At 34.7% G+C, this 144179-nt stretch overlaps 8 protein-coding genes and 2 pseudogenes across 10 annotated transcripts; 6 read left to right on the plus strand and 4 right to left on the minus strand.

Moving 5' to 3' along the window:
- Window positions 1-2915: 2915 nt before the first annotated feature.
- On the plus strand, window positions 2916-5650 carry ABCG14 (ATP-binding cassette 14). The gene is made up of 5 exons (XM_085713844.1): window positions 2916-3179; window positions 3275-4034; window positions 4262-4441; window positions 4559-4746; window positions 4839-5650. The coding sequence occupies exons 1-5, from the start codon at window positions 3036-3038 to the stop codon at window positions 5481-5483; spliced, it is 1917 nt and encodes a 638-aa protein (XP_085569970.1). The 5' UTR covers window positions 2916-3035; the 3' UTR covers window positions 5484-5650.
- A 5514-nt stretch (window positions 5651-11164) lies between these two features.
- On the plus strand, window positions 11165-16197 carry LOC146920416 (Glycosyl hydrolase superfamily protein). Its single transcript, XM_085713846.1, has 8 exons — window positions 11165-11502; window positions 11607-11680; window positions 12745-12825; window positions 13253-13337; window positions 14089-14186; window positions 14833-14920; window positions 15356-15713; window positions 15805-16197. The coding sequence occupies exons 1-8, from the start codon at window positions 11233-11235 to the stop codon at window positions 16056-16058; spliced, it is 1308 nt and encodes a 435-aa protein (XP_085569972.1). The 5' UTR covers window positions 11165-11232; the 3' UTR covers window positions 16059-16197.
- A 1499-nt stretch (window positions 16198-17696) lies between these two features.
- LOC146920417 (uncharacterized) lies at window positions 17697-20987 on the plus strand (annotated as a pseudogene). The gene is made up of 2 exons (XR_015011781.1): window positions 17697-17810; window positions 18602-20987. The product of XR_015011781.1 is annotated as an uncharacterized LOC146920417 (transcript).
- A 3042-nt stretch (window positions 20988-24029) lies between these two features.
- LOC146920418 (SWIB/MDM2 domain superfamily protein) lies at window positions 24030-26119 on the minus strand. Its single transcript, XM_085713847.1, has 2 exons — window positions 25510-26119; window positions 24030-24363 (listed from the first exon to the last, which is right to left on the minus strand). Exons 1-2 carry the CDS (start codon window positions 25789-25791, stop codon window positions 24238-24240), a joined length of 408 nt encoding a protein of 135 aa, XP_085569973.1. The 5' UTR covers window positions 25792-26119; the 3' UTR covers window positions 24030-24237.
- Window positions 26120-28715: 2596 nt separating this feature from the next.
- Window positions 28716-31777, minus strand: LOC146920419 (uncharacterized). The gene is made up of 2 exons (XM_085713845.1): window positions 30075-31777; window positions 28716-29125 (listed from the first exon to the last, which is right to left on the minus strand). The coding sequence occupies exons 1-2, from the start codon at window positions 30267-30269 to the stop codon at window positions 28919-28921; spliced, it is 402 nt and encodes a 133-aa protein (XP_085569971.1). The 5' UTR covers window positions 30270-31777; the 3' UTR covers window positions 28716-28918.
- Window positions 31778-37276: 5499 nt separating this feature from the next.
- On the plus strand, window positions 37277-41150 carry LOC146920420 (F-box family protein). The gene is made up of 9 exons (XM_085713848.1): window positions 37277-37463; window positions 37900-38115; window positions 38806-38879; window positions 39191-39266; window positions 39507-39617; window positions 39931-40105; window positions 40226-40344; window positions 40626-40686; window positions 40788-41150. Exons 1-9 carry the CDS (start codon window positions 37386-37388, stop codon window positions 40856-40858), a joined length of 981 nt encoding a protein of 326 aa, XP_085569974.1. The 5' UTR covers window positions 37277-37385; the 3' UTR covers window positions 40859-41150.
- A 22211-nt stretch (window positions 41151-63361) lies between these two features.
- LOC146920421 (uncharacterized) lies at window positions 63362-65475 on the plus strand. Its single transcript, XM_085713852.1, has 3 exons — window positions 63362-63443; window positions 63738-64042; window positions 64978-65475. Exons 2-3 carry the CDS (start codon window positions 63754-63756, stop codon window positions 65229-65231), a joined length of 543 nt encoding a protein of 180 aa, XP_085569978.1. The 5' UTR covers window positions 63362-63443; window positions 63738-63753; the 3' UTR covers window positions 65232-65475.
- Window positions 65476-66641: 1166 nt separating this feature from the next.
- LOC146920422 (Tetratricopeptide repeat (TPR)-like superfamily protein) lies at window positions 66642-70355 on the minus strand. Its single transcript, XM_085713849.1, has one exon. The coding sequence runs from the start codon at window positions 69833-69835 to the stop codon at window positions 66971-66973; it is 2865 nt and encodes a 954-aa protein (XP_085569975.1). The 5' UTR covers window positions 69836-70355; the 3' UTR covers window positions 66642-66970.
- An 89-nt stretch (window positions 70356-70444) lies between these two features.
- Window positions 70445-77905, minus strand: LOC146920423 (arabinosyltransferase XEG113-like). 2 transcript variants are annotated; one of them, XM_085713851.1, is made up of 13 exons: window positions 77586-77905; window positions 76179-76475; window positions 75110-75315; window positions 74825-74930; window positions 74415-74671; window positions 73505-73640; window positions 72815-72909; window positions 72654-72707; window positions 72336-72449; window positions 71585-71683; window positions 71369-71488; window positions 71189-71275; window positions 70445-71073 (listed from the first exon to the last, which is right to left on the minus strand). In XM_085713851.1, the coding sequence occupies exons 1-13, from the start codon at window positions 77740-77742 to the stop codon at window positions 70906-70908; spliced, it is 1896 nt and encodes a 631-aa protein (XP_085569977.1). In that variant the 5' UTR covers window positions 77743-77905; the 3' UTR covers window positions 70445-70905. The 2 variants fall into 2 exon arrangements, with proteins under 2 accessions (XP_085569977.1, XP_085569976.1); XM_085713850.1 differs by having other exon boundaries at window positions 76179-76487.
- Window positions 77906-80924: 3019 nt separating this feature from the next.
- LOC146920424 (uncharacterized) lies at window positions 80925-84721 on the plus strand (annotated as a pseudogene).
- The last annotated feature ends 59458 nt before the right edge of the window (window positions 84722-144179 follow it).

Consider the following 144179-nt stretch of genomic DNA (forward strand, 5'->3'; position numbering starts at 1 on the left):
TAAAAACTCTTTAAATTAATAATTATTAATTTATCGATAAATTAATAACTCTCTAAATTAATAAATTTTTCCGGTCCTGCCATTATTAATTTATAGAGTTTTAACTGTACTTCTAAATAACTCCATATTTTGATATGTAAAGCTAAAAATTGAGTGCAACCCCATGAAGAAAGACAAGTCCAAAAAAAAAAAAACTTGGAGTGCATGATCCAAAAAATCTATGGTACATTATTTTTTGGTGAATAAATTCTATGTACATTTACCTTATGTTTCCTTTGTCCGTTGGTAAAATAAATATTTAAGAAGACGGCATATAAGTTTTTGAAAATGCATTTAGAAAATATATTGAATATTTCTTTTTTTGCTAATAATATACTTGAATATTTCTATAAAAAAAAAAATCAAAACATTGTTTTGAATATTTCTAGAAATGCATTAGATAAGTTTGTTTTTATCTTTCTATCACAATTGAAAATAAAACACAATCAAATGTCATTTACACAGATAAAGTAAAAATTGGAAATGTTTTTAGGCCTTTTAGACAATATTGTCACTTTCAAGCTAGAATAACACAAGTTAATTCTCACCACCAAAAAAAAAAAAAAAAACACAAGTTAATTCTCGTTCACTTCAACATTGGGTCCACGTGAAAAGTTCTAACAAATCTCTTTTAGTAAATTCTCAAGTTCCTTTTTCATGTTTATCATCCTTTTGAATTTATTCTTGCAGCTTATACTTCAAGGAATATAAAGTTTTCACCGTGTGGCATAAACTTTATGAACTTCTTACATCAGACACATCACAACTGTTAGACTGAACATGAATTAAAAAAATTAAAGCTTAGAGTAAGTACAGTTACTTTCTATTATTTCAAGCTTAGGGTTTACATTATACAATTTATAGTTAAATACTATGGTCTAAATTACATTAACCATGAACCGCGTATCCAACAAAAAATCATGAAAACTGTCTCATTTTCTTCTTTCTCTTCAATGGATGGCTACCACATGTAGAGAGTAAAGCGAATATAATATAACACACTTTTGGAGGGTTCTTAGCTTGACCATAACTAACACCAAGCACATGGGGGAGACAAAGGGTGCGTTTGTTTTGGATTTTTTCCAAAAAAAATCTATTTTTTTCTTTAAAAAAAATCACTTTTTTCATTTTTAAGTGTTTGTTTTGGATTTTTAGAAAAATCATTTTATCAAAAAAATCTATTTTGATCCTAAAATGAAAAGCTATTAGGATTAGCTTTTCTCAAAATCTATTTTTTTCAACAACAAGGAGGTAACGCATGTACAAGTTAAAACTCATTTTTTAGAAAAAATGGATTTTTATGGGTAGTAGACAAACAAAAATAACTTCAGATTTTTTTTAAAATCTCTAAAAAAAAATCTCTAGATTCTTTTAACATAAAATCTATTTTTTTTAAAGCTGAAACAAACGCACCCAAAATCATGTCATTATCTTAAAATGTACCAAAAATAATAATACCAACATTAACAATAAGGTACACGAAAAATTTAAAAAAATATGAAAACAACCAAATTTCTCATCCATTCATATCTAAAAAAGATATTTAGTTCCTTTTTTATTTATAGGTTGTTGGGAAATATGACAACCAACCACAAATGTTAGAATCCTAAAAGATAGGTCGATGGACGGCTCAAATTTTAAGTTCGGTATTTTAATTTTTTTAAAAGAAATATTACATTGAAATATGAACTATCTGATCTTCATTCAATAGCAACCGAAGTTCTCACCTCGTGAACACTTCATGCCTCATAGTGCAATCATCAAACTACAACTTGGAAAGAAAAATAATGGAAACGTGAAAATTGACAAATCATATCAATTATTTTCCTTTCAATTATATAGCTCAAAATCTAAAAGGGTGTATCACAATCACAAAGTATTAAAAGGTGGGTTTCACCGTCCAAAGGTGGCTATATTTTTATGTGTTTGTTCATACAAAAGACTATGATTGTTACTGACAAGCAGTAGTAGCATTTTATTTGGTTTTTTGCAACTACATGCAGACATTAAGATTTGATGGCCATGTTTCTCTTGCTTAAAAAATAACCATTCAAAATCAAACGTGATGCATCAATGCTGTATTCACATGTTTGTTGTGTTGTTAATGTCTTTGTACCTTGAATTTTGAGCTGACACCAATCTAAGGCCTTGTGTAAAATATTGCTTTCCAATCCAAAGAGGAAGTTTTAAATTTTCATGTGAGATTATTCCTTAGATCGAAATAGCTATTGTTAATATAAATTGAATTGTGTTTCTACCATTTGAAACATGGCTAACGTGCCAATTTTAATGTTTCTTTGTGACCTGTCTCAACTTTAGATCGACTCTACATAAATATTTAAGCACAAAGATATTAAGGGATAACACTTATGCCATTAATTAATGGTAAACTAGATAAACAAAAATTTGTGTTGAATTATTGAAAAAGAAACAAGTGATCTTAAGTATGATTAAGAATTTATATAATTTTAATTTGTGTGAGCTTTGGTCGTGCTTATAGTTTTAAAAATAACAAAACCTATGTGCTATTTCCATACAACATGAAAATTAACATTCCAAACTAAGTTATGAAAGAAAGTTAAGTTTGTTGACTCTTTTTAGCACGTACAACTATGATATTGTATGTAAGTTTTGTCCGTTTAAAAAAATATGAGTGGTTACAATTATGGTTGAGACATCATGATTTTTATGTCTCTGTGACCATAATGTAATCGCAATTTGGGATTAAATCAACTTATTCGATGAAAATTACATGTGATAAAAATATCGTGGTCGGACCGCTATTTAAAACTTGTGCTAGAATAATTTTTGGGGAAAAAAGGTGGACTCCACCGTCCAAAGAAGGCTATATATTTATGTGCTTCTACTCACTACACATTAAGGTGTTAAGTTAAAAGGAACTTCTTAACTTCTCTAAGTTCTCAATCATCACCTCATATCACAACTTATTGTCAATTATCACTACTCTCACTTTTTCTTCTTCTTTTTCTTTAACCATGCCACAAAATTGCATAGCACCAAAACCAGAATACTTTAATAGTACTCTCTCTTTGGAAGGATCACCACACATGAGTGATCCTCGTAGCTCAAACAATGAACAATCATTGCCAAAACTCATTATGTATCCCATAACTTTAAAGGTAATTAACAAGACTTAGTTTCAATAGTGTACATAATATAATATTTATAACATAACATACTATACTCATTATTTGTTCTATTTTGGTGTATGCAGTTTGAGGATTTGGTATACAAAGTGAAAGTAAACCAAAAAGAGAAGACTATACTGAATGGTATCACAGGTGTGGTGTGTCCAGGAGAAATACTAGCTATGTTAGGGCCATCAGGCAGTGGCAAAACAACACTCCTAACAGCACTCGGAGGCCGTCTCAACGGCAAACTAACCGGAAAAACCACTTACAACAATCAACCTTTCTCAGGTTCAATAAAAAGAAGAACAGGTTTTGTAGCTCAAGATGATGTTCTTTACCCTCACTTAACCGTAGCCGAAACACTAGTGTTCACTGCACTTTTGAGGCTTCCTAAAACCTTAACAAAAGATGAAAAAGTTGTGCATGTAGAGAGAGTGATTTCTGAGTTAGGACTAAATAATTGTAGGAATAGTATGATTGGAGGACCACTTTTGAGAGGTATATCAGGTGGTGAAAAAAGGAGAGTGAGTATAGGACAAGAAATGCTTATAAATCCAAGCCTTTTGTTGCTTGATGAACCTACTTCTGGTTTGGATTCTACCACTGCTTTGAGAATCTTGAACACTATCAAAAAACTTGCTAGTGGTGGTAGAACTGTTGTTACAACAATTCATCAACCTTCAAGTAGACTCTACTATATGTTTGATAAGGTTGTGTTGCTATCTGAAGGGTGTCCTATATATTATGGTCCTGCTTCAGCTGCTCTTGAATACTTCTCATCTGTCGGTTTTTCCACTTCTGTGACTGTTAATCCGGCTGATCTCTTGCTTGATCTTGCCAATGGTAATAATCAATAACCATTATTTTATTCTTTGTTATTAATTAAAGTGACACTAATAGCCATTTTATGACCGTCTCCGAGGGATTTAAATTTTGCCCCTTGAGATTACAATGTCAGACTCTTACTACTGAGCCGACACGTCATGGACTTCCAAAATTCTCTTTTACTCAAATGAAATATTCGGTAAATTGTCTTTCGATGAAAGAAATGCTAACAATGTCAATTGCAGGTATTGCACCGGACTCTAAGCATGTAACTGAACAAAGTGAGGCCTTGGAACATGAGAGGAAGACTGTGAGAGAATCTCTAATTTCGGCATATGACAAAAACATAGCTACAAGGCTAAAAGCCGAAGTTTCTAGCATGGAGGTGAACAACTTCAACAACAATACAAAAGATGCTTGCACAAGTAAGTGTTCATGTTCTATCTTTATAGGAAAAAAAAATCCAAAAGGAAAATATTACCCTTTTGGTTACTACTTATTTGTTTTAACTCTTACTATATTTTCTTAATAAATTAATGCAGGGAATCAAATAAATCCAGAACAATGGTGTACAAGCTGGTGGTATCAATTCACTGTACTATTACAAAGGGGAGTTAGGGAAAGAAGGCATGAAGCATTCAATAGGCTGAGAATATTCCAAGTCATAAGTGTAGCTTTTCTAGCTGGACTATTGTGGTGGCATACACCAGCATCACACCTTGAAGATAGGGTAAGAAATAATTTCTTCATCTTTTCGGTACCAATCACTTGCGCTAGAACGGATGGACTAACACGATCGAGGTTTGTTTATTTGTAATGCAGACAGCTTTGCTATTTTTCTTTGCTGTTTTCTGGGGATTCTACCCTCTCTACAATGCAGTTTTCACATTTCCACAAGAAAGAAGAATGCTAATCAAGGAACGATCCTCGGGAATGTACCGTCTTTCATCGTACTTTCTAGCAAGAACAATAGGAGACTTGCCACTTGAGCTAGCACTACCAACAGCATTTGTCATCATACTCTATTGGATGGGAGGACTTAAACCTGATCCTGTCACTTTCATCCTTTCACTTCTTGTTGTTCTTTACAGTGTTGTTGTCTCTCAGAGTCTTGGATTAGCATTTGGTGCTATTTTGATGGAGATTAAACAAGCAACTACACTAGCTTCTGTGACAACACTTGTTTTTCTCATTGCTGGAGGATACTATATACAACAAATTCCACCTTTCATAGTGTGGCTTAAGTACTTAAGCTATAGCTACTACTGTTACAAGCTTCTTCTTGGTGTTCAATACAATGAAAATGATTACTATGAATGTTCAAAGGGAGAGTTGTGCAAGGTTATGGACTTTCCTTCAATTAAATCAATGGGATTGAATCATATGTGGGTTGATGTGTTCATCATGGCCTTAATGTTGGTTGGTTATAGATTAGTTGCTTATTTAGCACTTCGTAGGGTTAGGTAAATCTAATTTGAAGCTCATATATACATATAGCATGAGAATTTGAAGCGTTTTTGTACTAATTCCATCTGAGGAATAATACTAATACTACTAATTAGTAGAATATTATTATTATTAGACTTTTGATGAAGCTCTTTGAATGAAACTTTTATAAAAAACTCTTTATGACATAGTTGGATTGGATGTACAATATTTAAATTTTTAAAATAGTTTTAAACTATATATCAGTGCATAATTAAATTCTGTAAATATTAATTCCAAATTCTGCTTTGCATAAAATTCAACTGCCTGAACATAAGGTATATATATGCTGCATGATAAGAAGCAAGAAAAATACACAAGAAGTCCAAGATTGCAACTTGAGTACCCTTTATCCCACAAACAAAATTCATGTGGTTTATGTTGAGGCCTTTGAAACTACTGTGTTAGAACAGTTATCTAGTTCAAAAGTAAAAGGATGTGAAAAACATAAACAGAGAATATGCACGATATTTGATCATGGAGTTTGAACAATTATGTCTACGACTATGACTACAGTTGTATTCAAACTTATGATTTACATAATACAACTTGTGTTTAAATACTATAGTACGGCTGCAATCGCCTTTGCCGATCGAGCTCAAGCAACCTGTCCACTTATCACTAAACTATGAGCAGTATCCACCACATTTTTATGAGAATAATATTCCAAAATGCACTAGTGGCCCATAACAAGGTGTGAAAACTGTTGCACAGTTTTGTTCAAAATTCAAAACTATGGTGCTTTAAAAAAACTCAAGCATTAATTAGCATACCATTAAATTAAAAGTGAGCCAATCAAGTAATATTCATTAAGCAATGATTATATCAAGATAACGGCGTGAACTGAAATCAAATAATTAAGAAGATTAAGATTAGTTAATGCAAGTAATGTAGAGTTAGACTAAAACAATTGGTAGTATTTGAAAGTGAGTGGATCACATCATATTTCATGTAAAAAAATAAGAAATGACACCTAAAAGATCCGTGTCATACTCTACTTCAGCATAGTGCATTATCCACTCTAATTATAATCACTTTGATGTTGGACTTATGAAAGGACGGGTAGCACTTTGGTGCCATTAATGGCACCGTGCCATTAAATCTGGGCCACACAAACACATTGCCATTGCATCTGGGCCACACAACACATCTATCTTGATGTCATTAATGGCCCAGATTTAATGGCACGGTGCCATTAATGGCACCAAAGTGCTACATGAAAGGACTAGCTAGGCATGCTTATGCAAAAAAAAAAAAAAAAAAACAGTAACTTTTTCAACAGGTAGAATTCAAGGGATGAGATCTAGAAATGGACTTGTCAATCAATTATTAGCTATGTTTAGAAAAGTAAATAATATGTCATATATGGTTTAACTATGTGTGAGAAATGAAGAAGTGAAGAAGCAAAGTATGATGATTATATGATGATAAAAGTCACTTTAAGAGTGATTCCATCTAAAAAGGAACATAATTATATCACCCTTGACATTGGTCATTTTCATTAAATGTTAGGTATTTAGTCATAAGCAACAAAAAAAGGAGTGATGGTGGTTACAAAGAGTTGTTTCTTTCAATGATCGAGGGTTTCATGATGGTTTAATAAATCAACAAAGCTAAGGAAGTAGTTCTGGTATAGTCCAAAAGGGTGACCAAACCTGCACCACTTGTGTGGGCCAGATTGTCTGAGATCCACTTTGAGATTGAGTTGAGCTTATGGTGTCGTCGGAGTCTCGAATAGATCATTCACTAAACGCACATTGGTTTTTAGAGTGCTCGAGTGATTGAGCTCAAGTGGTTAATGAACTTCACTTAAGGACGAATCGTTCAGGAGAATCCGAATTCAAATCCTAAATGGAATAATTCATAGCCAGACTTTACATGTCAATTGTCTTCTAACCGAATTCCACATTACCAAAATATGTGAGATCCGGAGGGTTAACACAAACAAACAAAAAAATGACACTAATGCCTTCCATTATACTCTAGCAATAGTTCAACCTTGGTAGTTGGTAGTATAGTTATAGAGACATCTCCGATCTGAACAACGTATGTGAATATTTTGAAGCATGGTGTTATGAAAGTTTAACGAAGATTTGTCTGCAACTCATCTCATGTCTACCCTGACACTGATGAGCTTCTGAAACCCAACTCGCCAAAACTTCTAAATTCTTATATGATAACAAAAGTAAGATTATCACAATGCCTACATCTTGAAGCAATATTCCTAAGCTACATCTAACTCGTCTCCATTGTTTAGTTAGAAATTCGAATATTACAGCAAATTTAATTTTCCCATCTCCACCATTGTACCTTGTGTCGAAGTATTTCTACTCTGTGCTTTTCTTACTTTGCAGCATTTCACTGAAAAATGATAATTAGTAAATTTATTAATTACAATATAGGGCATATGCTTTTGTAACATTTCATTATTTACAGTGGACACAATTCATTGTTCCAAATCAATGTTACAAATTCTAACAACCAAAAGAATTTCACCCTCCTGCCTTAAGAATCATGGCATCATCACCATTCAGTTAATCTTGTTGATACCAAGCAAGAAATTTGTCAAAAGTAAACAAAAAGATTCTATGTTTGGTACTTTGGTTTATGAACCAGATACCCTAAGAGTTCAAGAACAATAAATATGTCGGGGTTCACTTAGGCAATAATGATACACCATTCAATTCAAATATTTTGCATGTGAAAAGCAAAGGCATGATGCTATATGTTGCAGCATATTGCATTTTTGTTCATACATCCAATGTGATGCTGCAGAAAGTTTCAAGAAATTAGTATTTGTACAAAGAGGTGTGTGGAAACAAGATGAATTTGTATCATGAAAAAATGTTCACATTATATATTCTCTTACCAAATATTGAGGAAAATGTCTATGTTTTGAATTGGAATATCTTCTTCCATACGTGAAATACAGTAACTGTGTGAAACTATGGATACACTGTATCTTCAATCTGATTATATTCTAATTGCATTTCTAAGAATATTTCTAAGAACATGGACACCGGACATGAGACAATTCACACTCAAAAACGTGCAGCTTTCAATCAATGTTAATTGGCTGGGTGCGGAAATCCTCAATAATCTATCCCTCTCCTTTTTGTTTTGATTTTAAATTTTTCTTTTAACACATAAATGTTGAAGGCACAAGGTCAAAATGTCCAGCTCATTTAAAATTAGCTACGTCGAGTGGTTGAATATTATGTATGACCTTGTGTATTGAACAGATTCTCCACGGATATTAGTTACATGTTTATAACATGATTATCAAAGATTCGCACACATCATAAATCATCTAGCTTAGATGGAAAAGATGCTTCAAGGGAGTAGTAGTGAAGGAAACTTGAATTGCATAACTAAAACCATAAAGGATTGCAATTCAAGTATGGACGGTGCCCAAAAAAATATTACAGTAAACGAAAATGCTATTTATTTTTTATTAAAATACATACAGTCATTATTATATTATATAAAAATGTATTTTTTAGATTCATTTAATAAATTATTTATTGAAGAACTTAAAATATGAATTTTTGTTTATAATAGTAACCAAATGGTGTATATTCAAATATTTCTATTGAGATAATATGATTAAAATTAGATAAAAAAGTGTTTTTTTATATTGTCTATGGTTGACAATATTGTTTTTATTGCACATTCTTTTTTTTTTTTGTCAGATAGTCTAGTGGCTAGAATTCACTTTATAAAGTGAATAAGGGGGGTGTCCGGGGTTCGAACCCCGACCCCTGCATATAATAATAATGCATTGTCCTACTAACTGAGTTATGCTCACGGGACCAAAACTTAACTCAGCTTACAAGGTTGATATTGTTATACATATTTATTCGAGTTAGATCACATGATCTTGTAGTAATATGTGAATTTCTTGTAGTGTTTACTATCACTAGTCTACAAACATGTAACGATCAATGAGGGCACCGTCCATTGGTCAAAAAAATGATGCACCGTCCATGCTTGCGGCGAAACTGATGGCTCTGTTTGGTAAAAATAGCGGATGACTGATAAGCTAGCTGATAGCTTATAGCTGATGACTTATAGCTGATGACTTATAGCTGATAGCTTATAGCTGATAGCTGATAGCTTATAGCTGATAAGCTATTTGAAGTGTTTGGTAAAATTAGCGTTCAACTAGCTGATAAATGTAAAATGACATAAAAGGACAATTTTAATTCATAATAAAGTTTATATCAACTAAGTACTTAAAATTTAATAATTTAAATTTATTAATTTAATATTATTATTAAATTAATTTTTAATCCCTAAATATTAATTTATATTTATTTTCATTTGTCTAGAAAAATTACATATAAAGTGTTAAAAATATATTAACAATAAATAAAATTACATCGCTTCAAAAACAAAATTACATATTTTAAATGTAACAGTAGTTTGTACCTTCTTTAAAATAAAAAGTAGTTTGTACCCAAAAAAAAAAAAAGTAAAGCGTAAAAATAATGCTATGCCGTAACAATATAGCGATAGTAAATATTGAAATAGTTACCAAAAAAAACATAACAATTGTAAAAACATAAGGGTAAACGTAACTGGAAAAAAAAATATCTTTCATTAAAAAAAGAATCATTCATATATGCATGTTTAAACCATATGTATTTTAATTTATAATATAATGAATGTTAAAGGGCAAAAAAATGAAATTTAGTTAAACTAATAAGGGTAAAAATGGAATAAAAGATGATAAGCTATAAGCTATAAGCTCAAACGCTACTTGGAATAGCTTCTGAAAAATAGCTTATAAGCTCGTGGAAATTCGTGAAATAAGCTATAAGCTCGTTGTAAAAAATGTTACCAAACAGAGCTTATTTTGTCAGACGAGCTTATAAGCTATCCGCTATAAGCTATAAGCTCTTTTCATGGTCTTACCAAACAGAGCCGATGTCGTCAATCACTGGATCCGCCGGTGGAGTGTTGTGCCAAAGTTACCCTCATTTATTTGTCTCCACTCTATGGTCACTTCATAGATTTGGGAATAGATTTATCATCCACAAAAATTTAGTCAAATTATAGGGTTGTCAATATTAACATCTCCTTTGACCATTTGGTTGTTAAGATTTGTGTACTGAGATATCACAATTTTTAAAATGAAAATACTCATAAGTGTCCTAGTAACATTTTGTTAAGAATCTCTCAAAAAAAAAAAAGTTTAATTAAGTATATGATCCCGATAAATATTCAGAATTTCAATTTTAATCCTTATAAAATAAAATCGCACTTTTTAGTTCTTATAAAAAAATCCGTCAGCATTTTTAGTCTCTGTAAAATTTTCCATCAACATTTTTAATCCATGTAAAAAATTTACGTCAGCATATTCTGAATATTTATAATTATAGCATTATATAATTTTAAGTTGAAGCATTATATAATTATTTGATTTGATGTCTAAATATAAGAGAATTTTTTTTTTATATTCATTAAATAATTTATGTATCTAAGCTATAATATAAACTAAATACATCATTTGTTCAATAAATGTTAAATAATCTTCTCTTGTATTCAGGATCGGATGGAGTATCTAAAAAGTTCGTAAGAATACAAGATCCCTCTTTAATAACTTTAAAAAAACTGATTATTGGAGATGGATTTAATTTATTTTACACAAGTATTTCCTCAAATCCATTTTTAATTACCCGGTGACTGATCTAATCTGTTTAAACACCGTTGTTCCGGCCACTGGAAAATGGCGAAGAAGCGAGATCAACACCGGTCATCCCAGAGTTCCGGTCACCGGAAAAACCAAATCAACACATCTTCACAACCAGACCAACTCACTCACTCCGCCTCACCTTCCGGTGCCATCAAAATCGTTGCCTTCTTCATCCTATCGTCGGTGATCGCCGTCGTCGTCGCTTACCGGTTCAGACAATCTTCTCCTTCGCAAAGCAATGAATCGTATGTATATCAACGAGGCCTTGTCACAATCGACGCCAATTGCCAAGACATACTCACTGTAAGCATTGCCGTAACTACGCTGAGAAATTGATGGTTTAGAGTGCAATTGAGGATTTAAGTTTTGATTATTGTTAATAATGTTGTGAATTTACTATGAATTAGGAGAACATGAAAGTATCGGAAAATGTTTCTATGCGGCGTTATGATTATCCCGTACTTGGATACATTACTCCCTGGTATGCTTTGTTTTTTGTTGAATGAATAAATGTATGTTGATTTTAGTATTTTTCTTTATAAAACACCAATCTGCTTTAGACGCAATAGTTAATTACAATAATTAGTTACACCGGTTAGTTAGTTAGTTAGTTAGTGAGGGCAGCCAGTTTTGTAATGTTGAGTTAGGTTCAACCTATGAAGCACATATACTCTCGATTAGGCGTGTCGGATACATATCGTGTCCGACACCTACACATATGATTACATTGAATTATGTCATTTTCTCAAATTATCATCAGTATCGATGTGTTTGTGTCGTGTCTGGTGTCCGTGTCTGTACTTCATAGATTTCAACCCAAATTCTAAGAATTGGTAATTATTATCAGTATTGAATTGTTATTTTTGTTATTGTAATTTTATAACTTGTCTTATAACAAGTGTTTAAACTTAGAGCAGGTCATGTCTGAACTTAGTTTGGAATGTTATGATAATATGATTATGAAACACTAATTTGTATTTTGTAGCGCATGATAATTTCCTCTTAATTTTATACTTGAGCATAGACTGACTCGTAAATTTATATTAACTTATAAGTACTTTTTCCTTGTTCAAAAAAAACTTATAAGTACTCTTTTACAGCTGGTCTTGTTGAATGAGTTTGTGCCAGTGGCAACTGCAATTCTGGGGTACTCAGATTTGGAAATTTATTTGAACGCATTATTACATAGTAGTTCGCTCCTAAGTTTATACCCTAACACAAAATAAACTGACTCAAATAAAGCAAATAAAACGGAGTTGAGACTTTTGGACAGTAGAGTAGTTTTTTTTGTGGTGGTAACCAGTTGGTTAATGATTCTTTTTCCTTTTTGGTTCACATTACTTAACGTCATCTAGATTCTACACTGTGATCTGTATCCTCACTCCTAACATTAGGATAGTTATATTGTTTTGTTTGTTCTTCATACAGTGAAAATTCAATTTTATTATATGCTATTTTTTGTTCTTTACATGTCAATCCTCATGTTAAATATATAGCTTTATATTTACAATTCATATGTATCTTCAAAAATATTTATTGTGGCAGGAATTCTCATGGTTATGAAATGGCGAAAAGGTTCAACTCTAAGTTTACACATTTGTCACCTGTCTGGTATGATTTAAAGAGGTATGTACCTCAGTCCTAAATGACTTATTTTGAAAAATAGAGGGATGGGGGCATAGTTGAAATCTGTCACATTCCTAACCCTCCTCGTTTCATTTTATTAGAGCTTTCAAATATATTTTGCAAGCATCCAAAAATTTATAGCATATTTAGATTGTCGTTTCTGAAGTTTTACTTGTTATTTAGCCTTCTTTTTTCTAATACGACATGACTTAGGATGCCTACCTTTTAGGAATAGGATATCAAGTTTGATATGAATTGACATCACAGCCTTAAGTGTCAGCAGAATATTTCCTATTCTAACGTGTATGTAATTTATGCAATATACTGAAATTCTAGTATATACTCATTGATAAATCCTGGGGGTTGTTATTTAGTTAGTTTTTATTATATTGCTTTATGGTTTTGCTTCATCAGTTGCTATTGCCAGCCAACAGACTAGCTTAGTTCTGGAGGGGAGACATAATGCTGACAGAGGATGGATCTTGGAGCTTAAAAAGACGGGAGAAGCTTTGGTAAAACGAACAAGTTCTCAACTTCTGAACTTATTTTCATTATATGAATGACAAATATAATATCTCTTGTCCAGTCTTTACACGTGTTTTATATTAATTTCAAAAGCTATGCTATGTACTCCATGACATTCTTAATTTTGGATTTGTAAACTAGAAAATAGAGATAAATTAGGGAGTTGTGTCTGGGGCTCGCTAATAGGAGTAACACTTGGTTAGTGGGCTTTAGAGATGTAATATATAACCATTTCATAATTAGAAATTTACATCATAGAATGAAAAAATAAAAAAATATGGAAACAGAATAGCTATGTCATCTATGTGACATATATCTTTTCCTCCAATATATCAATTAAAATTTGTGTGACATATATCTTTTCCTCCAATTTAGCAATTAAAATTTGAAGCAAGTCTGTAACTGTTTAAGCATTCCTACTGCCTCGTGAGCTGTAGAGAAGGAATGCGGGGGAGTTTATGACGTAAGTTATTCTTAAGTTTGTTCTCTATTTTAACCCCTTCCTAAGTGAAAGTGTCCAGATCAGTCGGTTTTTTGGGCCTTGGACTAGCTAATAATGTTTCCTTCCTGGGCCTTGGACTAGCTAATAATTTTTCCTTCCCAATGGTTGACCTTGGATGATATCATTAACATGTCAGACCTAACAATTGTTTAATTATATTATCCGAGTATTATTTGTATGCTTTTCTTTAGATATGGCCTTAATGAACCTTCCATTATTTTTTCTATTACATGTAGATCTTGCCTAGAGTTGTTCTGGAAGCATCACCTGAAGAACTGTTGAGAAAAAAGAAACAAAGGAACCAAGCCATTGACCTTATAGTGACAGAGTGCAAGTAAGCCTCTGATTATTTTGTGATACACCTTTAAGGCAATGGTTTTATTTTATGGAAAGAGAGTAATTTCTTATGCTAGAAAAATATCTAGCTTTTGCTTATATGATCTTCTCGTGGTGACTGGTTTAGCTATTCCGTATCTGATTATCATATGTTGTAATAATTCGTTGGTGCTATATGTAATTGTATACTGCAATGAGTGTATCGTGCTGTAATTCTAAAAGAGGGGAAATTTTTTATGTGAAATTACTCAAAAGGAATCCTCAGTAAAACTGTTTCTAGTTAAGAACTAGTCAACTAACCGCTCAATTGGTTAAATGATGATCACAAGTGGTTAATGTCATTAAGCAAACCATTGGTTAACTTAATTAACCACTTGAGTGATTTGTTCTTCTTAAATACACTTTTTTTTTGCCAATAATTCTTTTAACCATGGCTGGTGGTGTATTAATACTTCATTTACCCAGCTAAATGCGATATGAGAAATTCCTCTGCTTTAAAGAACCCATTACCGTGAATTGCATTGATATCAGGATTTTTTTATGGCAGCAAATATTCATATTCCTATATGAAGCTCTTCCTTTCTTGATACATTGGGTCTGTTGTGATATGGTTTGCTTTTGATGTGAATGTACTTCTTGTGTAGGGAAATGGGATATGATGGTGTTGTCCTGGAATCTTGGTCAAGGTGGGCGGCTTATGGTATCTTGCGTGATCCAAGCATGCGGAATTTGGTGAGTATTTGTTATGTTCTGTTTAATGTTGAGATACTCTTCACTCAAAAAAGATAAAATATATGCAACTCTGCTTGTAATTCACGGAGTGAGCTCTTTTCTTCATTCTGTTAAATTTTTGAGTTTACGAGGTCTGGGCAGGCATCAAATGATTGTGCCACAAATTTCAGTTGCTTATTCTTTAAGTTTAGGTGATATCTTAGTGATCTGTAAGAGGTCTTTCAGTTTCTGTATGGAATATGGAACACTTTCCATTACAATTTTCTCACCTTCGGCTTTACCTGTAAGACAATTCTGTTTTGTGATGTATATATGACTGTGGGGTGAACAGAATATTGTAAATTCTTTCATCACGTTTCATATGAGGCAAATATTTCCATTTTGTATTTGCACACTATATCAGTTGATATGGTCTTTCTTCTTTTACATGTGCAGGCTTTGCAGTTTGTAAAACAGCTTGGAGATGCACTGCATTCTGTAAGCTCAGAAAATATTAGTGAACAGAAGTTGCAGTTGGTCTATGTTATAGGTCCACCATCTTCTGAGAAACTGCAAGCACATGACTTTGGTCCAAAAGATCTTGAGACTTTAAGTGAAGCTGTTGATGGATTCTCGTTAATGACATATGACTTTTCTAATCCTCACAACCCTGGTCCGAATGCACCTTTGAAATGGATTCAAATTATTCTACAGATCCTTCTTGGTGGTGCCTCTGCCAATAGTGCCCAAAACATTGCCCCCAAGATATTTCTTGGCATCAACTTCTATGGAAATGATTTCTCCCTTTCAAAGGGTAAGTCCGAAGACTTTCCTTTGGTTTTTCCGGGGTTTATCATGTGACTGCATTTTTATGTGTTACATATTGGTGAAATTTGTAAGTGCAGGTTCCGGTGGTGGACCTATTATTGGGAGAGATTACCTAGCACTTTTGGAGAAGCACAGACCTACTCTGCAGTGGGATAAGAACAGTGGGGAGCATGTTTTCTTTTACACTGATGACAATGATATCAAGCATGCGGTATTCTATCCATCTTTAAAGTCAATTTCTTTGCGGTTAGAGGAAGCCCGTTCATGGGAATGTGGCATCTCGATATGGGAAATTGGTCAAGGTTTAGATTATTTTTTTGACCTTCTGTAGAAGCCTGTATGTATACTATGTATGTTCCGTGTTAATGTTTATTCATGCCTGTACTCATTCTGTATTCAGTACAATTGAAATCGACTTTTGTCAAAATGGGGATTTTATTTAGGCCTAAATATATTGTATGATGTTATCTTGATATTCAAGTTACACAACTTCGCATGACGACACGGCACTGGAGTGCTCTGCCATGGTTATTATAAAATTATAACAGAAAATAGTCGGATCAATTGAACATTTATAATCTTGAATGATATTCCACACCAACTTGAGTGTTCATAAGTCATTTATAATCTAGCATCTTCCTTGAGTGTTCATAAGTCATTTATAATCTTGAGTGTTCATAAGTCATTTATAATCTAGCATCTTCCTTGAATGATATTCCACACCAACTTGAGTGTTCATAAGTCATTTATATTCAATTGAACATCAATGTTCAATCTTGAATATTTTCAACTTCTTTCACCTTAAAAGTAAAAGGAGGGCCAAACACTATTTATGACAAGCTATACAAAAAATAAGCAACTTAATTTTATAGAAGAAAATATAACCAAAAGGAGATTGAAAAAAAGTTAAAAAAACTAGCTTTATACGGAACTTACAACTTAAGACCACTATTCGATTCCTGCCATGGATAAAACCAGCTATTTTTTTTTTTTTAATATTTTTCATTTGAAACTCCATCTATACGAGGCTACCATTAATTCCTTGCTAATCTTTAAAAAAAAAAAATCCTTGCTAATTAACATAATCAACGTTTTTTCCCCAGCTAATTAACATAATGAATACTACTTGCTAATTAACATAATAAATTACTCAAAAAAAATTAACATAATAAATACCACTCGCATAATTCCTGCTATTTTTTTTTAATCTTTTCATTATTTCTCTTTAAAAAAAAATCTTTTCCTTCTTTCGATTAAGAAAAATGTGATTTCTCTTGTAAAAAATATTTATTTCTAAACAATACAAAAATTATTTTATTTAAAAAAATTAGTCAGTTTTGAATTATTTTTCTGATCAACGTTTCATAATTTTTTCTTATAAAATTGATTAAAAAAATATTCAGTATTTTAATTTTTTTATTCTATTAGCGATCTATTTTCTTCATTTGTTATATATTTTTAATGATCAATGCATTCAACAATAAAAATTAATAAAAACTATAAAAAATTCCAAATACATAATCAAATACATATATTAGTTTAAAGATGATTTTTAAGTTAAAAAATATAAAATTGCCAAACACCTTTAACTTTTTTTTATTAAAGGACTTATATATTGACTTAATTATAAAGTAGCTTTAAACCTACAAATAAGTCGGGTCAAACGGTACCTAAAAAAGACTTTGTTTGATAATCGTCACTTTCTTACAACCTTGTAACTTATTTTCACTAGCTTATAATATTTTTTAATAAGTTAATTCAATTTTACCCTTATAATCTTAATTGAATATTTTTTAATATTAATTAATTATATCATTTTTACGACATTTCATATTTATAAACTGGTGTAATTTTCCTAAAGGTTAATTTAATTCAACCCGTTAGCTTATCTATTATCAAATAAGTTAGTTTATCATATATCATTTGATATTTGGAACACTAAAATGTGCAATTTACACTCATTACCCCCAACTTGCCGGTACGTTCTCTCACTCCCTTGAGACTGAGAGTTGAGTTGATACTGACACACTTTCTTTCTCCCTCCACCGTTTGCCGACGCCATTCCTCTTGTTTTCGTCTTCAGGTATACTATCCAAATCCAACCTGTTTCTCTTGCTTCTTTTTTTTTTTTTTCAGTCAATGTTTCTTCCGGTTATGCCACTGTTACGGATAAATTATATTATTATTTTTTTATGCAAAATTATAAAGTAATAATAACTTTAACTTGTTGATTTCTTTTCTTTGGAAACACCATATCTACTTAGTTTACCATTTCCTGATTAACTGTATATTGATCATGTAACTGGGATATACAAGGAGGTACAATCTCAACAATATACCAGATATTGTTGGGTGACAAGGGAAAGGGAAGGTGGAGACCACGCACATTAGGCAAGAGCAACACCAAGTGAGAGAGACACAACACTTTTACCTAAAAATTTAAGACACTGACTTTTTGGGTTATCTCACTTATAAAGTGTTCAACCTCCGGTTTTATAACCAATGTGGGATTTCTAACTCACGCTTGCCACACAACCATATACACCACAGCCAAGTACCCACCCGCCCTACTATGTTCTTGTCCTCAAACTTTCATATGACAAATAACAAAGTTGCAGTGGAAATCGGTGCAACAGAATATCATCCAACTCTGCCACCCTTCAACTAGGTTGCGACTCTTCACATAGGAAGATGATATGGAACTCAATGTCAATGATAATTTAGGGTTTTTGATATGCATATAATTTGGTGATTTTCTGATAGTTGTGTTATTTCACCAAATTGATCGGTTATAGTTGAAATTAAGTGTATTGGGTTGGTAACACGTCTCTAGCTTCAAAATTGATTGTCATTAACTTTGTTTTTATATTGTAGGAGATAATGGAAAGATTTTTTAAGAGCAAATTGCCTGTGAAAAGGAAACTGCCATCAACTGAGCAACAAACTAATTCTCAACAGCAACAACTAAGCCTTATCTCACTATCTCAAGAGCAACAAATTGAAGTTAATTTGGAAGAGTTGCCATTGGATCCTGGGAAGCGAATTAAAATGTCAGCATATCATCCTAATGATCGAGATAAGATACGGAAATTTTATCTACAAAGAGGACCATTCCAGCCTACGAAACACGCTTTTCCCCAAAGAAAAATGGGAAGTTCTTTAAGAAGATTTTGCCCGTCTTGGTATATTGAGTATGGCAATTGGTTAGAGTATAGTATTGAAAAAGATGCTGCATTTTGTTTTTGTTGTTACCTTTTTAGGCCTGATGTTGGAAAGCAATCGGGTGGAGATTCATTTGTGACGGAAGGATTCTCAAATTGGAAAAAGAAAGAAAGACTTGCATCTCATGCTGGAGGTCCTAATAGTGCTCATAACTTTGCGTGGAAGAAGTGTCAAGATTTCATGAAACAGAATCAGCATATTGAAGTTGTATTATCTAAGCAGCAATCGGAACAAGTTTGTGACTTGTATCTAAGCCGTTTAACAACTACAATTGACTGCATTCGCGCTATACTAAAGCAAAACGATGACTCAAGTGATTATGTCGATCAAGGTAATTTCCTTGACCTTCTTAAATTTCTTTTTGAATGCAAAGAATCAAGAAGTCTTGTCATGGAAAATGCTTCAGAAAATGATCAATTGATCACTCCAACAATTCAAAAGGATATTCTTAATGTAGTTGCTTTGGAAACCACTAGTGCTATTATAAGTGATCTTGGAGATGAATTATTTGGTATTCATGTCGATGAAGCTCGTGACATATCAAATAAGTGGCAAATGGTTGTTGCTTTGCGTTATGTTAACAAAAAGGGGAGCATTGTTGAACGTTTACTTGGTATTGTTCACGTTAAAGATATTACAGCTTTATCATTTAAAATGCAAATTGTTGAATTGTTTTGCAAACACGGGCTTAGTGTATCAAGAATTCGGGGACAAGGTTATGATGGTGCTAGCAACGTGCCAGAGGTATTTTCTGGTCTCAAAAGTTTGATCTTGGAGGAGAACCCTTATGCATTTTATGTGCATTGTTTTGCTCATCAATTACAACTTACGTTAATTGCTATTGCCAAAAATCACATTCAAGTTGCCTCTCTTTTTAATTCGTTGTCCACTTTATTAAATGTTGTTGGGGCACCATGCAAGCAACATGACGTGCTTCGTGAAAGACAAATAGTCAATGTTAGAGAGGCATTGAGAAAAGGAAAAGTTCCTAGTGGACAAGGTTTGGATCAAGAAATTAGTCTCAAAAGAGCTACGGATACTCGCTGGAGTTCACATTATGTAACTCTGATTAATTTGATATTAATGCATTCTGATATAACTGATGTTCTTGAAATTGTGAAAGAAGATGCATTAAATGCAGATCAAAGAGCTGAAGCCAATGGTCTTCTACTTTTGTTTGAGGAGTTTGATTTCGCATTCACATTGCATTTGATGAAAAATGTCTTGGGTATATCATATGAATTGTCGCAAACAATTGAAAGAAAAGACCAAGACATCATTAATGTTATGAATTTGGTTGATATAGTGAAGCAATTGTTACAAGCTATGAGGGATGATGGATGGGAGTCTTTATTGCAAGAAGTAATTTTATTTTGTAATACGCATGCCATTAATATTCCTCACATGGAAAATATATTCTGTCCCAAGGGGAAGTCACGACACGGAGACAAAGCTCGAGCTATTACAATAGAGCATCATTATCGTGTTGAATTATTTTATACTGTTGTGGACATGCAACTTCAGGAACTTAATGATCGTTTCACTGTGACAAATACTCGGTTGCTTCTTTGTATGGCGTGTTTGAGTCCAACTAATAAGTTCTCTACTTTTGATAAGACAAGGGTGATGGAATTTGCAAATTTTTATCCTCATGAATTTTCTCCTATTGAATTACTAATGCTTGATGATCAACTTGAGAATTACATCATTGACGTGCGTAGTGATGATGAATTTGCATCTTTAAAAGGAATCAATGATCTTTCTGAAAAGTTGGTCAAAACTAGAAAACATATTGTTTATCCGTTAGTTTATCTTCTTTTGAAGTTAGCTATGATTTTGCCTGTCGCCACATCAACCACTGAAAGAGCCTTTTCTGCTATGAAGTTTGTGAAGAGTACATTGTGTAATCGAATAGCAGATGAATGGATGAATGATTGTCTAGTGGCTTATATTGAGAAAGATGTGTTCAACAACATTGATAATGAGGTGATCATTCAAACAATTTCAAAACATGAAATCGCGTAATGAACAATTATAAGGTATCTATGTACTAGTAGATATATTACAATTTTTTGATTGAATTTGTTTTAACTTTTATTTCATGATAACAATTAATATTATTTTAGGCTGCTTGCTTCTACTAGACCACATTCATCATATCATAGAAGAGAAGTGAAAGAAGATATAAGCTCTCTCATTGGTCTGATCATTTTGAAGAACACCACGAGTTATGAAGGAGCAGGCACAAGTATCGAATAGCTAGCTCATTGCAACTTTCAGGAGCATCACACTGTCTTCCAAAAAAGGATACCAAAATATTGAACATTGTTTTCGTCAGTATTGTCACTGTGGTCATTTGTCTGATCATTTAATGTTATTTGCGATGCTGAATAGGAAGCAACAATCTAAGGAGTCTTGAAGCCGTCTCAGCTATACGATTTTGTAAATTAACTTTCAGGTAACAGTTGGAATTCCTTTATTTTATTTGTTTTTCCCTTTAGTTACTGGTGGTGCTTTTTTACAAGCTCGAAACTATGTCGACTGCTCAATCACTAAATTTGACAACAACAAAAAAAGTACTGTATATTATTTCATAACCACCATTAAACAAATTACGCTCCAACTTGCCTTGAGTTTGATCAACTGAATTGATTTCTGTTTTTTAACATTGGAGATCAACTTGATTATTAGATGTGCCAAAACGAATTGAGTAGCATTCCATTTCGTTACATTGCTTAAAATCACATGTAATAAATAGCATGAATCACCGGAAAGTTTCATTTGTAACAGAGACATGTAGGGACGAAGCTTGAAATGATCAGTTGGAGGGACAATATAATTGAATGTCAGTTTTATTTTATAAATTTCATATTGTATTTAGTATATACAATATAGTTGTCGCAAATATAGATTGAAAATGTGCCTGCTCCACTAGTATTTCTTGCATGGATTTCCAAGTTTTCATCTTTCCTACGTTTTCCTGGATGATTTTGCTCCAAGCCTACAGCCCCTTTCTTTCCTACGTGTATCATATGCGTGCAACTGCACAATGGGCGATGCTTGGTTACAATTTCAAATCCGTTATTATATGTTTGCTCTGTTTTTGTTTTTTTTTTTTATGTTGAAACGGTCTTTCTATACCCATGGGCAATGAATTTTGATGTATTGGGGGTATCCGTATTTGTAGAAGCTTTCATCTTCGTGTTTATGTTAATTGTTGGTTTAGTTTGTGCATGGCGGAAGGGAGCATTAGAATTGTCTTACTTCTTCTTTCGAAAAAGAATTGTCTTAATTCTTGAATATTTAGACAATTAAAAAAACATTGAGAAAGTTATGGATTCCATCGAGTTTCCCTTGTATTTTTTGTAAAACGACAAATACTAATATTATATTGAGGGTGAAGATCTATTGTATTCATAGTGCATCTTTCTTTTGTTTGTATAGCGCACCTTTCTTATTTGTCGAATCTATGAGACTGTTTTGTCACAACGAAGCTATTTTTAAGGAAAAACCATCATTTTGATTCCCGAAAGTGTAATGCGTCTGACATATTAGTAACTTGGAAAAAAACTGAGTAATTCCTAAGCTTTCACTTTGTTGTTCATTTTAGTCCCTCTTGTTCCTTATAATCATTTCTACAGTATTTTTATTTTGTCAATGATCTCATATGAAAGACAACTGGGACATATACGCAGCATATATTAAAATCCATATATGATGTATCACATACATGCTTGCATGTGGGCATGATGCAATTAGGAAACTTGACATTTATAGAAGTTTGAATTTCGTTGCAAGAAATACATGTTTCACAGGTGTACATAGACTGAAATATTGCAAATTCAAATTTTTTGATAAAAAAGAAAAAAAAGACTGAAATATTGCAGTTGAATACAAACTTCAGCAAAATCGTAATTTAACAAAGAATACTGCAAAGTATTAAAATCTTCAGTTCTTAAAAAATTGTGGTTGGAAACAAATTCATAGAGGAAATAATTTCTTAAAGCTTTCTTAGGAAGCTGAAAAAAAGAAGTAAATTATTAATCCAATATCAGATAATTCAAACGCAGAAGTTTTTTTACTCTCTCTTTCCTTTTTCTCTTCAACGAAACATAGTGTTAGGGAAATTCAAACGCAGGAGTTGAAAATCAAGTCACTTTTTGACATAAGTTAAGCACTCAGTATTTTAGCTCTTCCCTAAAAAAAAGTATTTTAGCTCTCAGCATGCAATGTTTTGGTCCATGAGCCATACTTTTTTGTTTTAGCACTCAGTATTTTAGTTTATGTTTTAATTAATTTACATGGTAGAAACTCAAGGGAAAATATATTACATGAACTAAAACAAGAAAGAAAAAAAAAAAAAAGTAAACCAAAACAATGAAGATCAAACTAAAAATTTATTATTACAAGTGCTACTTTGAAACAAAACATATCAAAGATCCCATGTACGCTAACATGTTTAATCCTAGTATTTAAAACAGTTATTTGTAAGAGCTATGATACATAGACATCCTTAGGTGGCAATACACTCCTTGACACCCACACAAAAATCTGAGCTAAATTACTGCACTTTATGAGAGGTACTTTTCAGTTTCTAATGCAATATAAACAAGCAAAGCATAATTCATGTTTAATGCAGAAGCCAAGTCAATGACTCTTTACGACCTATGAAAACATGTGGTAGGCTGTAGTACAATCATAAATAAAGCATCTTAATAGAGGGAGAAAAAACACAAATTTAGGTTAGACTTTTCATTTAGTTCCACATATACACACATATAGATAGCATTTGCAAGCATACAATAAGCTAAATCCAAGTTTTGTTACCAAAATCGACCAATGACATTATGTCGATTTCTATTCAAATGAATTTTGAATGGAGCAGTATGAAACATGAAGCGTGTTTCATTAATTCATGAGAATAATTGCAATATTAGGCAAATAAAGTTGCATAACATTGTACACTTGCACTCACCGACTCACGTATACTAATGTTCATATTCATGTATTCCCCCATTATCGTTTAAAAACATCAATTTGGCGTGTTGCTACACACAGAGTCAAAGATTCAAAGGAAGTAGAGGACACATAACAGGGAGATATATAACAATGTGAAATCAAGACAGTGGAACAAAATAACACCACCTTCAAACCCAAGTTAAAGTTTGATATTACAAATTTCGATGTTACTTCAACGGTTGGTCACAAAATATGTAGTTGACAATAAAACGACCTACTTAATGTACTAAAGCATGTTACCAACGTTAGGAATCCATCAGAGCTGAATTTCAGCTTGATTTCACGAAATGGGTAGCTAGCAATTTGGCAATCTCGGTGAAGACCACTTTATCTTTCCCATCGAAAATGGTCTTCAGTTTGTCATCACAAAAGATCTCCTTCTTGTTATTAGGATTCTGCAAAACAATATCGTTGTTAAGCCATTATGTAAACAGCCACACCAAAAAGAGACAAAAATACAATACAGGAGGATAAGTTTGATAATCCAAGACAAACTATCCTGCGGCTGTTAAGCAATATACAATGAAACTTTGAAAGCTTCCACAATTTAATAACAGAACAAACAGACAATTTAAGAAAGAGAAAAGGATGGAAACAAAACAGAGTACTGAAAGCCAGTATGAACAGCAGAAAAAAATCCAACAATGATTACATTAGTTATCAGCAGCTAACAAATGAACCAAAGAAACAAACATCTCAAAGCTAAGGATATTATTTATAGGAACACGACAAACCTGCTTAAGAAAATCATAACCATCTACTACTAATCAAAATTGTAACCATCTCACCATCGCAAGGGCTTCAAAAGGGTTAGACCAGATAGCACAACTCAAACTTGTGACCTCCAAAAATCAGACAACAGAAACTCTAGCCATCGCAACATGGCTCCGATTTCAAACTATTATTACATTGCACAATGCATACTAAATATCTTACTGCAATGCAACAATACCTTTTCTTTTAAATAAACTTTAGCAGTGATCTATGCAGCACCAACACAAACACAAACATCAGACACTGACTCGATACCGATATTAATTTAAGAAAATGACACAACTGAATGTAATCAAATGTGTTGGTGTCATGTCGGTGTCAAACACATGCCGGACGATGGACACACCTTCAATCAGAAGTGTCAAGTGTTATCGAGGCAACGACTACATTGTTTCTGAATGATTCTATACTTTCCAGATGCAACATCGCAAAGAAACAGATATAACAGATAAGCTCAATACAAATTACTATTCATTTTTAATTTCAAAAATCACACGAAACAGGTTTCATCACAAATAGATAATGACAAGCCTCATGAACGCAACAACAATAACAATATTAATCACAACATTCAAAAAGTTAACCCTAAAACAAACCATTGCGATTACAACAAACAATAACCAAATCAAATAGCGCAAAATAAATCCATAAAACCTGATCAAAGTTTTTCATTCAGTATCAAAATTAATTTCAAACGAGAAATGAAAAAATAAAATCGAAGATCGCAGAGTGAAAATAGAAGCATTGAGTGAAAACGAAAACAAAACCTGAAGATTCTGCAGCTTGATATACTCCCAAACTTTCTTAACAGCTTCAGTCCTAGAAACTTCAGGCGCACCAATGAAATTACCGAGCTCAGAAGTGACCGGAACTACCTTCTGTATCCCTCCGGTACTCTTGCTCGTCACCGTTTTCTTCACGGCGGTTTTCTTCACGACGGTTGTGGATGCAGCTCCGGCGGATGCAGCCGCCTTCTTCGTGGCTCCTTTCGCCGCCGCCGCCATTAGCATTCTGCCGGCGAATGCTCCGAAAACCCTAGCTGGTGCCATGATCGCGATGAGAAAAATGAGTTTTTCAGTTTCAAAATGCTAAAACCCTAGAGAGAGAGAGAGAGAGTGTGTATTTTTCTATTTCAGTTTGTTGAAATAAAATGAACCTCGATTTTTGATTTGGAACTTTTTGATACTTGTTAGTTCTTGCAATTAGGACACACGTGGCGGGTGTTAATTGGATGGTAGTTGTAGGGTTTTTGTAGGGGTATTTGTTGAACTGTCAAGTGTCACCCCAATGCCTATCGGAAAAATAGTCATTTTCATCCTGATGTTTTTGAATGTGTAACGAGTAACTATAATGATATTTAATGTATCAAAATTTTAAAGTAGTCCTTATTTGTGCATTTCTTTAACCAAAATAGTTTTTGATGTTAAAATAGTCACGAACTATTTTGAAACTTCTGAGATTATTGTGACTACTCATTACATGAAGAAAAAAAAAATATGACTATTTGCCTTCATTCAATTTTTTTTGAGGGAACCATTCAAATTTCTAAGTTACATGAAAAAGGAAAAATATTTTTTATTTTCTCCTCTTGTTTTCCCGCTTGCTTTCTTTGTTTTTTTTTCTCACGAGAGTTTTTGTTTTGTATACTTTCCATAATTTTAGTTATTTGTTTTCTTTTTTGAAAAAAAATGTAGGATATATTTCTAACATTACACGGAATAGTAAGTACTAATATCGATTTGGATTCTTAAAACAAGTAAAGTGTAAAATAAGTACTAACATTACTTCTTCTTTTTTTACAAACGTGTAACTTATCATGATGTATCATAGTATCTACAGTTCATTTACTAATAATAGTTGATATTATTTATTTTATCTCTAAAATGAATTGCTTAATTTAGAAGAGTCAAATCTATAACAAATATGGTGGTATTGATGAAAAGGGTGGGTATAAAAAAATTGGGAACCAAGGACCAAGTCCTTTAGCAACATTATCATCATCGTTTACAGGCAATTATTGAAGCTTCTATTACGATTAGTTTTTTAAATTGAATGTATGTATTGGTACACACCACTTACATTTAGGCTACCTATGTTGCACGTATTAGAGCAAACTAATGGGATACATATATTGATTTGTGTCTTCCATTTCAAGCAATAACATTTTCCTTGCTGCTGCAAGTTCTGTCAAAGACCTTGCAAAAGGCAATTTTGGTCGCAACAAGTGATTTTTTTTTTAAGGAAGGTCGCAACAAGTGATAGTGTCCAAAACAGTGCCATGCGAGCCAAGAAACAAATAAAAAAGATTGTTGAAGTAATGAAGTTAGTTGTTGATAAGTGGTTGTGAGGGATTCGTCGTGGATAACGTTAACCCTACAAACAGCAACACAGGAAGAAGCTAGAGGAAACAGACTCTTGTCTGAGGCAATGTCCAAATTGGATTTGGAAAGGAGGGAACTAGCTAGAGGAAAAGGGTACCTTAAAATGTGCATTAAAGCATGTAGACAATATATACAGGTTCTCTTGACTCCTTATGGTTCTGGATGATGTGTAGCGATTGCTTGATTTTGATGTTATAGGGATTCCTTCTACTCCCTTTTAATTTCCAAAGGAATTGTCATCTGCCAAATTATGAATGAGACACATAGAGCACGCGAGCGTTCAACCGTTCATTATTGGATTGCCAAATTTTACTCAAAAACCAAATGCATATATACATAATGTCAGAATTGTGTTTTCCCAGACTTGTCAATTATCATCAAACGAAGTACACAAATAGGATAGCCAGATAAATATCAATGCAGTAACAATCAAAAGATTTAAGCGAAAAAATCCAACTCATTACCTTTTAACTCTTAAAAGGGGAACCTAGCTGGTCTATTCGTTAATACATAATAAAGCTTGCTTCCTAATAACAAATTTAGTCCAGTCACAAGTAAACCAAAATCAAAACCACACAAGTGAGCTCATACCAAGTTATCATGCCGTATTTCAACTCCCTAATCTAGTAACAATTATGACAGTAGCATAAGATTTTGCAAGGATAAAAGCCCTTGAATAAAGCAAATACACGAATTCAATTACATCTAATTCTTAATGAAATAGTAATAATGACTCAGGACAGCTTTATTAAGATAGTGGTGAATGATAATGGTTTGTGCAAGATGAATACTCGATGACTGCAGCTGTTTAAACAGCGGAATTTTAGAAAGAAAATTACAGTGGGACATACCTCAAATTTAGATGTATACATAACATTTATATGTGTGCAGGTACCACTTTGAAGTTACGAGGAATAGTTTATATGCGTGAGAGACTTTGCAGTTTTACTTTTTTAGTCATGTTACTTTTGCTCTCCTTGCTTCTAGACTCTAGTATTATGTCTTTTTTTTTTTTTTTTTTGAAGTGGACAACACTGACTGTAGCTATTATATTCCTTTGGAAAGATCAACAATTGAAGAGATTGATAGCGGTGGGGAGAGACTAGGCTACACTAACTAAACAACCATAAAAACCTCATTCATGTTGGATTTGTAGGATCAGTAATTTCTCCCAATAACTTCCAACAGTAATTATACAACTTAATTTAGAGTAGACAAGGTGGAAAGTAAATAAATGGAATCAACAAATGCAAATAAGGAGAGTCACTCAGAACTGAACCGCAACTGAGTGACTTGGTTTCCGGTGCTTCATGAACTTCAATAAAAACAGTGGAAGTTGAATGATCAAAAGAAATGTACCAAACGCAATTCCTTCCTTTTCCATAACATCAATCATTTAACTATAAATACGATAGAACAGGACTTCCCCGGAGCCATGCTATCGTAAACATGTATCCACCAAAATTGCATATAGTTCAATGAAAGAAACAAGTAGAAAAATAATGAAGCAGCAAACGGGACAGAATAACACAGAAAATGAATATTATCATGCAGAATTGCATATAGCCTGACTAGTTGCAAACGGGACAGAATAACACAGAAAATGAATATTGTCATTGGACCACAAGGCAATAGCCAAACTAGTTTCAATACTCAAACTCAGTATTTTCATTGAAATCCATTCATGAAATTATCATGCAGAATTGCATATATTAAGTAAACAACGAAAGTTTCAAAAATCTAACTTGGTTCCTATCTAGGAATAGAAAAAAAACCAACCACATGCCTCCACTTCCTATTTCTTTTTCCCTTTCTTCTGTTGGCCTTTCCCCTTTGTGTTATCCGCGGAAGAATCCGTATTAGTATCCTTGATATTAATCGCACCCTGGCTGAATTCCGGAGACAGAATCTTAGCAATCTCAGGAAAACCAACGCTGTTTCTGCCACGCAACAGTGTTTGCAAATTCTGCTCCCAAAGCTTGTCTTTCTTGATACCAGGACTCTGCACAACACCATATACCATTTCCAAATAAGCAAAAGTAAATAAAACAGTAAACTTTCACTTTAGTCGCTCAATGGCAACACTCTTACTTAGGCTCATTTGGATAAACAACTTCATTGAGTGGTTATAGCACAAGCGGTTCTCACATAAGTATTTATGTATATATAAGCTATTTCTATAATAAAAGATAAAATAAGGTCAAATTCTTTCCATAAAATAAGATATAGGCCCTGTTTTTATAAACAGCTTAATTTGCAGCTTATGTATAAGTTTGTTTCTATAACAAAGGATAAAATAAAGTTGAATTGTTTTAGCATAAGCGATAAGCTCTTTTCATAAGGTTTTTTTAAGAGCTTACGCAAACAAGCTGAAAACAGCATATGAATAATGTGCTATAACCTGTTTTCATAAGTTCTCTCAAACGGTCTCACAAGTTCTTATGTCAAGAGATAAGCTCAAATAAGTCATAATTTCTTATGTCATGTGTTGCTTCTATATGTTCTCTCAAACAGTCTCACAAGTGCTTGTTTCAATACATGGATAAGCTCAAATAAACCAATTCAAATAGGCTCATGGTTCTAAAATATTTGAAAATAATCACTAGTCGGGGTATATGAAAATTCATCTCGTTAGTCCCTATCAGTGATTAAGTGGGTGAGTTATCATATATGTAAAGATTAAAGACTAATCAGTAGGGGGAGTTAAACTTGAACAAATAAATTGAGTGTCATAGTATAATAATAATTTGCCGCTTATAGCTGCTAACTGCTAAGCTATTTCTATAACAAAAATAAAATAAAGTTAAATTGTTTTCGTGTTAAGTCTAAGCTATTTTCATAAACTATCTCTGAAAAACATGGAAATGATGGCATGTTTTGTGAGTGAGAACATTGATCAAACAGTTGGTATGCAATAATGAAAAAAAAAGAAAAATGGGAAGAATTGAAACCCGGAAACTGTAGAGTTTGATGAACTTGGAAATGATGGAAGCAATTTCGGAACGAGATTGATGAGGAATGCCCATGAAAGTGCAGAGTTCACTGGTAGCTTTGCGTGTCTTGGTTTTGCCGACACCCATAATTTCGGCGACGGCTTTGGATACCGTCGACATGCTCCTTCGCCCTGTTAAACCCGCCGGATTCATCCTTCTGCTGGATTTTTGTCTTCTCTCCTCTGATTTGTGATGTGCTGCCGTTGATCCAACTTGGTGCCCGTTTGTTTTGGACTAACAAAAAATCACTTTTCTTACTTTGATCGCATTTGTTTCAGATTTTTAAATAAATAAATAATTCATTTTGAAATACTAAAAAAAAATTTTTGATAAAAAAATAAATTTAACCTCAAAATAAAGTAGCTTTTCTAAAAAAAAAAAAATTAAAAACAAAGAAATCAAGTGTAAGAACTTCAAAAAAAAATTTAGAAAAATATTATTACAATAAATAAAAAGAATTCAGTTTAAGTTTTTCCTAAAAAAAAACTTAAATAAAATCTTTTAGATTTTTTGAAATAAAATTATTTTTTTTAAGTCGAAACAAACGCATCCTTTATAAAATAAAATATTTGAATCTATTTTGTGTTTATTTATAGTTATAAAAATAATCTCTAAAAAAATTTTACACTAATCAAATTAACTCATTTCATTCATAATATCATACTCGATACAAGATGACATATGATCATGATAATGTGGACTAGCATAAGACAATGACGCCTCTGATACCAAATGGGCCACATTGTTTGTTTGTCGTCGGATGGAACTTATCTTAAAGTTTGGTAAAATAGAGCCGAAGTTTTACAATAATTTCGAATAGCTCATAATTCGGAATTGGTACCAATTTTGTTGGAGATGTCGTCAACAACTTGCTTACAGTCAAGTTCTATGGACATTGCCATTAATCCTCGTTTCCCAAGTCAAATTATCGCATCTTTTAGACTGCATGCTTCCGCTTCTTGTGGTTATGAAATGCCTTAAAACCAGGCTGTTTTCCTGCTATATACTCACCATTAGCATCACCCATACACATTATTATATTGTAACACCTTTGATCCTTAAAAATTGCAGCATCCACGCTGCACTTAACCTCACCTAAAGCTAGTTTTCTACACCTGGTCTCATTGTTGTTATTGTTTTGCAATGTGCAAGTTCTGATACCCGAACTTGAAACGTTTATCATATGTTGCTGCTTTGAACGCACATGTTGTCATTGATGTAGGAATTCATGAGCCAGTCGAACAGATATTGCGGGTCGGGTTTCAATGTCATCATACAGCTTCTCGTTTTTGTGCTTCCAAACGCACCACATGGTCATAGCAACCATATGTAGGTTGTCATGGGACAACAATTTGATCAATTGGAAAGAAAAAAATGATCGACAAAACCATGAACTATTTCCAATTTATCATGGATAAAATTCCACGGTCTCGCTTCAGCTCATACCTCCTCCACCTTATTGCATCCAAAAAACACATGTCAATCATTTTTATAAGATCCCTCGTAATGAACACGCTGGTTTGTGCATTAAACTCCTCCAGTGCAAAGTTTTTCCCTAGCGAGGCAACCTCGTGTTGCGCATTAGAAGAACACTTTGGCCTTTTTAGGAATTTTCATGTTCCATCGTTGTACTCTCCATGTGATGAACACTTATCTTCGCTCATATCCTTAAAAATTGACATAGTCAAAATTTGATTTGCCACTTGAGGATTAAAGTAGAAATTAATCAGATCAACTTTCCATTTTCAGGTGGTACTATTTATAGACTCTCCCACCTTCATATTATCCACATCGTTTTACAAAGTGCCTGGAATATAATAACCCACGTGGTCTCTAATCCATGTATCCTTCCACATTTTGATTTTTTTTTACCACCACCTATTCACCATCTGAGGCCTCCCTTAGCTACTAGAAAATTGCTTTTCTGACAATGAATACTTCCTATTGACACAAGTAAATGACGTTTTTACCCCAGCAGTAGTTAACAGCCGCTGGTATAAGCGCCGATAGTTAACAACCGCTGGAGGCTTCCAGCGGCAGTTAACTGCCGCTACGTGCGTTCTAGGATGCACCGTCCTTTTCACCATTCAACCTCTTTTTCTTCATTCATTCAACACATATTTTCCACATTTTTTCCACATTCAACCTATTTTTTCTACATTCAAGCTCTTTTTCCATCATTCATTCAACCTATTTTTTCTACATTTTTCCCCTATAAAAACCCTCACATTCTCACATTTCCTCACATTCTCTCCTCCTTACCCTCATTTGCTAGCATTCTCTCCTCTTTACTCTTTCTTCTACAAAATGTTTGTTTGTCATAGTCCAGTACTCAAAGAAACTCAACCAGAACTTGTTCATTGATTATATATTCAAGTAAGCCTCTTTGAATTGGTTTTACCCCAAGAGTGCAAATGTGAGGAACAACACGAATTGCAGCATGAACCTTCTTGTAAAGCTCCTCAAGGCCATATGCCTCGATTCCTTTCTTAATGTACTCACTAAAGTGAGTCTGGTATTTCTCAGACTCATCCTTAGTCAACAAATGTACGACGAAGATGACTCCACCTATTAAGGAATAAATGTACTACTAAGATGTTATTTTTAATGTTATTGGTACGACGAAGCATATTTAGTTTTACCCCATTATAAATGTATTATTATATTAATAAAATGTGATTTTATATATATTACTTGTGTTCCTTTATTTTAGTTTTTATTTTCATTTATTTATATGAAATACAAAAATTCAAATAAAAAATGTGTATTAAAGAAATCTAACGTGAATTTGAATAAAAACTAATAAAATCTAACGTGAATTCAAATAATTAAAATTCGAATAAATATTGTGGTAGCGTGACTTCGAATAAATATTGCGATAGCGTAAATTCGAATAAATATTGCATATCGAATAAGTAAATTATAATAAGTACACAACATTAATTCAAATAAAAATGGCGTATTGAATAAATAAATTCGATAAGTACACAACATTAATTCTTAGACAATTTTATTTAGATATAATTTCATTTATGTTACATTACATTGTGGTATCATTACATTACATTACGTAAAAGACATGTACGTCAACTATCATTACATTACATTCGGAAATGCACCTTCCAACTACAACATTACATTACATTACATTCGTCCAGAAGTGTTATTGTTCCATTCCAAATGTTAAATTCTTGTTGGTCTTGGTTTTAAATGATAGTATCTAAGTGCCAACGGAATGAGGTCCAGACCTTGACACTTCGATACCAGCATTTAAACGAAGCCAACAAGAAATTAACATTTAGAATGAAACAAAAACACTCCCGGGGGAATGCCGGTGTCCTGCCATTTAACTAGTTTGAATTACCCCATCCAGCGGAAGACAATTGTTGTAGTTGGAAGGTGCATTCCAACTACAACAATTGTCTTACCTCTGAAATGGGGTAAATTCAAACTTGCCAAACGGCGAGGATTCAAGCATTTTGCTCGACATTCATGCTTTCCTTTGAAAAGAATAAATTTTTGTCAGACTTGATTTAGATGATGGTATTCAAGTGCCAAAGAAATGAGGTCCATTCCTTGACACTTAATACCATCATCTAAGCAAGCCTAACAAAAATTTAATCTTTTCAAAGGAAAAACATGAATGCCGAGCGAAATGCTTTGAGTCATCGCCGTTTGGCAAGTTTTAATTACCCCATTTCAGAGGTAAGACAATTGTTGTAGTTGGAATGCACCTTACCCTAACTAATGACGATCTTCTGGCGGAATCAAGTTGTTGATGATATCTTCAGTTGATCTCAGCAACGTCACCTGCATATCGATCCACTGGAACTTGGTGTGCTCCCAAAACATGGTTGTCACGTTTTAGTCCTTCTTTAACTCCACCCAAGTGAATGATACCCTCCCCTCGTCGAGCGTTGGACGTTTATATCAGACGTGTTCCACCCTCCTTGTGTCTCTGGGGTTGACTCCTTGGTTGAATTCATTCATTTGATCCTTGAGATCTCTTAACGTTACATCAAGGCACCGAACCTTCAACCTCTTAGGTTCTCCGCCGTTGAATGTTGCATGAACGTCGATCCACCCGGCCATTGTTTCAAATCTACACACATAGAAATTAAAAATAATCAATGAAAAACTCATTCAAACACTTGTAGTGAAAATTTGACATAAACCCTAAAAATCCTAAACAAACCCTAAAAAATTTATAAAATTCGAAAAAATTTATAAATTCAATCAATATAACTTCATTATAACAGGTATTCATAATATATGTTAATAGCATTTCAGATCTACAACATAACTATATTAAAAACAAATATTCAAACCCTAAAAAATTAAAAAAATTCGAAAAAAAATATAAATTTAAGCAACATAACTTCATTATAACAGATATTCATAATATATGTTAATAGCATTTCAGATCTACAAACATAACTACATTAAAAACAAATATTTAAAATTTAATAATTAAACAACAACTAAAATTATAAATATATAAACATATATACTAACTAAAATGTATGACAATTGCATAAGTGATAACTTACTTGTGATTTAGTGGAAGAAAGTTTGGATGATTTGGTAGAGTTTTTTAGAGAGAGTGAAAATTTGAGAGAAAGATGGTGATGGTGAAGATGGAGACAGTGTCTGGATTATGACTACTGTCTTGAATATATCACGAACACAACGGTAGTTAACTGTCGCTGGAAGCCTCCAGCGGTTGTTAACTACCGGCACTTATACCAGCGGCTGTCAACTACCGCTGGGGTAAAAGCATCATTTACTTGTGTCAATAGGAAGTATTCATTGTCGAAAAAGCAATTTTCTAGCTACTATATGTGAAGCATGGATACAACGTCAGATGAAACTTGGAGTATGTCCCAATTTTGCATAATAATCTCTAAATTATTAAATGTCAAAATTATTTTTATTTTAACTAGTAACAAATAGATATCGAAAGCTTTTCCTCAAATTCTATTTTTTTTTTCAAAAACAAGTAGACAACGCATGAATTAGTTAAAAAAATTACAATGATTTTTTTTTTTTTTTTTAGGAATTGCTTCGTTTTTTTTAAATATTTTCGAGGTTGAACGAATTTTGGGATATGAAGGCCAGATACGGATACAGTTGCAGGTACGATACGATACGGGTACGCGGATACACGAATTTTTTAAAATTTAGGATACGATACGGCTAAGATAAGTTAACAAAAAATTTATACTAAAACTTATATGTATGTAAAATACTTAAAGAAAATAAACATTAATTCAAAGAACTCAATACAAATTTTATCTAATGTTGATTAACTAAATCACCTCTCTCTCTCGTTGCCTTCATCCACAAGAAGTATAACTTTAAGTGGTTCATCAAGAAACAATTCTAGTTATGCATATCTAAAATTGAATCATATACATCTCTACTGAATGTTTACAATATTGTGTCACTTTTTTACTCTTCATTTTTTTGTAGGATACGTATATGTGAAGTATCTTATAAGTATACTTGTGTATCTGCAGAGTATCGTATAAGTATCCATTAAAATATTTTTTAAAAATTTAAATAATTAATTCCGATACTTTGTGGTTGCGTATCCACGAGTATCTGTGAAGTATCAGTATCTGATACGTATCCGATACGGGTACATCTCCATTTTGGAGTATCCGTGCTTCATAGATTTTGGTCAATGAACAAAACAAAAATTGAAAATTTTGTCTTTATTGAACTTAAAAATTGAAAATTTTGTCTTTATCCGTGCTTCATTTTTTTTTTTAACCCACTTGGGTTGACCTAATGATATTGGCTTGGGACCTGGGAGTGTGCTCCTCCTCGAGGTCTCAGGTTCGATTCTCACTGGTGTCAATTTAGGTGGGCTAATTTAGCTTCTTCAAAAAAAAAAACACAATCGTTTTTATCCACATTAAAATTTGTTTAAAATTGTTTAAATAAATTTTTGTCCACCACACATTGGATAAAATAAGGAATAAGATTTTTCATAATTTAAAAGTTAAAAAAGATACTTTTTTTTTGAGAGCAAGTTAAAAAAGATACTTGTACAACCTATTTTTAATTACTTTTGTAACAACTACTTTTTCATCTTTTTATTTGACGGAAACTATTAAGAGAGAAAGAAGAAGAGAAAGAATAAAAATACATAATTTTTTTAGTGACAGTAGTGTAATGTAAAAGTGAGGAAATGATGAATGAATGATTAAAATAAATTATTAAATAAAAAAATGATTGATTAAGAGAAAAATAAAAAGGGTCTTGTTAACGAGTGTCCGCGGGCAATCTTTAAGCATTCTAAAAGGAGAAATTAATCCATAAAAAAAGTCAAATATTTCAATTTTTAATGCATTGATTACAAAAAAATTACTCCCTCCGTTTCAAAATGAGTGTCGTTTTAGCCAAAAAAATTGTTTCAAAATGAATGTCACTTTCAGTTTCCAATGCAATAATAACTTTTTCTTTTCGATTGTACCCTTCAATTAATACTATGTTACACTACTTTCAAAGTATTATTTTTTCTTTAATGAAAAACAAACCAATAGTTGATCAGGATAATTTGGTAAAATTGCTATTACATTCGACTATTTTATTCCATTCCTTAATCTGTGTGTAATTGGCTAAAATAACACTCATTTTAAAACGGAGGAAGTGTACCTTTTAAAGGTCTTAAAGAGTACCCTACCATTTCCAAAATAAAAAACGGGAAATTAGTCACTTTCGTCCCTGAATGGGGAACGATTCGTCAATTTAGTCCCTGAATGCAGATAATATGCAAAACAGTCCCTGCATGGTCAATTTCAGGGACTAAAGTGACTAACGAAGTCTACATTCAGGGACTATTTTGCAATTTATCTGCATTCAGGGACTAAATTGACGAATCGTTCCCCATTCAGGGACTAAATTGACTAATTCCCCACTAAAAAACAGTGCACTTAAAACTATGTCAGCCAAGTACTACTCCAAAAGTGACGGGTTTGTCACTTTTGATGCGCTGTTCCTGTCTTTTTTGACATCAAACTCACCCCGAGAATCTAACAACTAGACAGCCCATACGCAACATGTTTCGGGTCGGACCAACCCGAACTAAATCCAACCGTTCATTTCACTTTCCACCGAATCATCATCTTCATCATTATCATCTACCATCTTTTACCGTTTCGTCCCGATTCCACAACCGTCATTCGAATTCCGGCCACCGTAGCATTCTCTCTTCTGTTTCCTAACAACCTTCAATTTCGTTTCTAGATTTTCCATGACACCATGACCTTTTCAGACGACGAAGACGAAAATCTAGCTCAATTTCTCGAATCAGAGGTCCTCTCCGAGGTCTCTGACAAGGTATTCCAATTATTCACTATTAATTTTCATTTTTTATTCTTAATTTAAACTTGATGCTGTTAGATTATAGATTAGGGTTTTGATTTGGGATCCAGAAAAAAATTCTTGCTTTATTTGTTGGTTTATTTGAAATTATGGCTTAGCCTATGTTTCAATTTATTCTGGTAGTGTAAAATTGATTCTGACATCTTTGGTTGTTCTTGAGTTGGGTATAACTGATTTTGGCTCCGGAATTGATTCTAAATTGAAGCTATGATATGTAGTTTTGAGTCTAAACGTGATTTTTATAATGAATTTTTTTGTTCAACTTACTTTCATGTAAATGTATCCAAACATAAACCAGTTTACACTCAACTCATTTTTACAAAATTAATTCATTGGCACAGTAGAACCAAACATCCACTAATCAGTTTATTTTGCATGAATGTTATTGCAGGAAGAGGTAAATGTAGAGGAACCTAAAGCGAAGAGAAAACGCATAGAAGAGGTTGAGACTAGTAATCAGAGTAGCATACAGTGTTCTGGTTCATCATCTAAGCCTAAGAACTATGGTGCCAATAATGCCGTGATGCCGAGAAGGATTGAAACTGGTTTTTTCAGCAAAGTTCCACCAGAACTTTTCCATCATATTCTTAAGTTTCTGTCATCTGAGGTTACCTCTTTGCCCTGGTTTTATGGATTTTGTTTTTCAATATTTTTTTTAGATAGAGAGAAATCCTTTAATTGTGACTTGCTATGTGCGTGTTTGGAATCACTTTTGGGGGTTATCGATTAGAATTGAATTTTCCTTTAGAATTGATTATAATTTGAAGTTAGGATTTGTAGCTTTTGCCTCCACAATAATGCCCCTCTAAAGTTGGCAATTGACTTTAGAGCATAAAGCGAGTAATATCATATGTTGATAAACAAATTAATGGTCGATATTATAAACACATGCTTACCAAATCATGAATGGTTACAAGAGTAATGCTAGCAACACTTTCTTTTGAACACTCTCTCTAATACTCACTCTCTTATTGGTTTAAATCATTGTGGGTCTACACTTTGAAAATTGAACCTACACAAAATGGTGGGACATACATTGATTTTATAAAAGAGTGAGTGCTAGAGAGAGTGTTGAAAAGTGAGTGTTGCTAACCATTTATTTTCTTACTTTACTAACGACTCACTATAGAGGAGCCAAATTGTTGCCTCCAAATGTGATTTCTAGTCTCAAATTTATTGTTCGACTCATTTTCGTGTCAATATAGAATCAAACGCAAACTATGTAGATCAAGTTTGCTGTCTTGTGACTGTCTTGGTATTTTAATCAACTGACTATATAGTTTTTTGATGGGTGCAGGACCTTATTTCTTGTTCTTTAGTCTGTAGTTTTCTAAGTTGTGCTGCATCTGATGAAGCATTGTGGCGTCGCTTGTAAGTACATTTTATTTTGCCTTACATTTTCAAGTTTTGTTGATATTGTTGGATATTCAACATAGAATAGTTTGATTTGGGAATTTGGATCTGTGTCAATTAGCTAGTGTTGAAGCTCTAGTTGACGCATGAGTGCCTGTCCTGTTTAAAGTGGAAGCTGTTGCTTGCCTCTTATCAGCTTGGCTTTGAGGAGTGGGTTCAACTCTACTTTATTAATTCATTTTGTATATATTTTCTTATTTATTATGTTGTTTACCATTAAAGATGTGTGAACCATGTTTGTGCTTATTGCTATGGCTAAATTTGTTCAGATATTGTATGCGATGGGGCCTTCTTCCCCCGACAAGGAAGATAAGGGACTGCCCATGGAAAAAGCTATACATTCAGGTACTGGCACATTTTTGCATTTCTATTTTCCTTTGGATACTTCATTACTCTTTTTAGAGTGAACATCCATGGACTGGTGATTTGTGGTTGAGGCAATTTGATGACATTGACTGAAATACTTAACTCAGGATGTTAAACTTATTTTATCTTTATTCTCCTGTAAACTGAATTTGGAGTTATTATTGTTCAGACCTTGATTTGTTAATTTGTGCGGATCTTATTTGTTATATGATTATGCAGCGTGATGAAAATGACATGGTTGAACTTGTCACAAGCTGCCAAAATGAGTTTAAGGAGTACTATATTCAAATGCAAGCAGCCAAGAGAAGTCAAGCACCTCATCCTTCACAGGTAGTGTGAGAAACCACTGAAAAATGGAACTGTATATTGATATATCGAGATCTTTTCTGCAATTGGAGAAATTTGAACTGCTTATTTTCTTTTACTTCCTCAATGTGGGGTTTAGAGAAAGGGATAGAGTGGAAGTTTATAATTAATGCTTGTTTGCTTTTGCTCCTAGAGTCATAGTGGAACGCGGGCTTGGGATTTCGTAACATTTATCCTATGTTGTTGTTCTCTGTATCTCTTTTAATCTAAATATTTCATAACTATATAAAAGTAGATGTCTAATTTACCATTTTCTCTCTATTTTCTGCATGTGAAGTTGAAGGATGATAGCATAATTCTCGACAAAACCTTAGCTGATCAAGTCTCATCATGGAAAAGTAGCAGGGGCCTCAGTGATACAGTGGTGAACGACCATGCTTGTTCTGGGAAGACATGCTCGTACTACCAAATTGGAGATGTTTTTATTTGTGAGAAGACTGGACAAGTTCATGGTGAGAAACTTCATCTATATGCTAGTTAGATGATATTTTCGACATTGAATTTTAAATCCTTTGGTCTGCTTAGAGCTTATAATGTGTTTTTTCAATAACTGATTTGAGATTTTTTTTTAGTTTGCGATGAAACTTGTAAAGAAGTGGTTATGGATCCCGAGGATGAGCTTTTCGTTTGTACAATATCAGGGCACTGTTTTGATAGATTATTATCGCCATCTGAAATGGAGCCCGACTCTGTAAGTCTAAATGTCTTTTAACATAATTTTTGCAATTGTTTTAAACTGTGTTATGAGTTAGGTTGATACACATGCGTGTGCATGTTAATCTTGTGAGGAAAGTATCTCTTATAATCTCGAGAATATTAAGCTTATTTATCAGAATTAAGTTGATCACATCTTTTAAAGCAGATACATATCTGCTTTTAAAAAAAATATTCATCTTTATATATAGCTTAATTCCTTTGTTTTACAATTATAGCTTTTCTTCCTGCTGGTTTCTCATTCATTTGAAATTTCAGGAGCAGCAGCAAGGTGTTGCAGCTGATGAGGAAGAACCATTTATGGGATCTGGCCGTTTTGGTAAACTCATCTCGACTGGCCCTTGATCATTTTGTTTTTAGAATTAGTTCTGTACTGTTCTTCGTGCATTTCAATAAGACGCCTCTGTTCAATTTTGACAGCGCGAGCTTATTTGCTGGGATACAATTGTGCTGATGAAAAGGAGCTTGAAGATACTTTGAGGTATTGCTGATCCCCATTAAGCTCTTCTGGAAGTGGATTGTCTCATGCCTCATCATTTGCCTACTGAACATCCAATATATCTCGGATTTCCATTTCAGTTTCTCCTGGCATAAGGATATCTGCTTAGTCTTACTGTAAAACTTTGGTTTTGTCTTTTCGTCTTTGTAGCCGACCCTACTCAATCATGTAGCCGACCCTACTCAATGAGATAAGGCGTGATTATTGTTGTTGTCGTCATTGTAATAAGTCATATGCTTTATGCTAACAGTGGTGCTTTAATATAGAGTATGTAGTTGTATCAAGTAGAAGAACTTTTCTTTCAACATTAATGCAATCATTGGTCCTTTATGACTTATGTGCAATTCTAACTTGGGTACAACCCCGATAAATTTATTTGGGCACACATGAAAAAAAATTAAAAGAGAAAAGAATTAAATGATGTGACTTAAATCACTTCTCTTTTTAATTTTTTTACATTTGTGTGTGCGCGTGCCAAAATAAATTTGATTTGGGGTTGTGTTCAAGCAAGAATTGCTCGACTTATGCATTGAAAAATTTGCCAGGAAAGTAGGTATATAATAACTTATTAAAACAAATTTTGGTAAGAAAGTTCAATAGCAGACTAATAAAAAGTGGATGTAGGCTATGTTTGTCAAGACACAATTTTGAGCTTACAAGCGTTAGTAAGTGTTTATCCCATGTAATATTAGTGAATTTTGGTTTACCCTCTGTAAAACAAAATTAGAATATTTACCCCTTGTAAAAAAAACTAGGCTTTGTTAGGGAGTTTGGAGGGAAGGGGAGGGGAAGGAAAGGCTTTGGAGGGTAATATAAGGGAAAATGGTAAAATCTTTCATATTTTTTGAAAGAGTAATTTTTTAGAGAATAATAAATCAATGCTTATGATTAATATATTTTTAACTTTAAGAATATTATAAATACATAGATTAAATTTGAAGAATTTATGTAAACCCTCCAAAAACCCCTTCAAAACCCTCCTCTAATACAATTTTTGAGTTCTTCTAAATGAGATGGATTTTGTATTACGAAGAGAAATTAACCCTTAGCCCACTCTCAATGTCATCCATTTCTTTCACTTTCATTTTTTTCAAACCTCTCCCTCCCTTCCCCTCCAAACTCGCAAACAAAGTTTTAGATTATAACCCTATAATATGAAGATTCCTTGGTTTTCAACCCTCATAGCATTTGATTGTGTAAATAAGTTTATGCGAGAGTTGGCATTTTTTGGATGATTTTGCAGATTTCATCCTATGTTGTGAGTGTGCAATAATGGTCCATGTTGGTCCATGTGGAATTTAAAATAAATAAATTTACCTAAAATTGTTTTTATCTATTTCTATATTAATCTCCTTTATTTTAAAATTGAAAGGGGAAAGAATTGAAATTAGGTTTTATATTCTCTTCTTCCTCATTTGCGTGTCCCTTCTTTCACGAACTCAGATGGAATACTTTTACTCAACTCATTGAAGGGAGGGGATTGTCTCTCTTGATTTTTTTTCCTCAAGTGAGATTTTGACCCTCTATTAAAGAGGTGAGATAACATGTTTTAAAATTGAAAAAGGAGAGGCAATGTAATTAATAGTGAGATTTAATGACTGCGGAAAACATTGATAGGTTGACAATTCTTGTCATTCTTTCTAATTGTTTGGTGTCAATTTTGTTCTTTTTTGGCAGACTTGTAGGAACAACTCCTACGAAACACTCCCTTAGAACTAAGGGAGAGAGATTTAATGAAGAGAGACAGAGAAGAGAGAATGTTAAAAGATGAGTCCCATATTTTATTAGCCTTACATGTACTTCCTCCATCCCAAAATATAAGCAAAAATTGGTCAACAAAATTTAATGTATTTGGTTAAAAATTTGTACCAAATACAATAACTTTTGTTGACCAAATTTTGCTTATATTTTGGGACGAAGGGTGTATAATAATATCAGAATGAGATTCCATGCATCAACAAAGTTGGAAAAAGGTAAGAATCAACATAAACAAAATGTAAGAATCAGATTTCGCATATCAAACGAAGTTGAAGAGAGGCCACTCATGATAGGAATTGTTGGGGGAAAGACTCGTGATTGGATGAATATGACATTGCTTTTTTAACATCACTTATTTTATTTTTGTTCTCTATAGTTTAGATTCTACTTAACTAATGATTGACTCCTTTTTTCATAAAATTTCAATTTATGATGCTCCATCACAGTTTACATATAAAAAGCAAAATAAAAAAAAGAGTATTACTTTTTCCACCCTATGGCCTTCTCGCGTGCCCTGTTTTTTGATCAAAATACCCTTTATCCGGAATATGTAATCTGGACAATATTCGGATCATATAATCCGAAAGGATTTGGAAATCACCCTGCCAATGGGACTTGCGAAACATGGCTTTGGTCAGGGTGAAATACAATCCGGAAAACATAATCCGGACACAATGGTTGTATTCTGGAGAAGGAAATCCGCACGCCTTGTATTTAAACCAGGCGGGAAAAGTAGTCGTTGAAGGTGAGAAAAACACAAGAAGGGGGGGGGGGGGTTGAATTGTGTTTTGAAAAATTCTTCGTTTCTCCTAAAACCTGAACACACTGATCAGAAGCTAAGTGAGACAGCTTCTGAAGTGATAATCAGAATCTAAATGCAGCGGAATAAAACAGAGAGAGAGAGAAGAAGAACGACACAAAGCAATTATACTGGTTCCTTCCACAATCCGGAAGTAGTCCAGTCCCCCTTGCACTTCCAAGGAGATTTCACTAAGAGTAATATCTGATTACAATTGCTCAAGCACACAAGCAAGAGACTTCCTTTGCTCAAGCACACAAGCTAGAGACTTCCTTTGCTCAAGAACACAATCAAGAGACTTCCTGCTCAAGCACAACTGCAAGAGACTTCCTAACTAAACAAAATTACACAGAAAATTGTTTAGGTTGAACACTTGATATACAATCAGAGGTGCTCACAATACAAATCAGATACAGACTCAATGGACTTAAGAATTTCTAAGAAATGACTTTGAGACACAGAAATTCTAAGTGAATGCAGAACAATTTCAGCAGAGATTTGGCACTTGTAAAAATATTGAGAGTCTGTTGTTCAGCATTACCAAATCTCTAGGTCTTCACTCCTTTATATAGAGGTGTGAAAGAGACGTTGTGAAATTGCCAGCACACCAAAGAGTCGTTGTTGAAGCTTGATCTTTCACCTTTGATATTTTGCCTGATTTGGTTGTTGTCCTATGAAGAACTAATTTGAAATCCATTCCTTATCCAAAGGAACATCTATGCAGGCGAAGCCGTATTCTGGAGCTGTTTTCTTGTCTTGTAGCGTGGACACAAAACAGAGTAGTGGAGAACGTGGTTGTACAATTCGTACAAATGTCAACGCTTTCGTCCAAATTGCAAGCACATGCCTTCAAACACCTTTGAAATGACCGTTGCAAAATTCCACTAATCCTTTGTTGCGTTTTCGAATCCAATAGACAGCTTTTGCAGTGATAATTCTTCAATTCTTGAATCTTTGCAAATCCAGTTGATATTCAGCTTCTGGTGAAATAACTTCTGATGAGGCAGCTTCTGCAGCTTCTGATGATATGACTTCTGGACCTCTTGTCTTCAGGAGCACTATTCTTACTTCAGAAGCGACTTAACTTCAGGAGCGCTTTTTCTCTTCAGTAGCAAGTTGCCTTCAGGAGCGTCCAAGCTTCAATTTTTGTTGTTTCCTTTGCTCTTTATTTGCTCATTCAGAACCAATGATGATGTAACTTTTTAATTATGGTCCTGTACACTTGAACAAATATTAGCTAGTCCAATTTACAATTTTTAATACCTTGTTATCATCAAAACTCTTTAAGGTTCATTGTTAAACACATTTTGTTCCAACAATCTCCCCCTTTTGATGATGACAAACAAAAGTATTTAAAAATTGATCAATTGTTGTTAATCTAATTAACAAGTTGACTTTGGGGTTCTGAGGTTTGTAAGCTCAGAATCTGAGGTTTGTAAGCTCAAACTCCCCCTGAGTCTGATAGTCTTTAAGGTGAGGTTTGTAAGCTCCCCCTAAGTTCTATCCAGGTTAATTAAATTCATTTTTCGCACAATAAAATTATCAGAGCTTTAAAAATGAATCATTGAAAGAATTAACTTATAGATAAGAAGAATGGTTCAATTAATTTTACTTGAATTTTGATACTCCTTCTTTCGTTCATAGCTTATACCAATAAGGTAAAAAATGATAGAAGTTTTTCAAAAATTTCAAATGCCATTAATGGGGCTCAGAGCCTTTTAATACTTGTAACATATACTCCCCCTTTTGTCATTATCAAAAAAAATTGAAAAAAATAAGCATAAAAGACAAAAAGATTTGAGAAAAACTCAAACATGAAGAGAGTATAATAGGAAAATAACTAAGTCAATCAGAACAATGTATATGAACAAGAATATCCAGGCATTATACATAAATCAGAAGCAGCTAAGCAGTCAGAACCATTAAGCATTCAGAAGCATAGAGAAATAAAACAAGATGGTTTCAGAAGCAAGGACTAAGAATTTAAAACAAACAACAAACAAAAGATAACACTAAGGTGTGCAACTAAGGGTTGGTTTGTTGTTGTTTCTTCATCTTCTCCATTTCTTCAATTTTCTGCTGCAACTGTTCTTCAAGAAATTGTTGCCTTTGGAGAAGAGCCTGTTCCCTTTCTCTAGCCTCTTGCTGCTGCTGTGCCATCTGTTTCTTCAGAAGCTTACACAACCTTGCTTCTCTGGTCAAGTAGTCCATTTCTAAGAAGAAGGGCTGGTTTGCCAGGAGCAGTGTAGGATTTCTAACTCTGAGACTCTGATTCAGATTTTCCATAAGCCTTCTGACTGAAGCTTGCTTGACTCTGATGCACTTAGCCTTTATGTCTTCAATAAGCTCAGCTGCCCGGTTCTGAAGTGATGCCCAGGAATCTTCATATGCACTGGTGAGATCAATTGACCTTCTTTGATCCACCAAATTATGCATTTGACTTAGGATTGTGAGAAGCTCAGCATTAATATATCCAGATTCCAGGATGTTTGTGGGTGGTTGTTCAAGGGTTTCAAGATCAGAATCATTGTGAGTAAGGTCCTAAACAGGGTTAGGAACTAGAATGGTAATGTGTGTTTGTGTGGTTGAAGATGAAGGCTGGTCAGAAGCAATGTGTGCGGTAGAGGTTAGGTCTTGGACATTGACTTGAGAGTTGTCAATATCCATGAGAGTTGGTTGGGGTTCAATGTGCTCTGGTTGGGTTTCAGTTTCAGTTGGTGGTTGTTGTGGTGAAGTTGATGGTTGATTGTTGAGTTGGAGGTCAATGGTAGCTACTGGTGATTGTGGGGGTGATGTGGGTTTGTGTGGTTCAGGTGGTTGTTGATGAGGGGTTTCTGAAACAACTTTTTCAGAAGCAGCTGCTTCTGAAGTTGTCTCAGAGGCTTTTTCTGAGGTGGGTTTGTCTATAGGTAACTCACCTGAGTAGTGGAGAGCAAGGCTGTCTAAGACAGAAGTGTCTTCTGAAGGTTCAGGTGCAGGTGGTTGTGATGAAGAGGGTGAAATAAGGGGTGAGGTAACTGGAATCTGAATTACCTTGACTGAAGAGCCAGCTACTGAAGTGGTAGCATCTGGTTCTTTCTTCTCGTGATCTTTTGCTCTTATCCCATCAAGATCTTTACTCATATTCTCCTTGGTTATGATAGGTTCTGATCTGCCTTTACTTCTTTTTATAGGAATAGAAGCAGCACCAACTTTCTGCCTCTTTCCTTTATCCTTTGCAGCATCAGACTCTGAAGCATCAGCTTCTGGAGTTCTAAGATTCACATTTTGATCCATCTGTTCTTGCTCTACGTTATCAGCACCAGCAAATTCTTTCAAAGCTTTTTCTTCTCGCCAATTTGCAAGATAATCATCAGAACGTTCCTTAGCCATCCTCTTCATGGCTGGAGTCACTTCAATAGTAGATGTTTTCATTTCAACAGGTGCCCTTTTCTTCTTCAGCTTGGGCTCAGCTTCTTCCTTTTCTATTTCATCCAAAGCTTCATCCAGTTTTTCCTTGTGATAAACTGTTTCAGCTTTCCCCCTCTTTCTTTTAACATCCTTCTTTTGCTTGCCCTTATCTGTAGCAGTTTCTGATGCAGTAGCACCCTTAACCTTCTTTCCTTTTCCAGGAGCAGCTTCCTTCTGAGGGCTATCATCTCCCTCCAGGACGTACTCAGCTACTGATTTGGCTAAGATTTCAAGATTGCTTTCCTTAAAGATGGAAGGAAAGTCCCTGATAGTCTCAGTTTCTTCTGTGGTCATCTCCAACCACTTTTCATCTTGAGGGGCTTCCTTGATAAACTTCATAGAGAATAAACTCCTGCTACTGATAGTCCTTTCAGCAGTAGATACTTCGAAGCATCTATCAGAAGCACTCATTGTCCTCTTTAAGAACTCCACCACCCTTCCTTGATGAAAGATCTCAGAGAGCAATCTTCCATAGGGCACTTGTTTCCTTCCTCTAATAGTGCTTTCGTTTATAGCCCAGCAAAGATGATCCATTACATATATGGGGAAGTTTATCTTTTCCAGAATAGCCATGAAGTAAATTGCTAGCTTCTGTTGGTTGTTGGGTTGATCAGACCCTCCTGCTCTTTGAAAGAAGCAATCATTACTGAATTTCACCAACATCCTGTTGTGAATCTCCATTTCTGAAGGCTTGGCATCTTTCTTTCCACCCAGAAGAGTGTTGTAGTAGCCTTTTAGCAGGACATCTTCCTTCTTGACTATCTCTTGGAATCTTCCTTCTGCATTCATTCTACAAGCTTTAGCTATAACACCCTCAGTGATGGTTATAGGAATGCCCATCACTTCAGACCTTATTTCTAAGCTATCAAATGATGTAGGATTCATATCCATGGTCATTTTCCCTTTCTTTGACCCAGCTTGTTTACTTACGACTTTTGCAGGCTTTTCATTGTACACTTCATCTTTTAACCAAAAGTCCTTGACCAAGTTCACATATGATGGCCCATTTAGCATCTTGAAATACTCAGACAGCTTCTGAGTTTCTATCAATCCTTGCATATTCACTTCGTACTTCTTGAGTGAAGCAAAATCCACCGGTGACTCTACTTGAACTATTAAAGATTTCCATGGAATATCCATAGTCTTCTCTTTGTAGACGGACCCAGATTCTGGTACGCTATGCATGTTTGAGGTAGATTCTGAAACTTTTGAGCTTGATGATGCCATTTGATGATTGAAGAAGATTTGAAGAAGATGAAGATTTTAGGGTTCTAGGGTTGAGAGAATGTGCTTACTTCGCAAGAGGTTTGAAAGCAAATATGTTTGTTGTGAGTGAGTAGTGTGTGAATTGACAAAGTGTTAAAAGTAAAACGATTGCAATTCAAAAGAGACAAACAAACATAACATTAATGACAAAATTGGGGGCGCGTGAAAAGTACTTTCAAAGCTATTAAATCATCATTGCCCTTTTATTTATACACCAATACATACAGGCCACGTCAGAAGTTCACAGAGTAACTACCAAGTTAGTGGGCCAGAAGTTACTTTTAAAAAGTAACTCCAACGTTTCCACTAATTCAACTATTCAGAAGCAACAAATCCAGCTTCTGGACTTCAGATGCTGACGTCATTATTATCAGAAGCGAGTTTTCCTCAGAACCTCAATAAAGAGCTTCTGATGGACTACTGCTTCTGAACTGACTTCAGAACCTAAAATCCTATTCAGGAGCAAGCAAGCATTTAATCAGACACGTAGTGCATGTTCAAATTTTTCTTTATAAAATCAAATCTTTCAGCAGTTAAAGGCTTAGTAAATATGTCAGCCCATTGATTTTCAGTATCAATGAATTGTATATCTAAAATTCCTTTTTGAACATAATCTCTGATAAAATGGTGTTTGATTTCAATGTGCTTCGCTCTTGAATGCAAAATTCGATTTTTAGACAAACAAATAGCAGCAGTATTATCACAATAAATGGGAATACTGTTAGCAATTATCTGATAATCTTCCAACTGATGTTTCATCCAAAGTAGTTGTGTACAACAACTTGCAGCTGAAATGTATTCTGCTTCTGCTGTAGACATAGCAATAGTTGTTTGTCTTTTGCTAGCCCAGGATATAAGATTATCACCCAGAAATTGACAATTGCCACTGGTTGACTTTCTTTCAATCCTATCACCAGCATAATCAGCATCACAGAAACCAATTAGCTTATAATCTAAGGATTTCTTATAAAGGAGTCCAAGATTAGTTGTTCCTTTCAAATACCTGAAGATTCTCTTGACAGCAGTCATATGAGATTCTCTAGGATCTGATTGGAATCTTGCACACAAGCATACACTGAATAAAATATCTGGCCTAGATGCAGTGAGGTATAACAAAGAACCAATCATACCTCTATACAGCTTCTGGTCAACTTTAGCTCCTTCAACTTCTTTGCTTAAGGTGCGCGTAGGGTGCATAGTGTTATACCCTAATTTTGGACCTAAAAATACTTGTTCAATTCTTCTTTTCTTGCATTATAAGTCATTTGATATGTCTCTGATCAATTGCATCTTTCTCTGCATTTTATTTCGATGTTATTTGCAAAATTCACATAAAAGGGTATTTTAGTCATTTCCTGCATTCAACTCATTTTAATCTTTGAAAATTGTTTGAGTCTTTCCTTGTTTCAGTCTCATGTCAAAATTCATTTCAAAAAAATATCAGTTAGGTCATTTTTTAGTCAATTTAGCCCCTAGGGGGCATTTTAGTCATTTCCTGTGTTAAAATTTCTTTCAGTCTTTTAAAAATTTGGTTGAGTCCTTTCAAATAGTGTGAATAAGTCTTCATTTCAATTCTATGTCAAAATCCTTTTTTAAATTGCATTTGAAGTCATTTTGAGTCAATTTTGCCCCTAGGGGCATTTTAGTCTTGTCATGTGTCAAAGCTCTGTTTAAACCCTTAAAATTGTCTCTGAGTCTGTTAATTTTGTGTGTATAAGTTCTTGCTTTAATTTCTTGTTAAAAATCCATTTTTAAATTGCATTTGAGTCATTTCGAGTCATTTTAGCCCCAGGGGCATTTTGGTCATTTCACACGAAATTTCGGCAGAGAGAGGTTACTTTAAAGTACCTCATTTAGGCCGTTGGTTCGTTTTAGTCCGTTTTGTCAATTTTAATCGTTTCCCTTTACGTTATTTTCCGGTTACCAATTTTAATTCATTTTATTTTTATTTTTAAGTCCTAAAATTCTAAAAATCGCATTTTAGTCCATATTTGTCTAAGTCATTGGTCCAGTGCCACGTGTCAGTGTCCTATTTGTCCAGAAAGTTTGTTATAAGTCCAAGTCCATGTGTCCTTTTTTCATTTGTCCAGATGCCACGTGGCATCGTTCTATTGGCCCAACAGTCAATTCATCAGCCTATAAAGCTGGTCAAAGAGAGTCAAAATTTCAACACAATCAATCATTATCACATTTTCCCAAAATATCACAAAATATCAAAAAAAAATCAGAGAAGAACTTTCTCTCTCTTCTCCAACCCTCTCTCCACCGTAACTGATTTTCCCCACCACCCTAACTAACCAAAACAGCCTTCAATCACCACTGTCCAACAAACTCAGCCACCGTAACCACCTCATTCCTCCACCTTCCTCCACCAATTCGTCACCACAACCGAACAGAATCACAACCGATACAAAACACCACGGATCCTCTCGATCTCACCATTTCTTTTTGGAATCCGAATCCAAGTTCACGGCAACAACAAATCCAAGCCCTACAAACGCAAGCATTTCGCTCATTCAACACAATAACATCATCACCACCGCGAATCAGAGGCAGAAGATCGGAGCAATTGGCAAAGAACGGGGACGAACGAATCAAGATCGGAGAGGAAACTTACTGGATTGGATTTTTCTGTTGCGTTTGTCTATACGACGCCGTCTGGTTCTCCGATTCAACCTCAAGGTATCATCGCTCGCCCTTCCTGTCCGATTTATGATTGAATCCATATTAGCCATATGTTGCGTTTCTGTTGGTTTTGAGAATGATGAAGGATTAAAAAGAAACGGTTTGGATCCACCTTTAACGCTTAGATCTGGAGCTTTTGGTGTATGTTTTCGAAAATCAAATACCGGATTAAGAAAGAGGAGGAGAAGAGGGACTAGATCCATAAAAAAAATTTCGAAAAAAAATGATTTCAATTTTCCGACGCGGTGGCTCCGCCACCGGAGGCCGGCCGGCCGCCGCGTCGGAGTCCCTCTCCACCTTCTTCTCCGGTCTGCGAAGTTGCAGAGAGAGAGAGGAGCCTTTTGTTTTGAAAGTGAATGGCTGTGTAAAAATGAGGAAAATAATAGAAATCCTTTATATATGAGCCCAGGATCCATGGACCTGAACCGACCCAGCCTAATTGACCCGCTCCAGGTCCCACAGGCTGATCCATACCCGTTTTCCATTTCTGACTGGGCTTGGGCCTTGTCTGCTTACTGTTTTTTGTTTTTTAGTAAGTTTCGTGCTATTTCCACACTGTAAATTGATTCTTACACCCTTGTGCACTCAAAATTGTTTTAAAAAATTCCTAAAAAATTTTCCTAGTGCTTTTCTTGATATTTTTGTTGATTCTTGGTGATTTTTACCTGTTAATATTGGCTAGAAAAATATTGGTGAAAATGTTGATTTCTTGATTAGTTTAGTACTTTTAATTTTGTTAAAACCTTGTTAAAACCTCCAAAAAAATTGTGAACTCTCTTGCAATTATTTTTGATGCTTGAAATTGGTTTCTCATGATATTTTGGTATGTTGAAAATTGATAAGAATATATAGGGAGATTTCTTGTGGTTTTGTGTCACTTTTTGATAATTTCTTATGAAAATTTTGCATATTCTTGATCCCAAAGTCTTGCTATGGTATATTGATCCTTGGTATGAGAGTTTGCAATGCGTATACCCCTGATTTAGAGTTGCTCTTTACTGTTTTGGAGTGTGATTTGTTAGTACCTTGTGTTATAAGTCATGTAAATATATTGTTTGTGGAAATTAAGTGGAAAATATGCCTAAAAATATGCTAGGAGGCTTGGCTTGATAGGTCCTCTTAATTCTTGTGTTGGGACTGAAATAAAACTCTTTGGGAACTTGTTAAAATATGAGGATTATAGGTCTTGTTCAAGCCTTGCATTATTGATGAATCTTTAGGCCTATTTTGCATTGTTTTTGCTTGTTTTTTTATGTTAATTTTCTTACTTTTGTTATGATAGCTTTGACTTGTTTATATCTTGTGCTACTAACTTTTTTTTGTTTCATGTTTCATACATCATAAGCATTCCATATCTCATCTCTTTCTCCGCTTTAATTCCTTGCACTTTAAGTTTCAATTTCATGCAAAAAATTAGAATGTAAAGATTTAGGAATTCTTGTAAAATTTTAATTCCATGCTTTTAATTTCTTGGCAAAGAGGCCATAGAATGTATCTAGGGTATGATGTAAAGGACAATGGACTCTAATGATGTACACCGACACAAGCACCGACACATGCACACACACCACTATAGCTAGAATATGCATGTGTAGATGTATGTTTAGGATTGTATGTTTAGATGAATGCCTAGGACTTATACTTAGAAAAAACCAATTTTCCAAACAAATGTGAACAACTTCACTCAAGCATTTTTTCATAATAAACCTTGGGGTCAAAACCCCATTGAATTTTCCTTTTATTTTCTTAATCAAACTTCAATGAAAAATAATCAAACTTCGACTTCTTTTGCAAAATGACTAATCAAACCTCACTCTTTTCATAAATTCTCATGCCTTTAAGTCCTCTCTCTCTTATTCTTCAAATTCCATTTTCAAACTTAAAATCAACCAACAAAAACAAAAACATTTTTGGAAGAGAACTACGGTGGATTTGATCCCTTAATCGGGTACGTAGGCAAGGAACAAAATTCCTTCAATTCAAATAAAATAAAAATCCAAAAACATTCTTCTCCCTCCAATTCTTCACTTAGAAATTCTTAGGTTTTAATAACATTTCAAAATAGCATTTAAAAATAAAACGCACGCGTAGAAATTAAAGACGGTTCCTATAGGTTACTATAGTCGTTATGGGTGCCTAACACCTTCCCGTAGCGAAAACAACTCCCGGACCTCGATTCTCAAGGGTTTTGCTTACTTTTTCCCTTCCCAAGAAAAAAATAAGATATCACCGGTTTAAAAGGTTCAAACGTAATCAATGTTTGACACCCGAAAACCAAGATAAAACACATAGGAGTGTTCATCACTTTACAATCTTCAAGCTTGAACTTCTTCAGAAGCTCCTTTGTATACTTAGATTGATGAACATAGACTCCATCTTTGCATTGATTAATTTGAATGCCCAGGAAGAACTTCAGCTCTCCCATCATGCTCATTTCAAATTCATCCTGCATTAACTCAGAAAATTCCTTGCAAAGAGATGCATTAGTAGAACCAAATATTATATCATCAACATATATTTGCACAACACGAATATCTTTCCCAAGGGTCCTTCTGAAGAGTGTTGTATCAACCTGTCCTCTTTTAAAATCATTCTTGATTAAGAAATTACTTAGTCTATCATACCAAGCTCTGGGAGCTTGTTTCAAGCCATATAGTGATTTCTTCAGTTTAAAAACATGGTCAGGATATTTAATATCCTCAAATCCAGGAGGTTGCTTGACATACAGTTCTTCTTCTATGACACCATTTAGAAATGTACTCTTGACATCCATTTGATATAATATTATGCCATGATTAACTGCATAGGAAAGAAGTAACCTGATTGCTTCCAATCTTGCAACTGGAGCAAACGTTTCAGTGTAATCAATGCCTTCTTGTTGACTATACCCTTGTGCAACAAGTCTGGCTTTGTTTCTTGTTACTTCACCTTGCTCATTCAGCTTGTTTTGTGAATACCCATTTTGTTCCAATAATGTTCTTGTGCTGAGGTTTGGGTACCAGATCCCACACATCATTTCTTTGAAATTGATTCAACTCTTCTTGCATAGCTAGGATCCATCCATCATCTGAAAGTGCTTCATCAACTGTTGTAGGTTCAGTCATTGAGATTAGTCCAATCATTGACTCTACTTGTCTGAAATGTGATCTTGTTCTTCTTGGACTATCTTTGTTTCCAATGATTAGCTCCTCAGGATGTGAAGACTTGTGTTTGAATGTGTTTCTGGGAGGATCTGCTTGATGTGAGCCATCTTGTGCTTCATCAGAAGCAGTTTCATCTTGCGCTTCTGATGTGGGTTCAGCTTCTGGACTATCTTCAGATTCAGCTATCTGATCAGGTTCTGGAGTAACTTCAGGAACCTGTATCTCTGCAAAACTTTCATCTTGCTTTGAAGTTTTATCTTCAAGCTCCTTGTCATCAAATTTAACGTGCATAGATTCTTCAACACAGAGTGTTTCTGAATTATACACTCTGTATGCCTTTGACCTTTCAGAGTAACCTAAAAAGATTCCTCTTTGGGCCTTGGCATCAAATTTATTTAGGTAGTTCTTGTTGTTCAGAATGTAACATGTACATCCAAATTGATGAAAGTAAGAGATATTGGGTTTTCTTCCTTTAAAGAGTTCATATGCAGTTTTCTCCAAAATAGGTCTAATATAGATCCTGTTTTGAACATAACATGCTGTATTCACTACTTCTGCCCAAAAATGTTTAGCCAAATTGTTTTCATGGATCATGGTTTTGGCCATTTCTTGTAAAGTTCTATTCTTTCTCTCTACAACCCCATTTTGTTGTGGAGTTCTAGGAGAAGAGAATTCATGGATAATTCCATGTTTTTCACAAAAAGCTTCAAATGGCTCATTTTCAAATTCTCCACCATGATCACTTCTGATTTTCAAAATCTTTGACTCTTTTTCAGTTTGAATTTGTGTGCAGAAGTTACTGAATACCTCATGCATGATCCTTACTTTTCAGGAATTTCACCCAAGTCCATCTGCTGTAATCATCAACAATGACTAATCCATATTTACTTCCATATAAGGATGCAGTACTCACTGGTCCAAATAAATCAATATGGAGTAATTCTAAAGGTCTTGAGGTTGAAACAATGTCTTTGGTTTTAAAAGATGATTTCACTATTTTCCCTCTCTGGCATGCACCACAGAGTGCATCTGAATGATAGTCAATGTCTGGTAGCCCTTTCACAAGTTGTAACTTACTAAGCTTAGAGATTAACCTCCAGTTAGCATGTCCCAACCTTCTGTGTCACATCCATTTCTTATCATTCACTGATAGTAGACAAATTACCTTCTGATCAGCCAGTTCAGAAAAATTGATTTTATAGACATTGTCAACTCTCTTTCCCTTGAACACAATGGATTTGTCTTCCTTGTTGATTACTGTACAGTTGGGTTTTTCAAAAAGCACATCATAACCATTATCACAAAATTGACTAATGCTCAAAAGGTTATGTTCAAGACCATCTACCAACCATACATTATTAATTGAGGTAGAGGAATTACCAATAGTTCTTGTACCTATGATCTTGCCTGACTGGTTGCCTCCAAACTTCACATTTCCTCCCTCTTTCATTGTTAGGCAGAGGAACATGGACTTGTCTCCTGTCATGTGTCTTGAGCAACCGCTGTCTAGGTACCATGATCTTTGCTTTGGCACTGCTCTTAGACATACCTGCATCATTGACATTTTTAGATTTAGGTACCCATTGTCCTATGGGTCCTGGAAGGTTAGTACTTGAGGCTTTACTCTTCACTTCCTGTACCTTGTGCTGTGAGTTGGATTGCTTCTGATTAACCATCACCTTAGGTTTTGGTACTTCAGAAGCAGTAACTGTCTTATTCTGAAACTTAGACTTCAGAACCTCAGATTTTGGTTTCACCAGACTCTGAGGAATAGGTTCTGATCTTTTCAGGATCCTAACCTTTGAAATCTTGGTATTAGATTTGATCATAGCCTTTGACTTAGAGTTCTTTGGCTTTGAAGTAATCTTAGCCTTAGAACTAGAAGCTTCAGGTTCTGATTGAACAACAGTTTCCAACTCAGCCCCTTCTGGTACAAAGAAGGTTTTCAGACCTTCCTTGATGCATTCACAACAAGATTTTAGGTTGGTTTTCTCAAGTTTCACTTCTGGAAAACCAATTCCTCTGCCATTGTTCTTGTAAATGCTATAAATCATAGAAACCCTTCAACTCATTGGTTCTTACTTCAAAATGTGTAAGGAGTTCTTTAAGTGACTCAACAAGTTCATCTCTGGGAATTTTGGAATATACCTCGTTTTCATCTTCTGAGTCTGAATCTGATCCAGCTTCTGAAGTTACTGTTGCTACCAACCCAACAGCTACCTTTGCATCTTCATCAGCTTCCTCTTTATCAGATCCAAATTCACTTCCCAAATCATCCCAGGTTGCCATTAAACTCTGCTTAATCTGCTTCTTGAATTTGCTTGGTTTGAATGTAGACCTCTTTGACTTGTCCTTTGACTTTTCTCTTTGAAGATCAGGGCATTCAGCAATGAAGTGTCCAGGCTTCTTACAGTTGAAGCATCCCTTCTGATCTTCTTTCCTTGAGCTTCTGGAGTTACCCCTTCTGGCAAGAAACTTTCTGTTCTTCTTGGCCAGATACTGAAGTCTGTTTGAGAGCATGGCCATTTCAGCAGCATCTGGTTCAGAATCTGAACTTGACTGTTCTTCCTCTTCAGATTCAACCACTTTGAGAGCTTTTGATGACCTTCCTTTGGATGGAAGAGCTATTGATTTACTCTTCTTAGTGGACTCATGTTCATTAAGACTTAACTCATGAACTTTGAGAGAACTAACAAGATCTTCGACACTTAAAGTGTTTAAATCTTTAGCTTCCTCAATGGCAGTCACCTTTGGTCTCCACCTGGCAGGTAAGCTTCTGAGTATCTTGCTTACATGATCAGAAGCAACATAGCTCTTCTTCAGAATCTGTAGCCCAGAGACTAAGGTTTGAAACCTTGAGTACATCTCCTCAATAGTTTCATCATCCTTCATCTTGAATAACTCATACTGATGTACAAGCAGGAGAGCCTTTGCTTCTTTGACCTTTTTGCTCCCTTCGTAGTTTGAACAGAGAGAAGCAAACATAGCTTTGGCAGTGGACTTGTCAGTCATCTTCATGTATTCTGCTTTGGGTATGGCAGTGACAAGAGCTCCTCTGATAATATGATGCTTCTTGTAGAGTTTCCTCAGTTCTGGAGTATGTTTCTTTCTATCCACAGCAACTCCTTCTTCATCAAGGACTAAATCACCAACACCATCTTCCAGAATATCCCATAATTTTTCATCTAGGCTCATGATATAACTGTAAAAGTTGGTCTTCCACCAAGAGAATTCTTCAGCATCTCCATTGAATTTTGGAATCTTCCCAACACTGGATTTCTTACTATCACTATAATCATGTGAGACATTTTTATAGCTAGTATCACCAGAACCAGTAGGAGGAGGAGTAGACATGTTTTTCTCAGATCTTTGACTGTTGCACGGTTAAGTGTTTCACAACAGACCAAGGCTCTAGATACCAATTGAAGGTGAGAAAAACACAAGAAGGGGGGGGTTGAATTGTGTTTTGAAAAATTCTTCGTTTCTCCTAAAACCTGAACACACTGATCAGAAGCTAAGTGAGACAGCTTCTGAAGTGATAATCAGAATCTAAATGCTGCGGAATAAAACAGAGAGAGAGAAGAAGAACGACACAAAGCAATTATACTGGTTCCTTCCACAATCCGGAAGTAGTCCAGTCCCCCTTGCACTTCCAAGGAGATTTCACTAAGAGTAATATCTGATTACAATTGCTCAAGCACACAAGCAAGAGACTTCCTTTGCTCAAGCACACAAGCTAGAGACTTCCTTTGCTCAAGAACACAATCAAGAGACTTCCTGCTCAAGCACAACTGCAAGAGACTTCCTAACTAAACAAAATTACACAGAAAATTGTTTAGGTTGAACACTTGATATACAATCAGAGGTGCTCACAATACAAATCAGATACAGACTCAATGGACTTAAGAATTTCTAAGAAATGACTTTAAAACACAGAAATTCTAAGTGAATGCAGAACAATTTCAGCAGAGATTTGGCACTTGTAAAAATATTGAGAGTCTGTTGTTCAGCATTACCAAATCTCTAGGTCTTCACTCCTTTATATAGAGGTGTGAAAGAGACGTTGTGAAATTGCCAGCACACCAAAGAGTCGTTGTTGAAGCTTGATCTTTCACCTTTGATCTTTTGCCTGATTTGGTTGTTGTCTTATGAAGAACTAATTTGAAATCCATTCCTTATCCAAAGGAACATCTATGCAGGCGAAGCCGTATTCTGGAGCTGTTTTCTTGTCTTGTAGCGTGGACACAAAACAGAGTAGTGGAGAACGTGGTTGTACAATTCGTACAAATGTCAACGCTTTCGTCCAAATTGCAAGCACATGCCTTCAAACACCTTTGAAATGACCGTTGCAAAATTCCACTAATCCTTTGTTGCGTTTTCGAATCCAATAGACAGCTTTTGCAGTGATAATTCTTCAATTCTTGAATCTTTGCAAATCCAGTTGATATTCAGCTTCTGGTGAAATAACTTCTGATGAGGCAGCTTCTGCAGCTTCTGATGATGCAGCTTCTGATGATATGACTTTTGGACCTCTTGTCTTCAGGAGCACTATTCTTACTTCAGAAGCGACTTAACTTCAGGAGCGCTTTTTCTCTTCAGTAGCAAGTTGCCTTCAGGAGCGTCCAAGCTTCAATTTTTGTTGTTTCCTTTGCTCTTTATTTGCTCATTCAGAACCAATGATGATGTAACTTTTTAATTATGGTCATGTACACTTGAACAAATATTAGCTAGTCCAATTTACAATTTTTAATACCTTGTTATCATCAAAACTCTTTAAGGTTCATTGTTAAACACATTTTGTTCCAACAGTCGTTTCTTTCCGGAAAACGTAATCCGGACAGCTAGGTTATATATAGTTCTCCAGAACCTAACTGAAGCAGACCACCTTTATCAAAAACACTCCCCACACCTCTAAAAAAACACTCCATTTGGGCGAAATGATGGTTTGGAGCAGCAATCTGGCCATCAAGGGGGGTTAACATCATCATTTTCGACTGAATGCAAAGGTAATGTGTATATAAACCTTTCCCTAGTCGATTTTTAGGCGATTAACATTTGATCATGTTGTATGATCTTTGCAAAGTTGGACCCGGTTCAAAGTTGTATGCGTAAAATTTCCCAAGTTTTTGGAATATGTTGAAAAAGCAATTTTGGATCCGGTTAAGGAGAAGTTTGTGAGGTTTTGGGTTGACAAAAACCTTCATATGGGGAATACTACAACAAACAGAGCTGAATCTGCACACGCTCGGTTGAAAAAGTATCTGAGTAGTAGTATGGGTGATTTGAGCACAAACTGGAAATCCGTTCATGACATGCTAGAGTTGCAACATACCGCAATACATGCTTCATTTCAGATGAGCATTATCATGCTTGAACATCGGTTCAAAGACAAGGTGTTGTGGTCTAGGTTGATTCGGAACATTTCAAGGGAAGCTTTGCATCATCTCGTAGTGGAGTACAATAAAGCACTTGAAATTGGTACAGATAAATCTAGATGTGGTTGTTTGAGTTTGATCACTTACGGATTACCATGTGCGTGTATGATAGCTTTGAAGATCAAGAACGGCACTGCCATCCGTTTGGAAGATATTCACACCCACTGGAAGAGGTTGAGGTTCGAGTACGAGGTTGACCCGAAGCTTCAAAAAGAAGAAGACATATCTCTATTGTCAGAATGAGATATTCTCCAAGTATTTTTTTTCAAAACTGTCTCTGTTTATGTTCTGCCCAGGATTTCTGTTTCTGTATTCTGTACTGGTGCAATCCGGATTATATACTCCGGACGTAATTGATGGGTTCCGAAAAATATAATCTGGAGCGGTAGCATTTACGCCCCATGCAAGTGCATTTAAGGCTCATGCATGGGGTGTATCGAGAAGTTCCGGATTTTATAATCCGGATTACCTTATGTGGTTCGGAAAATATAATCCGGACTGTATCAGTAGTGGTAACAGAATGCATGTTTCTGACTGTTTTCCATCAACAACAATAATGACAGTTTTTTACACATTGTAGGCCCGGTACAAGGACGCCGATTACAACATGAAGGTACATTTGAAAGAACAATTCCGACAATTTGTTTTACCGGAAACCACCTCTATGCGTTCACCTCCAAATAAGGTCACCACCAAAGGAGCTCCAAAGAAAGATAAGCAAAGCATTCGATCGACAAGGCGGTCCCCTTCCCTATGGGAGATTGTTGACTCCCAGGAGCAAGAAACACAGGGTTCACAGACACGGTCAACAGGGACGAGTAGAAAGAGTGCACGGAAAAGCAACACGTCTCCTACTCCTCCTAAGCCAATTCCAAAAAATCCAAAGAAGCCAACACTCGTTGAAGTCCACACACCACACAAAGACCAAATCCCAATTTGGATGCATGACTTTATTGAAAAGGTTACGGATGTACCCGGTGATGGCCATTGTGGGTTCCGAGCAATTGCGGTCCTACGAACTTGATTGTTGATGATCACGTATTAATCTGGTACAACCTTTACAAAGAGCTTATCGGTGTAGAAAATGACCGCTATCGGAGGATGATTAATGATGATAGGCGGTATAACGAGGTCTTGGACGCTCTATCCTACTCCGGTATTGGCAATGCACCACCGGATAAATGGATGACAATGCCGGATATGGGGTTCCTCATCGCACAGAAATTCAGCCAAACGGTTGTTGAGTTGTCCATTGGGAAATCAGAAACCTTTTTCCCTCTATGTGGTCCACCGCCGCCTCCAACTATCGATCCGTTGATACGTCTGGCATATGTGAATGACAACCATTTTATGGCCTTGAAATTGAAGGATGGTTGTCCGGTTCCTCCCACTTCCGCTCTATGGAGACAATACCATCGAGAGGATGCAGACACCTGGCCTGATAGATATGTCAGCCGGATGGCAGATTATAATGAGCCAAGTCGGGCGGCGGGTGTAGCGGTCATAGAAGATGATGAAGAATTGTACATTGTTGAAAATCTTGATCCCGATGAGAGGGTTGGTGCTGGTCCTGCTCCTAGTGTGAAGGTTGAAGTGGATGATAGTCTCATTGATCTTTCGGCGCCATAGATTAGATATATATCATTAGTTTAGTTGAAATGTATATCATTAGGTGAAATATGTAATGATATAAATTCAACTTTTTTTGGTATAATGATATATATATATATATATATATATATATAATCATTTTTTGATATAATATTTAAGTTAATTGTCTTTTATACAAACATATATAATGATTTATTGGAAAAAAAATGATAAAAACCATAATGACATGCAAATCTGTTTCAGTTCTGTGCACTGGTGCATTCTGGATTATATAATCCGGAATGTCCCGAGGGTAAAATTGGAAAAAAATAGGGCGCGCGAGGAAAGACATAGGGTGGAAAAAAGTAATACTCTAAAAAAAAATACGAAGAAAGCAGTTCCGAAGACCGAATCCCCCAAGCCCCAACCCAATTTGATAAGAGCTTTTTGTCAGCATTGAATTTTATCGATTGTGAAATTAAAAAAAAAAAACTAGTAAGCAAATAAAATATAAAAAAATTTGACAAAATTTTAAATTATTTTATATTTCATCAAATTATTTTATATATTAATTTTAAATTATTTTATATTTCATCAAATTATTTTATATGTGAAATAACATTACTCTTAAATTAAATACCAAACTTATAACTTAACTAGTCTAAATACCCGGCGTTGTCCGGGTTAATTATTATAAGCAAATTTTTGTGTTCGGGCAAACATAAATATATTAGGTTGAAATAATTTAAATTCATAAATAAAATTCATTAAACAACATAACATATTAATGGTTAAAATTCTTTAACCAACAAATATTGACTTTAGTTTCGCACCTAAATAAGCTATCAATACTTGGCTTATAGTGATAGAAAATAATATTCATAGTCTGCATCATAAATAAAATAATATGTTAAAAGGTATAATACTTTGCCATAAAATAAAATTTTAAAGACGTATGAAAATAAAGAAGTATGAGAATATTTGGTTTAAAGTTATTGGACTTCAGGAATATTAACATTAATTATTGTAAAAAAAAAAAAAATCTACAGAAACAATAGATATATACAAACGATGACAAAACATGATAGGAATGAAAAGCGAGCATAAATATTAGGGATTACTGCATTTTAGAGGGAATTTGTTAGGTTAAATTGATGCGCTGCATTTTAGATGGAATTTGTTAGGTTAAATTGCTGCTAACCTAATACAACATTTTAGAGGGAAATTATTAGGTTAAGTTGTTGCTGACCTAATAAAATAAAATAAAAAGGCAAGAGTATATGGATGAAATTGGTGCGATGCATTTTTTTAGATGGAATTTGTTAGGTTAAATAATTGCAAACCTAATAAAGCAAATGAGCGGAAAAAAATTAGGTTAAATTGCTGCAGACCTAACAAAATTAATAAATAAGGAAAAATTAGGTTAAATGGCCCAGACGTAACAAAATTAATAAATAAGGATAAGTGTAGAAAAAAAAGGCATGAGGATAGAATGAAATTGGTGCGATGCATTTTTTTAGATGGAATTTGTTAGGTTAAATAATTGCAAACATAATAAAGCAAATGAGCGGGAAAAAATTAGGTTAAATTGTTGCAGGCCTAACAAAATTAATAAATAAGGAAAAATTAGGTTAAATTGCTGCAGACGTAACAAAAATAAGGATAAGTGTAGGAAAAAAAGGCAAGAGGATATAGATGAAATTGGTGCGATGCATTTTTTAGATGGAATTTGTTAAGTTAAATAATTGCAAACCTAATAAAGCAAATGAGCGGGAAAAAATTAGGTTAAATTGCTGCAGACCTAACAAAATTAATAAATAAGGAAAAATTAGGTTAAATTGTTGCAGACGTAACAAAATTAATAAATAAGGATAAGTGTAGGAAAAAAAGGCAAGAGGATATGGATGAAATTGGTGCGATGCATTTTTTTAGATGAAATTTGTTAGGTTAAATAATTGCAAACCTAATAAAACAAATGAGCAGAAAAAAATTAGGTTAAGTTGCTGCATACTTAACAAAATTAATAAATAAAGATTTTTTTTCTTCATCAAACAAGAGTCGCGATTGTATCGATATATTTATTTGTTTATATATTTTGACGGTCAATGATGAATGGTGATATTTTCAACCTATTTTTCCGTCTCATTATCCAATCCAAAATTATTTTATTTTGGACTTATAGGAAAAAGGTACGAGAATTGACACGTGTCGCCAGGTAAAAGGCACAATCGCATGCTTAGACGCGTTAATGACGCGTAATCCAAATTTCAGTTTTAAAGGTCTCTTTCTTGGATCTTTCATCTCATCTCAAAAAATTAACCGCACAACCTCTCTCTATAAATAACACAGAATCCCTATTTCTTTTCTTCCTTCTCAATTTCAATTTCAACAATTTCTATTTCTCAATCTCAACAACCCTTTCTTCACAATTTAATTCATTCCAAAATATCTGTGAGTTTTTTTCTCTTCATTCTTCATAAGTCTTTCATTGGTACAATCTTTCTAGCCTTCAATCTTCATGATTTCAATTAATTTCTTTTTATGTTAATTCTTATTGGATCAATGTCATGCCTTAATTTAATAACAACAATAGTTCTTATATATGATCATAAAAATAAATATGATTTATAATGAAAATGCATATTTTGTTTTTCTTCGCTTCCCTAATTTTGTTTATAACATAATATAGCGCCAATTTGTTACTCTATTGATTAAATTAACCAATTTCTGGTTTTAATTGATTAGGTTTTGATCTGTAAAAATGGGAGGTGGAAAAGACAACAATGATGAATCTGCTGACAAAGGAGTTTTCTCACATTTAGCTCATGGATTAGGTGGTGGTCATGGTTATCCACCTGGGGCCTACCCACCACCACCAGGGGCCTACCCACCACCTGGACATGGCTACCCTCCACATCAAGGGGGTTATCCTCCAGCTGGTTATCCTCCTCCTGGTGGTTACCCTCCTGCTGGTTATGCTCATGGTGGTTATCCTCCTGCTGGTTATCCACCTACTGGTTATCCTGGTCCATCTGCTCCACATGCCCCAGGTATGATTCCCTTCATTCTTAATTTTCAATATTACCTCTTTAATTAATTGATTATTATAATGAATTGATATATAACTCTTCATTATTGTTATGAGAATTTTGATGCTACTTTAGGCTTTTGAGTTGGCTCAAGTTAGTTGAGTTATTGGTGTCTTTAAAGTTTAAAACTATATAGTTAACCATCACCATGTACTCCCTCCGTCTCCGTCCCATATTAAGTGACACAGTTGTTCTGTCACATATATCAATGCATAATTTTTATCTTTAATATCTTTAATTATCTATTAGGAAAAATTAAGAAAATTTGATATTTTGAAAATATACATCGAGACAAATCCAACTACATCTTATATGATACTCCCTCCGGTCCTTATTATAAGAAACAATTGACTTTTTTGGTTCATAGAATAATTAACGTATCTTGTTATAAATATAGACTAGATACATCACTTACACAATGAACCTAAAAAGTCAACTTTTTCTTATAATAAGGACCGGAGGGAGTACCATTTATCTTTGTATATTAGTAGAAAAATATGGTCAAAGATTGTTAAGTCAATAGTTCACGTTATGAGATAGGTCATCTAATATGGGACGGGGACGGAGGGAGTATTAATTTTTGCCCTTGTCTACTATATTTGAAATTTTCTTAGACTACATTAATTTTGTCTACGCATTCAGAATCTAGACTTTCTTTGACTATTGTAACCGGTAGTTTGATTTGTGAGTGTGTCATCATGTTTTTTGTCCTCAATCTTTCACCATTCTCAACGTAACTTCTCATTTGTAATTTGGCTGTTGTCTACTACATTTGAAACTTGTTATTTAAACCTATCCCACTGATACATTGCCTGTTTGAAAGTTTTTCTACTTTTTTGTCTAACTAAAGTGATATGCATGAAGACCACTAAACTAACTTCTCTGCTTTATATCAGGGCCGTATGGGCATGCTGGGCACGCCGGGCACGGTGCTATGGGGGGTGGAATAGGCGGATTGATTGCCGGTGCAGCTGCTGCATATGGTGCTCACCATGTTGCCCATGGCCACTATGGACATGGAGGATATGGTCACATGCCCCATCATGGGAAATTCAAGCATGGGAAGTTCAAGCATGGAAAATTCGGAAAGCACGGGAAATTTAAGCATGGAAAGTTTGGAAAGCATGGCATGTTCAGGAAGTGGAAGTGATCCTAACTATCCATGTATATACAAACCACTGCTGCTGCTGCTGATTGCTTTTATAAATAATCTTTACTTCGTATGATGCCAATCTATATACTTGGTCGAACTCTTATATTTTTTTGTTGTTGCTCTGCCTAAGATGATTAATCAAGTTCATGCCTATTTTGTTTTGCTGTACATTACGATTTTCATTTTTACCTTGGTTGGTTTATCATATTAAATGGAGATTGGATCAATCTTTTGTCTTTTATCTTTGTGTATTCATAGAGTGTATTGAGCTGGTGGAACTATTTCTCTTTTTTAGACGTTACTCGTTCAAATCCAGCTTAAGAAAAATTGGATGATGCATTGTTTATAAACATTGAGACAAAGTATATGCCTTTCTAGCGGTGATTTACCAAATCAATTGAATTTTTTTTCTTCCTTTAGTAGAATGATCTTTGAATTGGACACGTCAAAGGGGTCTTGTATTTCATCCTTTCAGTGAAACTACTACACAGTGCCTTATGGCCATTTAAATGAAAGTAGCAATGGGGTTTTTTGATTACTCTTTGATGGACCATACTATTTGACAGTAGTTTAAGAAGTTGGTATCTCACAAACATCATGTTAGCAACCTTCTTTGAAATAGTGCAGCTCTTTAGAAACTCATCTATTAAAGAACAAATTTCAATCTAGATGTAGATGATGGTGGATATGATTAGCCAGTGGAGCATATGAGTGATAAGATGAAGACCCATTTCTAACTAAGTCAAGCGCACTCTTAGAGTGAGACTCAATTTTAATATTATAATAACCGCATCTTTGGCTGAAATGATACCATGCAAAGTTGCAAGTAATTCAACTTGAAGTGTTCAAGTTGGAGAAACCAAGTAACCATTTGCCAATGCTAATTCGAAACACACCATCAAAACTCATTAATCTATCTTAAGTGATATATGTGACCAACATTTTAATGGTTTAATATGGTTAAAAATGAGCAGGGCCGACTCAAGGGTAAGGCCACCAAAACCCTTGTTTTTAGGCCTACCAACAAAAAGATTATTTTCATTATAATTTATAAGTTAAAAGACCTCATATGCAAACAAAAAGGCTCATTTATCAAAATTTGCTGTAAGCCTCACATATTTTTAAGGATTTTGGGGCTGGCCTTGGAAATGAATCATACCGGTCTTCCATTACAAGGATGCACATGGGCATAAAAATTAAAATATGCGCATATGTTTTTTTGGTAACATTTATATTGGTGTGGAATATCTACTAGTTTTATTGATAATTAATTTTCATCGACGAATCTAGTTGACTATCTTTAATACGGTCACTCTCTCAATCACGTTTTTTCCATCCACAAGACTCAAATCTGAAACTTTTTTTAAGGATTCTGAGTTCAATTCTACTTGGATCAGCATAATGTTGGTAAAACCCATGCAATGTATCATCATAGTTATAGTTATTTTACACCAAGTTTCATAAGGGAGTTTCATTTCAAACCCAATTTGCTGCAATTGGTAAATGCAACGGTTGATAAACAAATTGATGGTTGATATTATAATTTATATGTACATGCATAACAAATTATGGATGGTTAGAATATCAACAATTGATTTTTTCACTTGACTAACTACTCACTCTAGAGGAGCCAGTTCCACCGGTCTTGTGTGTGTAGGGATGAAGGTAGTATTATTTTGCAAGATGCGTGAACCAATGCCTTGGCCTTGAAATGGACAATGCTGTCTAACCTTTTCCTATCCCAAACCAACATCAATAAGACTATAACCTGCACATTTTCTTAATCCTTTGTCATATATAGATTGTCTCAACTCAGTAGCATCTTTCCAACTTCCAGCAGCAACATACATATTTGCCAATGATATATAATATCCAACATTTTGAGGTTCCATTTCAAAGAGTTTTTCAGCAACCTTTTTCCCCAACTCAAGTTCTCCATGATAGTTGCATACACTCAAAAGCATCCCCCATACACCTGAGCTTGCATTACACTGCAATCCTTTTGTAAACTCATAAGCCTCATCAATTCTACCTGATCTTGCTAACATGTTAACCACATAAACTTGATGCTCAGCCTCAGGTTTTATGCCATATTTCTCCAACATACATTCATAGTACCGAAGTCCTTGGTTCACAAGACCTGAATGGCGGCATGCAGATAACAGGCTAACAAATGTGCTTTTGGTCACTTTAATTCCTAACTCACACATCTCATGGAATAGTTTGATAGCATTCTCACCATTTCCATGATTACCATATGCAGCAATCATTGAATTCCATGCTGATTCTGACTTCTGCGAATGTTTGAACACTTTGAGAGCATTGTCCAGTCTTCCACAGGTGCTGTACAAGTCTACAAGAGCTGCTGATACAAAAGAATTTTCTTGATATCCATACCTGAATGTGTAACCGTGAACTTGTTTTCCATGTCTTAGAACACCGATTTGGGTGCACGCAGAGAGAACACTAACGATGGTGAACTCATTTGGTTTGAACTGAAGACGACGGAATAGTTCCAATGCTTCTCTACTTTCCTTGTTATGAGATAAAGCTGAGATCATGCAGTTCCATGTGCATAGATTGGAAGTAGAATGGAATTCGAACACTTTTCTAGCACTGTTGATGTCCCTGCATCTGTCATACATGGTAATTAATGAGTTCTGAACACGAGTATCTGCTCCGAAAGTAGATTTAAGTGCAAGGCTGTGAAGAGACTTTCCTTGGTTGAGTAGTTCCATGTTTGCAATGGCTGACAAAACATTTACAAGGGTTATGGAGTCATAGTTGAAAGAAGGTCCTTGTCTCATTAACATGAAAGTCTCTAAAGCCTCTTGAAATTGGTCACCTCTTACACAACCTACAATTATAGTGTTCCATGAAGCAATATCTGCTATAGAAGAATTCTCTTGCAAAATTGAGAAACCTGAAGTTAGGTCTCCACTGTTGATATACATTTGCATGAGAGAATTTACCAAGAGAGTGTGGTTCAGAAAACCGGACTTTAATTGCCAGATGTGAACCGATTTTCCAAAGTTGAGACTATTTGCAGAGTTGCAGGAAGATAGAATGGCGAAAACAGTTGATGAGCTGCAATTTTGACCGCAACATAGAAGTTCTTTGAATAAATTTTGAGCCTTTTCATAATACTTGTTCTGAGAATAACCAGATATCATTGCATTCCAAGACACCAAGTCTCTTTGTGCAGTAGAATGGAACAAGAGCTCGGCTTTCTCGACAATGTTGCACTTCGAATACATGTCTATAAGGCCATTCCTCAAAGGAAGATGATCAGGTACCATCTGTCTTCTGATTGCATATCCATGCATAGTTCTTCCTTCTCTGTAAAGCATTAGTTCTGCACAAAGAGGGAGTATGGTAGTTAATGTTACTATATCAGGTTGGAAAGATCCCGTAGTTTGCATTTCAACCATAAGATCAAATGCTTCATGAATATTTTCATTTGAAGCATATCCTTCCATCATTGCATTCCAAGAAACAATATCTTTGTATGCCATTTCTCTGAATACAGTCTCGGCTACTTCAACAGCTTCACATTGTGAATATAACGAAATTAGAGAGTTCGCAACTGAAACAAGAGAGCTATCCTCGTATCCTAGCTTGATTCCTTGACCATGAATGTATTCTCCAAAAGCCAGTTCTCCCAAACTCGAACACGCTGAAATAGCACAAGAAAGGCTGACATGATCTGCCTTTTCTTCCGAAAAATTCATCCTTCTGAAGTAACACAACGATTTCTCAGGATCACCGTTGTAAAGACAACCTCTCATTATCGAGTTCCATGAAACAACATCTTTACATTCCATTTCTTCAAATAGACACTCAGAATCAGAAGAATTTACGCCACCACACTTAGCATACATGTTAATAAGAGCATTACATAAACTAATATCCACAAGCATCCCATATTTTATACTCACACAATGAATTACCCTTCCTTGATCAAAGTTTTTCATGTGTGACAAAGTTGATACCACAAGCAATAGAGTGGTGGAATCAAACCTAGTTTGGTCCTTGATCATTTTCTCAAAGAACTCCACTGCTGCCCTATAGCATTTGTTTTCGAGAGATACCGAAATAATAGCATTCCAAGCAATCACATCTCTGTTGTGAATGTCTTCAAATAAAATCCTAGATGAAGTAAAGTCTCCAGCTTTGGAATAAAGAGTGAATAGAGATGTTGAAGTTGGAAGGTAAGCTAGAGCACCTATCTTCAAAGCAGCACAATGAACAATAGGAGCAGTCACATTGTTAGGTTTTTTGAGGGACATTTGAATGCAATCAACAACAAGATCAAAATGAACCTCTCTTACATGAAAATCCCTTTGTGGCATTTTATCGAACAGATTAATGGCAATGCAAAAACAACGACAGCTACACGGCAACAGGGAAGAATCACATGGAAGAAAATGAACCTTTTGTCTATGAACAATGCTGAAGTTCCCATTTAGATAGTTTCCTTGTGAAGAAAATGGATGGAACGATGATGACCTTCTAGGTCGAAATCGAAGCAAGACTGGATTTTGAAAGATCCATCTTGTTATGTGGTTTAGCTGCAATTGGGAAACTACCCATGTTCTCATTTTCAGTTATTTCTCGTTGTAGCCTATGAAAGATCATGTCTTGCACACAAGAACATGATTATGAGAATACGATGATGATGTTTTCTTGGTCTTGTCATAACATGACAATAGTTCAGTTAACGTTGGTTTTAATGTCTGATATGTAAGCTATTATGGATAAAAAAAAATTGAAGTAACCATTTTTCTAAGCAACATTGAACAATGCAATGGTTCCAATGATTGTTTTCTACAATCAACTTACTCAACCAATGAAGCATGGCACAAACATCAACCATGACATTGACACAAAAAACGTAAAACTGGTAAAAAATTGAAGAAGAAAAAAAAATAAGTGATTGAATATAATTACATGTGTCAGTGCGTCGATGTCTAACACCAACACATCAGACACCGGACACACCTTCAATTCAAAGTTTTAGAGTTGCATAGTACTCAAGGAATTCTTGGAACAACATGCTAATTGAGATTCGTTTTTTACTTACGTCAAATAATTTTGAATGATTAACACCAAAAATATAATGAGGGAATTTTTTTGAGTTTAACTTCCAACAGCAAAGATTAAATAACCAAAAGGAGAAAAAAAAAAATCAAAATTACTTCCCTGTTAGAAAAAAAAAAAAAGTGCTACATTCGGATTTTTCCTATTATTTTAATTACAAGCAATTCAATATCATCCTCTTGAATATAAACTTCTAGCTTATTGAAATAAAAAACTAAGACAACAACGTCCAAAAACTGCAGCCTCATCTCATATGTTGTTGGTTTCCAATTCTCTAATTTGCAATGTTGAAAGCTTTTTATACAAATCATTCTCTTGCAATCACATTATCTAATCCCTCAACTAAGTACTGACATCCTCAACATGGCTAAAGGGCGTATATGAATCACTGACACATTTATGGACACCGGGCATGACTTCAATAAGTGTCAGTGCTACATAGTGTTTACTTCTGCAAGTATACGATCTTAGTCTTCACAACAAGTTGGAAAATGAACCGCCTTTCAATATCTTCTGTTTATGACAGTATCCCCTATAGTGTTTCGATGAACATACAATTCTGAAATTGACCTCACCAAGGTGGGTGATCATCTTCAGAAGTTTGAGGAGGGATTGGCTTCCATCCAGGTTTCTCATCCCAGTATATATCGTAATATATGTGACCGGGAGTGTGATCGGTCACACAACACCATATACCGGTGTAGTGTTTAAGTCGTTTTCTGAATCTATCTTCCCTTTCCTGATTAAAATAAATAAATGCATGGCATCAGGACATGGTAAATGAATGTGTTACTTCAAACTTTTGATGCAAACACAGAAAGAAAACTTAAACAGAACGCTAAAATTGGCCTTGCCTTGTCTTTGAAACCTGTAAATGCTTCTTGCATTGAAGAAAACTGGATTACTTTTACATCATTGAACGACGAAAATACTTTCATGAACTGAAAATTTAAGTAGAAACAACCACATGTTAGAATATGCTTTGGAAATTTATGTACTCCCCCAACAGTTAAATGGATCAAAATTTAAAATACCATTTCCTCATTGCTATGCTTTGGAAATTTAAGTACTCCCCCAACAGTTACATTATTTGATGCATTACAATCTTGGGTTCCTTCTTTACAGAGGTGAACATCAAGCCACGACTTTTTCGCCTGAATTCAAGAACCCAGGCATAACTTCAGCAGAGATATGTAACAAGAAAGAAAAATTCATTGTTTTAAATTTTGATTGGATTGACATTTATTAACCTCTGAGGGCAGTGATGGATTATCAAGTATGGAGTACTCTCTAAAATCGATATCAGGGCCAAACTCTTCCTCTGGAAGTTCATTTAACATGGCGTTCACCTGCAATAGAGTACATTTTATAGCAGCATAATAAGGCAGCATGTAAAAGTTATACTAAAACTAATAATTATGTGAAAGAAATATAGCGTGTAAACGAAATCTCTTCCAAGTTGACTCAGGCTCATATTTCTTATTCAACTCCAAATATAAGGGGACGGATCAAGTCTATAGAGTGGATGTCTTCAACCACGACTACTCTCATCTAAGGTCATTCATTTAGATTTAGTATTGCATGACAGTAACTGACTGACCAAGGGGGTGTTTGGGTAAATAGTTTAATTTAGTGCTTACTCAATAGGTTCACATTTATTTCATAAGTGTTTCAATTCAGTAAATTATTCACATTTACATATGTACGTTGAAAAGCTATTTGCATTTTCTATATTTGTTTTCTCCATAAAAACATAATTGGTGGGTGGATAGAAATTGAAGAGCGGAGCCTCATAAGCTGTCCTGAGAGCTTATTCAAATAAACTGAAAACGGCTTATAGACATACTATAGCTATTTTTTAGAAGCTCAACATTTTTCAGTTATCACAGTTAACACAAGTACTACCATCACCGGCATAATAATCCTTTATTAAGCAATCCAAACCTGAAACATAAGTGAATAACAATAAGGAACCACGTAATCAAACTAGAAGAGAAATACCTCAAACACATGATCCAAAGGACAGAGAAAAGGCTGTCTAGTCATAGACCCCTTCAAAACACCTGGATGGGGAAACCATAGCCTATCAATCCTGCACCATAGTGGAGGCATGACCTAAATATATACATAAAGAACTCTGTTTGAGATAATAAATAATTTATCAATTGAAAATGCATTAGAGAAAAGAAAAAAAACTTAAATCATCAATTAATTGTAACTTGTACTAATTATGAGTCATGACTCAGTGTTGATGATGAGACATTAGCTACCCAACATATAAACTTATAAGAATTTATGATCCTAGGAAATAGTCCTCACCAGTGTTCTGTTCAGAAGGGAAGCAATTGCAAGTGCAGTCCTAATTTGTTTCATCTGGACAAATTCATTTTCATCATAAATTAAGAGATGTAATACAATGTCATGCATAATTTCCAATCAAAAATACAGAAGTGAAAAGGATCAAGCTGATACATGCATACTTGGTAATTAATAAGGGTAAAATGTGATCCAATGGTATGCTTCCCGCTTAGCAACAAGCGTTTTGGAATAGATGGCCTAAATGACAAGAAACCCCCTGGAAAAAATTAAAACATTTAGTTCCAATGGTATCAAAATTTAAACATTTATTTTCATGAAAAGGAGTCAATGCATAACCCATAAGCAGATACTGCAAGTAATTTATAGGCACTGTAAACTTTTAGTTCTCAGCATCGCAGTATAGATGAATGGCGGGAAACTGAATGGAGTATGCAATAGAAATTTCTCAATGAATGATATAAAAGTAAAAAGCTATTAGCTCTGTCCCTATATGTAAGACCCTATTGCAAATTTTATTGTCCCTTTTTATAAGACTCGTCAAATTTCAAGGTGCATTAATTAAATTTTCACAAAAATACCCCTAATTAAATGAAGAGAATTAAAAGATCAGCCATATCTCTCTCTTAATAATTCAAGGATAATTTTGGAAAGAGAACGTACATTATTAACAAATTTAATACAAAAACAACTTTTCTTAATTCTTGTGCATTTTATCAAGGGGGTCTTACATAGAGGGACAGAGGTAGCAACAATTTAAGACAAATAATAGAACCAGTGTATATTCACACATATGCATCAAAAAGTAAAACGAAGCGGTGTTTCACTGAAATTGAGGAAGAAAATAATATTACCAGGAGGATTATAGTATTCAGGTGGGTCATGGAAAAGCATGGCTTCTCGTAGTCGGTGGCGCTTTCCTTCTGTGCCTGCATATTGAAATGTTGTGTGCACTGCATATGGCTCCAACCTCAGTTGCTGATACATACCCTAAAATCATAATATGAAAGGACATTCTTAGGAAAAACTTGCACGCAGTTTGTTTCTCTGCAACATAACATCCAATCAAGACTTTGATAAGTATTCAAGCCCTTGGAGAACCCTCTCTTAAAAGCTAGTTATCAAGGGGGAAGAACCAAACTACTAAAATACTCTACTGAGCATCACATACTACTCCATGTGAGACTTGGACACCCCATGATACCCAAGTCCCTATCACAACACCTCTCTTTAGAGCTGAAGTCTCAGCAGTGGCAGTCAATGAAGCCTTACTCGGTCTTTCCGGTTAGCTCCTCCGTAGGTAGCCTTTTCTAAGCCACCAACGACCAGGCTCTGATAAGTATTCAAGCACTTGAGAACAATGTTGTAAATCGCGGATAGCGGAAAATAGTGATTGTTAATTCTGCTATGTAATAGTGCTATAGCGTCACTATAGCCGATACTTGACAACGTTTTGTAATAAATAGTGTATCGCATAACAATAGCAGTTTGTCTACGTTATAGCAGTATAGCGTCGCTATAGCAGCTATTTAACAACACTGCTTGAGAAACGCTCCTTTTATAGCTAGCTATCAAGAGGGAAGAACCAAACCCCTTAAATACTCAACTAGACATAACATACCACTCGATGTAGGAATTAGGCACACCATAATACCCAAGTTCCTATCAGATTCCTTCAGAGACACTTAATAGTATAAGAGAAATCAAAAGGAAGATAGCATGTAAAATCAGAAAAAGTATTCAAAACTGTTAACTAGGTCCTACCTGGACAAAATATGTATGACCACTGCAAAAGATACTTGAAGGCAAAATTCCCAGCTTTAGATTTCCATCATAAGCATAAACAAGTCCACTGTCCTCGTCAACCGATGGTCCCAACTCTCTGTGGACAATATCATTAAACCCATTCTGATCCCATATCTTATCATCTGCCACAAGCAGTTCCATCCATTCCTTTGCCAATTTAATCGCAGACTCTGTAGGTCTCCAATGAAAAATTCCTATATTGTAGGCCGCACCAACTATTCAATGAGACAGTAACAATCATCAATATAGTATACAATCTCTTAAAGCTCAAACAAGTGCGTTAAAATGAGGGATTAAAAGAAGCAATAAATGAATAAGAGCATTGATTTGATCCACGGATGTTAAATCTGCTTATATATAATATTGACCTTCTTTCCAAACTTCCAGACTATCATCAACAACTGTTGGTATAACTTGATCACTGGATGTTAAAACATCTGCTCCGGGATAACGAGCAAAATATGGAAGTGGGTTCTGCTCCATAATCAAATAATGGAATATTTAGGAATATAATATATCTTAGAGGAACAAACACATCCTAGTCAATCCACATTTTACGTTTTGAATTTGGATCATTCATAACAAAACTAAGAAGCATATGAAATGTGATCACATTTATAATCAAACATATATTAAAGAATGGAGAAAAGTACCTTCAACCAAACCATGTCAGTATCACACATCAACAGTTCGACACCAAAAGGCAGTATGGAGTTTATCAAAATAACTTTTTCCCTCCCCATCTTATGAAATGTTGGAGAACCCCAGCCAACATCCATGGTGCTCATATGGCTGTTCATGTCAAAAACCTGTACCCCTTTCCAATAAAGTGCCTCCAATAATTTCGTGTCCATTGCACCTAAAAGGTAGAATTCAAAGTCACTACTGTTTGGATAAACAACTTAATTAAACGGTTATCCGTTTTAGCATAAACACTTATCATATAAGTGCTTATGTAAAAGCTATTTTTATAACAAAAGATAAAATAAGTCATATAAGCTATAAGCTGTTTTCATAAGCTACCTGGACCGTCATAATATTCCTAAGGAACTTGATGACCTCCAGAAGATCTATTCCCATGTCATCATCACTTCGCCTCGTCCCAAGGCTTGTGCTTGGGGGGTTGTGGACCGTCATATTATTCCTAAAGGCTTAGAAGCCCTCCAGAAGGGCTCTAAGCCCTCCAGTAGGCCTCTGAGGCCTCCAGAAAGGCTCTAAGAACTCCCGAAGGGCTCGGGCGCTCTCCAGAAGGGCTCTCGAGACCCTGGCTGATTCGCCTAAAGGCACCGCCCTCCCAAGGTTCTAGAAACCGCCTAAAATACACAAATACCCCTGTTGCTTGGGAACCAAGCAACCGAAACCCAAGCCCATAAGCAGGCTATAAATACCACTCCTGAGAGCATTCTCAGATCATCTAATCATCAGTCTAAACCCTAGCATACGATTCTTAACCCTAGAATCCCTTACCGTACTTTTTGCGAGTACACTACCCTAGAGAGTTTTAAGGAAATAAGTTGAAAAAATTATAGACGTGCCATAAAGTGTTTTTATAAACTCTTCCAAACAATCACACAAGTGATTATGCCAGCTGATGAGCTCCAATAAGCCAATCGAAACAGGCCCTAGTCTAATCAACTATACAAAATACCATATATGCATTTCTAGCAAGCGTCGTTGCAAAACAAAATACAATGATAGAATGCTTAAAACAGCAATGCTCACCAACAAGATAATTTGAAACTCCGAGATTATTCAATTGTTTAACCCAAGTCAGAATAAAATCCATGAATGCATAGTTACCAAATGTAACTATTATAATGTTATCTTTCACCCTTTGTTGAACCAATTCTTTGGTCAGTCTAAACTCTTTCAAGGGCGGCATCTTTTTATTGCGAGCAGGGACATTCATAACAGGCTTTCTCGACACATTTTGGAGCTCAGGGAAAGCAGAGGGCACAACATGCATCGTTTCTGACTGAGAAGCGTTAAGTGTTCGATCTGAAAGCTGAGAATTCTCATCTGAAAAGCATGCTCAGTCAAGGTTTGAATTCACATCCACAAAAGAAATGAAATAAAGGAAGGAAAAACCAAAAACAAAAACCAATGCTTGATGAATTGAAAAGTGTCATACACATGAAGTGGAAACAACAACCAGAGAGTAGTTGAAAGTTGCAACTACACTAATAAAGCTGGTGCAATACAATGATAAACATGTAGTAATGGAAAGCTCTGTTACTATAATTTGGTGTATAAACGCACATATTAGCAGTTTAGCACACATTTCTAAAAACTAAAGACATAATTAGATCTTTATACACCCAAAAACCATATTAATAAAATATTTAACCAGTATGCATCGTCAGTGTAATTTTTTTTTTACAGACACATCCAATCACATCTCATCATTTAAAAAAAAAAAACTCTTTTGAGAAAAGGGGACATGCAGTGTCAATGTAAACCAATGTCACACTTACACCCAATGAGAATCCACCAATTTGCAGTTATTTCTAAATTACAATTACAAAGTGGACTAATATGGAAATATCGTAAATTCTCATTGGATGTCGGTTGGACTTACATGGCAATATTGTGAGTTCTAATTGGATGTCGGAGTAAAATGTATTAGAATGTCGGTGGCAATATTGGACTAATTAAACTTACCAAAAAAAACTCTCCATTTCTCAAAAGAAACATAGAAGATCTCTACTTATTAACCATGCATTATAAACGGAGTTGGGTAGCTCAACTAGTTTGAGCTAAGCGGTTAACCATACACTCTGTAGCACTGCTGATCGAAGGCCTGTCCTGTGTTGGACATGTGTCGTGTCTGACGCCGACACATGTGTGTACGTTCAAATGATGAATGTGTGACAATGTCGGTGTTGTGTCCGTGCTTCATAGACCATACATTAAAAACCAATGCCAAAACAATTTTCAAGTTTCAACATCATAACCAACTAACTAATCCTATCCTAAGTCCTGACAACAATACATATCAAATTCTAAAAAGGGTATTCTCCATTTATGACAAAACCAACAACTAACAAAAAAAGATAGGATTTTGATTCAACCCACTTGATTAAAATGCATGTAAGATAGAATAAAAAGAGGTAGAGATAAAAGGGTTACTTGAAAGAGGAGGAAAAGAGGACCAAGCTGAAGAGGTTGTAGAAGAATAGTGTATAGCGGAGAAAACGTATAAGGAAGAAACAACGATGCCAACGATGACAACAGTGTAGATCGTGAGGAAGAGAGGTCTTGAATGTGCAACTTCCTCACACGCCATCTGAAAATTTTCTGATTCTGATTCAAATAGAAACCATGATTTTCACTGCACAATGAAGAGAAGAGGGTTGTGCTTGTTATTATGGAAATTCAACCACTAAATTATTGATGTATACTGGTCTGTGTTTAACGTTGTTAACATAATCATGGAATGTGATGAAAATGATGTTGACATAAATTTTTGGATTAAATCTTTTTTTTTGGTCAAGGGATTAAATTTTTTTTTTATAAATATTCAAACTTTTCATTTTGATCCTTGTATAATTTTACTTCCATTTTAAATCTTTTACAATTTTCAATCATTATTTTTAAGTCAATTTATGTGTATAATCAAAAATTTGATTTTTCTATTTGTAGTCATGTTTAAATATTATAAAAATGTCTCTCAAAAAATAATTTTTTTTTTTGACAAAACAAGAATTAAAAGCCGAAGTAAAATTATACGGGGACTAAAACGAAAAGTTGAAATATTTATAAGAATGGAAAACTTATTTAGTCTTACATTTTGTTAATAGCATTTGTTCTGTCAATTCATTCATGATATGTCTTTTCAATGTATATATTTTTTTGTTTGTGCTAACTTTTATTTTTTTTTTTTTATAGTTTAAAGATGCAATTTGTCAATTACATATTTTCTCAATGAACAAACTATAACTTAGTTTCTCTTAAAAAAAAAAAACTATAACTTAGTTCGTAAAACACTTCACCTACACTTAAAGAGTGTGTGTTTGAGTCATGAATAAGAAGTGGAACACTATTATCCCCTTTAAAAAAAAGAAAAAAAAATACTCATGCTTATTCCTTTTTTTAAATTATAATTACTTCTTTTTAATTAAACTAAAAATATTTTGTTTTTCTTTTGAAACAAAGTTTTATTTAAAACTAAGTATGTTTTTTGTTATGTGCAAATTTAAACTTACACGAAACTAAATTTTATTCCTGATAATAATGATTCTAAGATAGGATCAACCGAAGAGTTAAAATTCTATAAATAAGATCAATAACATTGTTAAAAATTTCAAATGCAAAATAGAATAACAGTTCTAATGAAAAACATAAAAAACTGCATACATATTCAAAAAAAATAAAGAGTGGAAAACTATTGGAATAAATTTAGATTTTTATCAAGTGAAGTTAGAATATATTTTATTTTACTGTGCATCTCTAAATTAACAATTGTTTGCAATGACAATTTTTGTTTGAGATGGGTAACTCGCTTGGTTGAACTAAGAAATTACATGTTCAAGGTTTGAATCATGGCATGAGAGAAAATACTAACATAACAAATTAATAATTAACATCCTAATATTTGTTATGAAAGAAAAAATGGCGCATCAAATTTATTTAAAAGAGATGTACGAAAAAAAAACATTGATGAATTAGAATGAAGGTATAATAGAAAGAAAAAAAAACCTTCAAAAATCCACTACCTTAATTAAAGAGTACTATTTTGAAATGATATGTAAAAGGGAAGGGGGAGAGTATATGTTTGGATCTTCTAGATTAAATGGAAAATTAATTGCTTCTATTTATATAAAAAAAATTGCTTCTAGAATTTTATTGATATGTATTGTTGTGTTAAATAAAAGTTTAAACGAGTTGAACTTCAAGACTCATTTATGTTAGGACACATCTCTAGTTTAAAAAACTTTTACATAGGTATTTACAAATTACCTTTAAGAAGTCATCACATCAGCAGCAGAAGTTGAATCCACGATCCATTATGGGTGAATTAACTCCTAAGTAACTGAGACAACCATCATTGTCGTTTGATGCGTATTTTTTGTGTGTAAATATAAATAGTCTTTAGAGTATTAATTGAATCTTATTGGTCAATCTTATTTTATTCATTACCAAGTTGGTGACTCACTCACCAGCAAGCTAAGGAACGGTTGGGAGGAATTCTGCACAACCAGTGGATATCAAGCTGGAGATGTGCTGCATTTCAAGTTCTTTGATGGGAAACTGAATAATTTTGTTCATGTCTTTATAAACAATGCTTAGATTTTCCTTCCAATCAAGTTGTGTGTTCGTCTAACTGTTTTATACACTTGTATTATGAATCCTTTGTTTCAAATGTCTTTCTACTTCTGCTAATTTCCAATCAAGTGATGTAATCCACAATGAACTTATATTTTGTTTGTAACAAGTTCCCTTTTATTTCCTATTATGCAATCCATATTTAACTACTTTTGTGTATTATCAATTTTTATGATGAATACATTCCATAAAGTATTATGCTTTTTATATAGTCTACAACTTATACACCAATACTTTTTCGACATATATATTAAGTTATGACTTATGATTTACAATTAATATAATTGCATTCAGCAACATATCTAAATTTTAATACTATTCGAATGTCTACACATTTTAATACATGACATTTCAAACTCTCCATTAATATCAAACTTGATGTTTCCTCTAATATTATATTTATCTATATAGCCTATCAATTTACATTATAATGTATACCACTTTGTAATATCCATTTGCTTATATAGGCTTAATTAATCATTTGGTCCCTTAACTTATTTTTGGATTTCAGTTTGGTCCCCTAACTTTAAACTGTCTCAAAGTGGTCCCTTAATTATACCTCCGTATATCAAAGTGGTCCCTTCTGTTAGTTTTTGTCAAAAAACGTTAAGTTTGTCCATGTTGGCATTCCACGTGGGCATAACGTTAGAAATCTGCAGAGTTAGAGAGAGAATGAAGAAAACGTAGAGAGAGAAGGAGAAGAAAACCTAGAGAGCGAATTTGAAGATTGAAACTGAAGATTGAAGAAAATCTGAAAACGAAGTTGATCTTTGAACTCGAATCGACATTCCAGGTTTGTTTCTTCGTGTTTGCTTCGTCTTCTTCGCGAATAAAATGGTTAAAAATGCAGTTTTTTTTTCTGATAAGGGTTTCTAAACTCTCTCTAGGGTTTTGAAATTTTGAATGATTTTTTTACTTTTAAAGGTTAATTTCATCTTCTTCTTCGTGAATCTCAAGTTAGAACATGTTTGTATGTCTGATTAGGGTTTCGAAAATTATTGGGGGTTTTGAAAAATTTCAATGAAAAAGGGTTAGAAATGTGTTCTGCATGCATGGATTTGGTTTATATATTGTTTATTCCTTCTTAAAAGTTTAATTTTGTCTGTTGTGTTGGAGTTGTATATGTTAGTGGATGTGGTTTTATATTGTTTTGTTGTGAGTGGCACTGCCTTTTCCGAATATTGTATGTAAAATTGATTAGGTTTTTTTTCCCTTTCCTATATTAATGGTAAAAAAACAGATGGACCAGGTATTTGAGTGTGTTGTACATCATGCTGGGGACTTTAGTTGTTTTATGGACCCTGATTATGTAGGACCAGTAGAAACACTAGATTGTGAGCCAGACTTTTTCTCCTATTTTGCTATGTTATCAACCTTAAAAAGGTGTGGTTATGTTAGCCTTAAGTCTCTGTGGTACCATGACCCTACTATGGAAGATGGGTTTATTCCTTTGAATAATGATAGTGGATGTAGAAGGATGCAGAGTATTGCACTTCAATATGATAGGGTCCATTTGTATGTTGTCCACCCATTGTCACAACCTGATGTTGTAGCCCTTGACCCATTAATAGAATATCCCTGTATGGCCCCACCTGTCCCACCTGTTGTTAATGAGACAAATGTAGGTCCCAATGGTGTAGGCCCCACTGGTGAAGGTAAAGATGCTGATAGTGGTGTGAGTGGTCCCAACCCTGATGTGAATGTAAATGGGCCTGAGTTGGACTTAAATGACTTAGGCCCAATGATTGAGGAGGATGATTTGTTTGGTGAGCATGAGAATGGGCCTGAAGGTGGGCACAATGGACTAGGAGAGGATGAGTATGGGCTAGGCAATGCAGAGGGTGATGTGAATGTGGGTTCTGATAGGGAAGATAATGCCTTGAATGTACATTTTAATGAATCAGATGTGGAGGTGTGCCTTACAGGGGAGTTAGACAGTGAGGTAGGTGGGAATGAATTTAATGACACAACTGCTGGTATAAATGCTAATGTGACTGCTGAAACTGTGGATGCTGATACTGTTTTTGGTGAGGGATCTGGTGTAAGGGAGAATGAAGCCACTGTGAATGAAGCAAGTGTTCAAAGTGAGACTGTTGTTGGTGTGGGATCTGGTACTGCTAAGAAGGGGAATAAGAAGGGGAATAAGAAGAAGGCATGATCTGGTAAGAGGAGAAGAAGGGGAAGATCTAAGAAAAAGAAAACAAATGAAGAGCTTGTATTTGAAGATGATATAATTGAGAGTATTAGGAGATCTGTTAACAATGAAAAGGAAGTAGGTCAATCTAGTGTTGTGGGGGACAAGGGATTAAGTGATGTGGAAGAACATAACTCTGATGAGCTGGATAGTGGGTCTGATAATGAAGAAGATGGTGTAGGCAACCCTAAATTCCCAACTTTCAAGATGCCAATCAGTATGAAAGACTATAAATGGGAGGTAGGTACTTTATTTATGACAAAGGTTGCTTTTCAAGATGTTGTTAGAAGTTTTGCTGTTGAGAATTGTAAGGATTTGAAGTTCCTTAAAAGTGATAAGAGGAGAATTAGAGTTGGTTGCAAGGGTGAAGGCTGTGAATGGAAGATGTACTGTGCACCTATTCCAGGTGAAGAAACATGGCAGTTGAGGAAAGTTACAGCTGATGATCATACATGTGGTACATAATTTAGAGTGAAGTTGATGAACTCTAAATGTCTAGGTTCTAAACTACGCACAAGAGTAAGAGAGGACAGGGACATAAAGGTTACAACTATTATGGAGAGGGCACAACTGAAGTGGGGTGTGGGTGTCTGCAGAAGCAAAGTTTATAGGGCAAAGAATTATGCAGTAGAGTTTGTTGAAGGTAGCTTTAGAGAACAATATAAAAGGTTACATGATTATGGTGGTGAATTACTTAGAGCCAATCCACATTCATCTGTAACCATTACTAGTACCCCTTATATAGGGACTGAGGCTGACCTAGAAAATCCCGAAGCCATATTTTTTCCTCACTTTCAAAGAATGTATGTTTGTTTAAAGGGATGTAGGGATAGTTTCTTCAATTGTAGGCCTATTATTGGTCTTGATGGGTGTTTCCTTAAGACCCCTTATGGTGGAATGCTATTGGCTGCAATTGGAATGGATCCTAATGACCAAATACTTCCAATTGCATATGCTGTTGTGGAAGGAGAGACCAAAGAATCATGGATGTGGTTTCTAGAGCTTCTCATAGCTGATTTGGGTGGCACAAGACTTTGCAATCTTTGCAATACTTACACTATAATTAGTGACCAGCAAAAGGTAAAATTGTTGTGTTTTCTCTTTTTCTTGATTCAAATATAAGTTATTAATTGGATATACCTTAATTTTAATTGTTTTGTTTTTTCATGTCTTATGTTGAACAGGGACTGTTACTAGCAATTAATACCTTGCTTCCTGAAGTTGAGCAGAGGTTTTGTGTCAGACACCTCTACAACAACTTTAGGAAGAAATTTCCTGGCAAAAAATTGAAAGAGTTGATGTGGAGGGCTGCAAATTCAACATACAGAAATGCATTTGAGAGGGAGATGATGGCAATCAAAGCAATTAGTGAGGATGCATTTAATTATCTGTGTGAGATTGAACCAAGGCATTGGACTAAGGCAATGTTTAAAGGTGATACAAAGTGTGACACACTAGTCAACAACATTTCAGAAGCATTTAATTCTGTAATTGTTGTTCCAAGGTCCAAGCCTGTTGTTTCAATGTTGGAGGATATCAGAATTTATGTGATGGAGAGGTGGCAGAAGAATAGGGAGAAAATTGCCAAGTATGCTGATGGTGAGGTACTTCCAGACATAAAAAAAAGACTTGAAAAGGAATCTGGCTATGCAAATAACTGGATAGTAAGGTATGATTAATTCACTTCTTTTATTTATGTTCATCTGAACAATTATGATTCATTCACTTCTTTTATTTATGTTCATCTGAACAATTATGATTCATTTGTTGCACAAAGTATGTGATTGCAGGAAATGGCTGTTGACAGGACTTCCATGTTGTCATGCCATTGCTTGCATGAAACACAAAAACTATAGGATAGCTGATTATGTGCCATCAATGTTCAAAAAAGAGCAGTATGCTGCATGTTATTCCAGCATCATTCATCCTGTCAATGGCCAAGACTTATGGATAAGGACAGACTGCACTGATCTTCAACCACCACCTGTGAAAAGGCAACCTGGTAGACCTAAAAAGAAGAGGAGATTGGATGCAAGTGAGCTGAGGAGAGACAACTCACAAATGAAGAGAGCTACATATGGGATTAAGTGTAGTAGGTGCAAGCAAACTGGACACAACAAGTCAACATGCCCACTACCTCCACCACCAACAACTCAACCTGAACCATCTTCTCAGGCACATGCTTCTTCTCAGGCAGCACCATCTTCTCAGGCCCAACCAACTTCTCAGGCAGCACCAACTTCTCAGGCAGCACCATCTTCTCAGGCCCAACCATCTTCACAGGCAGCACCAACTTCTCAGGCCCAACCTTCTACTCATGCAACACCTCAACCATCAAAGACTCAAGCATCTCAACAGCCAACTCTGAAGAAAAAGAGATCACCTAGAAAAAGAAAGAATATGGACCAGGTTGCTGCAACTCAACCAACCCAAGCAAAAAAGAAAGGAAAGAGTGTGCCAAAGAAGAAGGCAGTATCTGCTTCTCAGCCTTAGTAATTTAGTTCTGACTGTAATATGTGCTATTAAGCACTTTTGACTATATTTTGGAATGTAACGTGTGCTATTAACCACTTTTGAGCACTAGTTCTTAAGTAATTTAGTTTTGAGCATCTGATGTAATATGTGCTTGTTGACTGTTAAGCACTAGTTCTTAAGTAATTTAGTTTTGAGCATCTGATGTAATATGTGCTGTGATGCACTTATGAATTTAATGGAATGATGTGCTATTAAGCACTTTTGAACCTTATTACAGCTTGTGTTATAGCATTTTGCAACTCAACATAATTGCTTCTGTTATGGCATTATGTACCAGCTTAAAACAGAAACAGCTTAAAACAGAAACATAATTGCATATCCAACATTATATTCTGCAACTCAACATAATTGCTTCATTATAACAGCTTAAAACAGAAACATTATATAGCAGAAACAGAAACAGACTATTGCATTCATTCAAACATTATATTCATTCAAGTTGTTCCAACACATTACATTCATGACAACACTTTAAAACATTACAACATTCATTCATAACAAAACCTAAATACATCACTGTTCCTATTTCAAATAAAATCCATTCAAGATGGATGTTCTTTTGCAAGCCAACATTGTTCCTAAGACCAACACAATCCCAAAGCATACCAATCCAAAAATTATCGCCATTATCAACCACTGCCTTGTTCTTGATAAGTCGCTCTTCAACTTGTTTTTCTTCTTCTTCTGTTTTTCCATCTTCAACTTCTGCTTTTCAATCTTCAAATCCCTTTCATCCATAACATCATCTTCATCAACTAACCAAAAGTAACTGCATCCTTTGTCATTCGAATTTCTATAGTTTCTACAACCCCAAAATTTCTTCCCACAATTTGGATTCAATGCATCAGTTACAGTTCGAATGACAACATTTTCTCCACACCTACAATTTGGTACTGACCTTCTCCTCAAACTAGACCCAACCGAACCAGATGCATATGATGAATCATGAACAGGGACTGTTTTTGTACTGTGGTTCGACATTTTTGGCAGATCTGGACAATGAAGAAGAAAGTAGTTGGTGGGAGAAGGAGGAAGAAGAAGAAACACGACGGAGAAGAAGATTGGGTGAGGAAGAACCCTAATTTTCTCACTTCTTTACCCTTTTGTACTGCTGACATGGTTCTCCTTGTAATCAATTGATAGGCCCACGTGGAATGCCAGCATGGACAAAGTTAACGTTTTTTGACAAAAACTAACAGAAGGGACCACTTTGATAAACAGAGGTATAATTAAGGTACCACTTTGAGACAGTTTAAAGTTAGGGGACCAAACTGAAATCCAAAAATAAGTTAAGGGACCAAATGATTAATTAAGCCGCTTATATATGATCAAACATATGCCCAATAATATAACTGATCATATCAGTATTTATTCATTACTCAACAATTGTATGGTTAACATTACTAAAAAAAAAAAAAGGATTGATTATGCACTCTCCAATTACATTATAAACATTGGAAAAAAAAATGCGCCAACGGCGCAACCGTACGAATGCACGGGTACAACACTAGTAATTAATTACAACTATCAAATTATATATTAAATGTTTGATTTTGAATAAATTATTTTAGTATTTATTAAAAAAAATACACACATGCATCTAACTAAAATCACATTCATCATTAAGTAACATTTTATAGAACATCAAAGGTAGATATGTCAAAAAAATTAAAGTTTCCAAAAAACTAGAATCATCTTTTAATGTCCACTTCATTTACAATTGAGTTGATTTTGTCTATCAAATCTAAAGAATTCCAATTCGTTCCCACGAGCATAGCTCAGTTGGCAGGGGCATGTATTATTATATGCAGAGGGGCTGAGGTTCTACTCGACCAAAAAAAGAAAGAAAGAAAGAATTCCAATCCTCAACGTCATCTTAGAGGCTACAGACCAGAAACTTGGGGTTGGCCATGATAGTAGTGGCCGTGATAGTGTGGTGGAAACAAGAAGTGGTGTTAGAATTGTTGTGTGGGTAGAGATATTAAAGTGAAGGGAAAAAGCAGGGGAGGGGTGAGAATGATAAAATAGTGGGGCAGGGTTAACAAGGGAATTTTATTCAAAATAGCAATATCACGTCCAAAATCAGTTTGGCTAATGGGTATGAAAGCCTAAAGTATGTCGTATTCCATTTTATATTTTGCTTTAGGCACCTTCTTATTTCACTTATTAATTTTTTCACGCAAATAATCCGAACAATGTTAAACACCATCCAAAACACGTTAAAATATCTTCAAAAATCCTCCGTTGCGTGAGAAGAAAAGAGGATGGGAAAAGAAATAGCTTTTCCTTTATATGCTTCCACATTATATTAGTATCACGTCCAATTTTTTTTTTTTTTTTTTTTTGAGGGAAGTATCACGTCCAATTTTTGTATCTTTATTGGTTGTGTTTAAGTGCTATATACAGTCTACAATTATCTTCTTTTTTGCTCAAAGTAGTTTACAATTCTTGAGAAACACTAGTATATTAGTAATTTTTCTCCTTCATCATTAGGATTTCAACCTTCAATTTCTTTAACCCTTAGGCAAACTAATTGAAAAAACTAATCTTATTTATCATATATCTATACAACAAAGTAACTTTTTTTTACAATATAAAAGGTAACAAAATTTGTGGCCATATTTTTCCGCACAAATTTTTAATGGTGTAAAATTATAATTTTCTTAATATTGGTTTTCACACATTGAGATTAATCATTCTCATTTTGTTGGCATGGGTGCTTCATTCTGTGCACATTATTTAGATTCTTCGTAATGTTGTAAGATTAAACAATGACCAAATTACTGTTCACGCAGCAATTGCAAAGGTTAGATCTTCCATCTGTCTTAGCGCTGGTTTATGTAATGTTGGTAGGTAGGCATGCCAACAAAACTCATACATTCGGGCATCCATCCGAACCAAACTCAATTTGATGGGTTTTTCCCCACTTTGATCTGGCATATGTTTGCGTTTTCCTCGATTTTAAAACACGGGTACTGGACGGGTAATGGAGATATATGCACCCACCCCAAACTCATACTCAAACCTGTTCTGAATGTAGAAAATTAATCTATTACTCCTTTTATATAAATAGAAACCCAAGATCTAAATCATTTCCGTCACACGGTGAGAGTCTCAGTCTTTCAGTTGACACTCACTTATCATAATTCTCTCTTTTCTTCTTTCATATCTCAAATTCTCGGCCTCTCTCTTCTCCACCATCATAGTCATCGATCACCATCATCTCTATTCTGGATAATATATTACAACATTGCGCTCAGGACCTTCACAATCATGACTGTGGTGGAAACAAGAAGTGACCTTCACAACATTTGGTTCCTTGGGACCTTCACAATCGTTGGAGTAATTGCTTTGTCTCTCCTTTGTGCCTCCTTTTCTCCCATGTTTTCAGAGACGGTAACACTTTGTGCCCGCAAGCTTGCTGCCCTGGCCATGATTGTTATGACTTTACTTGGTGGGACACTCTTCCAACAGACATCTATGCGCGCGGACTTTCTCATATATCAGTGTAATTTTCTGAATTATCGGTTTTCTTGATTTTCTTTTCTCCTTTCTCTTTTTTGGGGTAACGGTCTAGTCCCCCTTTTTGTATATATGTTTTCCCTTTTTTTTTTAATAATACATGAGTGTTTGACATATGATTAGAGGTTCTAAGTGGTGTCAACCTGGTTGGGATGATTACACTCTTGATTCAACAAACAAACAATAAAAAAAAAGTTTTTTTTATTAAAGGATTAATTCAAGGAAAATGTCAAATTTATAGGATCTTATGTATAATTTTGCCTGTATTTTTTTACCTTAACTAAAAATAAAAAGTTTTGTTTACATAGACAAAAAAATTGTATATTTATAGGGATAAAAAATATATTAAAATTTAAAAAATATTTTTTTTTTTGAAATAAAGTGGTATCGACCCCCTGTTTTAAGCTTTCTAGTGGTTTTCTTTTCCACATGCTAATCAAACTCACGAGTCCTGGTTTTCTTTGTCCCATAGGAAAGGATCACATATTTGGTGGAGTATTGCCATAGACAATTCGACAATAACATTTATGAGATAATGACCAAAGTCTACGGTTATATTAGATATACATGAAGTCTACACTACATAAACACATTTTCAAACAATATTTAATCAAGATTATAGATCAAGGTAAACGCTAATAAATCAAGATTACGGTCAAATTTGATTAATTTTGAATTGCACTTTGGTCAATGATTTTGTATAGTTGGTGATGTAGAAGTCGTACTAGCTGGCTAGTTAAATGCAAAACCCACTTGACTTATAATTTTCTCTCCACTTTCATGCATGTTGAAACAGTTGTTATAAGTTCGTGTTGACTTGTCTAAAGTGATAAAGAGTGCAACTTCTTTCCCACCATGGGAAAGTTGCTTTTCCCAGGACACGTGTCCATTGCAACCGGTTGTGGAGAAAGAATAAAATACTCTTACCTTGGTTTTTTAATATTGTTTGTAATTTTACTAGTGCACCTCACCTTTTCCTCATAACAGCACAAAATACACATCACCATTATTACTGTTCATGTTATGTCTTTGTTTCTGAGAGTATTTTTAATGTCTTGCTTCTGAACCATTAAAGCTTTACATAACATATAAAAAAGAAAGAAAAAACTTAATCTATTTCAGAGACCATCTATTGAACAATAAGTATTTTTAAGTTTTAATGTCTTGCTTCTTGCCTATTCACGTTACTAGTGTCTGGACTTTTTTTTTGTTCCTCCTTCAATTTAAACACCTCACAAAATTGACTTTCCTTCATAGAACCAATTCCATAGTTTTCCTCCGCTGAACTGCAAAATTTCATCTACAACCAATTTTTTTACTTCAGAGAACTTTGTCATGTTTTCCTTCTCAAGTTCATGAAACTGTGCTTCAAGTGTTTTCTGCAGATCTGGATCTCAGTTTCAATCTTCAAAGCCATAATCTCGTGTTCCATAGTTTCAGTTTTAGCTGAGGAAGAAACTGGAACAAGAACCATTTTTATTTTTCTCTCCTCATTTAGTGTCGTTTTTCTCTACCGCTCGAACAAAAAAAGTGCTATTCTACCAAAAAAAAAATTAAAGTGTATTCTACCATAAAAAAACAATTTAATTTTTGCTTTTAATAAGTAAAAAAGCTGTGACTGGTTATTAGAGGAAGAGAAAAAACGGAAGCCCACGTTCAATTATAAACATAAACAATTGTTTGTGGGGTCAATTTTTTTGTTTGCCAAAAAGTTGCAAGAAGGTTGCCATCAAATGATCTGAACCATTCATTTAAAATAATAATATATCAGTGGTTAAAACATATACTTTCCCATGGTGGGAAAGAAGTTTGCTTTCCCAGGTTAAACGGCACCAGAGTCTAAATCTCAACTATTGACGGTATGGACACTACAAGAGTTTTTTTTTTTCCTTCCTATAAACAAAGTGATAAATACCACAAGATATTCACACACATAAATCGAAGATGCTTCATCGATGGTTTTAATTTCGCCTTCTTAGGTTGGCCAGAGCAACACCAACATCACTAGCTAATAAGGTTAATAAAAAAAAATGAATTAGTATTTCCCGTTGTAAGGTTGGGTTGAACAATTTTAAATCTCAACTTTAAGAAATAATAAATAAGTCATTCAATAAAAAAAATCAGTTGATTGAACTTAATTGATTAATAATTATTGAATATCTCACCTAGTCACCTTGGACGAGTAAGTATTGAATTTCCATATTTTCTCATTATGCAAATATTTAAACAGAAAAACTATCAGTCTAGTTATGATTATTATGCGGTAGTGACCTTACCTTGGACATTTTCTTTTCTTTTTCTGATACAAGTTCTAGTACAAAATCTTACAAATTCACAGGGAATTTTACGCGAGGATTTGAATTGGAAGCTTTTAAGGTCACACGAAATTGGAGGTGAGAGAAAGTTACACTTTGTTTAGATAAAAAAATGATAATGATAGTGACGATGAATATGTCGTGAGTTCAACAGTGTGTGGAGAAAAATGTGTGAGTGATATCTTTGTGACGGCAATACAATTTTGAATGAGTATTGTGCAAGAGAGACTGAGAGATGAAGTGGTGATGCGCGTGAAAATGCTATGTATTTTCATCACATAATTAGTGCAAGTATACACTCTCTCAAATAATAGTAAAAAAAAAAAATCGAACCCACATGGATTGTGGAGTTGTTACTTTTTGTAGATTTTCAACGAGAAAATTTGTTTGTGCAACAAAATAAATCATTCAATGTTTCAATAGTAAAAATAAAGTTTAAAAGCAATAAGTATAAGATGTCAAATGGAAAAGTGTGATCAAGAACATAAATGGTAAAGTCAGTTTTGTGACTTTTTTGGAAAAGTCGCTTATGTGGCTTAATAGGAGAGTGCCACGTGGATGTCTTTTTAAATCGGTTATTTGGAAAAACGATTTTAAAAAGCTTTTGTTTTAAGAAAAAAGATATTTTTAATTTCTTTTTTATTATTGTTTTCATTTTTATCCTTTAGGATTGTGTTCCTGGCTCTGATACCAGATTTGAAGTGGGGTTTTCAGCGGATTTTTCTCGAGCTTCTTTTAGAAGTTCCTCGATTTTATCTAAACCTTGAAAAGGTTGTAGAAGTATTTTTGCTCTTTTCCTTTGAATTTCTATTCTTTGGATAGAGTTATTGACGGAATTTTCATTAATTTCATCTTCTAGATCTTCAATTAGATCTATATGCGTTCTCATTAAAGTTTGAGCTTTATACATTATTTGTTTGAACGTTATTAAATCATAATACCATTCTATATCACTTACTAAGTGTTGTAACCTAGTTTTAAATAACCTTAGTTCTTCTTTTAATGTTAAACCAGGCATAATTATTGGTCGATTCTCCAGCGGAGGTTTTCTTGTTCTAACATTTGTTCGGTTTTTATTTGTTTTAACATTTTTTCGATTTTTGCTAAACCTTGAAAAGGTTCTAAAAGCATTTTTGCTTTTTCTTGCTGAATACTTGTAAGAGTATTCAAATCTTCTATTTCTTCTAATAACTTAGAAATAGAATCTACATGATAGATTATTAAATCTTGTGAAGCAAAAAGAATTTGTTTTAACATAATTCTTGTATTTTGATAATTTATTTCAGAAATTATTTCTTCTAGTTTTTGCTTATAGAGTTGTAACTCTGTTTTTAGATTTAATCCAGGCATTTTGACTTTTTATAGTCTTTGATTAATCTTATTAACCTGTATCGATAGAGTTTTTATAGAATCATGCAGATCCTTAAGCTCTTTTTCTCTGCTTATTTCGAAATCCTTTCTAGGAGGTTCGAATGAAGTGTTATTTAAGGATGAGACATCATCTTCAAATACATTTCGAGAGCTTAATGATTTATTAAAATCTGTCATTCGAAGGCTTTGACTTTTAAGCAATGGTTTTTCTGTTTCTTCAAACAGATTCTTTTCTGCTTTTATTAATGAAAAGCTATTTCTTGCAAAATTTTTGTAGATTGGTGATTCTAGAGAAACTAATGGTTTAAACAACTCATCAATATGAATTGTATCTTTTCCTAAAAATTCTATGCTATGATGTGAATTACTCAGAGCATAATTAATTCTATAATAAATTGTAAAAGGATGATTACCTTCTTTCATGAATTTTGGATTTTTCATTTTATAATGAAAAACTATGGATCTATCTAGATCTATGTCTTTTAGAGATAATCCTATTTGTAAATTTATATCAAATTTTATTTTTCCATCTTTAAGATTACACTTTCCTTTTGCAATCATTGCATGGTTTTTGTCTAAAATCCTAGAGTCTTCTAGGGCTATTTCTAAAGGTGAATTAATACCTTTCATGAAGGTACTTTTGATTAAGAATTGAATGGTTGATATATGAATATAACCAATTTTTCTTCTTTCGTTTTCGGAAAACGTTTCAAGTCTCTTTATGATTTGTTCTTTGTTTATAGTAGATATAGCTATTTTCCCATTAGTTGTTTCAATAGGAATTGCTTCTTCTCCTGTTACTATTCCAAATTTCAGAATATTTTTTCTTGAAAGAAATTCTCTCAATTTACTAAATTTTCTTTTAAAATTTTCTTCAGCAGTTAAAGATAAATCTGCTTCTTCTATTTTATTATCTATTATGCTATCAGCATAATAACTAGATGTTCCTTTCAAAATATGAAATTTCAGTCATGTTTAATATGCAATAAAATCATACCTGATTATTTCTTCAGAAATATGGTTGATTTTGCTTCAGCAATTTGACTTCTTCAGCAGTTTTTTCTGCTTGTGTTTGAGTTTTTCCCAACTCAGGGCGAATTCCTCCAGAGTATTACCTCAAGAATTCTCAGCTATAGTGTTTTACCACTATAGGACCACTAGTTCTTAAAACTAAGAGGCAAGCTCATATCAAACGATATAACTTATATTGCTACAATTCATGGTGATTACAAATGAGCTTCGAGGCTCTTATTTATAGGATGAGAGACTTACAAGTCGGCCTTCATAGTTGGCACAACGTCTCTTTCCTTTACAGCACACGGAAAAGAAATGACATGACAGAAAGGAAAAACGACAAAGAAAATTATATTACATAATTGCCTTAGAGATAAGGCTTATCTCTAAATGGGTCCCATGCCCACTAACTTTCTACATTTTCTTCGTTGTTTGGTGATATGTCACTGTCATACAACGATTCTTTGTCTGCCACGTTATTCATGTCTTTTGCACACCACTTGCATTGGTGTCCTTTGTATTTTTGAAAGTGTCGGCAGCACTCCTGTTGGATTGGGTCGGGTAGACGGCCCAAGTCTGTTTCAAGCCCACTAAAGTTTTCTTCGAACTTTAGAATTTGCTGAAGGTGTTCTTCTCTTGCTTGTTTTCTTGAGTCACTATAGACTAGAAAACTTTCTTTTGCAGTGATTACCCTGAAGTTAGGTAATTTTGATCCAAATCTAATGAGAGTATCATAGAATTTTTCCATTTGATGCAGAAAACATTCTGGTCTTGGATCTACATCTCTTCCATCATTTGTTGGATATGAATGATTTGAAATACCAATCTTGATTAAGTGTCTGGCTTTAATAACTTCATCGTCTTCAAACCATGGATAAGTTGAAGTAAAAGATAAAAAGAATTCTTTACCTTTTGCGAAGTTATTGTTTTAATCATTCCACAATCATAGAATGATCTTACCAATTCCTTGCCTATGCCTGGAACTGTTACAGCTTTAACTTCTATCCCATTGTTGCTAGGATAAAAACATTCTGCTTTTAATTCTTCTGAATAGTTGGTTAGCCATCTCCAGTTTTTGTAGTAGTCTCCAATGGTGACTTCTTTGACGAACTGTCTTTCTCCATAGATAATTCTATCTATAGATATCTTCTTTTTAGTCTCCATTTTTGATGGTTGGACTATATTACCTGCTGTTGCGACTTCCTTGTAAACAGCGTTGTAGGCTGTTTTTGCTTCTTCAAGAGTCATATAACCCTTGTATCTGACATTTTTGCCATTTACATGTAACTTTGTGGTTTCCCAGTTTTGGTAGATACCTTTCATGGGTCCATCAAAAATTACATATGCTTGCTTCTTGCCAAATTGACTATCAATTTTCTGGCTTGTTTGTTGATCAATGGATTCTTTTTCTTTTCCATTTTTTCTTTCATCTTCTTCGACTTTGTCAGCCCAAGATGTCTTTGGTAATTTTGCAAGGACAGTTGTTGGGTTTGTTGAAGATTCTTTTGTTGGATTCCATCCATTTGGTTCTATTGATTCAATTGGGATTTTTGACTCTTTTGGAGCTGAGTATTTTACATAGTAGTTGAATTTTCCAGAATCTTGACCTAGCAGATCCCAGTTTTCACTATTTTTAGATTCTGAAACTGTTGATGTTTCTTTTTTACAAAGTTTTTCAAGGTTTTGAATTGTTAATATCATCTCCCCCTCTTCAGAAAGAAGAGTTTCTAGACGATTTTTTGCAGAGGCAATTTGCTCCTGTTTTTGTCTGAGAGAATTCTGTAGCGTCTTTATAGCTGCTTCCATTCTCTTGTCAATGCATCTGCAAAGCAATTCTTTTCAGATTTTATATACTCAATATATGGGTGAAATGGTTGGAGTTTCATCTGCCATCTTACAAGTCTTCCATATTTATAATTGACGCGAAGGTCATATTTCCAAAATCTGGTTACATATTTGGAATCTGTTCTTAATAAAAATCAGGTTGGAATTAATTCCATTTGCCATTTTGTTAAAACTTTAACACAACTTAATGTTTCTAATTCATGAATTGGATACCTTGTTTCGGTATCTGTAAATGATCCTGAAACATATTTACAAAGTAAAAGATCTTCATCTTTTATCTTATTTTTAATATTTTCATAAGAATAATCAATCTTAGTATCTTTTGATACTAATTTTTCTGATAAATCAGATAGTTTGTCCAATTTCTCTTTCGAGCTACTAGACTTAGCGTACTGGGTTGCTCCAGTATCTTTCATTCCTTGTTGATGGGTTACATCACCAACATAGTTTCCCGAATCATCAAGATTCAGTATCGCTTTACCATTAGGTAGAGCTCTCATACAACCTGCCCAGGTTGTTTTATCAGCATCAATCTCAACAATTAAAAAATCATTTTCTGTTGGATTGTATAAGCTGGGTAAAACTTTAATTTTTCTTTTAATAGTTTTTACAGTTAGAGTATCTTGTTCAGTCCATGACCATGGAACTTTCTCAGATATCTTTTTCTGTAAAACTTTTCTTTCATTTGCCAAGTTTTTGAAAAATCCTTCATTATCAATATAATTCAAACATCCTAAAAATCTTTGAATTTGTTTTCGGTCTTTCAATTCATCAGGGAAAGCTTGAATCTTTTCCTGAACATGTGGAGATAAATCGAGGGTGCCATTTTCTTTAAAAATAAGACCCAAATACTCGATTTCTTTTTTAGCTAATTGTGATTTCTTTTTTGAAATAACAATTCCCTTTTCTGAAATTCTGTTTAAAACAATTTCTACATCTTTAAGATGTTGTTCTTTAGTTCCTTTTGTAAAAACTAAAATGTCATCAATATATGCCAAACATATATGTTCTAATCCTCTAAGAGCATTATCCATAAATCTTTGGTATATAGATGGCGCTTGTTTTAGTCCAAATGGAAGGACATTCCATTGGTAATGACCTTGTGGACATGAAAAAGCTGTTAAAGGCTTAGTTCCTTCTGAAAGTCTAATTTGATAATATCCTGATTTTGCATCAAAGGATGAAAACCAATCACATCCTTTTATTTTCTGCAAAATATAATCCTTTCGTGGTAATTTATAAGAATCCCCGATTGTAGCATCATTGAGTTTCTTATAATTTATCACCATTCTAGCTTTTCCTCTTTTTATTTCATTGTGATTTGTCACATAAAAAGCGGGTGCCGAATGTGGACTTGCAGATGGAGTAATTAACTTCTTTTCTTGAAGTTCTTTTATATCTTTTTGAAATTCTAATTTATCTTGTACCGAATAAGGCATTTTATATTTTACATTAATCTCCTTATTGGGATCTCGTAATTTAATGATAACAAGTTCATGATTTGTATTTTTCAGATTATCTAAAGGATCTTCTGAACATACAGTATCAAGTTTTTGTTCTATTTCTTCAAGATTTAAAAAGAATTTTCCTTCCTCCCAAATACTCTTTAGGTTTATGAGGTTTTCAGAAATTAATTGAATAATCTCATTTCTAGTTATTATTTTTGTTGTTATAACTTTTGTCTTTTCTTTGGGGTTTGCTAAATTTTTCCAAAGTAAAGAAATAGTTTTAACATTTTGCACAAACGGTGCATATAACTTTAAAAAGTTATTTCCAATGATTAAATCTAATCCTGAATCATGAAGATAAATTGTTGGTATGAAGAATTCATAATCTTCTATAATAATTGAGATGTCTCTCAAAACAAACCATATTTGATGTTTTGATTTGTCTGCAACAATTATTTCTTTGGGTTTTTCTAACCTTTTCCAATCTCTTGATATGCTTCGTTTTCCGAAACATAATGTTGCGCCCGTATCTAAATAGGCTAAAATTTCCTTCTTTCGAAGTTTTATTTTGATAAAGGTAGCACTAGGGTTTCCTTTACTCAAAATCTTGGTTTTGCTCATCTTCGGAATCTGTACAAAGTTCATAAAAACTTTGTTGCTCCCAATCAGAATCTGAATCTGATTCTACTGGTTCAAAACCTATTCTATAGATCATGTTTAGAACTTGTTTCTTTTCTTTAGAAACTTTCTTTGGACATTCATTAGCATAATGTCCTGTTTCATGGCATAGCCAACATGTACATGATTTTTTACCTTTAGGACAGGTTTTATTTTTCCTAGGGTATTCCCTTTTTCTTCTATAGAATCTTTTCTTCCTATGTTTCTTTTTATCATAGGAAAATCTTTTAAATTTCTTTCTTCTAGGATATTTTCTTTTTCTCCTAGTATTTTCACAACCATATGCTCCAATTTTTCCTTGGATTCTATCACAGCACAATCCTATTCGTGCATCTCGTTTTGATTGTTTCTTTAGGCACTGTTCTTGCATCCAATTTCTAAGGATAGAAATTCTAGCTCCTAAAGTATTTTTAACTGTTCCTGAGGATACTGCACTGTTAAATTCAGTTTGAATTATTTGGGACATTGACATAGGTAATTTTTGGTAAAATAATTCGACAACCTTTTGGTTTTCTCTAGTGTCCTTATTTAAGTCATAATATAATTGTGAAAATTCACAAATATAATTTTCTATGTAACAAGGATTACATATGGATAAATTCATTATTCTCCATAATTTTTCAGTGTTAAAGGCGGTATTTGAATCTACCGTATCTTGCCATCCTTTGAATTCATTTAAAAGCCATTCAAAGATTTTATTAATCATTCCCATACTGTTTTCTGCAGTTTGTTCTTCTTCAGGTTTTTCGGCCAGAAATTTATATGCATTACCTTCTGTTCTACACAAAAGATAATTAAAAATTTGTTTTGGGCTTAATCCTTTTAAATCACTATCTAGTTGTATCTGGATAGTATTTTTATTGTACCAATTTCTTATGGCTTGAACAAGATTGTCAACACAATCAATATTTAGAATTCCACTTCCATCATTTACACTATGTTTAGGAATATAATTCATAGGAATTCTTTGGTATTTAGCTTGAGAAAATTCTCTATGGAATTCTGCATTCCAATTATAAGAGGGTCCTCTTTTTGTTCCTGAGCTTTCGCCCATTTCTAATTGTTCTATTTTAACGAAATTTCCATCGTCTTTTGATTCGTCATCAGAACTAAAGTCGTAGACAAAGTCTTCTAACTCTTTAGGTTCAGGTTCTTCCTTAATGGAATCTTTTTCACTTATGTCTAAAGTAGCCATAAGTTGATCTAATTTTTCGAGTTGCTATTCTATGTTTTCTTCTATACTCATTTTTTATAGTGAGTAAATAAAGATGTTTCAATTTTTTCCTTATTCTTTCCTCCTTCTTTAAGCTGAAAAGAATGATTTTGCTTACAACAACAATTTTTTATGATATAGTTTATCATATCAGTTATATTGTTTAACTGAGGATTAAAAGAATGATATATATGAGGATATTTCTGATTCTCATTTTTGTTGTAGCACAGAAAATCTTTTTCCATATTTTCCCAAGTTTCATGGGGTCTTTCTAATCCTTGCTCATACTCTTTTGTAAACAAATTATTTTGTTTAAAGATTTGAGGTAAGGTTTCAAGGAAAGAAATTTGTCTTTCAAATCTCTCATTTAATTTCTTGGTTTCGTCAAGCAAAGCTTTAACTCTGGTTGTGAGTGTATTATTTTCTTCACTCATCTAGCTAATTCTTTAAGTTTATTTCTTAAATCTTGAGCTAATCCTTTATATTCATTATATAAAAAATGATCTTCATTTTCATGGCTTTCATATAAATATTTGTCTAAAAAATATTCAGCCGTTGTATCACACCATCTAATTTGTGCTTTAACTAGTGTAATATCTTGATAGTTTGGACATAAAATAAAGGGTTGTAAAATACACTTCCCTGTTGGTCCTTTAATGAATTCCATTTTTTATTTAGACTTTTAAAGCCGGTTTTTGTGCAAACTGATTTAAAATGTTTGACTTTATTGAAAAAGTCATTTGGGTGACTGCACCGTAGAATTTCCTTAAAAATATATATATTTGCAAAGTAATGAAAAGTTACAACTCTGTATAGCTTTCTAGAGACCAAGTGGTGAAAGGGGTTTCTCAACACAACCATCATGGTTAACTCTACTACTCTCTCGAGGTTTGTGACTGCAAAGTTAACAGTGCAACATTAAGATCTTAGCCCTTTCTTCCATTAGAAAGGTTAAGTATTTTTCCTTTGACAAGAAATTTAGATCAACATTCAAGTAGACTTTCAAGATCTTTGTCTCTCTTGAGACTAAAAAAGTTTCTCATATTAAACAAGCATTTCCATTGCCATCATATCTCGAGCTCTGGTAATTCGGCAATAAAATGAAGTTGATCAAGATTTACTTTAAATATTAGCGTTGTTACAACTTGTTTAAAAGAAGCTTAAGTTCGTAGATAACCAAACTCATGCAAGCGTAATAACGTCATCATGTCTCAACCACAAAATTGGTTTAGCTCATGATGACCTTAAACACAAAAATAGAAATAGAATAAGAAGTGAATGCAAACATCAAGGTGTAAAACAATAGATACGTTTATAATTTACAAAGAAAGATTACAATTTGAGAAGGAAAGGAATGAGATTTTTGCATCACTGGCCTAAAATGCTCATAAAAATCCAACTAAGAACTAGCTCGCATGCCTTAGTAGTGAGTGGTATGGTTGAAGGTTAGAAAATAGATTTTGAGATCTAAAGTGGCTCCTAGGTAGAGCTGTCAAAATGGGCCGGGCCGTACGGGCCGGCCCGAAAGCCCGAATAAAATGTAAGGCCTGGGCCGAATAATTGCAGCTCGAATTTTTTCAGGGCTTTTTAGCCCGGCCCGAAAAAGCCCGTAGCCCGTTAGGGCTCCGGGCGGCCCGCCAGCCCGCCAAAAAATACAATTTTTTTTTGTATCTTGTTGCCATTTATATTGTAATTTATTTATTTCTATCAAACTTAACTTAGAAACATTGTTTAGTAATTAGTATTACTACTCTAAGGATTAAGGTCTGAGTAAGATGTACATTTTGAAGTCTAAGTCTTGTGAAATTAGAATTCCTGCGCATGTACCATACAAACACTATTCATACACAAATTCAAAGGTAATACGCACACAGAAAGAAGATAAACTTTCTTGTATTATCCTATTAGTCATCATGGCATTACAAGATTATAAAAACTGACATTGAGAGTGTGGGAAGAACCACTCCTATCCCAGTCACGCTAAACTAATATTTCACATATGCTCCACAAACTAATAAAGTTTATACTTATTATTTTCCAATTCATGTAACTGCCACGTTGGAATGGCTATAGATAAACATCACAGGAATAACAAGCATACATAATTCCTAACTACATAAATAACATGATCGTGGCAGTTTCCTGATACTATGCTGTTGGGTATTTGTGTTGGCTGCATTGTTGCTAAAACAAATATCCTTGTTCTGTAAGTTGGAACCAATGTTCCAGCATGTGGTTAGGCAGCTCTGTGAGATGTTGGATACAATGTTCCAACATCCTGGCACGATTCAGTGTGCCTGGGTTTCTGCCTTACCTGTACGCGCGTATTTTATCGTTTAAGGAAACCATATTTCCTTTACTTACTAACCAAGTAACGCGCATATCTTATAAGAATCAGCTGTGGAATATTACTAAAATAGATATTTATTTTAGGAAATATTTGTTACGATCTGGAATGTTTCTAAATAGGTTCCGACATATTAGGACTTTCCAGAATTGTTTCTGATTCTGTTTTGCAGGTTTGCTGAACCGATCTGCAAGTTTACTGAAGCCCAATGATTATTTAGCCCAAGCTGCTTCAGTATAAAAGGAAGACTTCAAGACCTAATTGCTCATTCAAGCCGTCATTCTAAAAGTTAGATTTTTAGGGTTTGAGTCTTCATGTAATCTGTTCTTGTGTCGTTTGTGATGCAAGTCTAGAATCTTTAATGTGTGCCTTTCTTGTGTCGTCTGTGATACTTTTTTAGGACTGATTGTGTGAGTTTGATACTCTTGTTCACTAAACCGAAGTTGTGAAACAAGGTTTGGTTGTTTGTGTTGGAAGGTAACTTCTAGTCTGTTTTGTTTGAGGTCTGATAGGTCACTGGGGCAGTGACTGACCATTAGGATAGTGAGATGGGATCTCAGATCTAGGAGTTCCTAGGTTGAAGTCTATACGGGTAGGTCCTAGGTCATATAGTGTAAACGAGGAGTTTGCTGAGAGCTATTGAATAAGGACTACACTAGTGGATTTCCTTCCTGGCTTGGTAGCCCCCAGATGTAAGCGTGTTGTGCTGAACTGGGTCAACAAACTTCCTGTGTTCTTTATTTTTCTGTCCTTTATTTTTCTTGTTTTATTTCTGTTTATCGCGTGATGTTGGAAGATTAATCGGAACATTGCAAACGTTAAAACATCTGACAAAACGTGTTAAAACAAGCGCGCTAGAATTTCAATTGGCATCAGAGCAGGCACCGTACCTATTTTAGGGTGAGCTCCAGGTAGTTCTATTCTAGCATCATGGACAAGGAAGGTGGATTTGTAAACAGACCCCCTTTGTTGGATGGTTCTAACTATGACTTTTGGAAATCTCGTATGAGTGCTTTCCTTAAGTCAATTGACAGCAGAACATGGAAAGCAGTTCTGAAAGGTTGGGAACATCCTGTGGCACTTGATGAAGTTGGTAACATGACAGATGTTTTGAAGCCAGAAGAAGAATGGACTGTTGCTGAAGATGAATTGGCTCTTGGAAATTCCAAAGCGTTGAATGTTTTATTCCATGGAGTGGACAAGAATATGTTCAGACTGATCAAGCAATGCACTGTGGCTAAGGATGCTTGGGAAATTCTCGAAACAGCACATGAAGGCACAACTAAGGTAAAAAGTGCTAAAATCCAACTTCTTACCACTAAATTTGAGAATCTGAAAATGTTAGAAGATGAGAGCATTCAGGACTATCATTTGAACATTCTTGATCTTGCAAATTCTTTTGAGTCTCTTGGAGAGAAAATTTCTAATGAAAAACTTGTTAGAAAAATTCTTAGATCTCTACCAAAGAGGTTTGACATGAAAGTCACAACCATTGAGGAAGCCCACGACATTAGTAACATGAAGGTGGATGAACTAATTGGATCACTTCAAGCCTTTGAATTAGCCATCAATGATAGGTCTGAAAAGAAGAAAAAGAAAAACATAGCATTTGTTTCCGACACTGGTGAGGGAGATGTTCAATATGAAATGGAGACTGATGAAAATATTTTAGATGCAATTAGGCGTCTTGGTAGAGAAATCAACAAAGTCTTGGAGATGATGGACAAAAATTCGAAACCAAATGTTCAGAACATCTCGTCCAACATCAGCAGAAACAGTGAGTTTCATAGAAGGGATAAAATTGATGAAAATTCCAATCATGTGACAGCTTTAACAGGAAGATATGACTCTGATGAAGAATCAAGTGATGAGGAATTAACATATGAAGAACTTGTTGCATCCTACAGAGAACTATGTACCAAAAGTGCAGAGGTGATTAAGTCAGAAAAAGAGCATAAGAGAATCACAACTCAACTGCACGCTGAAAAGAACAAACTATTGTCTGCTAACTCTGACCTTCAAAATGAGGTAACTCTTCTATCTTCCAAACTAGAGAAACAGAAGAAAACTAGCAATGATTTTTGTCTTGAAAAAGAGAAACTTATGTCTATTACCACTGGTCTACAAGAGGAAAACATCTTGTTAAAATCCAAATTAGAAAACATGACCAAATCTGTTCGGATGTTGAACAATGGTTCTAATGTGTTATATGAAATACTTCAAGTTGGGAAGTCATCTAGAAATATGAAAGGAATAGGCTTTGACTATGGATCTGTGAACAAAGAAATCAAAATTCCCACAAAGAAGTTTGTTCCTCCTAAAAAGAAGACTGAGTTTGTAATGTTGGATCACATGTCTCAACATCCTGTCCGGCATCAGAACCCTTAACCAAGGAACAAAAAGAAATCACCTTGGATATGTCACCACTGTGGTAGATCTGGTCACATAAGACCGTACTGTTATAAATTGTATGGATATCCTCAGTCTCGTGTTCAACCAAAGGTCAGTGGTAAGATTGCTCAAGCTAGGAAAGAATGGAGACCCAAAACTCCAAATGTAAGTTCTTCTGTGACTCCCTCTGTGTCGATTGGTGTTCCACCTGTTTTAACTAAGTATGGCAACCTTGTTCAGTCTAGTTTGAATGTTGCTGATGTTGATAAAAATGTTTCTGTGTCTGCTTTTAAAACTGCTATTGCACCGGATGTTGCGTCCAATGTTACAACATCCCTGGTTCAACCTGATAAAATAAAGTTTGTGACTGAGTCAGCCTCTGATAATGAAAAATTCCAAAGTAAGAAGGTCTCTGATCATGAGGATGGTAATAATGTGTCCGTTGGTAATGACCCAAGTGTGTGGAGTTTTCTCCTTAGTTTGTCAGAATTTATGGCTAAAAAGGGGGAGTAGATAGCTACTTTAATTTTGTTTTCGGCAGAATGGTGGTATGTTTCTAATGTTGTCTCTGATGTTGAAACATCCTTTTTGACTTGCCTATGAAGTTTTCTCTTAATGGCTGTGAAGTTGCATGATTAGTTTGTCTGTCATTCCATTGAAAGTAGATGTTTGTATGTTAGCAGAAGTATTGTTTTGATGCTTGCCTAATGGTGTGCCAGATGATGTTGAATCATCTTATCTGTCTAATTTTTGTTTCTGCTCTTTGGAAGATTTCCTGCACTGTTGGTATGGTATGCACTGTTGTGGATACCCTTGATGTCTGCTGACTATTTGACATATTTTGTGGCTAAAAAGGGGGAGAAAAATTGATGTTTCTTTGCTTATACTCCCTTCTGTATATGTGTTCTGCATGTATCTATGATATGCCTGTATATTTGTATGCCTGATTGCTTATCTGTTATTCATGTTATGTGCTGTTGCATTTATTGCAACTATTTCAGGCTTGTGTGTAGATGTTGGCTCTCATGTTGCAACATCATGATGGTTTGATAGGTCTTCTTGATAATATGAGAATCTGTTCTCAGTCATTTCTGGTTGTACATGTTCCTTGCTGACATCCTCTGATATGTTGGAACATGCCTATGAAGACTGGTGTAGATGTTAGCACTTGTGCTAGAACATCTCTGTGCTTCTGAGATTCTGTTTTTCTCAGATGTTGTACATGTTCCCTGCAACTGCTCAATCCAAGGTTGGAACATGTCTGTGAGACTCTGTGCAGATGTTGGCACTTAAGCTGCAACATCTTGGTGTAATTCTGAGAATTTGTTTGTCTTAGAATTCTTAGTGTACAGGTTTCCTACCTCTGGCTTATATTATGGAACCTGTCTAGATGACTTCTGAAGTCTCAGTCTTTGTGTGTGACCTTTGATAGGTCTGCTAGCATGTATCTGCTGATAAGCTTGCTAGTTTGTGAATATTCCTAGAATGACTTATGCCCAAATCCTGAATCTTTTCTGTCTATGCATTAGGAGCTTTTAAAGGTTCAAATTTTTTGTATGCATTCAGGGGGAGTAATGGAATATTCCTGTAAGTAGTCACTCATAAGATCTTATATTCAGGGAGAGTGATACTTCTATGTGTGCTTGTGTTTAGACCAAGCTGAGTGAAGGATGTTGAGTCAAAAGTTCAAACATCTATGTCTATCACTTGTAAGTTAGGGAATTTGTGTTTCCTGACTTCTATTTGCTGTTGGTGATAGTTCTCTGAAGACATCCAAGTCTGTCACATGTAAGTATAGGAATTTTGGTTTCTGTGCTTCTATGGTTGGTTGGTGACAGTACTCTGTAGGTATGGGAAATTTATTTTTTCCCTTGCCTCTGTGTGTGGCAGGTTCTCCTGTCTGATGTGCTAAAGGGTGTTGGAACATCCTATGTCTGTAGCATTGGAACTTGATTTTCCTCTGCTCTTGAGAGATCTTGCTTCTCTCAACTTCTGTGTTGGAAGTTATCTTTCTTGACTGTAGCATTGGAATTTATTTTTCCTCTGCTCTTGAGAGAAACTGGTTCTCTTTTCATCTTCTGTACAAGAACTTATGTACCCTAGTTGTAGCTTAGGAATTTATTCCTCGGCTCTTGAGACTATGCTACTGATCTGATCCGTTGTTGCATGTCTCTGATCCAATGTAATACCTCTACCAGCTTATGCTGAGATTGAAGATACGTGAGGTATTCTATGTATGCACACTTTCTGCTTTCTCTAGAGTGATACTATCTGCTACTTCTTCTTCTTGAATATGTGTTCGAGATGACTTGAGGAAGTGTATCTATGGTGTCTCTTTGGAATCTGTGTGCTAGCTATTTCTTCATTGGTGTGTGCTCATGCTCTTGAAGGAATGGTATCCTTGTATCCCTCTGTTACATAAGTATTGGCCTTGATTTGTTTTAGCCAAAAATTTGCCAAAGGGGGAGATTGTTGGGTATTTGTGTTGGCTGCATTGTTGCTAAAACAAATATCCTTGTTCTGTAAGTTGGAACCAATGTTCCAACATGTGGTTAGGCAGCTCTGTGAGATGTTGGATACAATGTTCCAACATCCTGGCACGGTTCAGTGTTCCTGGGTTTCTACCTTATCTGTACGCGCGTATTTTATCGTTTAAGGAAACCATATTTCCTTTACTTACTAACCAAGTAACGCGCATATCTTATAAGAATCAGCTGTGGAATATTACTAAAATAGATATTTATTTTAGGAAATATTTGTTACGATCTGGACTGTTTCTAAATAGGTTCCGACATATTAGGACTTTCCAGAATTGTTTCTGATTCTGTTTTGCAGGTTTGCTGAACCGATCTGCAAGTTTACTGAAGCCCAATGATTATTTAGCCCAAGCTGCTTCAGTATAAAAGGAAGACTTCAATACCTAATTGCTCATTCAAGCCGTCATTCTAAAAGTTAGATTTTTAGGGTTTGAGTCTTCATGTATTCTGTTCTTGTGTCGTTTGTGATGCAAGTCTAGAATCTTTACTGTGTGCCTTTCTTGTGTCGTCTGTGATACTTGTTTAGGACTGATTGTGTGAGTTTGATACTCTTGTTCACTAAACCGAAGTTGTGAAACAAGGTTTGGTTGTTTGTGTTGGAAGGTAACTTCTAGTCTGTTTTGTTTGAGGTCTGATAGGTCACTGGGGCAGTGACTGACCATTAGGATAGTGAGATGGGATCTCAGATCTAGGAGTTCCTAGGTTGAAGTCTATACGGGTAGGTCCTAGGTCATATAGTGTAAACGAGGAGTTTGCTGAGAGCTGTTGAATAAGGACTACACTAGTGGATTTCCTTCCTAGCTTGGTAGCCCCCAGATGTAAGCGTGTTGTGCTGAACAGGGTCAACAAACTTCCTGTGTTCTTTATTTTTCTGTCCTTTATTTTTCTTGGTTTATTTCTGTTTATCACGTGATGTTGGAACATTAATCGGAATAATCGGAACATTGCAAATGTTAAAACATCTGACAGAACATGTTAAAACAAGTGCGCTAGAATTTCATATGCGGAAATAGTTTTGCCAGAATCAAAAGATAGAACCAAAAGTTAGAAATCCATCTAGATCAATACCACCTTCTTTAATTGCCTGGGTAACAAGATGAAAACTTATTAATCCATGAAATATAACAAGAATGAAAAAAAAAAGTTTCTTCAAAAAAAAGAATGAAAAAATAAAAACAAAAACTAGATACGTGCGGGCCGGGCTGGCCCGTTAGCCCGGGAGCCCGTATAGGGCCGGGCTCGGGCTCAATTATTCCAGCGCATATTTAAACCGGGCTTTTTAACCCGGCCCTAAAAAGCCCGTTGTCAGATCAGGCCGGGCCTAAACGGGCCAGACCGCCCGTTTTGACAGCTCTACTCCTAGGGTTAGTAGATGGAAACATCCACTAAGATTGGATTAGAATTTCGTAACCTTGGCATAACAAATATGTTGTCCTTTTATAGTACCATTGTCCTTCCTTGTTGTGCCATTTTGTAATTTCTCATGCAAGCTCTCTTTGTCCTTATCCATAGGGAATCAACATATTTCTTATTATTGCATTGTACATTAGAGACTCCTGTTAGGAAACATGATATAAAATGAAGGATGAGAGAAAACAAAGAGAATCTTTCTATTGATGATCAAATTGAATATTACAAATGATAAGAGATACCTTCTAATGAGGTGGTTACAACTATATATACTACTCCATGACTAATACTAACTAGTATCTAACATATATCTCTAATAGTCCCCCTCAAGTTGGAAGGTGTTCAAAACACTTCCAACTTGAAATGAGAAAATACAAGGAAATACATCAAGCAAATGAAAATTCAAGGAAAGATGCCGAAAATACATTGGCCAAAAGCATAGCAACAACCAAATGCATATCCAACAAGAGGAAACAACAACTCAAGGTGTAACCACTTGGAGGAAGAAGCAACAAACCAACGCTTAACCACCATCCGGTAGAAGCCATCATCGACAAAGCCATAAAAGGCATAACGCTTAACCATCAAGAGTGCTCAATAACTCAAGACAGAAGCACAAGAAGAAGAAGAAAACGACGCTTAACTATCCTTGGACAGAAGCACAACGACGCTTAACCATCCATGACAGAAGCACATCAAAGCTTAACCATCATGGATAGAAGCACAACAACAATGCTTAACCATCCTTGGACAGAAGCACAACAACGCTTAACCATCCATGACAGAAGCACAACAAGGCTTAACCATCATGGACAGAAGCACAAGACAAGAATCAAAGCCATAGGCGAATAAGAAAGATGAAGAAGAAAGTCATGGACAGAAACTGTAGCCACATCATGGTATAAAAACCAGGAGAACAAGAGAAAATTTCAGTAACATCCAGGACAAACAAACTGAGAATCAACAGAACCACTTGCACAAGAGCTTGACAATATAGAGAAACAATCTGCCAAGAATCAAATCCATAACTCGGTGGTAATAGATCTAAACTGGAATCAACATAACCATCAAAGAAAACCCAAACCAAAATTGTCTTCAATAACCAAATCAGAAGCCAATTATAATCAAATCTCAAGGTTCGGACATCAAACAACTCACAAACTAAGAAGCCACCAAGCACTGCCAAGAGAGAGTCCAGTTCAATACCTTTTTGCACACACAAAAGTATTCAACTACCTCCACAAAAATCAGGAAGAAACCAGATACAAAATAACCTTGTATATACCAACTACCATTCAACCAAAGGAACAACCATATCATTTGTGTGCAGCAGTAGCATTTCTGATGGAAATAAACAATAACTTGAACAAATGCTCCCTGCATATATCAGACCAACAAAGCTTTGTGTCGGAAACATAACACTAATAACTCCACAATGAATTATCACAAACTGATGCAATGGCAGCAACATGCATTGTTGCACACAATTAATACCTCCAGTTCCAAGAATGAATCGTCAATGAAGAACATTCTCAACCAAGAAATATGAGGCTTTAAGTAAAACTGATAAGCATAATGTGTGCCAATTCCAAATAAAATCTTTTCATACCAAAAGCAAAACCTTCAAAAACAAGATTCTATGTCTAGTAGTTCAAACTGTACTCCTCAACCACTAATCCAAATCCAGAAAACTATATTGTCAAACTGTACTCCTCAAACACTAATCCAAATCCATAAAACTATATTGAAAACGTTGTGAAATGGGGCACCAACAACTAATAGAACAATATTTCAAACCTGACATATTAGAACCGGAGAAGGCTGCCAAATTGGAACTGAAATATGCAGCAGGAGTATGTCACCTTTGAAAGCAATAAGCTATACTCAATCCCACAACGTAAGTTGTACCAAGAACCATTGCTATCAAACTGAACAAACACCAATATTTTTTTTTTGTGAGGAATTTCCACAAACACTTGTGAGCACAATAGTAACAGACTGCAATTGCAACATAACTCGTATCTAAAAACAGAGTTCTCAGAGAATCAATGCGAAACCGACAACTCCGACTTGAATCAAAGAATTGAAAATCAAATCATAAGAATGAAGAACGAAATCATAGAATTAGAGACTTAATCAGAAACAACGATTAGAAGCCAAGTCAAGGAATAGGAATCGAATCGTGAAACCTAAAACTTGTAATTGATTGAATCAAGAAATCAAAACCGATGAATTTTGGAAATTAGGATCGATCCAGAATTTAAGCAAGAAACTCGAATCGCAAATGAAATTGAATCAGAAACTGATCATAGAAGGAAAACGAGAGCATGAACTGAGGGAAAACGAACACGAAAATCTCGAAACCCTAATAATTGGGGAAAAAGAACAACATCAGAATCGAAAACGAAAAAGTAAGAATCGCACAGATGCGAACAAGAATTTTGAAACGGAATCACGAAATGTAATTACACAAGATAATCGAAGAACAAAAGATGAAAATCAGTGTGAGAAGAAACAAAATCCATCGGAAAAGAATCAAGAAAAAGAAACTGAATCGAAGACTTGAAATTCAGAAATCGAATCAGAAAGGAAATGTATGAGAAAGGAAACAAGAGAAGTGGAACTAAAGATGAGAAAATGATTTTCTCGGGAAAATGAGAGAACACAAAGAGAAAAAAAAAGTCATAACAGAAAATTGGAATAAGGAAGAAAATGAGAGTGAGAAAATTTGATTTTCTCTAGAAAAAGCTGCGGAAAATATCCTTCAAGGTGGTTACTAGATTAGCTCTGATACCATGTTAGGAAACATGATATCCAATGAAGGATGAGAGAAAACTAAGAGAATCTTTCTATTGATGATCAAATTGAATATTACAAATGATAAGAGATACCTTCTAATGAGGTGGTTACAACTATATATACTACTCCATGACTAATACTAACTAGTATCTAACATATATCTCTAATAACTCCCTAGACTTTAGCTCTAAGCCATATCCTCGATGGTCCCAAGTTTGTACATCATCACAGATATCCATACTGGCCGTCCTACGAAGGTGCAATTTTCGCCTCCAACATTGCTATGTTGAACTACTTCATGGCAAAATGCACAATATGTCTATAAAGCCAACAATAACGAGCATGCATTATTCTAAATGACTAAATATCAATAAAAGCTAAATAAACTCACACAATCATAAATAGACAGGTTATAGGAGATTTAAGTCATGCAATCACTCAAAATACCCTTAAATAATGGGAAGAAACCACATGCAATAACCAATATTTTTGTGGTTATCAGATGGTGTGGCTAATGAGAAGGAATGATGAATTGACATAGTGTGTGTTTGGTTCAACTTTGGATATAATTGATTATGAGAGAATTGATTTTAATAGAATTGATTCTGATAAAATTGATTTTGAAAGAATTGATTTATGTTTCGATACAATGTAGAATTGATTAAACAGAACGGATGTTGTTTGGATAATTTTGATCAAAATTGCTTTTGAATGTATAATTACTAAAATGGACATAGCTAAATACGAATAAATGGACATAGTTGAATGTATATGTAGATTGTAACAGCCCGATTTTTCGCTAGATTTATTTTATTATTTATTTATGTGTGTTGTGTGTGCTATTATGTGATTATTTGCATCTGTGTGTATTTTTGGTTGGGAATTGTAGAATTCGGTGTAGAAGGGTATTTTAGTCATTTTGGACTTAGGGGCATTTTGGTCATTTTGAGAGTAGGGGTAATTTTGTAAATTAGTTGAGGACTATTTTTAGTGCTTAGTAAGAGTATTATTTTACCAAGTTACTAGAAGGTGTAGTAATTATTTTAATTACCATTAAGTGACCGTTAGTGTTGTAATTTACCGTTAAGTGAGTAGTGACATTTTGGGTGTTAGAATAGAAATGGGTTAGGCCCATTAAGGTTTGAGAGATAAGCCCAATTAAGTGAACCTATATAAACTAATGTTAGTAGAGAAATAGGGTTTTTCCACAACATTTTTCATTTGGGAAGAGAAGAGATAGAAGCTTGAGAGTAGAACAAGATCAAGGGCTAGGGCTAGAGGCGGGGATTCATCATCTAGGAGCTAAGTTGAGGCTTGAATTAAAGATTCTTGGTGTTAGAGGTAAGAGGGTTAGAATTCAACCATAATTCATAACTTTTTCTTTCTTACCCATTTTTATGAAATTGATGAATTGAATCTAATTGTTGTAAATTCGTGCATGATTGTTGTTGTTATGTTTGAGAACATGATTTATATGATAATTGCAAGCTAGTATGTGAATTAACATGTTGAAATGCATAATTGTGGGTAAATTGTGTTCTTGAGCAAAAATTGATGAAGAATGAAGTTGTGGTTGTTGAATTGTTGATGAATTCATTTTCAAATGTTGTTGTTGTTGTTTTAACATATGTTGTTGATGAATTGATGCAATGGGTATCATTGAAATGATGAATTATGATGAGATTTGTTGTTGTTGTTCAAGTTGGTGAAGTTTGTGTTAAGTTGTTCATGTGAAGGACCCAAATGAAATTTTGATATATGAGGTTGTTGACTGAGTTTTTGATGTTTTTGGATGAATTGGAATTGGTAGAATTTCTGTTTGCATATTGTGATTGTGTTAGTCGAGTTGTTTGGGAGAAAACGGGTTTTTCGTGTGAAATGTCGGTGTTTAAGCGGTTTTGCAAAGAAAATGATTATGTGAGGTTTGGGAGAAATGATTTTGGGATGGTTGAAACTTGAATTTTTCTGTATATTATGATAGAGCTAAGTGTCAGGAGCGTATAGGCGAAAACGGCATCGAAAACGGAGTAACGGTTTGATTTTTATGCGCGAAAACGTGAAGGTTAAAAAAATCTGCTACTGTTCAGAAGCATCGTTCAGAAGCGCTATCGTTCAGAAGCGTTACAGTTCAGAAGCGAACAAGTTCAGAAGCGAACCAGTTCAGAAGCGATCCTGATCAGAAGCTGATCCAGATCAGAAGCTGATCCTGATCAGAAGCTGATCCAGATCAGAAGCTGATCCAGATCAGAAGCCAGCACTCCTGTTCTGTGTTCTTGCGTCTTTTTCTCACATTTCTGTTTTGATTTGGCTTTTGACGTAAACATGAAAGTTGTAGATAATTTTGTTAGCTTTCCAGAGGCTTTGGTTTGACTTGCAAATGATTTTTGGTTTGTGAGTTATGAGGAAAATACTCCAAGGTGGTCTTAGGAAAATTTTACGAAAAATCCGCATAACTATTTCTAAGTCGACCCAAACCTTATGGATTGTTTCCAAACTTCAAACTTGGGTTTTATGAGTTCAATTAAGGTGTTTAATACTATCTAATCTATGAGGTGATGGATCTAACTTGTTTTGCTTTGAAAATGGAAAATTTTGTGAAAAGTGAAAAAGTGAGACGAACTTTGAGTTTTTCTTGAATTCGTCGTTTTTGGCCGATGAAATGCTTACGTAACCTCTACTGCACACACATGTGGACTGTGAGAATACAAGGCATAGGCTATTGAGCTTGTTTACTTGGTTTTGAATTAATTGTTCAATTAATTTTAAGTTATGACTTGGAGAGACGAACTTGACTAAAGATGACTTTTGAGAACCTATTGATTGTGAATCCTTTATGGGGAATTGTTATAAGATATGTGAAGATGATTGGTGGTGCATTTATGTGACAACTTTAAGTTGTGTCATTTTTGATGTTGTTGGTGATTGTATATGTGTTAATTGGTGATGAATTGTTGATGATTGCATATATACATGTATTGGTGATGGTGAGGTGATTATTGTTTGTGTGAACATATGCATTTGTAGTTGAGTCATATGTTCATGCATTCATGACTGATGGTGGTGGATTTTATATCCAAGACTGATGGTGGCGGATTTTATATCCAATTGAGGTGAGTACGATGTTTTTGTTGCATCGAAGGTGACGACCTTGAGGTGTTTTGGTACCACATGCATCTAGAGAAGAGTCTAGAACATTGCATGCATTTGAATAGTTGATGAGTTGTGTCATAATTGAATATATGACTTGGTGAATTGTGTGTTGGTGAAATTTGGTGAATGTTGTGATTGTGTGGATTGATGTATAAGTACATTGGTGGATTTTGTGGATGGTTGTGAATAATTGATTTATGCTCTAATTGCATGTCTTATTTGTTTGTACTTATACACTTGGTGAATCAATTGATGATGGTTATTTTAATAATAATGATGAGGTGAGATTTGTATATGTATATATACATATATGATGTGGTGATGTTCTTTGATAATGATGATGGCTTGCTTATAACTTCGATATGACAAATTGTACTTGTTGAGATAAGCATACTAGATGAGTAATGAAGTGAGTAATGTTGATTGATGTTGATAAATGATGAGCTTTTGTTGATGACTTGATTAGAGGTTGAATATGCATGCTATGCTATGATAATAATGTGATAGCTTGAAATGTAAGTGATGGGGGATAATAATGATCATGTGATGCTAGTGTTCTAGGAGGGAGGGTTATGTATATGTGATACGTGTATGATACACTTGTTGATATGAACTTGGAATGATTGTATGGAATGGTTTGAATGGTATGAGAATCATGAATACTGTGAATACATGTATGATTTGTTATTTTGTATTCTTGAATATATCTTTCATTTCCAATGTTCTTGTTTAAATCTTTTACGGATTATGATGATGTAATGCTAACCCTCAGTGGTCTGTGGTGGACCGCCTACCTCTCTGTATGGATGGGTAGACGGCGTGCAGGATGCTTAGTTGTTGCTTGTTGATGCCGAGGAGTGGAGTTCCTCTTTTTCATGCAAGTGTCTAGATTAGGGCTCTGATCTAGGATAGTCCTTGCATGTTGTTTCATTTTGACTATGTATCTTGGAGTTGTTGATATATTATGTTATTTGGGATTTGGAGAATACAATTGTATTTTGTTGAGATCTGGAGATGTTTTATGATTTTTAAGTATGTCCGCTGCTATGTTGTGTAACATGATCTTTATGCATGTATGATTTGTGGTTTATTCGGAGACGTAGCATCTATTTCTAGAATATTTCTGATGTATTCGCGCGTTTTACCGCTTAATAGAAATAGGGTGTTACAAGTTGGTATCAGAGCCGTGGTCGGTCTTGTCCAGACCAAAACCCGTTGATTTTCCTGTTTGTATGCGACATGTACGGAAGTACTGTCGGTACTTGTTGTGTTGTTTCGTTCTTTTAGGTGGGTTTGAGCTTAGTGGGGGAGTAGCAAGTTGCTTCAGGTTTGTTAGGTCTGGCAAGGGAAGGTATCTTTGGCTGCGGAGGCTCAGTTGGTTGTGGTTTGTGTTAAGGTTTATGTTGATTTTGAGTTGGATCTTGTGTGTCTTCCGTTGAAGCATATGGACGTAATTTTTGGTATGGATTGGATGTTGACTTTTGGTGTTAACATTAATTGTTTGACCAAGAGTGTAACGTTTTCTAAACCGGTAGCTGAAGAAGGCGGAAGGTTCTTAACCGCGGAGCAAGTGAAGAAGTCTTTGGATGGCGAAGCTTGTGTGTTCATGATGTTTGCTTCCTTGAAGGAAAGTAGTGAGAAAGGAGTTGGTGATTTGCCGGTTGTGCAAGAGTTTCCAGAAGTTTTTCCGGACGACATTACCGAGTTACCGCCGGAGAGGGAAGTTGAGTTTGCAATTGATTTGGTACCTGGAACGAGTCCTATTTCAATTGCACCGTATCGGATGTCTGCATTAGAGTTGAGTGAGTTGAAGAAGCAGTTGGAAGAGTTGCTTGAGAAGCAGTTTATCAGGCCAAGTGTTTCTCCGTGGGGTGCTCCAGTGTTGCTAGTTAAGAAGAAGGATGGAAGCATGAGGTTGTGTGTGGATTATCGGCAGTTGAACAAGGTGACAATCAAGAATCGGTATCCATTTCCGAGGATTGATGATTTGATGGATCAGTTGGTTGGTGCAGAAGTGTTCAGCAAGATTGATTTGAGGTCAGGATATCATCAGATTAGAGTAAAGGCGGAAGATATATCCAAAACTGCGTTCAGAACGAGGTATGGACACTATGAGTATTCTGTGATGCCATTTGGAGTATCTAATGCGCCAGGTGTTTTCATGGAATACATGAATAGAATATTTCATCCTTTTCTGGATCGTTTTGTGGTGACGTTTATAGATGATATTTTGGTGTATTCTAAGTCTGAAGAAGAGCATGCCGAGCATCTGAGGATTGTGTTGGGGGTTTTGAAAGAGAAGAAGTTGTTTGCTAAGTTGTCGAAGTGTGAGTTTTGGTTGCGGGAAGTGAGTTTCCTTGGTCATGTGATTTCTAAAGGTGGCATTGCGGTGGATCCGTCGAAGGTTGATGCAGTGTTGCAATGGGAATCACCTAAGTCTGTTTTTGAAGTTAGAAGCTTTCTTGGATTGGCAGGTTATTGTCGGAGGTTCATTGAAGGATTCTCTAAGTTGGCGTTGCCATTGACGCAGTTGACTCGGAAAGGACAAGCTTATGTTTGGGATGCTAAGTGTGAGAAGAGTCTCCAAGAGTTGAAGAAGAGGTTGACGTCAGCTCCAGTGTTGATTTTGCCGAATCCGAAGGAATCGTTTGTTGTGTATTGTGATGCTTCTAAGATGGGTCTTGGTGGTGTGCTTATGCAGAATCGTCAGGTTGTGGCTTATGCTTCGAGGCAGTTGAAAGTGCATGAGAAGAACTATCCGACTCATGATTTGGAATTAGCGGCCGTTGTGTATGTGTTGAAGATTTGGAGGCATTATCTGTATGGTTCTAAGTTTAAAGTGCTCAGTGATCATAAGAGTTTGAAGTATTTGTTTGACCAGAAGGAGTTGAATATGAGGCAGAGGAGATGGTTGGAGTATCTTAAGGATTTTGATTTTCAGTTGAGCTATCACCCTGGAAAGCCTAATGTTGTTGCTGATGCTTTGAGCAGGAAGTCGTTGCATATGTCTTCTTTGATGGTTAAAGAGTTAGAGTTGATTGAGCAGTTTCGAGATTTGAGTTTGGTTAGTGAGTTGACACCGAATGGTGTGAGGTTGGGAATGTTGAAGTTAACAAGTAATATTTTGGAGGAGATCAAGAATGGTCAGAAGGAAGATTTGGAACTTGTTGATCGAGTGGTGTTGGTTAACCAAGGTAAGGGTGGAGACTTCAGGTTGGATGAGAACGGTGTTTTGATGTTTCGTGATCGTGTTTGTGTACCAAGTGTTCTTGAGCTTAAGAGGCAGATTTTGGAAGAAGGTCACAGAAGTAGTTTGAGTATTCATCCCGGAGCGACTAAGATGTACCAAGATTTGAGGAGGTTGTTTTGGTGGCCTGGAATGAAGAAGGAGATCGCAGAGTTTGTGTATGCTTGTTTGGTTTGTCAGAAGTCCAAGATTGAACATCAGAGACCGTCAGGTTTGATGCAACCGTTGTTTGTGCCAGAGTGGAAGTGGGATAGTATATCAATGGACTTTGTGGGAGCGTTGCCGAAGACTGTTAACGGTTTTGATTCAATTTGGGTGATTGTTGATCGGTTGACGAAGTCGGCACATTTTGTTCCTATTAAGACCGGTATGTCTGTGGCTAAGTTGGCTGAGATCTACATTGAGCAGATTGTTAGATTGCATGGTGTTCCTTCTAGTATTGTGTCGGATCGGGATCCGAGGTTTACTTCTAAGTTTTGGGAGAGTTTGCAAGATGCTTTGGAAACTAAGTTGAGGTTGAGTTCCGCTTATCATCCCTAGACTGATGGTCAGACGGAGAGGACTATTCAGAGTTTGGAAGATTTGTTGAGGGCTTGTGTTTTGGAGCAAGGTGTCAGTTGGGTTGAATGTTTACCGTTGATTGAGTTTACTTACAACAACAGTTTTCATTCTAGTATCGGGATGGCACCGTTTGAGGCTTTGTATGGTCGGAGGTGTAGAACTCCGTTGTGTTGGTATGAGTCAGGTGAGGGTGCCTTGTTAGGACCGGAAGTGGTGCAAGAAACTACGAAAAAGGTTAAGATGATTCAAGAGAAGATGAAAGCGTCTCAGAGTAGACAGAAGAGTTATCATGATAAGAGGAGGAAGGATATTGAGTTTCAGGTTGGTGATCATGTGTTTTTGAGAGTAAATCCTGTAACTGGTGTTGGACGTGCTTTGAAGTGTCGGAAGTTAACTCCTCGTTTTGTTGGACCGTTTGAGATTGTTGAGAAGGTTGGGGTTGTAGCGTATCGAATTGCGTTACCACCATCTTTATCGAATCTTCATGATGTGTTTCATGTGTCTCAGTTGCGGAAATATGTGTATGATGCGTCTCATGTGATTCAAGTGGATGATTTGGAAGTTAGAGATAATTTGACTGTTGAGACTTGGCCAGTTAGGATTGAGGATCGTGAAGTCAAGCGTCTGCGTGGCAAGGAGATCGTTTTGGTTAAAGTGATTTGGGTTGGACCGACAGGTGAGAGTGCCACTTGGGAATCGGAGAGTAGGATGAAGGTTTCGTATCCGGAGTTGTTTCCTTCAGGTAATTTTCGAGGGCGAAAATTCTTTTAGTGGGGGAGAGTTGTAACAGCCCGATTTTTCGCTGGATTTATTTTATTATTTATTTATGTGTGTTGTGTGTGCTATTATGTGATTATTTGCATCTGTGTGTATTTTTGGTTGGGAATTGTAGAATTCGGTGTAGAAGGGTATTTTAGTCATTTTGGACTTAGGGGCATTTTGGTCATTTTGAGAGTAGGGGTAATTTTGTAAATTAGTTGAGGACTATTTTTAGTGCTTAGTAAGAGTATTATTTTACCAAGTTACTAGAAGGTGTAGTAATTATTTTAATTACCATTAAGTGACCGTTAGTGTTGTAATTTACCGTTAAGTGAGTAGTGACATTTTGGGTGTTAGAATAGAAATGGGTTAGGCCCATTAAGGTTTGAGAGATAAGCCCAATTAAGTGAACCTATATAAACTAATGTTAGTAGAGAAATAGGGTTTTTCCACAACATTTTTCATTTGGGAAGAGAAGAGATAGAAGCTTGAGAGTAGAACAAGATCAAGGGCTAGAGCTAGAGGCGGGGATTCATCATCTAGGAGCTAAGTTGAGGCTTGAATTAAAGATTCTTGGTGTTAGAGGTAAGAGGGTTAGAATTCAACCATAATTCATAACTTTTTCTTTCTTACCCATTTTTATGAAATTGATGAATTGAATCTAATTGTTGTAAATTCGTGCATGATTGTTGTTGTTATGTTTGAGAACATGATTTATATGATAATTGCAAGCTAGTATGTGAATTAACATGTTGAAATGCATAATTGTGGGTAAATTGTGTTCTTGAGCAAAAATTGATGAAGAATGAAGTTGTGGTTGTTGAATTGTTGATGAATTCATTTTCAAATGTTGTTGTTGTTGTTTTAACATATGTTGTTGATGAATTGATGCAATGGGTATCATTGAAATGATGAATTATGATGAGATTTGTTGTTGTTGTTCAAGTTGGTGAAGTTTGTGTTAAGTTGTTCATGTGAAGGACGGCAAAAGTTATGGTGCATAAGGAGATCCTTATGCACCGTGCATAATTGCTTTCTACATCCAACATAATTGCTTTCTACACCCCAAGTGAAAAGAATTATTTGGGTCCATTATAAAATCTATTTGTTTGTGGGCCTAATAAAACCCCATATTATAATTTTTTTCTTAATAATTTATTTATGCAAAATAGCTTATTCGAAATAGTTTATTTATGCAAAACAACTTATTAGAATGATTTTTTAAAAACCGCTTATTCAAAACAACTTATTTATGCAAAACAACTTATTCCGATTAATTTTAAAAACCAACTTATTCAAAATAGCTTATTTATGCAAAACAGCTTATTCGAAACAACTTATTAGGATCACTTTTTTTAAAACCGCTTATTCAAAACAACTTATTTATGCAAAACAACTTATTTGTTCAAAACAGCTTATTCAAAACAGCTTATTTATACAAAACAGCTTATTCCGATTTCATTTTAAAAAACAACTTATTCAAAACAACTTATTTATGCAAAACAACATATTTATGCAAAACAACTTATTCAAAACACCTTATTTATGCAAAACAGCTTATTCGAAACAACTTATTTATACAAAATAGCTTATTTGTGCAAAAAACTTATTCAAAACAACTTATTTATACAAAACAGCTTATTTGTGCAAAACAGCTTATTCAAAACAGCTTATTTATACAAAACAACTTATTCCGATTTCATTTTAAAAAACAACTTATTTATGCAAAACAACATATTTATGCAAAACAACTTATTCAAAACAGCTTATTTATGCAAAACAGCTTATTCGAAACAACTTATTTATACAAAAGAGCTTATTTGTGCAAAACAGCTTATTCAAAACAACTTATTTATACAAAACAGCTTATTTGTGCAAAACAGCTTATTCAAAACAGCTTATTTATACAAAACAGCTTATTCCGATTAATTTTAAAAACCAACTTATTCAAAGTAGCTTATTTATGCAAAACAACTTATTCAAAACAACTTATTAGGATCACTTTTTTTTAAACCGCTTATTCAAAACAGCTTATTTATGCAAAACAGCTTATTTGTTCAAAACAGCTTATTCAAAACAGCTTATTTATGCAAAACAGCTTATTCCAATTTTATTTTAAAAAACAACTTATTCAAAACAACTTATTTATGCAAACCAACTTATTTATGCAAAACAACTTATTCAAAACAGCTTATTTATGCAAAACAGCTTATTCGAAACAACTTATTTATACAAAATAGCTTATTTGTACAAAACAACTTATTCAAAACAACTTATTTATACAAAACAGCTTATTTGTGCAAAACAGCTTATTCAAAACAGCTTATTTATACAAAACAACGTATTCCGATTTCATTTTAAAAAACAACTTATTCAAAACAACTTATTTATGCAAAACAACATATTTATGCAAAACAACTTATTCAAAACAGCTTATTTATGCAAAACAGCTTATTCGAAACAACTTATTTATACAAAAGAGCTTATTTGTGCAAAACAGCTTATTCAAAACAACTTATTTATACAAAACAGCTTATTTGTGCTAAACAGCTTATTTATACAAAACAGCTTATTCCGATTTCATTTTAAAAACAACTTATTCAAAACAACTTATTTATGCAAAACAACTTATTCAAAACAGTTTATTTATGCAAAACAGCTTATTCAAAACAACTTATTTATACAAAACAGCGTATTTGTGCAAAACAGCTTATTTATACAAAACTGCTTATTCGAAACAACTTATTTATACAAAATAGCTTATTTGTGCAAAACAGCTTATTCAAAACAACTTATTTATACAAAACAACTTATTTGTGCAAAACAGCTTATTCAAAACAGCTTATTTATACAAAACAACTTATTCCGATTTCATTTTAAAAAACAACTTATTCAAAACAACTTATTTATACAAAACATCTTATTTGTGCAAAACAACTTATTCAAAACAGCTTATTTATACAAAACAGCTTATTCGAAACAACTTATTTATATAAAATAGCTTATTTGTGCAAAACAGCTTATTCAAAACAACTTATTTATACAAAACAGCTTATTTGTGCAAAGCAGCTATTTTGCACAAAATAAGCTGTTTTGAATAAGCTTTTTATGAGTTAGAGAGAGAAATGAGTATGGATTATGAGTTTCTTTACTGGAACGTTGTTTAACATGTTATACACTGCAATTATTACTGAGACCATAATTATGGTTTAATGGTTTTGATAATCATGTATGTGAAACCAAGATAAATGTGTAATGATTTTTAATGAAATTATTATTGTTAGATGGTTTTGAATAATGATTAAGATGTTATACACTGAAATTATTACTGAAACCATAATTATGGTTTAATGGTTTTGATAGTCTTCTATGAGAAACCAAAATAATTGTCTAATGGTTTTGCTATGGCTATGGTTTCTGTGAGTTGGTTTCAAAACCATTTTGCTGTGGAAATGGTTTCCGTGAGTTGTACTCCAAAACCATTTTGCAGTGAAAATGGTTTCCGTGAGTAATGCTAACACCAAATCCGAACCGGATTGATCATAAACAACACAATTCATCACAACATTCTCAATAATTCATCAAATCAGAATTCCAGCTTATACCAACAGATTTCACATCGAATCATTTCCCAATTCCAGTGAAAATGGTTTTGTAATAAAAAAATTGTGATAAACATTTAAATCATTATTAAGTAACCACTTAATAGTACACACTTATAACCTAATGTGAATTAATCAATAAGTAACCACTTTTTTGTAAAGCCTCGTCATCTCTCTTTTATTTCTTACGTTGTAAAACGAATTTCTGACTTTGTCTAAATATAATCGCGCTTTAATGGTTTTAATAGACTTGTATGTGAAAGAAAAATAATTGTCAAATGCTAAATAAAATAAAAGAATAGTGAAAATTATTATTGACAAATGATTTTAAATAAAAACTATTACTGAAACCATAAGTGTGGTTTAATGGTTTTGATAGTGTTCTACACAAAACCAAACTAATTGTTTAATGGTTTTGCTATGGGTATGGTTTCTGTGAGTTGTACTCCAAAACCATTTTGTTGTGGAAATGGTTTATGTGAGTTGTACTCCAAAACCATTAGATGTACTTAATGGTTTTGGAGTACAACTCACGGAAACCATTTTCACTGCAAAATGGTTTTGGAGTACAACTCACGGAAACCATTTCCACAGCAAAATGGTTTTGAAACCAACTCACAGAAACCATAGCCATAGCAAAACCATTAGACAATTATTTTGGTTTCTCATAGAAGACTATCAAAACCATTAAACCATAATTATGGTTTCAGTAATAATTTCAGTGTATAACATCTTAATCATTATTCAAAACCATCTAACAATAATAATTTCATTAAAAATCATTACACATTTATCTTGGTTTCACATACATGATTATCAAAACCATTAAACCATAATTATGGTTTCAGTAATAATTGCAGTGTATAACATGTTAAACAACGTTCCAGTAAAGAAACTCATAATCCATACTCATTTCTCTCTCTAACTCATAAAAAGTTTATTCAAAACAGCTTATTTTGTGCAAAATAGCTGTTTTGCACAAATAAGCTGTTTTGTATAAATAAGTTGTTTTGAATAAGCTGTTTTGCACAAATAAGCTATTTTATATAAATAAGTTTTTTATTACAAAACCATTAGACAATTATTTTGGCTTCACATTGAAAACTATCAAAATGTGTACTATTAAGTGGTTACATTGAAAACTAATTTTAATAAAATTGAACATTCTTGGGCCAAAAATTAAATAAAATGAATGGTATACTATGATAGATACTATAAAAAGACACAACCAACTGATTATGTCACTTTTCGTAGAAACTCGAGAGGTTTAACACGAAAAACAAACATAAAATAAAGCAAAAGTATGTTTTCTTTTTCTAGAAGATAAATTATTTAAAACAAATTAATAATTTCATTTAAAATCATTAGGCAGTTATTTTGGTTTCACATAGAACACTATCAAAACCATTTAACCGTACTTATGGTTTCAGTATTCCATACCCCTAATTTTAGTAAAATTAAATTAAATTGAACATTATTGGGCCAAAAATTAAATAAGATGAATAATATTATATGATAGATACTATAAACAACTAGTATTATTGAGAATGTTGTGATGAATTGTGTTGTTTATGATCAATCCGGTTCGGATCTGGTGTTAGCATTACTCACGGAAACCATTTTCACTGCAAAATGGTTTTGGATTACAACTCACGGAAACCATTTTCACTGCAAAATGGTTTTGGAGTACAACTCACGGAAACCATTTCCACAGCAAAATGGTTTTGAAACCAACTCACAGAAACCATAGCCATAGCAAAACCATTAGACAATTATTTTGGTTTCTCATAGAAGACTATCAAAACCATTAAACCATAATTATGGTTTCAGTAATAATTTCAGTGTATAACATCTTAATTATTATTCAAAACCATTACACAATTATCTTGGTTTCACATACATGATTATCAAAACCATTAAACCATAATTAAGGTTTCAATAATAATTTCAGTGTATAACATGTTAAACAAAGTTCCAGTAAAGAAACTCATAATCCATACTCATTTCTCTCTCTAACTCATAAAAAGCTTATTCAAAACAGCTTATTTTGTGCAAAATAGTTGTTTTGCACAAATAAGCTGTTTTGTATAAATAAGTTGTTTTGAATAAGCTGTTTTGCACAAATAAGTTATTTTGTATAAATAAGTTGTTTCGAATAAGTTGTTTTGTATAAATAAGGTGTTTTGAATAAGCTGTTTTGCACAAATAAGCTATTTTGTATAAATAAGTTGTTTTGAATAAGCTGTTTTGCACAAATAAGCTATTTTGTATAAATAAATTGTTTCGAATAAGCTGTTTTGCATAAATAAACTGTTTTGAATAAGTTGTTTTGCATAAATATGTTGTTTTGCATAAATAAGTTGTTTTGAATAAGTTGTTTTTTAAAATGAAATCGGAATAAACTGTTTTGTATAAATAAGCTGTTTTGAATAAGCTGTTTTGCACAAATAACCTGTTTTGTATAAATAAGTTGTTTTGAATAAGCTGTTTTGCACAAATAAGCTATTTTGTATAAATAAGTTGTTTCGAATAAGCTGTTTTGCATAAATAAGCTGTTTTGAATAAGTTGTTTTGCACAAATAAGCTGTTTTGTATAAATAAGTTGTTTTGAATAAGCTGTTTTGCACAAATAAGCTGTTTTGTATAAATAAGTTGTTTTGAATAAGCTGTTTTGCACAAATAAGCTAGGGCTAGAGCTAGAGGCGGGGATTCATCATCTAGGAGCTAAGTTGAGGCTTGAATTAAAGATTCTTGGTGTTAGAGGTAAGAGGGTTAGAATTCAACCATAATTCATAACTTTTTCTTTCTTACCCATTTTTATGAAATTGATGAATTGAATCTAATTGTTGTAAATTCGTGCATGATTGTTGTTGTTATGTTTGAGAACATGATTTATATGATAATTGCAAGCTAGTATGTGAATTAACATGTTGAAATGCATAATTGTGGGTAAATTGTGTTCTTGAGAAAAAATTGATGAAGAATGAAGTTGTGGTTGTTGAATTGTTGATGAATTCATTTTCAAATGATGTTGTTGTTGTTTTAACATATGTTGTTGATGAATTGATGCAATGGGTATCATTGAAATGATGAATTATGATGAGATTTGTTGTTGTTGTTCAAGTTGGTGAAGTTTGTGTTAAGTTGTTCATGTGAAGGACCCAAATGAAATTTTGATATATGAGGTTGTTGACTGAGTTTTTGATGTTTTTGGATGAATTGGAATTGGTAGAATTTCTGTTTGCATATTGTGATTGTGTTAGTCGAGTTGTTTGGGAGAAAACGGGTTTTTCGTGTGAAATGTCGGTGTTTAAGCGGTTTTGCAAAGAAAATGATTATGTGAGGTTTGGGAGAAATGATTTTGGGATGGTTGAAACTTGAATTTTTCTGTATATTATGATAGAGCTAAGTGTCAGGAGCGTATAGGCGAAAACGGCATCGAAAACGGAGTAACGGTTTGATTTTTATGCGCGAAAACGTGAAGGTTAAAAAAATCTGCTACTGTTCAGAAGCATCGTTCAGAAGCGCTATCGTTCAGAAGCGCTACAGTTCAGAAGCGAACAAGTTCAGAAGCGAACCAGTTCAGAAGCGATCCTGATCAGAAGCTGATCCAGATCAGAAGCTGATCCTGATCAGAAGCTGATCCAGATCAGAAGCTGATCCAGATCAGAAGCCAGCACTCCTGTTCTGTGTTCTTGCGTCTTTTTCTCACATTTCTGTTTTGATTTGGCTTTTGACGTAAACATGAAAGTTGTAGATAATTTTGTTAGCTTTCCAGAGGCTTTGGTTTGACTTGCAAATGATTTTTGGTTTGTGAGTTATGAGGAAAATACTCCAAGGTGGTCTTAGGAAAATTTTACGAAAAATCCGCATAACTATTTCTAAGTCGACCCAAACCTTATGGATTGTTTCCAAACTTCAAACTTGGGTTTTATGAGTTCAATTAAGGTGTTTAATACTATCTAATCTATGAGGTGATGGATCTAACTTGTTTTGCTTTGAAAATGGAAAATTTTGTGAAAAGTGAAAAAGTGAGACGAACTTTGAGTTTTTCTTGAATTCGTCGTTTTTGGCCGATGAAATGCTTACGTAACCTCTACTGCACACACATGTGGACTGTGAGAATACAAGGCATAGGCTATTGAGCTTGTTTACTTGGTTTTGAATTAATTGTTCAATTAATTTTAAGTTATGACTTGGAGAGACGAACTTGACTAAAGATGACTTTTGAGAACCTATTGATTGTGAATCCTTTATGGGGAATTGTTATAAGATATGTGAAGATGATTGGTGGTGCATTTATGTGACAACTTTAAGTTGTGTCATTTTTGATGTTGTTGGTGATTGTATATGTGTTAATTGGTGATGAATTGTTGATGATTGCATATATACATGTATTGGTGATGGTGAGGTGATTATTGTTTGTGTGAACATATGCATTTGTAGTTGAGTCATATGTTCATGCATTCATGACTGATGGTGGTGGATTTTATATCCAAGACTGATGGTGGCGGATTTTATATCCAATTGAGGTGAGTACGATGTTTTTGTTGCATCGAAGGTGACGACCTTGAGGTGTTTTGGTACCACATGCATCTAGAGAAGAGTCTAGAACATTGCATGCATTTGAATAGTTGATGAGTTGTGTCATAATTGAATATATGACTTGGTGAATTGTGTGTTGGTGAAATTTGGTGAATGTTGTGATTGTGTGGATTGATGTATAAGTACATTGGTGGATTTTGTGGATGGTTGTGAATAATTGATTTATGCTCTAATTGCATGTCTTATTTGTTTGTACTTATACACTTGGTGAATCAATTGATGATGGTTATTTTAATAATAATGATGAGGTGAGATTTGTATATGTATATATACATATATGATGTGGTGATGTTCTTTGATAATGATGATGGCTTGCTTATAACTTCGATATGACGAATTGTACTTGTTGAGATAAGCATGCTAGATGAGTAATGAAGTGAGTAATGTTGATTGATGTTGATAAATGATGAGCTTTTGTTGATGACTTGATTAGAGGTTGAATATGCATGCTATGCTATGATAATAATGTGATAGCTTGAAATGTAAGTGATGGGGGATAATAATGATCATGTGATGCTAGTGTTCTAGGAGGGAGGGTTATGTATATGTGATACGTGTATGATACACTTGTTGATATGAACTTGGAATGATTGTATGGAATGGTTTGAATGGTATGAGAATCATGAATACTGTGAATACATGTATGATTTGTTATTTTGTATTCTTGAATATATCTTTCATTTCCAATGTTCTTGTTTAAATCTTTTACGGATTATGATGATGTAATGCTAACCCTCAGTGGTCTGTGGTGGACCGCCTACCTCTCTGTATGGATGGGTAGACGGCGTGCAGGAGGCTTAGTTGTTGCTTGTTGATGCCGAGGAGTGGAGTTCCTCTTTTTCATGCAAGTGTCTAGATTAGGGCTCTGATCTAGGATAGTCCTTGCATGTTGTTTCATTTTGACTATGTATCTTGGAGTTGTTGATATATTATGTTATTTGGGATTTGGAGAATACAATTGTATTTTGTTGAGATCTGGAGATGTTTTATGATTTTTAAGTATGTCCGCTGCTATGTTGTGTAACATGATCTTTATGCATGTATGATTTGTGGTTTATTCGGAGACGTAGCATCTATTTCTAGAATATTTCTGATGTATTCGCGCGTTTTACCGCTTAATAGAAATAGGGTGTTACAAGTTGGTATCAGAGCCGTGGTCGGTCTTGTCCAGACCAAAACCCGTTGATTTTCCTGTTTGTATGCGACATGTACGGAAGTACTGTCGGTACTTGTTGTGTTGTTTCGTTCTTTTAGGTGGGTTTGAGCTTAGTGGGGGAGTAGCAAGTTGCTTCAGGTTTGTTAGGTCTGGCAAGGGAAGGTATCTTTGGCTGCGGAGGCTCAGTTGGTTGTGGTTTGTGTTAAGGTTTATGTTGATTTTGAGTTGGATCTTGTGTGTCTTCCGTTGAAGCATATGGACGTAATTTTTGGTATGGATTGGATGTTGACTTTTGGTGTTAACATTAATTGTTTGACCAAGAGTGTAACGTTTTCTAAACCGGTAGCTGAAGAAGGCGGAAGGTTCTTAACCGCGGAGCAAGTGAAGAAGTCTTTGGATGGCGAAGCTTGTGTGTTCATGATGTTTGCTTCCTTGAAGGAAAGTAGTGAGAAAGGAGTTGGTGATTTGTCGGTTGTGCAAGAGTTTCCAGAAGTTTTTCCGGACGACATTACCGAGTTACCGTCGGAGAGGGAAGTTGAGTTTGCAATTGATTTGGTACCTGGAACGAGTCCTATTTCAATTGCACCGTATCGGATGTCTGCATTAGAGTTGAGTGAGTTGAAGAAGCAGTTGGAAGAGTTGCTTGAGAAGCAGTTTATCAGGCCAAGTGTTTCTCCGTGGGGTGCTCCAGTGTTGCTAGTTAAGAAGAAGGATGGAAGCATGAGGTTGTGTGTGGATTATCGGCAGTTGAACAAGGTGACAATCAAGAATCGGTATCCGTTTCCGAGGATTGATGATTTGATGGATCAGTTGGTTGGTGCAGAAGTGTTCAGCAAGATTGATTTGAGGTCAGGATATCATCAGATTAGAGTAAAGGCGGAAGATATATCCAAAACTGCGTTCAGAACGAGGTATGGACACTATGAGTATTCTGTGATGCCATTTGGAGTATCTAATGCGCCAGGTGTTTTCATGGAATACATGAATAGAATATTTCATCCTTTTCTGGATCGTTTTGTGGTGGCGTTTATAGATGATATTTTGGTGTATTCTAAGTCTGAAGAAGAGCATGCCGAGCATCTGAGGATTGTGTTGGGGGTTTTGAAAGAGAAGAAGTTGTTTGCTAAGTTGTCGAAGTGTGAGTTTTGGTTGCGGGAAGTGAGTTTCCTTGGTCATGTGATTTCTAAAGGTGGCATTGCGGTGGATCCGTCGAAGGTTGATGCAGTGTTGCAATGGGAATCACCTAAGTCTGTTTTTGAAGTTAGAAGCTTTCTTGGATTAGCAGGTTATTGTCGGAGGTTCATTGAAGGATTCTCTAAGTTGGCGTTGCCATTGACGCAGTTGACTCGGAAAGGACAAGCTTATGTTTGGGATGCTAAGTGTGAGAAGAGTCTCCAAGAGTTGAAGAAGAGGTTGACGTCAGCTCCAGTGTTGATTTTGCCGAATCCGAAGGAATCGTTTGTTGTGTATTGTGATGCTTCTAAGATGGGTCTTGGTGGTGTGCTTATGCAGAATCGTCAGGTTGTGGCTTATGCTTCGAGGCAGTTGAAAGTGCATAAGAAGAACTATCCGACTCATGATTTGGAATTAGCGGCCGTTGTGTATGTGTTGAAGATTTGGAGGCATTATCTGTATGGTTCTAAGTTTAAAGTGCTCAGTGATCATAAGAGTTTGAAGTATTTGTTTGACCAGAAGGAGTTGAATATGAGGCAGAGGAGATGGTTGAAGTATCTTAAGGATTTTGATTTTCAGTTGAGCTATCACCCTGGAAAGGCTAATGTTGTTGCTGATGCTTTGAGCAGGAAGTCGTTGCATATGTCTTCTTTGATGGTTAAAGAGTTAGAGTTGATTGAGCAGTTTCGAGATTTGAGTTTGGTTAGTGAGTTGACACCGAATGGTGTGAGGTTGGGAATGTTGAAGTTAACAAGTAATATTTTAGAGGAGATCAAGAATGGTCAGAAGGAAGATTTGGAACTTGTTGATCGAGTGGTGTTGGTTAACCAAGGTAAGGGTGGAGACTTCAGGTTGGATGAGAACGGTGTTTTGATGTTTCGTGATCGTGTTTGTGTACCAAGTGTTCTTGAGCTTAAGAGGCAGATTTTGGAAGAAGGTCACAGAAGTAGTTTGAGTATTCATCCCGGAGCGACTAAGATGTACCAAGATTTGAGGAGGTTGTTTTGGTGGCCTGGAATGAAGAAGGAGATCGCAGAGTTTGTGTATGCTTGTTTGGTTTGTCAGAAGTCCAAGATTGAACATCAGAGACCGTCAGGTTTGATGCAACCGTTGTTTGTGCCAGAGTGGAAGTGGGATAGTATATCAATGGACTTTGTGGGAGCGTTGCCGAAGACTGTTAACGGTTTTGATTCAATTTGGGTGATTGTTGATCGGTTGACGAAGTCGGCACATTTTGTTCCTATTAAGACCGGTATGTCTGTGGCTAAGTTGGCTGAGATCTACATTGAGCAGATTGTTAGATTGCATGGTGTTCCTTCTAGTATTGTGTCGGATCGGGATCCGAGGTTTACTTCTAAGTTTTGGGAGAGTTTGCAAGATGCTTTGGAAACTAAGTTGAGGTTGAGTTCCGCTTATCATCCCCAGACTGATGGTCAGACGGAGAGGACTATTCAGAGTTTGGAAGATTTGTTGAAGGCTTGTGTTTTGGAGCAAGGTGTCAGTTGGGTTGAATGTTTACCGTTGATTGAGTTTACTTACAACAACAGTTTTCATTCTAGTATCGGGATGGCACCGTTTGAGGCTTTGTATGGTCGGAGGTGTAGAACTCCGTTGTGTTGGTATGAGTCAGGTGAGGGTGCCTTGTTAGGACCGGAAGTGGTGCAAGAAACTACGAAAAAGGTTAAGATGATTCAAGAGAAGATGAAAGCGTCTCAGAGTAGACAGAAGAGTTATCATGATAAGAGGAGGAAGGATATTGAGTTTCAGGTTGGTGATCATGTGTTTTTGAGAGTAAATCCTGTAACTGGTGTTGGACGTGCTTTGAAGTGTCGGAAGTTAACTCCTCGTTTTGTTGGACCGTTTGAGATTGTTGAGAAGGTTGGGGTTGTAGCGTATCGAATTGCGTTACCGCCATCTTTATCGAATCTTCATGATGTGTTTCATGTGTCTCAGTTGCGGAAATATGTGTATGATGCGTCTCATGTGATTCAAGTGGATGATTTGGAAGTTAGAGATAATTTGACTGTTGAGACTTGGCCAGTTAGGATTGAGGATCGTGAAGTCAAGCGTCTGCGTGGCAAGGAGATCGTTTTGGTTAAAGTGATTTGGGTTGGACCGACAGGTGAGAGTGCCACTTGGGAATCGGAGAGTAGGATGAAGGTTTCGTATCCGGAGTTGTTTCCTTCAGGTAATTTTCGAGGGCGAAAATTCTTTTAGTGGGGGAGAGTTGTAACAGCCCGATTTTTCGCTGGATTTATTTTATTTATTTATGTGTGTTGTGTGTGCTATTATGTGATTATTTGCATCTGTGTGTATTTTTGGTTGGGAATTGTAGAATTCGGTGTAGAAGGGTATTTTAGTCATTTTGGACTTAGGGGCATTTTGGTCATTTTGAGAGTAGGGGTAATTTTGTAAATTAGTTGAGGACTATTTTTAGTGCTTAGTAAGAGTATTATTTTACCAAGTTACTAGAAGGTGTAGTAATTATTTTAATTACCATTAAGTGACCGTTAGTGTTGTAATTTACCGTTAAGTGAGTAGTGACATTTTGGGTGTTAGAATAGAAATGGGTTAGGCCCATTAAGGTTTGAGAGATAAGCCCAATTAAGTGAACCTATATAAACTAATGTTAGTAGAGAAATAGGGTTTTTCCACAACATTTTTCATTTGGGAAGAGAAGAGATAGAAGCTTAAGAGTAGAACAAGATCAAGGGCTAGAGCTAGAGGCGGGGATTCATCATCTAGGAGCTAAGTTGAGGCTTGAATTAAAGATTCTTGGTGTTAGAGGTAAGAGGGTTAGAATTCAACCATAATTCATAACTTTTTCTTTCTTACCCATTTTTATGAAATTGATGAATTGAATCTAATTGTTGTAAATTCGTGCATGATTGTTGTTGTTATGTTTGAGAACATGATTTATATGATAATTGCAAGCTAGTATGTGAATTAACATGTTGAAATGCATAATTGTGGGTAAATTGTGTTCTTGAGCAAAAATTGATGAAGAATGAAGTTGTGGTTGTTGAATTGTTGATGAATTCATTTTCAAATGATGTTGTTGTTGTTTTAACATATGTTGTTGATGAATTGATGCAATGGGTATCATTGAAATGATGAATTATGATGAGATTTGTTGTTGTTGTTCAAGTTGGTGAAGTTTGTGTTAAGTTGTTCATGTGAAGGACCCAAATGAAATTTTGATATATGAGGTTGTTGACTGAGTTTTTGATGTTTTTGGATGAATTGGAATTGGTAGAATTTCTGTTTGCATATTGTGATTGTGTTAGTCGAGTTGTTTGGGAGAAAACGGGTTTTTCGTGTGAAATGTCGGTGTTTAAGCGGTTTTGCAAAGAAAATGATTATGTGAGGTTTGGGAGAAATGATTTTGGGATGGTTGAAACTTGAATTTTTCTGTATATTATGATAGAGCTAAGTGTCAGGAGCGTATAGGCGAAAACGGCATCGAAAACGGAGTAACGGTTTGATTTTTATGCGCGAAAACGTGAAGGTTAAAAAAATCTGCTACTGTTCAGAAGCATCGTTCAGAAGCGCTATCGTTCAGAAGCGCTACAGTTCAGAAGCGAACAAGTTCAGAAGCGAACCAGTTCAGAAGCGATCCTGATCAGAAGCTGATCCAGATCAGAAGCTGATCCAGATCAGAAGCTGATCCAGATCAGAAGCCAGCACTCCTGTTCTGTGTTCTTGCGTCTTTTTCTCACATTTCTGTTTTGATTTGGCTTTTGACGTAAACATGAAAGTTGTAGATAATTTTGTTAGCTTTCCAGAGGCTTTGGTTTGACTTGCAAATGATTTTTGGTTTGTGAGTTATGAGGAAAATACTCCAAGGTGGTCTTAGGAAAATTTTACGAAAAATCCGCATAACTATTTCTAAGTCGACCCAAACCTTATGGATTGTTTCCAAACTTCAAACTTGGGTTTTATGAGTTCAATTAAGGTGTTTAATACTATCTAATCTATGAGGTGATGGATCTAACTTGTTTTGCTTTGAAAATGGAAAATTTTGTGAAAAGTGAAAAAGTGAGACGAACTTTGAGTTTTTCTTGAATTCGTCGTTTTTGGCCGATGAAATGCTTACGTAACCTCTACTGCACACACATGTGGACTGTGAGAATACAAGGCATAGGCTATTGAGCTTGTTTACTTGGTTTTGAATTAATTGTTCAATTAATTTTAAGTTATGACTTGGAGAGACGAACTTGACTAAAGATGACTTTTGAGAACCTATTGATTGTGAATCCTTTATGGGGAATTGTTATAAGATATGTGAAGATGATTGGTGGTGCATTTATGTGACAACTTTAAGTTGTGTCATTTTTGATGTTGTTGGTGATTGTATATGTGTTAATTGGTGATGAATTGTTGATGATTGCATATATACATGTATTGGTGATGGTGAGGTGATTATTGTTTGTGTGAACATATGCATTTGTAGTTGAGTCATATGTTCATGCATTCATGACTGATGGTGGTGGATTTTATATCCAAGACTGATGGTGGCGGATTTTATATCCAATTGAGGTGAGTACGATGTTTTTGTTGCATCGAAGGTGACGACCTTGAGGTGTTTTGGTACCACATGCATCTAGAGAAGAGTCTAGAACATTGCATGCATTTGAATAGTTGATGAGTTGTGTCATAATTGAATATATGACTTGGTGAATTGTGTGTTGGTGAAATTTGGTGAATGTTGTGATTGTGTGGATTGATGTATAAGTACATTGGTGGATTTTGTGGATGGTTGTGAATAATTGATTTATGCTCTAATTGCATGTCTTATTTGTTTGTACTTATACACTTGGTGAATCAATTGATGATGGTTATTTTAATAATAATGATGAGGTGAGATTTGTATATGTATATATACATATATGATGTGGTGATGTTCTTTGATAATGATGATGGCTTGCTTATAACTTCGATATGACGAATTGTACTTGTTGAGATAAGCATGCTAGATGAGTAATGAAGTGAGTAATGTTGATTGATGTTGATAAATGATGAGCTTTTGTTGATGACTTGATTAGAGGTTGAATATGCATGCTATGCTATGATAATAATGTGATAGCTTGAAATGTAAGTGATGGGGGATAATAATGATCATGTGATGCTAGTGTTCTAGGAGGGAGGGTTATGTATATGTGATACGTGTATGATACACTTGTTGATATGAACTTGGAATGATTGTATGGAATGGTTTGAATGGTATGAGAATCATGAATACTGTGAATACATGTATGATTTGTTATTTTGTATTCTTGAATATATCTTTCATTTCCAATGTTCTTGTTTAAATCTTTTACGGATTATGATGATGTAATGCTAACCCTCAGTGGTCTGTGGTGGACCGCCTACCTCTCTGTATGGATGGGTAGACGGCGTGCAGGAGGCTTAGTTGTTGCTTGTTGATGCCGAGGAGTGGAGTTCCTCTTTTTCATGCAAGTGTCTAGATTAGGGCTCTGATCTAGGATAGTCCTTGCATGTTGTTTCATTTTGACTATGTATCTTGGAGTTGTTGATATATTATGTTATTTGGGATTTGGAGAATACAATTGTATTTTGTTGAGATCTGGAGATGTTTTATGATTTTTAAGTATGTCCGCTGCTATGTTGTGTAACATGATCTTTATGCATGTATGATTTGTGGTTTATTCGGAGACGTAGCATCTATTTCTAGAATATTTCTGATGTATTCGCGCGTTTTACCGCTTAATAGAAATAGGGTGTTACAAGTTGGTATCAGAGCCGTGGTCGGTCTTGTCCAGACCAAAACCCGTTGATTTTCCTGTTTGTATGCGACATGTACGGAAGTACTGTCGGTACTTGTTGTGTTGTTTCGTTCTTTTAGGTGGGTTTGAGCTTAGTGGGGGAGTAGCAAGTTGCTTCAGGTTTGTTAGGTCTGGCAAGGGAAGGTATCTTTGGCTGCGGAGGCTCAGTTGGTTGTGGTTTGTGTTAAGGTTTATGTTGATTTTGAGTTGGATCTTGTGTGTCTTCCGTTGAAGCATATGGACGTAATTTTTGGTATGGATTGGATGTTGACTTTTGGTGTTAACATTAATTGTTTGACCAAGAGTGTAACGTTTTCTAAACCGGTAGCTGAAGAAGGCGGAAGGTTCTTAACCGCGGAGCAAGTGAAGAAGTCTTTGGATGGCGAAGCTTGTGTGTTCATGATGTTTGCTTCCTTGAAGGAAAGTAGTGAGAAAGGAGTTGGTGATTTGTCGGTTGTGCAAGAGTTTCCAGAAGTTTTTCCGGACGACATTACCGAGTTACCGTCGGAGAGGGAAGTTGAGTTTGCAATTGATTTGGTACCTGGAACGAGTCCTATTTCAATTGCACCGTATCGGATGTCTGCATTAGAGTTGAGTGAGTTGAAGAAGCAGTTGGAAGAGTTGCTTGAGAAGCAGTTTATCAGGCCAAGTGTTTCTCCGTGGGGTGCTCCAGTGTTGCTAGTTAAGAAGAAGGATGGAAGCATGAGGTTGTGTGTGGATTATCGGCAGTTGAACAAGGTGACAATCAAGAATCGGTATCCGTTTCCGAGGATTGATGATTTGATGGATCAGTTGGTTGGTGCAGAAGTGTTCAGCAAGATTGATTTGAGGTCAGGATATCATCAGATTAGAGTAAAGGCGGAAGATATATCCAAAACTGCGTTCAGAACGAGGTATGGACACTATGAGTATTCTGTGATGCCATTTGGAGTATCTAATGCGCCAGGTGTTTTCATGGAATACATGAATAGAATATTTCATCCTTTTCTGGATCGTTTTGTGGTGGCGTTTATAGATGATATTTTGGTGTATTCTAAGTCTGAAGAAGAGCATGCCGAGCATCTGAGGATTGTGTTGGGGGTTTTGAAAGAGAAGAAGTTGTTTGCTAAGTTGTCGAAGTGTGAGTTTTGGTTGCGGGAAGTGAGTTTCCTTGGTCATGTGATTTCTAAAGGTGGCATTGCGGTGGATCCGTCGAAGGTTGATGCAGTGTTGCAATGGGAATCACCTAAGTCTGTTTTTGAAGTTAGAAGCTTTCTTGGATTAGCAGGTTATTGTCGGAGGTTCATTGAAGGATTCTCTAAGTTGGCGTTGCCATTGACGCAGTTGACTCGGAAAGGACAAGCTTATGTTTGGGATGCTAAGTGTGAGAAGAGTCTCCAAGAGTTGAAGAAGAGGTTGACGTCAGCTCCAGTGTTGATTTTGCCGAATCCGAAGGAATCGTTTGTTGTGTATTGTGATGCTTCTAAGATGGGTCTTGGTGGTGTGCTTATGCAGAATCGTCAGGTTGTGGCTTATGCTTCGAGGCAGTTGAAAGTGCATGAGAAGAACTATCCGACTCATGATTTGGAATTAGCGGCCGTTGTGTATGTGTTGAAGATTTGGAGGCATTATCTGTATGGTTCTAAGTTTAAAGTGCTCAGTGATCATAAGAGTTTGAAGTATTTGTTTGACCAGAAGGAGTTGAATATGAGGCAGAGGAGATGGTTGAAGTATCTTAAGGATTTTGATTTTCAGTTGAGCTATCACCCTGGAAAGGCTAATGTTGTTGCTGATGCTTTGAGCAGGAAGTCGTTGCATATGTCTTCTTTGATGGTTAAAGAGTTAGAGTTGATTGAGCAGTTTCGAGATTTGAGTTTGGTTAGTGAGTTGACACCGAATGGTGTGAGGTTGGGAATGTTGAAGTTAACAAGTAATATTTTAGAGGAGATCAAGAATGGTCAGAAGGAAGATTTGGAACTTGTTGATCGAGTGGTGTTGGTTAACCAAGGTAAGGGTGGAGACTTCAGGTTGGATGAGAACGGTGTTTTGATGTTTCGTGATCGTGTTTGTGTACCAAGTGTTCTTGAGCTTAAGAGGCAGATTTTGGAAGAAGGTCACAGAAGTAGTTTGAGTATTCATCCCGGAGCGACTAAGATGTACCAAGATTTGAGGAGGTTGTTTTGGTGGCCTGGAATGAAGAAGGAGATCGCAGAGTTTGTGTATGCTTGTTTGGTTTGTCAGAAGTCCAAGATTGAACATCAGAGACCGTCAGGTTTGATGCAACCGTTGTTTGTGCCAGAGTGGAAGTGGGATAGTATATCAATGGACTTTGTGGGAGCGTTGCCGAAGACTGTTAACGGTTTTGATTCAATTTGGGTGATTGTTGATTGGTTGACGAAGTCGGCACATTTTGTTCCTATTAAGACCGGTATGTCTGTGGCTAAGTTGGCTGAGATCTACATTGAGCAGATTGTTAGATTGCATGGTGTTCCTTCTAGTATTGTGTCGGATCGGGATCCGAGGTTTACTTCTAAGTTTTGGGAGAGTTTGCAAGATGCTTTGGAAACTAAGTTGAGGTTGAGTTCCGCTTATCATCCCCAGACTGATGGTCAGACGGAGAGGACTATTCAGAGTTTGGAAGATTTGTTGAAGGCTTGTGTTTTGGAGCAAGGTGTCAGTTGGGTTGAATGTTTACCGTTGATTGAGTTTACTTACAACAACAGTTTTCATTCTAGTATCGGGATGGCACCGTTTGAGGCTTTGTATGGTCGGAGGTGTAGAACTCCGTTGTGTTGGTATGAGTCAGGTGAGGGTGCCTTGTTAGGACCGGAAGTGGTGCAAGAAACTACGAAAAAGGTTAAGATGATTCAAGAGAAGATGAAAGCGTCTCAGAGTAGACAGAAGAGTTATCATGATAAGAGGAGGAAGGATATTGAGTTTCAGGTTGGTGATCATGTGTTTTTGAGAGTAAATCCTGTAACTGGTGTTGGACGTGCTTTGAAGTGTCGGAAGTTAACTCCTCGTTTTGTTGGACCGTTTGAGATTGTTGAGAAGGTTGGGGTTGTAGCGTATCGAATTGCGTTACCGCCATCTTTATCGAATCTTCATGATGTGTTTCATGTGTCTCAGTTGCGGAAATATGTGTATGATGCGTCTCATGTGATTCAAGTGGATGATTTGGAAGTTAGAGATAATTTGACTGTTGAGACTTGGCCAGTTAGGATTGAGGATCGTGAAGTCAAGCGTCTGCGTGGCAAGGAGATCGTTTTGGTTAAAGTGATTTGGGTTGGACCGACAGGTGAGAGTGCCACTTGGGAATCGGAGAGTAGGATGAAGGTTTCGTATCCGGAGTTGTTTCCTTCAGGTAATTTTCGAGGGCGAAAATTTTTTTAGTGGGGGAGAGTTGTAACAGCCCGATTTTTCGCTGGATTTATTTTATTTATTTATGTGTGTTGTGTGTGCTATTATGTGATTATTTGCATCTGTGTGTATTTTTGGTTGGGAATTGTAGAATTCGGTGTAGAAGGGTATTTTAGTCATTTTGGACTTAGGGGCATTTTGGTCATTTTGAGAGTAGGGGTAATTTTGTAAATTAGTTGAGGACTATTTTTAGTGCTTAGTAAGAGTATTATTTTACCAAGTTACTAGAAGGTGTAGTAATTATTTTAATTACCATTAAGTGACCGTTAGTGTTGTAATTTACCGTTAAGTGAGTAGTGACATTTTGGGTGTTAGAATAGAAATGGGTTAGGCCCATTAAGGTTTGAGAGATAAGCCCAATTAAGTGAACCTATATAAACTAATGTTAGTAGAGAAATAGGGTTTTTCCACAACATTTTTCATTTGGGAAGAGAAGAGATAGAAGCTTAAGAGTAGAACAAGATCAAGGGCTAGAGCTAGAGGCGGGGATTCATCATCTAGGAGCTAAGTTGAGGCTTGAATTAAAGATTCTTGGTGTTAGAGGTAAGAGGGTTAGAATTCAACCATAATTCATAACTTTTTCTTTCTTACCCATTTTTATGAAATTGATGAATTGAATCTAATTGTTGTAAATTCGTGCATGATTGTTGTTGTTATGTTTGAGAACATGATTTATATGATAATTGCAAGCTAGTATGTGAATTAACATGTTGAAATGCATAATTGTGGGTAAATTGTGTTCTTGAGCAAAAATTGATGAAGAATGAAGTTGTGGTTGTTGAATTGTTGATGAATTCATTTTCAAATGATGTTGTTGTTGTTTTAACATATGTTGTTGATGAATTGATGCAATGGGTATCATTGAAATGATGAATTATGATGAGATTTGTTGTTGTTGTTCAAGTTGGTGAAGTTTGTGTTAAGTTGTTCATGTGAAGGACCCAAATGAAATTTTGATATATGAGGTTGTTGACTGAGTTTTTGATGTTTTTGGATGAATTGGAATTGGTAGAATTTCTGTTTGCATATTGTGATTGTGTTAGTCGAGTTGTTTGGGAGAAAACGGGTTTTTCGTGTGAAATGTCGGTGTTTAAGCGGTTTTGCAAAGAAAATGATTATGTGAGGTTTGGGAGAAATGATTTTGGGATGGTTGAAACTTGAATTTTTCTGTATATTATGATAGAGCTAAGTGTCAGGAGCGTATAGGCGAAAACGGCATCGAAAACGGAGTAACGGTTTGATTTTTATGCGCGAAAACGTGAAGGTTAAAAAAATCTGCTACTGTTCAGAAGCATCGTTCAGAAGCGCTATCGTTCAGAAGCGCTACAGTTCAGAAGCGAACAAGTTCAGAAGCGAACCAGTTCAGAAGCGATCCTGATCAGAAGCTGATCCAGATCAGAAGCTGATCCAGATCAGAAGCTGATCCAGATCAGAAGCCAGCACTCCTGTTCTGTGTTCTTGCGTCTTTTTCTCACATTTCTGTTTTGATTTGGCTTTTGACGTAAACATGAAAGTTGTAGATAATTTTGTTAGCTTTCCAGAGGCTTTGGTTTGACTTGCAAATGATTTTTGGTTTGTGAGTTATGAGGAAAATACTCCAAGGTGGTCTTAGGAAAATTTTACGAAAAATCCGCATAACTATTTCTAAGTCGACCCAAACCTTATGGATTGTTTCCAAACTTCAAACTTGGGTTTTATGAGTTCAATTAAGGTGTTTAATACTATCTAATCTATGAGGTGATGGATCTAACTTGTTTTGCTTTGAAAATGGAAAATTTTGTGAAAAGTGAAAAAGTGAGACGAACTTTGAGTTTTTCTTGAATTCGTCGTTTTTGGCCGATGAAATGCTTACGTAACCTCTACTGCACACACATGTGGACTGTGAGAATACAAGGCATAGGCTATTGAGCTTGTTTACTTGGTTTTGAATTAATTGTTCAATTAATTTTAAGTTATGACTTGGAGAGACGAACTTGACTAAAGATGACTTTTGAGAACCTATTGATTGTGAATCCTTTATGGGGAATTGTTATAAGATATGTGAAGATGATTGGTGGTGCATTTATGTGACAACTTTAAGTTGTGTCATTTTTGATGTTGTTGGTGATTGTATATGTGTTAATTGGTGATGAATTGTTGATGATTGCATATATACATGTATTGGTGATGGTGAGGTGATTATTGTTTGTGTGAACATATGCATTTGTAGTTGAGTCATATGTTCATGCATTCATGACTGATGGTGGTGGATTTTATATCCAAGACTGATGGTGGCGGATTTTATATCCAATTGAGGTGAGTACGATGTTTTTGTTGCATCGAAGGTGACGACCTTGAGGTGTTTTGGTACCACATGCATCTAGAGAAGAGTCTAGAACATTGCATGCATTTGAATAGTTGATGAGTTGTGTCATAATTGAATATATGACTTGGTGAATTGTGTGTTGGTGAAATTTGGTGAATGTTGTGATTGTGTGGATTGATGTATAAGTACATTGGTGGATTTTGTGGATGGTTGTGAATAATTGATTTATGCTCTAATTGCATGTCTTATTTGTTTGTACTTATACACTTGGTGAATCAATTGATGATGGTTATTTTAATAATAATGATGAGGTGAGATTTGTATATGTATATATACATATATGATGTGGTGATGTTCTTTGATAATGATGATGGCTTGCTTATAACTTCGATATGACGAATTGTACTTGTTGAGATAAGCATGCTAGATGAGTAATGAAGTGATGAGTAATGTTGATTGATGTTGATAAATGATGAGCTTTTGTTGATGACTTGATTAGAGGTTGAATATGCATGCTATGCTATGATAATAATGTGATAGCTTGAAATGTAAGTGATGGGGGATAATAATGATCATGTGATGCTAGTGTTCTAGGAGGGAGGGTTATGTATATGTGATACGTGTATGATACACTTGTTGATATGAACTTGGAATGATTGTATGGAATGGTTTGAATGGTATGAGAATCATGAATACTGTGAATACATGTATGATTTGTTATTTTGTATTCTTGAATATATCTTTCATTTCCAATGTTCTTGTTTAAATCTTTTACGGATTATGATGATGTAATGCTAACCCTCAGTGGTCTGTGGTGGACCGCCTACCTCTCTGTATGGATGGGTAGACGACGTGCAGGATGCTTAGTTGTTGCTTGTTGATGCCGAGGAGTGGAGTTCCTCTTTTTCATGCAAGTGTCTAGATTAGGGCTCTGATCTAGGATAGTCCTTGCATGTTGTTTCATTTTGACTATGTATCTTGGAGTTGTTGATATATTATGTTATTTGGGATTTGGAGAATACAATTGTATTTTGTTGAGATCTGGAGATGTTTTATGATTTTTAAGTATGTCCGCTGCTATGTTGTGTAACATGATCTTTATGCATGTATGATTTGTGGTTTATTCGGAGACGTAGCATCTATTTCTAGAATATTTCTGATGTATTCGCGCATTTTACCGCTTAATAGAAATAGGGTGTTACATAGATCAATACTATATATTGATATATTATTTAATTTAAATAAATAGATTTTTTTATATCATAATTTAAAAAATAATAAATATGATCATTAAACCAAATATTTTTGACAAAATATTTGTTCTATGTATTTTATATTTTTTGATAAAATATATTTAAGTTAAATAATAATAGAGATGGCTGCCAAAAATTTGAACGGAAAATTGTAAAGAAAAATCCAAAACTTGGTAACTCATGACCATAAATATTTTCTAAGGCTAATTTAGTTCGTTAATTTTTTTTGATTAAATTTGGTTTGTCGCGTCATTTTTCGGAGATCAAAGCTATTTGGTTAGCGTTTGACTCACTTTTTATTTCACGACTTTGAAAAAATTTATTTAAATTGGGGGGTCCGGGGGTCGGTTATATTTAGGGAAGGTATTAGCACCCTAAATATTCATAGTACTCTACGAGAACCTTTTGGTTTTATTTAACGTTTTGTGCTATAAACTCGCTTGCTTTTTTTTAAAAAATGAAACTTTGAAATGATTAAAAAAAGGAAGACCTAATTATCTACATTTTATTGATTTGGAAGGACGAGTGTCCTCTGCCTACGTACCCGTGAGGGATCAAAACCTCGTAGTTCGGGGTTAAAAAATGACGTTTGATTGGTTGTGTGTTTTTTATTTGTTTTAAAAAAGTTTTAAAGAGAAAAGCCAAGTGGCAAAAAGAATTTGTTTGTGTTTTTTATATTGAAAGAAAGTAGACTTAAAATATGATTAAAATTGATTTGATATTTGATTAAGAAAGAAAATAAAAAGAACGATCACTTGATTGAAAATCAAGGTTTATTATGAAAATATTTTTGAATTTTTGGTTATTTGCATGTTTTTGTTATTTTTGAATAATTAATGAAAATTAAGCTAACGGAGCAATAAATTTAAAAGCGCGTGGATTTTTGTAGTGACGTTGGATCACCACAAGATCCCTAATCTAATTTTTTTGTATTTTTTTGATATATATAAAGCAGTAAAGAAATAAAAGACACACACACACACACACACACACACACACACACACACACACACACTTTTCTCATTTATATTTACATTGGACCTAAATACATTCTAATTGCTGGAAAATAAATGACAATAATTAAAATGCTAAATAGAAATAAAATAAAATGCTAAAAAGAAATAAAATGCAAGAAAATAAAAGAAAGGGACAACCGAAGGGACAAAAATAACCGAAGGGACAAAATTCCGAAGGGACTTATTCCGAAGGGACAGAAAAAAGAGAGAGAAGAAAAGAATAGCTCGTCAACACAAGCTAAATGAGGGAGAAGAGAGAAAAGTTCTTTGACAACTCAAGAGAACTTTTGGTGTGTGAAATTGTGAAGGATGAGAGCTCTATTTATAGGTTCTAAGGTTGATGAAAAATGGAAAATTGGTTTAATGCACTTTGATGGGGATTTGAATGAGATTGATGGTTTTGGAATGTGATTTGAATGATTTTTCAAATGGGAGAGTTGACATGTAAAAATGGCATGATTGGTGGCACACTTGAGAAAGAAAAAAAAATTGGACCTTGACACTATATTTTTTGACAATTTTTGGACTCATTAAAAAAAAGTTAATAAAAACCTAAAGAAGTAGTTAAACGAAAAAAATAAAAACAAAATGGTAAAATGGAAAATAAAAAAATATAAAAATCAAGACTGAATAAAAATGAAAGATAAAAATAAAAACTAAAAGTTAAAAAAAATGACTAATAAATTAAAAAAGTGAGAAGAGGTATTGATGATGAAACGCGTTCCTGATGAAAAATGAGAAGAAAGTTTTGACTCTACACTAATTATGGCATGGCTTCGAGGAAAAATATTTTGGATCCCTGGACACTTAATTTTGGACTCATTGACACTTTGGTTTTTTTTACTTGGACAATAAAATAAAAGTGACTAAAATAAAATATGAAAAATGACTAATTAAAAGCTAAAATAAAAATTGGAAATAAAAACTAAAATTATAAAATTAAATAAAAGATGGAAATTAAAGAGTAAATAACAAATAATAAAAAAAAATAAAGAAAACTAAAATTATAAAAATATAAAGAGCGAAGAGGGCCAGACTCGGAACCAAACATGAGGTATTTTAAGATACCTTTCTGCTGAGATTTCCTGTGAAAAGTCAAAGACTATTCAGGGTCAGACAATGTATGAATGTAGGATGTTAGGTCAAAAATTGGGGTATGACATGGTTCATCAAATTAAATACAAACCAAAAAGAAGAAGTGATAAAGGACAATAAAGGAAAATAATGGGTTGTAATAATTAAAATATAAAATATAATAGAGAATTGATTTTAATTAACTCAAAAACTAGGAATTGTAGCTTCAATCAGAATTGCTTTTGGAGAAGAGAATTGCTTCTGTAAAGCTGAACCAAACATGTGGCAAATTGTTGTTTTCAATTCTGAGGCTGTAGAAGTGATTCTGGACTATGAAAAAGCTGAAACAAACAAGCACATAGTTTATGAAAAGAAAACATGTGTGTGATGGGGAAAACTTATGTGCGAAACAAGATTCAAATAAAAAATTACATTCTTATGGAACTTGGGTGCCACTTCATTAAAGTAAAATCTTAACATTTTAAAATTAATTAGATAAATTAAAATAAACAATTAAACCCACTCAAGACACAAAATTAGATTAAATAAAACATATATATATATATATATATATATATATATATATATATATATATCAGACTCAAGAATAATGAAAATGTACATACTTCTTCATACATAACTAAATTAATTTAGGATTTTATACATTACATTGGAAAATAGAGAGTGTTACAATTATAATCTTTTAGTTTCTCCAACCACACCTTAAATTCATGGTTGTTTTCTTTAGCCACTCGTTTCTTCTTCTTTCTTCTAAAGTAATAGAGTGATTTGAAATAAAGTAAGAACGATAAAGAGAATACAATTATTAGCAATTACAACGGTACGAGTGACATGTACGTGGTTTCTTGAACTTTTGTGAGGGCATTGTTCTTTCATGCGAGCATTTGAAAAATGAACATTTGAGCAAGGATGAAAGAGTTAGGGCTAGTAGATTAAGAAGAAAACAACAAAAAGGAGATAAAATTGAAGTAAATATATTAAAAAACCTAATTTGAATCATGACTAAAATAACAGTGGATCAAACTTTACTTATCTTCTGTCTAAACTTTATATTAATAGGGCTTCATTCTCCTGTGAATTGGAGGGTAAAAAATTCATTTAATCAAAATACAGTTTTATGAATCATTCATCAAAATAACGATAGATATTATACATTAACTTTTTTTTTTGAAGAACGATATTATACATTGACTTGAATATTCTCTTGTTGCATAATACAGGCATAAAACTTTAAACTTTAGTTGTTAAATTTGGAAAATATTACAATTGATCAACATTATTGAATTTAAGGGACTAAATTAATATTTCAAAAAATCTAAGACACAATATTAGAATTTTTATAGTTTTATTTCTAGTGGTGAAAATAAAAAAATATCTTCAAGTTAGGAAGGCATGTAGAGATCAATCATATATCTTTCATGAAAAAAAAAACAGAAATTATATATAATTTGTAGATGTTGAGAAAACTTAAGTTTTTTGGGTATAATTTTATGATCTTCACATTTTATCTCTTATGCATTAATGATGTATAGTTAATATAAATATTTATGATAGAAATATTTATAATATATGATTATTTATTTTTGAAGAAATTTATAATATATGATGTTATCCCCCACCAATAGAAAATTATGCATCTCTTGTCAAAAGAAAAGAGAAATCATACATCCTT

This window comes from Medicago sativa, chromosome 5 (genome assembly GCF_051527215.1).
Source record: "Medicago sativa cultivar Bolivia chromosome 5, Bolivia_mono, whole genome shotgun sequence".
Lineage (NCBI taxonomy): Eukaryota > Viridiplantae > Streptophyta > Magnoliopsida > Fabales > Fabaceae > Medicago > Medicago sativa.

What these genes read in the sequence shown, in the direction of transcription:
- ABCG14 (XM_085713844.1), top strand. Translation starts at nt 3,036, where the DNA reads ATGCCACAAAATTGCATAGCACCAAAACCAGAATACTTTAATAGTACT. An exon ending in CTTGCTTGATCTTGCCAATG is followed by an intron (nt 4,035 to 4,261) that starts GTAATAATCAAT and finishes TGTCAATTGCAG; the next exon opens with GTATTGCACCGGACTCTAAG. An exon ending in CATCACACCTTGAAGATAGG is followed by an intron (nt 4,747 to 4,838) that starts GTAAGAAATAAT and finishes TTTGTAATGCAG; the next exon opens with ACAGCTTTGCTATTTTTCTT.
- LOC146920416 (XM_085713846.1), top strand. Translation starts at nt 11,233, where the DNA reads ATGGCGAAGAAGCGAGATCAACACCGGTCATCCCAGAGTTCCGGTCAC. An exon ending in ATTGCCAAGACATACTCACT is followed by an intron (nt 11,503 to 11,606) that starts GTAAGCATTGCC and finishes ACTATGAATTAG; the next exon opens with GAGAACATGAAAGTATCGGA. An exon ending in GTCTGGTATGATTTAAAGAG is followed by an intron (nt 12,826 to 13,252) that starts GTATGTACCTCA and finishes TGCTATTGCCAG; the next exon opens with CCAACAGACTAGCTTAGTTC.
- LOC146920418 (XM_085713847.1), bottom strand. Translation starts at nt 25,791, where the DNA reads ATGGCACCAGCTAGGGTTTTCGGAGCATTCGCCGGCAGAATGCTAATG. An exon ending in TCAAGCTGCAGAATCTTCAG is followed by an intron (nt 24,364 to 25,509) that starts GTTTTGTTTTCG and finishes ATTGTTTTGCAG; the next exon opens with AATCCTAATAACAAGAAGGA.
- LOC146920419 (XM_085713845.1), bottom strand. Translation starts at nt 30,269, where the DNA reads ATGAATCCGGCGGGTTTAACAGGGCGAAGGAGCATGTCGACGGTATCC. An exon ending in TCAAACTCTACAGTTTCCGG is followed by an intron (nt 29,126 to 30,074) that starts GTTTCAATTCTT and finishes GGTGTTGTGCAG; the next exon opens with AGTCCTGGTATCAAGAAAGA.
- LOC146920420 (XM_085713848.1), top strand. Translation starts at nt 37,386, where the DNA reads ATGACCTTTTCAGACGACGAAGACGAAAATCTAGCTCAATTTCTCGAA. An exon ending in TCTCCGAGGTCTCTGACAAG is followed by an intron (nt 37,464 to 37,899) that starts GTATTCCAATTA and finishes ATGTTATTGCAG; the next exon opens with GAAGAGGTAAATGTAGAGGA. An exon ending in TATGGGATCTGGCCGTTTTG is followed by an intron (nt 40,687 to 40,787) that starts GTAAACTCATCT and finishes CAATTTTGACAG; the next exon opens with CGCGAGCTTATTTGCTGGGA.
- LOC146920421 (XM_085713852.1), top strand. Translation starts at nt 63,754, where the DNA reads ATGGGAGGTGGAAAAGACAACAATGATGAATCTGCTGACAAAGGAGTT. An exon ending in ATCTGCTCCACATGCCCCAG is followed by an intron (nt 64,043 to 64,977) that starts GTATGATTCCCT and finishes GCTTTATATCAG; the next exon opens with GGCCGTATGGGCATGCTGGG.
- LOC146920422 (XM_085713849.1), bottom strand. Translation starts at nt 69,835, where the DNA reads ATGAGAACATGGGTAGTTTCCCAATTGCAGCTAAACCACATAACAAGA.
- LOC146920423 (XM_085713850.1), bottom strand. Translation starts at nt 77,742, where the DNA reads ATGGCGTGTGAGGAAGTTGCACATTCAAGACCTCTCTTCCTCACGATC. An exon ending in CCCTTCTGAACAGAACACTG is followed by an intron (nt 72,450 to 72,653) that starts GTGAGGACTATT and finishes GTATATATTTAG; the next exon opens with GTCATGCCTCCACTATGGTG. An exon ending in AGCATAGCAATGAGGAAATG is followed by an intron (nt 71,276 to 71,368) that starts GTATTTTAAATT and finishes TTAAATTTTCAG; the next exon opens with TTCATGAAAGTATTTTCGTC.